The 144,179-nt window shown below is 42.6% G+C and overlaps 2 protein-coding genes across 8 annotated transcripts; one reads left to right on the top strand and one right to left on the bottom strand.

The window, feature by feature from the left end:
- Positions 1 to 1,274: 1,274 nt before the first annotated feature.
- SLC19A3 (solute carrier family 19 member 3) lies at positions 1,275 to 20,013 on the top strand. The gene is made up of 5 exons (XM_065411100.1): positions 1,275 to 1,424; positions 1,854 to 2,670; positions 12,706 to 12,898; positions 16,818 to 16,959; positions 19,858 to 20,013. Exons 1-5 carry the CDS (start codon positions 1,275 to 1,277, stop codon positions 20,011 to 20,013), a joined length of 1,458 nt encoding a protein of 485 aa, XP_065267172.1.
- Positions 20,014 to 38,251: 18,238 nt separating this feature from the next.
- AGFG1 (ArfGAP with FG repeats 1) lies at positions 38,252 to 114,053 on the bottom strand. 7 transcript variants are annotated; one of them, XM_065410276.1, is made up of 15 exons: positions 113,887 to 114,053; positions 93,639 to 93,732; positions 73,823 to 73,938; positions 70,601 to 70,763; positions 68,207 to 68,363; positions 58,081 to 58,200; positions 57,328 to 57,399; positions 55,986 to 56,195; positions 53,697 to 53,880; positions 52,810 to 52,889; positions 52,387 to 52,479; positions 49,955 to 50,002; positions 48,333 to 48,491; positions 41,968 to 42,059; positions 38,252 to 39,049 (listed from the first exon to the last, which is right to left on the bottom strand). In XM_065410276.1, the coding sequence occupies exons 1-15, from the start codon at positions 114,051 to 114,053 to the stop codon at positions 38,990 to 38,992; spliced, it is 1,815 nt and encodes a 604-aa protein (XP_065266348.1). In that variant the 3' UTR covers positions 38,252 to 38,989. The 7 variants fall into 7 exon arrangements, with proteins under 7 accessions (XP_065266348.1, XP_065266349.1, XP_065266350.1 ...); XM_065410277.1 differs by lacking the exon at positions 49,955 to 50,002 and having other exon boundaries at positions 41,968 to 42,053; XM_065410278.1 differs by lacking the exon at positions 57,328 to 57,399.
- Positions 114,054 to 144,179: the final 30,126 nt, after the last annotated feature.

The raw sequence follows: 144,179 nt of genomic DNA, 5'->3' as shown, positions 1-144,179 counted from the left end.
TTTAGTAGATGTAAATAGACTATTTAGAAAATATTACATCTGCACAGAAAAATGTAGATAAAGGGATTTTTTTTGTTGTGGAAATTTCAATGGAAAAATGTCTTTTCATCCCTAAATTGAAAATTTTGACTTTCAGGTTTTCCAGTGAAAAAAGCATATATTCCACACACAAATCTGCCTAGTTGAAAAAAATATATTTTCCATCAAAAACATTTATGGAAAATTTTCAATCAGCCGTAGGTATAAGTTATACATTGGCAAGAGGGTGAAAGTTGAAATAAATCTATGGGGATCTAAAATGGTGCGACATACGCACTGAGGTGACTGAAAAAGGTACCAGCTAGATTCCCAATAGATTTACCAGCTCAAATTCAGAGGTCATATTGAAGATTATGTAAGCTACAGTCAGACTTCCTAAAGGAATTTAAGTTAGGGAGTTTACTTCCATTGGCACATCGCCTCTAAATTTGGCTCACCCACACTCATTTAGACTTATGCCTGAGTTGGGGCCAATGGATTTAAACTGGGTGTTAATTTGTTCCATAAACCCCAATACATGAGAGTGCAAAAACATCTGTTTTTCAGTTTCAGTTTGCCCTATTTAGGGATAACTAATAAATAACAACAACTTTCACTTACATTTTAAATAATGGGACAGGATCCAAAGCTGACTTCTGTGGAACTCTGCCAATTTACACCCACAGAGAATCTGGTCCAGTGTCCTTTCCATAGGTTACTACTATGATCCTTCTCCCCTCCCTTCGTAGCCTGACCTCCCCTGCACTTTGGGAGATCTGCACATGAAAGCAGGAAGAGTTGGGAGGAGACCATTAATAAATAGACAAACTGTGTCCCATTTTGCTCTCAAGTAGGAAATGAAAGTTAAAAAATTCCTCAACCATCAACTGACTGAGAAAAATTTTCCATGGTCAACTTGGTTGTCATTCAATACTAAATGAAAGAATAATGCAACTGAATTCCATAGCTAAAACTCTGACAAGCAGTCCTTTGTAGTCCCTTAGAAAAATCCTGTAAAACAACCACAAATTGAATGGAATTTCTGTAAGTCTGTGCATTTCAACAAGAGTTGTTCACTTACACATTTTTAACAGAAGGAGGCACTCTGTTGTTTTCAGTGTTCACAAAAGTTTCTTTAGTGTCTGGACTTTTAAAAATAATTAATTGAATTTTAAAATAGCCTTCAGTTCCAGTGAAGAGGACCCGTCTTCTATTTAACACACCATTTTCTTCACCATATTTTAGTTGGCCAGGCCATGGCTTGCTGGAAGGAAATACGAAGCAGCAGCTGGATTTATCCTACCCTGGTCCTCTGCATTTATGGATTTTTCTCCATGATGAGGCCATCAGAACCTTTCCTCACCCCTTATCTAACAGGACCAGATAAAAACCTGACCATTGATGAGGTATGGCTATACACTGCTTTCCCATTATATGGAATAACAAAATACTGAGTGTACTTTATTCTTCAGAAAGAAACTATAAGAATCTCATTTACTCTCCGACATTTATTACAGAAAGATACATGCATGATATTTCCCCTGTGAAAGATTAGGAGCTCAATCCTCATTTCTGTCCTAAAGGGCCAACTGAGAATTCCCTGACAGAAGGTAATATTCAGGGGGCACATAGACAGCGTATGTTTAAAAATGTTAAGGCAATAGGGTTCATAAAATAAAGTTTTCCCTATTAAACAGTGAACAGTGCAGTATAAGATCTGTGCATCATGCATACTTATATTGCTATATTTTACGCATTGAATTAACAGCAATGAGCATGATCCTTTCTCCAAGTTCATTCACAAAAATCACAGAATTCCTTCCTTTCCCTTCCAGGTTACAAACCAGGTTTTCCCAGTTTGGACATACTCCTATCTGGTGTTACTGTTTCCTGTTTTCTTGATTACGGACTATGTGCGCTATAAACCCATCATTATTCTACAAGGCCTTAGCTTCATTATTACATGGCTGATGCTTTTATTTTTCCAAGGAGTGCTAGCCATGCAGTGGATGGAGTTTTTTTATGGGATGGTAACGGCCACTGAAGTTGCCTATTACGCCTACATTTACAGCGTTGTCAGTGCTGACCATTATCAGAAAGTGACTAGTTATTGCAGAAGCATCACACTTGTTGCAACCACAGTTGCAGCGGTGTTGGGGCAACTTTTAGTATCTTTGGCAGAGCTATCCTATTTTTATCTAAATGCCATTAGTTTGGCTTCTCTGTCCTTGGCCTTCCTAGCCTCATTTTTTCTACCAATGCCAAAAAAAAGTATGTTCTTTCACAAAAATCGTATCCCTGAAACTCCCCAAGGAACAATGAGGCAAGACACAATGTCAAATGCACCCAGCATTAATGAGCAGCCAAGTTGCCAAGAGGACAAAGATGCTGCAAAATCATCTGTCATTACCAGGACATTGCCTGAATGCCAGTCTGACAAGCACCAGTGTCACATGCTTGTGCAGTTATGCAAGGATTTAAAGGAATGCTATTGCACAAAGAAACTGCTTTACTGGTCCTTATGGTGGGCTTTAGCCACTGCAGGCTATAACCAGATTGTGAATTACATCCAGGTGTTATGGGACGACAGAGCACCCTCTCAGAATTATGACGTTTATAATGGGGCTGTTGAGGCAGCAGCAACATTTCTGAGTAAGTAAACAATACAGTATTAAAGTATTTCCTCTAGTAAATTCTAAAATACAAACTATACCAGATATATGTTTTAAATCATGTGTGCTCCTATCATGTGGTTTAAGTCCATTTCATGCCTATCAAGCATTCCACAGTAGGGGTAAGCAGGTTGTACATTCAAATTATAATAGTTCATGAGACGTACGAAAAGCCTCAAATTTAACACCAGGCCATGTATTTCTCTAGGGGGGTGACTCCCAAAGCATAGTCTTTAGATCACCAGAGTTTTGTGCAGTACTTGGTGGACTGTGGAGAGCACGCTGATCACATGGACCTTGTGTCCAGCTGCTAAATTCATTCAAAGAAGCTCAAAATGCATTGCTGCCCTGTTATTTTTCCACATGGGCCTTGCTATGTTTGCCACAGAAATGTTATCCATTCATGAATGGGAAGGGACGCTTCTGTGAGACACTCCCAAAGACATGGATCACACTATGAAAAGTTAGAGAAATCCTTCAATAGAGTATGGCACACATTTTGAACATACTGTTGTATACGTTACTTCTCTTAATGAGAACCCAGGCCGGTGTACTTATTAGAATTAGCTATCAAATGACAGGAAGATCAGTTTAATATCAAACTTAATTTTCAGATTGTTGCCGGCACAGGGTGCCCGAGGCAAAGCAACAGCGGGGTTCGTGGCCCGGTGTGCTTCGCGCCAATAAACACACCAGGTGGAGAAGCAAACAAAGTTTATTTGAGATCTCAAAGCTGTGCAAGGAGACTGGCACGTCTCAAATCAAGCACACTAACAGAAACAATTTTTTTTCCTTTATACCTTTTGCAGTCAAGCCTCACCCCCTCCTTCCCCCGCTACCCCTCCCTTCCTCCCCCTTTACCCCTTCCTTCCCTGGTAACAGTTACTAAGCAAATAGCAAGTACATTTAAGCAGTTAAGTCATTCTTGGCAGCTATAAGCCTAGCTTGTTAGTAACTTCTTTAAACCGTTATCTTGTCCTTTTTCCCTTCAGCCAGAAACATGCAGGCCTCATTATTACCGCTTGCTACCGGTAAGGGGGGTTACCACTGATAGCAGGCTGCTTACACATTCCACTTGCACCTAGCTTTTGAGGTTGATTAGAGTTTAAACATGGAAGGATAGAGTTTGGTTCACTTAGGCCTAGTGCAGGAAGGCTTCATTGACACTTAGTGGCCTTCCACCCTCCCAAGTTACCTAGGGTGATGCCTAGTGACGTCAACAACTCCCTCCTTTGAGAATACTCAACAAGCCTTTGGCTGAGTTGTCTCATATTCTGTGGACAAGATATGACTGAGTGCTATGAAGCTGGGGTTTTCAATGAGAGGGTATGCCGGGGTTTTTGGGGAACGGGGGGCACAGAGCTTACGGAGGAGCATCTTAAAACAAGCAATCAGGAGGAGGGTGACCAGGCACAGTACCACACCGGTGAGGGGGAGACGCACAAGGCCACCCCCCCAGTCCTCCTAGGTCGGGCAACCAACTCCAAAGGGAATCGAAAACCGTGGGTTCCCCTTCCTGGGCCTTCCACTGCTCGAAAGCCTGTTCGGCCGACAGGACGTGCTTGTTAATGTCCTGTGAGTTTTCTGGGACATAAGTACAACATTCACTTCCAGTAAGGGCACACACCCCGCCCTGGGAGGCTAAAACATAATCTAAGGCCTGTCTGTTTTGCAGGGACAGCAACCGGAGCTGGTATAGCTTTGAGTTAAGGCTCTTTTTTATGCCTAAGGTCTTATTGGCATACTTGGTGAGAAACACAGAGAGCCTACGATAAAATTGGGTTAGCCGTCCCACCCCATAGGATGGGAGGAGGATTATACCCAACCTGTCTTCTTTCTTAATGGGCTTTGAGGTGGCATACAAAGATTTACGCTGCCTGGGGCGGCCAGGGGTTGTCCCTTAATGCATACTGGGATTCAATGGTACAGTTTTGCGACAAGGAGGTACCCGAGGTATTTCTTCCCCTACTGAACCATCCCCAGCAGATATTTGACCAATTTTGGGGAACTACCCTCCAGGGTAACCCTACTGCGTGGTGCGGGATTTGGGAGCATACTCAGCAGTTAGAGAGGTTAAACTCTTGGGCAAAGCAAAATCTTCAGGGACTCATAGGTGTTTGTTTCCAAGTTAGTAGGGATTCCTTTCCATCCCACATGTGCCTGGGGGAAACGGGAGGTAACGAAAGGAGTGTCCCTATGGCAAAGAGTACCACTGTGGCAGACCCTGGACCTGAACTCATGCTGGGCAGGTGACCCTAAGGCCTAACAATTACAATTCCCCAAATACCCACAAAATAACAATTACCAATAGTAGGCAGATTAAAAGCAAAAGGGACCAGGCCACCAGGTTAGGCCGGCCCTGTGAGAGTAAACACAACCAACGCTTAGAGTTTTCGCAGGGAGTGCGCTGCGACTGTCCAAAGAGACCACAGGGCATTCCCAGCAGATCTTATTGTTTTTTTTGAAAACAGTTTAAGTCCCAGGTCGTCGCTGGTAGTCCTTTTCCGTAGGCTGGACGGTCCACCGTTCAGGAGCGGGCACTGCCTTCAGACGAGAGTGATGAATCCAGTTCTTGTGTCCCTCGACCTTTGCTGCTGTGTGGGAGACCAGCAGGACGGTGTGGGGTCCCTTTCACTTCTCTTGGAGAGGCTCGTCCTTCCAGGTCCGAACGAGTACGGAGTCACCTGGCTGCAAGGAGTGGATCGGGGCATCCAGCGGGAGAGGCTGCAAATCTCTGGTATACCTGTGGAGAGAACAGAGAACAGCAGACAGAGAGCACATATACTGAGATGAAAAAGCCACACCCCATTTCCCACTCCACTGCCAGAACCGGTGTACCGTTCATAGGCCATGCCCTTCCAAACATAATCTCGAAGGGACTGAGCCCTAACCTACCCTTTGGGAGAGCGCGAATGCGGAGCAAAACAAGGGGTAAGGCATCAGGCCACTTAAGGGAAGCCTCTTGGCAGACCTTTGAGAGGTGCCGCTTAAGTGTCTGATTTGTGCGTTCCACTACTCCACTGGCCTGTGGTCGCCATGGAGTGTGGAGCTTCCAGGGGATTTGCAGGGCATCCGATATCTTTTGAACGACTTGGGATGTGACGTGTGTTCCGTTGTCAGATTCCATCCACTGGGGGAGACCGAAGCGGGGAATGATCTCCTTGACAAATTTCAGAGCCACCGTTTTGGCAGTGTTGTTACGACATGGGAAGGCTTCAGGCCATCCGCTGAATTGATCCACCAAGACGAGAAGATATCTGAATCCTTGGGTCCGGGGGAACTCAGTAAAGTCTATTTGCCAAACCAGCCCCGGGCCTGGGGTAGGTTCCAGAGTGGCTGGTGGCACTGACACTCCTGGTCGAGGGTTGTTCTTTTGGCAGACTAGACATTCAGCCTGTACCTGGAAGGCCAGGGGTCTAAGTCCAGAGGTTAGAAAATATTTATTCATAAGCTGGGTAAGACCCTCCCTGACAGCATATAATTCTTTGTCTCTTCACCAGGGTCAGTTCTTAATGACTTTTGTAGTCAGGAATTCCTGGACTTTGTGGTTTCAATGAAGCAAATGTTTCTTCTTCTCTTTTCCTGAAACAGTGTGGTTTAGCATCATACAGGGGAGAGGTTACTAGCACATCACCCTGTAATAGTTTTGCTTCTTTTTAGAAAAATCCAAAGGCACAGTAGGTCTGTCAGTGGACAAGGGAGAGGTTACTAGCACTTCACCTTGTCTTTTTACAGTGAGAAGCATGGGTCCAAGTAGGCAGTCCTTGGCACTTCACAGCGGTGTTAGTGGTTAACAGGACTTGGAAAGGGCCTTTCCAGTGTGGAGGCAAAGCAGTTTTTCGTTGATGGACTTTACGTAGACTCAGTCTCCTTATTTCAATGAATGGCAGGGCTGCTAGGGTCTTTGGTTAGCACTTCTTTTATCTGTGAGAAAAGAAACCTTACACATTTCATTAATGCCTGGCAGTGTTTTGCAGATCTCATAGTTGCTTGGGCACATTCAGGCCCCCCTTTTCTTGGTTGTCAGCCAACTCTTAGCTGTGGACAATGTCCTTGGATGGTGCCAGCACCTTATCTTTGGACTGAGCTTGCTAGCTATATTTTTTCCTCAGTTAACTCGTTCTGTTCTTTTTCCTTCTCTCCTTCTTGGCTTCTTTTAACTTACAAAGGAAACTTCCACTCTTCACTTATACACCTTTTCCCAACAATGAACACATACACATTGCCATTATACACCCTTCCAGTAAAATAACTTCTATACAGAGCTTTGGAGCAACGAACCAGGACGAGCACACCCACTTTTGAAGAGTCCAACAAAGTTCAGGAGGCTCACAGTGGCTTTAAGGCAAGGGGTGAGACCCACAGCGGCAATTAACAAGTCATCCACATATTGCAGGAGGAGGACCCTGTCCTCATTGTCCCACTCCTCCAAGTCTCTGGCCAGGGCCTGGCCGAAAAGGGTGGGGGAATTTTTAAATCCCTGGGCCAACACTGTCCAGCAAAGCTGCTTTTTAACCCTCCTTTTGTCCTCCCACTGACTCCACTCTGGGGCTTGCAAGGCTGAGGGCTCAATTGCAAGGGTCATTATCCAGGCATTCTCTGGGGGTAAGGTGAGGGTTATTTCATCTTGGGTGAAATGCAGGGTGGCTCCTAAGCGACAAAGCAGGTCCCGTCCCAGTAGAAGTGTTGGACAATCGGGGAGGTAAACCAGTTTGTGAAATAGAGTTCTGTTTCCCAAAGCACATTCCGCTGGGGCATATACTGGGCACTTGGTTCCTTTCCCTGTGGCACCCACCACAGTGAGGGACTCTGACACAGGCAGCTGCAGGGGTTGGTTTACGGCAGTTTGTGCAGCTCCAGAGTCTATTAAAAAGTCTATGTCCGAATCTTCCACCCGCATTTTTACTCAGGGTTCCAGGGGCAGGATAGTCAGTCTTCCCTGACACCCCTATTCTTGATCCTCCGCTGCCATCATAGGGGTACCTTTCCTTTCGGGGCACTCATTTTTCCAGTGTCCCTCCTTTCGGCATCTGGCACACTGGTTGCGACCCAGACGCCTTTCCTGTAAGCCAGGGCACCCACGCCCACGGCCTTTCATTCCCCGGCCCCTTCCCTTTCCTGGAATTTTCCCCTGCCACCGGCCTGTACTGCTGCAACCATCATTTTCGCTTGCCTCTTTTCCTTTTCTTTAGACACAACCTGATTACGCTCCACCTCAGACAGCAGGGTCCGCATAAGGACATTACAATCATCACAGTCAGGCTTACAGCTAGCCAGGCACCCTTCAAAGACCGAGATAAACTTGCTTGGGTTTGTAGAGAATTCCCCTGCCTGTGCCTTAAAGGCTGCTAGGTCCACCGGGTTAAAAGGCACATGGGTGTAAACCTGCATAGTAGTGTCCTGATTCCTATCTGAGCCATGTCTGGACACCATGGTCTCAGTGATCAACGGATAAAATTCCACCGAGGGGGCAATCTCTGGGACCTGAGACACCTTGTCTTTATATGGTGGGGGTGTGATAGCCGAAGGGGACACCGGACCTGCCATTACAGCTGTGGGGGGGAGGGGTGTTTCTGGAGACTAACAGTAGCTACTACCGAACCTGTCCGAGTCAAATTACACTTTTGCAAAATATCTAACCTATCTCTTAGCAACATAAACCACTGTACATACATATGTTCATTCCATTTACCCGTTTGCTGACAAAACAGAAGTAACTGAAGGATCGTGTTATAATTAAGTGATCCCTCCGGTGGCCACCTTTCCTGGTCCTCTAGCTGATATTGAGGCCAGTCTACTGTACAGAATCTTTTTAGTTTACTTTTAATCAACGGATCCGATCCAAACACTTTCCAGTTCACCAGAATGCATTCCAAGGGTGTACACCTTGCCCTGCCTGCCGTACTCTGTCCCTGCCCCGTAGGGAGACACTGGGTGTCCCCAGGTCAAGACAGATAAAGTCCCCACTGGACTGTTCCTACCTTATCCAAGGGTCCGGTTCTGCACCGTCGCCTTATCCACGGGACCGGTTCCCCACCGTCGCCCGCAGCTGCTTCTCCACTACTCGAGCGCGTTGCACTGTTGTGCCCTCTCGGGTCGACCAAACCACGTCTCCGCCGAGGCCCCCGGTAAAGTTACCAGTGCGCGCTGGGCATCGGTCGTCGCCGCAATCTGTCGACCTCCGAGAGGGGTCCGGGCAAGGCTAAATTTCAGCCTCGAGCCCACCCAGGGACGCCAAGACTGTTGCTGGCACAGGGTGCCCGAGGCAAAGCAACAGCGGGGTTCGTGGCCCGGTGTGCTTCGCGCCAATAAACACACCAGGTGGAGAAGCAAACAAAGTTTATTTGAGATCTCAAAGCGGTGCAAGGAGATTGGCACGTCTCAAATCAAGCACACTAACAGAAACAATTTTTTTTCCTTTATACCTTTTGCAGTCAAGCCTCACCCCCCCTTCCCCCGCTACCCCTCTCTTCCTCCCCCTTTACCCCTCCCTTCCCTGGTAACAGTTACTAAGCAAATAGCAAGTACATTTAAGCAGTTAAGTCATTCTTGGCAGCTATAAGCCTAGCTTGTTAGTAACTTCTTTAAACCGTTATCTTGTCCTTTTTCCCTTCAGCCAGAAACATGCAGGCCTCATTATTACCGCTTGCTACCGGTAAGGGGGGTTACCACTGATAGGCTGCTTACACATTCCACTTGCACCTGGCTTTTGAGGTTGATTAGAGTTTAAACATGGAAGGATAGAGTTTGGTTCACTTAGGCCTAGTGCAGGAAGGCTTCATTGACACTTAGTGGCCTTCCACCCTCCCAAGTTACCTAGGGTGATGCCTAGTGACGTCAACAAGATGCTTAATGCATTCACAGTCAAATAAATTTCAGTCTGAAGCATGGGTTTTGGAAGTAATATATGGTGAGGTGGTAGCATCCCCAGGGTTAAAGTGCACATCTAGGGTTTCATTAGAGGCCCATCTCTAGTTGAGCCTTCTCACATATAACCCTGTTGCCTTGCTACTCATATGAATAAAGGCTGCAAGACAGAGCCAGTGGTCACCCTTCCTTTATAAACAGGAACTTTAAAAAAAACTAAGCCCCAATAAGAAATTTCTAAATCCTAATTGGCATGTGCAATGTGGGGCTATAGGAGAATTTTTTCACAAAAAATTTTAAGCGAACTGTTACACTCACTATCCTGATGAAGTGGGTTTAGCCCACGAAAGCTTATGCCCAAATAAATGTGTTAGTCTCTAAGGTGCCACAAGGACACCTTGTTGTTTTCACTATCCTAAGATACCAGAGTTTTAAAAAAGAAGAATTAGGGACCTGGTCCATTGCTACCCTGCAGCTGGAATAGTTATTTACCCCAGTGCAAAACAAATGCAGAATGCTACCATCCCGATCCAGCAGCGTTTTACACTCACTTTGCACTGGGGTAAATGGCTGCACAAGGTGCAAGGTAACAGTGAATCACTCCCAAGGTGTTTCCTCAGATAAATTCTCATAACCATTCTGTGTCACGTCGCATCTCAAAGAGCCCAGCAAGTTCACACATTAAGCACTAGGGTATGTAAGCGATTGTGATACTCTGCCTGATTAAGAATGAGAGAACACTGTTCTCTGTTGGCACACTATAGATTTTTCAAGATCAATAAAAGGTCTGGCTGGCCTAGCAAGTTTCACAAAAAGATCTGTGGACTTGGCAAATTCATCAGTCAAAGGATTTGCTTCAGGATTCTGGCTGAGCTTCTAAAGCCACAAAGGAGTTTGGCATATTTTAAAAGGACATGAACAAAGCTCAGTGGAATTACTAAGCTCTCCAGGGAACCCCAAGAGTCTTCTAAGCAGAACTGGGAAGGAGAAAGGACATTCACAGATCAACACGTGTACATTTCAAGAAATATCAGTACAGTTCTAACAAGCAGGGGACTGCAACATGCTAATTATAATACAGCTGTCTTCAGAATGCAAGGAGTTGCATATCTGCAGCCAAATAAGTACTTCCAGATCACATGGGCAAACACCAGTGTTTTTACAAAAATACTAGTTCAAAAACCAAGAAAGTTCCCAGATGAAAATGCAGCCAAGTTTGAGTGAAGGGTACTTACAACACTCACCATCCCAGAGCGTACCTGGCAGCAAAACCTGGCCTTGCAGTCTCTCTGCCTCACTCCCTTCCTCAGGGCTCCTGTAGTCATTTATGTTCTCATCCCTTCTGGGGTAACGAATCCCTGAGTCCAAGAACAAAACCAGCACCAAAACCAAAAAATCTTCAGCCCCACTGGGCTCAGCCTTCAGCCTCATCCACTGCAGGAAGACCCAGGCAACAATGGCCTGTCTTACTGCCTAACTACTGGCTACTGAGCTCCAAACCCAACAATCTGGACCAGGTTTACCCTCCCACCAAGGGTCTCTGGCTGGCCACTGCCATCAGACAGTTCCTAGCCTGAGTCAGGCTTCTTGCCCCACGTGGGAGTAGCCTGTCTGCTCTCCCTCCCCAGCCAACCCCCAACCACTGGGCTTTCTTCTGTTTAAGTCCAATAACCCATACAGGTTAATAGGGCAGGGCTAATTAAACAGGGCTGGCTGGCCCTAGGCCATCTGGCCCTTAAAGTGGCAGGACACCTTTTTATAGTTAGTATGTACAAAAAAAACCCCTCCTAAAATAATGGTGATGTGCCTAGACTGCGAACATCAGACAGACAGGAAATTTTAAGTTAAAGTTTGGGTTTTTTTGGGGGGAAGGGTGGTAACCAAATTGAAGGAATGTAAATGCAGTCTACACCACCTGAACAACCATAACTTGGCTTCCATAATGCTGCCAGCCTTGAATATCCTGTGTTGTTGTTAGTCATTTATACATCTCTAGGAGTGTTCGGGGAAGATGCACTTACTATGGGATCTAGTGCTCACTCCCAAGTATAGACCCATTGAAGTCATTTCATTAGTTGGGTATTTGAACAACTAACCCAAGTGGCTGAATTCTCAGAGACTGGCATTCGACTTTTATGCACACCTACCATTCAGCTCAGGATACCATCAACTTGAAGATTACATTTCTACCTGAAAAATTCATACCTATTACTGTAACAAGTAACACCTAAGAGGACTTAGACAAAGTAGTTAGCAGAACAATATATGTTCTATTTTTTCACGTTTGTTTACTTTACTCACTTGACAGCATTTTGTCTAGAGTCAGTTTCACTGTTTTTACTGGGCGGACAGTTAGCAAGAGAAAAAACAGACTAACTGAAAAAAATCTTCTCAATGTCAATAAGGGAGCAGAAAAGCCCTTATACATTTTTTAAATAATACATTTAAAAGGACATTTTGCAGGATGGTCTCAGATTTTTTTTTAAATTAATCAATTAGAAAAAAAATTAAGTCGAAAGTGTCCCTTAAGCAAGGCAAAAGCTCTTCCTTCCAGCATTCAAAAACGTTTACAACAAATGGATCTGTAACAACCTTTTCTATACATCAAATCTATACTTATCTGATATTTCAGAAAACATTCAGCAACTTCATTAAAGTGGCAAGATACCTTTCAGAATTGCATCGATATCAACCATTAGACTGGTAAATAAAAATGTCAGCTTGAGGTACTATGTCTATAACTGGAATAGCAGTTTCTCTTGATTCATTTATGGGAAGCATTGAACTATCTACTATGGCTTCTTTCGTCAATCAATTAGCCCAGATTCTCTCTCTAAAGTAGTCCAGCTCCGGTACATACTGTTGACATTCAGACTAAGAACATTTTCCGTTTGCACAACAGCTTGTCCAATACACCGAGTATAATCATGCCTATGATTTGTTTAATAAAAATGACAAGAATTGATGAATGCAGGTGTGTGTCTAAAAATGACTAATCTGTTGCATAAAATAAACATCTTACAACTGGAACTAGAACTGTTCTAGTCAAATATTTACCGTCGGTTTTAAAATCAAAATATAAGTATGTTACTATTTACTTGATAGCGTGGCAGGTATACAACGCAATATTCTTATATCATCTCTCTAGGTTCAGTAACCGCCATGGCAGTAGGATATGTGAAAATTAACTGGGATCTTTCAGGAGAGCTAGCACTGGGAATCTTCTCTGCACTGGATGCTGGTTCTCTATTTCTCATGCATTTTACTGCCAACATCTGGGCATGCTATGCTAGCTATCTAGTTTTCAAGTCATGTTATATGCTTCTCATAACAATAGCAACGTAAGTACAAACCATCATCATGCTGAATTGTTTATTCACAGACTTCTCAAACCAATAAAAAAAGTCACATTAGATAGTCCTTCAGTTTAAAAATAATGAAGTCTAGCATTAGATTGATTACAGCTCATTAGCACCTTGAATTAAATCAATATATTCCCCTATTTTCATTTCAAGGGGTTGTTAGAGTAGTATGGAGGACTAAGACAAGAAAACAAGGACCATAGCCAACCATTACAAGTGTATCCATCTTTCCTCCCACAATTACAAGTACAACACTGTCTTCAGCTGGGTGGAATGTGAAACGTATATGGTGTTTGAAAGATGTCACCCACAAGTGACCACTGAATGCAGAAAGAATAAGCCATAATGTTTCTGCATAACTGGGAATGTTTCAAGGAATTCAGCAACTAGTTATATTATGCCATCTCTATTTCAGCTGGTTAGGGATATCTGGTGGATATTTATTGCTGTAAGCTACATTTTAGATATGATATAGCTTTGTCACAGACGGGGTTAAGAGCTACTAAATTAACCTACAGCTATACCTAGGTATATTTACAGCTTGCTGTTAGGTTAATTAGTGCTTTTAAAAAGAACAGACTGATAACAATAAACCAGCAGTCGGCAGCCTTTCAGAAGTGGTGTGCCGAGTCTTCATTTATTCATTCTAATTTAAGGTTTCGCGTGAGAGTAATACATGTTAACGTTTTTAGAAGGTCTCTTTCTATATGTCTATAATATATAACTAAACTATTGTTGTATGTAAAGTAAATAAGGTTTTTAAAATGGTTAAGAAGCTTCATTTAAAATTAAATTAAAATGCAGAGCCCCCCAGACTGGTGGCCAGGACCCAGGCAGTGTGAGTGCCACTGAAAATCAGCTCGTATGCCACCTTTGGCACGCGTGCCATAGGTTGCCTACCCCTGCAATAAACCCTCAAACCTTTGTTTTTAAAGGAGAGAGAGAGAGTCATTGAATTCAAATGGATTTTGCTTATGTTACATAGCAGCAATATAGACAGAGGTGACCTCTTCCCAAGGCTTGGAAAACACCAGCTTCTTTAGTCCCCTGGTGCTTTTGGGGGTGGGGGGAGGGGGAGACAGAGACAGAGTCACACAGCAGCTGGTGTATTTTGGTGTAAGAAACTATAGGCTGGCTAGAAGGTTGTACATAGCTGTTTTCTGTAGTTGCGAGTGCAGTAAGCCTAGTTGCTGTGATTGCTATCAATCACCATCTCTGCTCAAAGCAGTTAGAAAAACTCTGAGCATATTATAAAGAAAAAGGGAGTTGGAAAGAGTAACCTGAATTGTGTCTTCATTTTTTTCCTGACTAGGAAAAGCCCATTCATGGATTTCAATCCTTTCCTGATTACTTGAAAGCCATTAGATGAGTTAAACCTAACATGTTTCCAAGAACCCTGGCACCCCATCTTTCTATAATCAAGAAAAATGAACAAAATGAACAGAATTAAATAAAGCATCAGGGGGAATTAAATAAAGAATGTGCGAAGAGCAGTATTCCTACATTCCCATATCGTAGATATGAAGCTTGCATCTGTCTACACAACACACACTAGCGCTAGTGGGGAACTTTCTAATTAAAGATTTTTCATCAGAAGATCCCAATTCATCAAAACTGAAACTGATTGAACCAGACCCTTTCCCATCAACAATCTCCCAACTAAAAGAAATGTTGAAAAAAGTTTCAAAGTTGTTGAAATGTTCATGTCAGCATTTTCAAAATGAAATGGTTCATTCTGTGGTTCAAAACTACTCTTATTTTGACATTTTAGTTAATTTATACTAAAAAACAAAATATTTAAACAATCAAATGAAACATTTCAAAATCATCAAAACAAAATGTATCAATTGACCCAATCTAAGGGGTTTTTTTCCCTTCCCCCCAGATTATCAATTTGTGAAATTTTTCAACATTAACTTTTCATCTCAATTTAGTACAGGAAATTTTTTCAAAATCTCTAAACTACTCACAGGATAGGAAAACCATTTCACACCTCTCTCTCTCTCTCTCTCTCTCTCTCTCACACACACACACACACACACGAAGAAGTATGACACATCTGACTCACTATTCAATCCAGCCTTCTGTTTATATTACTTTTTTGTGAATATGGCGCAATAGAATTTTGTTCATACAAATATTTGGGGAGGATTTTTTTCATGCAAATACAGCTGTTGAAACATGAATGGGTGCATCCATGTGCACACAAGTCAATTTGTACTGAAAGTGCTTTCTGAGCCACCTTTGATTATTAATCCAGCTAAATAGATTAGGTCAGGTCTTAAATTCACCCTGAGCTGTCTGGAGCAGAGCTCTGGTAAATATTTTCAACCCCCCTGGAGTTTTCATAGCATGTTGGGGGGTGGAGGGGAGGGTTGCATGGGGGGCACCAGGAAAGACTGAGAATTTAAGCCCTGGTTTAGGTAGGCTAGTGTGTGTATGTGACAGGAAAAAACTGAATGTAAAATCTGCTGAACAGCAAATAAATCCAGCCTATTTCTTTCTCTTCCTCAGTCAAGAAGGAATCCAGCTGTTTTTAAATCTGGAGTCTATGAATATGGCCAAACCTAATGCTCATTCTTTGCACAAAATAGACAGGAAACAGGTGTCCTAAGATTTCCTAGACCACACAATGCTCCCCTCAAAGAGAGATTCAACATCCCAATGATTTCTTCAGGCAATGCTCCTGTTTTTATAAATGTTAGCTCACCCATCGCATGACTTAACTGACCAATCTCACAGCCCACATCTCAGTGCTGCATATTGAGTACTCGCCATAAATGGTTTCCAAAACACCCGAGGGCCCAAATATTACTAAACACATTTACACTGAGGTAGTGCCAAAGCCTGCTCCCCAATTTGCTATATGCTGTACAGACTTACAGAAGGCAACAGTCTTAAATATTATATGTTCAGCAATAGTAAACAATGAACAAATTCTTCAACAGAAGTTGATCCAATAACAGACATGTCATGTACCTTGTGTCTCTCATATCTGGGACCAACATGGCTACAAACACTGCAAACAAAAAATATCCTGACTGGTACATGGACAGTTCACAAACAGGAAAATAGGCCAAATCTGACAGATGGTTTGCCATCAAGTTCAACCAGCTCTACCAAAAAATGGAAAACCACAAGAACTTCAGGAGCCTAATAAATATCCTATGTCCAATAAAAAAGAATCGACATACTGTACAATGTATTACAAGAATTACAAGCAAACTTTCTGAGTAGACGACCCAAAAGATACAATTTTACAAAGAAAGGTTTAAAATAAATGCCCCCCCCCCCCAAAAGAAAAAGTTGAAGGGAGAGAAAAACTTACATGAATTCAGCACAGATAAGAAGTAATCAATGTCACTCTCAAACCACAGACCTTACAAACCAACTGACAAGAGAAACTCTGTTCTTAAGAGGTTCTATTAGATCCCATAGGGCTCATCTGAACCAAGAATGGAAGAATAATCCAGAAGTTTGGTGCTAGCCTGGGACCTGGGAGACCCAGGTTTAATTCCCTGCTCACTCACAGCCGTCCTGTGTAACTCTGAACAAATCACTTATTTCCTCTGTGCCTCAGTTCTCCATCTACAAATGGGGATTATAGGCGATACCCTGATCCTAGAGGACAGAAGGTGAAACCTCTCCTCAGAGACTAGGGTAATATAGGGGGAAGGGGGCATGTAAGGACAGAGATAGATAGCTAACATGTTCAAATACACCTTGCCTTGTCTACACTAGGGTGTTAAAATATGTTAGTAACACATTGTAAAATGACACCTTTTATCCTAGCCTAGACATACCGTACTATATGTGAATCATCGCTCTTTTCCAAGGAAAAGGATAGGGAATACATTCATGTTCTCTGCAGTTTAACTAACCAACCATTTAATTTTAGGTTTCAGATCGCTGTCAATCTAAGCATGGAACGCTACGCTTTAATGTTTGGATTCAACAACTTTGTTGCACTGGTGATTCAGACTATTATAACTGTAGTCGTAGTTGATTCAAGAGGTCTGGGATTGAAGATAGTCACCCAGGTAAATAGTATTATTCACTTCACATTTACTGTTTGGCTAATTCAGTTAGTGTTGCATGCATCTTAAACCCGTCAAAGGAATCCTTACAATTTCCAGTTTAAGCAATCATAATCCACTCTTCTTTTGTCCTTTCCCTTGTGTAGACAGCACTGAAGATGTAACTTGGTCACCAGGTTTGAAAGTTTGCCACTGGGTTTTTACATAAAACTCATAGGTTAGTCATGGTCCCTTCCCCTCACCCTTAGTGGCCCAGATCCACACTAAAGGTCCCATTAAACTGATCCTTTGATTTTTGGCAGGGACCCCAGACCAATTCATGAATGGGCAGGTAATACTGTTGGGCTGCTGCCAACTTCCTCTCAGTGAATACAACTAAACTAGCCCCCACCCTGCTGAGAAATCTACATAATCTTTAGCCACAGGGTGTCATGGCAGTTCAACAGCATAAGAGGTAGCCTGGACCAAGCACAGAACTAAGCGCAAGAGGCTCCTGCATTCTAATTCCATCTCTGACACAGACCTGCTATATAACTTAAGTCAGATAATTCTACCTTCCTGCCTCGAGTTTCCACATTTGTAAACTCGAGTAGTAATACCTACTTATCACATAGGGGTGTTCACTGTGCTCATTAACCAGTCCTGCTTCTACTAATGTCAACTGAAATTTTGCCTTTGAGTTGAAGAGAAGCAGGATCTAGCCAAAACCTTGGTAAATTATTTTTACCTCTTTGAAATCACATGATACTTTCTAGTTACTGAAGAGAAGTGGAAAGGAGCCTTCGGTAACTTGGCAGGAGGAGGAGGTGGTGAGAAGAGGGACAGAATCATCAGGGTACCAAAGTAGGAAAGTAAAGAAAGGGTAGAACTGGCTAACATGCACATTTTGAGTGGCTGGCAAAGGGGGCAGGGCAAGACATGGAAAGGGGAGCCCCACTTTGAATCTCTGTTTGATGGAGGAACCTGTCTGATAATTGCTATACCCTTGCAGCTCACAGCCACACCACACAGAGTAGGAATACATCCAACAGCACAGAATACTTAGGTATGTAGAGTATAAAGCTATTTGAGTTGGTACCCAGGCTCTTACAAAGAGTGCCATGGATCTTAAATGACCACAAGTGACCAGAAACTTGGCTTTATATATCGTCAATAGACTTAATCCTCAGCTGATGTAAATTGTCAGCGCTCCACTGAAGTCAATGAAGCTCTGACAATTTATACCAATTGAGCATTTGACCCTAGAGGCAGCAGGTTTAACAAGGTAAGAAATGCTACTCTGGAACTTGCATGCCTGTTAGACTAATGCTTTCATGATGCCAACTGTAGCTATGATACGAATTGACAAACATAATGGAAAAGGCTTAAGCGAACAAGTGCTCCCCATATTGGTACCTAAAGTCATCAGATGCTTCAGTAACACAAGAAAGTCCATGGAGCGCTCGCTTTTGAATATGGAAAAGAAAACAAAAACATCTGCTCTGTTAGTTCCAATCTTTACCATGTTCCCAAGTGAATGCAGAGAGTTCCCTCAATGACATCTCAGACACAGCAATTCCACATCACTTTTGCTGGCCCTCTGGGCTCCAAGAATACCAAAAAGGTGTTCAGATACCATTCAGGAGGGGTGTGACTTCTGAGTTCAGACATGTTGTTATATGGCCTTGAGGTCTCTTGGTTGGTTAGCACAAGCAGGAAGAGTTCCTGGAAAGATGACAAGCACGCTGCTGATTCCCCCAACACCACCCCTTTTGCTTTCCCCCAGCATGGAGCACCCCTCTCCTGATCTTCCTCTCAGGGGTACTTCTGTACAGTAACTCGGTTATACTATTTACCTGCCAGGTGGTTTTAGCAGTGAAGCTACATTGATGCCTGACAAAACTGATAGAGGAAGGAATATAATAAACAGGTGGGGGACTCAAACAGGGCATTATGGAACAAAATATTGTCCAAAATGCTAAATACCCCTTGAGAGTTTCTTTTCACAGCCATTGAATGAAAAACTCTACAATATAGAGGCATAAGAGCAGGCTTATGATGTATTACTTTAGAGCTTTTAATAAGTTCTCAGAGCTTTACATTTTTCATAGTATTAAAAGCACTCCTCCCTCTCCATTCACTGTGAAAGGCAAAAATAAATTGCTTCCTGATGTGTTAAATTTTGACCTACACTATGATCAAGGTAATAAGTGCTATAAGACTCCGTACAACTTGAGATCCTGAAATGAAGATACATCTACAATACATATTTGATTGTCTGGATATCATGGAGGAATGAGGAAGCAATCACTTTTGGATAATCACAGTTATAGTGTAATTTATAAATGTTTAATGTGTATGATATTTGTTTCAATTAACAGTTTCAGCAACTGAGGTTTGTATGAACAAGGTAGAACTGTATCATTTCCAAGATACCATATACAACAATCCTTATACTATAATAGGATAGAATATCATTGATATCATGCAAACAAACAGATCTTGTTTTCTCCCAATCCTGGACCATATTGATACTAGTCGAGTCTCCAGCATAAACTAGTGGCTCTCTGAAGGCTGCTTTCCCTTGGCTGCCTATACCCCCAAGGAGCCATTCCAGTAGCTGGGCATTGCCAGAGCCTAAGGAAATATTTGGCATGCCTCTTTCCCTGACCACACTCTTATGATACTGGCCAGGAGGAGCAGGGGTTTGGTGTAGGAGCCAGTATGACACCTCTGCATCACCCAAGGATCCTCTGGTATCTAGCAAGCCATCCAAATGAAGTTTGTGCTTGCAGAAATTTAGCTATGACATGGATGAATGAATTGGTAGAATCTATATACTTAATAGTTCAGAAAGAGGTGGGTATTTCTCCAATACAGTATGTGTGTTTCACCAATTCTTCTGCATTCATTTTTTTTCAGTTCCTAATTTATGGCAGTTACTTTGCAGTCATAGCTGGGATTTTCTTGATCAGAAGCATTTACACAATTGTCTCAATCCAATGCAAAAAGGAAACACAGAACTTCTCCAACGGATCTCAGAACATTAAGGAACAAGAATCAGAAACCAGATTATAACCAGCTATGCAAACATCTGTAACTTTAATGACTTATCAAAAATGCCCCTGCTTGCAAAACTCTCACTGAAGTCAATGAGAGATTGCAGTAAGGGGAGCAGCACTTAGTCCTTCATGTACGTCCCTGCTAAATCACAACAAACTTACTCCAACCGAAAGAATTGCCTGATATGATTGAACACCAGCTCTTCAGCTGGTGTAAATCAATATTGTGCCGCTGATCTGAACTGATCTAAACTAACTTATACCCTTCTGAGGAACTGGCCCATCATACTGACATTTTGCCAAAAAAGGAAAGAATCTGGTTTGATTGGATTCTGATTTATTTACACAACAGCATAACAATCTCAATCTATTGTTATGCCAAAAATACCACTGTTCTTTTCCCCTCTCTCACTCAGGCTTTTGAAAAAGTTGTAAATGGGCTGCTTTCCATTCGGCAATTCAGCTTTGCTACTCCAAATGGGATGAGGGTTTTGCTCATACCTCCATTCAGGGTAGATACCTGCAGCCTCCTACCTATGTATACCCCATCCTATGCCTGTAGAAGAATTACTGACTCTACACCCCTATAACATTCCTTCTTAGTTTTGTATCTGTAATGCTGTTTCCTCCCCTCCACCTTTAAGATCTCTCTTGAAAACTGGGCCTTTCACTCATGATGGTTGGAGAAGCCAGGTTCCCCAGAACAACTGTGGTGGTTAATTGTAAAAACAGTCAAGTCATCATTACTTGCATTTGAAAGATGTTGCTTGAACTTCATGGGGAATCCATGGCAAATTTGGGCTGGAAGAAGAGGAAGAGAATTTAAGAATCAAGGCAAAAGATAAACAGAGAACCCCACTCATTTGCTTGTGCCTAGATACAGAGTTAATTTAAATTAAGGGTGTGTGTTTCACCATATCTCTAAATTCAAGGAGATTGTCCAGTATGCAGTACGACCAGGATAGGTGAAGTGTGGGGAAATTTGGTTTGGTGCAATACAGGAAAATTCCAAACTAAATGGGTGAGGCAGGAAGATGCATCAAATAAAAATAAACAACACTGCAGGTATATTCTTTAAGTGCCAAATCACGAGGTCCACTGATCTCAGATGCGGATTTTCCTGAGTAAGGCCCTCAGAATTTATAAAAGGCTTGAAGCCCTACAATTCAGCTGAGCAGTGAGAGAAAGTCACATCCTGAATGACAGAAGAGAGATTCAGAAAGCACAGATCCACCTTGTGGATGGCCAGCCTCACGTAAGTTATATCAATTTTTTTTCCCTGTAATAAAGTTTTGTTGCAGTTTCTAACTTCTCAAAGCCAGACTGTAATAATAAAAGAAAATTATCAATACCTTGAATTCACAGAATAGTGAATCACTCAAAGCAACTGTACAGATATTACTTACCTATTTCTCCCAATGGCCACGTGAAGCACATGGTTAAGTATCCTCTCTCTCCCCAAATGTTGGAATAGACAAAGATGAAGGTAAAAAGGTGGACAAATTGCAAAAGGTCCAGAGGAGAGCAACAAAAATAAGTAATGGTCTAGAAAACATGACCTGAAAGGAAAGATTGAAAATATTGGGTTTGTTTAGACTGGAGAAGAGAAGACTGAGGTGGGACATAATAAAGAGTTTTCAAGTATGTAAAAGGTTGTTACAAAGAGAAGGGTGAAAAATTGTTCTTGTTAATCTCTGAGGATAGGATAAGAAGCAATGGGCTTAAAATTGTAGCAAGAGAGATTTACGTTGGACATTAGGAAAAACTTCCTGTCAGGGTGGTTAAACACGGGAACAAATTGCCTAGGGAGGCTGTGGAATCTCTGTCATTGGAGGTTGTTAAGAACTGGTTAGACAAACACCTGTCAGGGATGGTCTAGTCATTACAGAGTCCTGCCTTGGGTGCAGGGGACTGGACTAGATGACTTATTGCGGTCACTTCCAGTCGTACACTTCCATGATTCTATAAAGCCATTTGTTCAAGGCCCAGGGAGAGTCAAGATTAAACACAACCTCCTGACTCCCAATTATGCACCCATTTCCCTAGGCTACATGGTTTACTATTTAATGTCTTTTATTGTCTGTATGTTTCTCTGCTGTAAATTCTCTGTTAATAAACATGTCTTTATAAGAATAATGAATGTGACTGCTGCATTGGGTTATTTTGGAGTAGTGATCCATAATCATGCCTCATTATTAAGAAATGTAAAGTGCTCAGTGCATGGGACTCTCCCTTACTCCTATCCTAAGAAACTGGAACTGAACGACCAATTTCAGACCACAAATTGCCAACTCATGATTTTTTCCAGAGCCAGGGGATTTCAGATGGGACTGGAGCACATTTCACAACAACACAGCTCCAGTCCCTGCACAAAGTTCATATATTCTCAGGCCAGAAGGGACTACTGTGATCATTTGTTCTGACCTCCTGTGTAACAAGCCATAGAACTGAAGGGGAGACTGATGACATTTACCCCAAACCACCCGCGACAATGTTTTTCCCCTATCAGGCAATGGGCAGCGGAGACTGCAAGAACTGTGGGATAGCTACCCACAGTGCACCGCTCCATGAGTCTATGCTAGCCACGGTATTGAGGATGCACTCCGCCGACTTAATGCGCTTAGTGGGGACGTACACAATCGACTGTATAAAATCAATTTCTAAAGATCGACTTCTATAAAAATCAACCTAATTTCATAGTGTAGACATACCCAATGGTACATACACAAGAAACTTATTTACAGCTAAAATATAGGTAGCCACAACTGTAGTTTAAATTCATGCAAGACAAAGCATAGGAAAAGTGAGGATTTGAAACACTTAACAGTTCCTTTCAAGCTGTTGTCCTGGCTATCACACAAACTTAACTACTAAGAGAAGATATAGTACTTAGACTATTAAATCTACAGAAATCTTGCCTGAGATTAGAAGCAACTCTCCCCTCTCATCCCACAGTTCATGAATTCAGTGTGTGGTGCTAGTGACCTATGCCCAATAGATTTCAAGGCAGAACACAGAAGACAGTGATACTTGAGGGTAGAGTAGTGATTAATTAGCCCTAACCTGGAAAAGCTCCATTACAGCCCATCTTCATGTAACCTTGGGGATAGGTCCATAAGCCTGTTTTCAATTGGTTCTTAGCCCATCTAACTTGGGGTTTTAGACTGCCACTCACCATCACGCGCTCTGTATGCTTTTCACATAAAATTAAGAGAGAAAACAAAGTCCCTCGCAGACCTCTCATGGAATGTCTGCCTTCAATGTTTTTCAATCTACCCCCAACACAAGTATTTTCTGCAAACTGCTAACATATTTAATCAGTGACTTCCATAGAATCATAGAACTGGAAGGGACCTTGAGAGGTCATCTAGTCCAGTCCCCTGCACTCAAAGCAGGACTAAGTATTATCTAGACCATCCCTGACAGGTGTTTGTCCAACCTGCTCTTAAAAATCCCCAATGATGGAGATTCCACAACCTCCCTAGACAATTTATTCCAGTGCTTAACCACTCGGACAGTTGGGAAGTTTTTCCTAACGTCCAACCTAAACCGCCCTTACTGCAATTTAAGCCAATTGCTTCTAGCCTCAGAGGTTAAGAACAACAATTTTTCCTCTCTTCCTTGTAACAACCTTTTATGTACTTGAAAACTGTTATGTGAAAGTCTACAAAGCAGAGTCTCAATTGCAAATGTTTAGTAAGAGGGTCGTATCTAATTTCACCTGAAACACTGTATTTCACACCTTGGAATAAGGAAAGAGGGAAACAAAACAGGAAGAGAGAGAATAGACTTTTTTCTTCCAGAGTTTAATCCCAGTAGCTTCTCTTGGACATTTCAAAGCTTGGCTGTGGAGACTGAGTTCTCACAAGTAGGATTATCTTTCCTCCCAGTTGGCCTGCACTAGTTCTCTGTGGTAGTTCAGATGGAGTTGACTAAGGAGATTATAGTTTGCAGTTGTGTTGGCCCCAGGATGTTAGAGAGACAAGGCAGGTGAGGGAATATCTTTTATTGGACCAACTTCTGTTGGTGGGAGAGACAAGCTTTTGAGCGATACAGGGCTCTTCTCCGGGTCTGGGAAAGGTGCTCAGACTGTCTCATAAATCCAGTTAGTGGGTTACAGATTGTTGTGATAATTCATAAATAAAATGTTTCTTATGACTGTTGGTGGGGACATGATAGGTGTGGGTGGTGGTTACTGTTGTGAAAGAATTCTTTGAGGCAGTGTCAGAGAAAGAATTCTTCTAGTTCACCACACGTTAGTATGGTATCAGATTCTGTGGTGGGGCAGAAATTCAGTTCCTTAGAGACTACAACTCTGGTTATGGGTAGTCTTGATAAATAAATGATGTTGGGGTATGTGCCTTATAGTGTGTCCAATAGTTGTTGGGGCACTTTATGCAGTGCACTATGTGGGTGAAACCAGAAAAAATCATTACTCTCAAATGAACTCACACAGAAAAGGGATAAAAGACAAAAAAAACACTCTTGCCTGTGGGTGCCCACTTTTCACAAAATGATCCTTCCATAACTGATCTCTGTCTTCATCCTCAAAGAGAACCTGCACAACATCTTCAAGAGACAATCTTGAAGCCTGGGAAGCTTACATTTATACCTTCCTTCACTAGACACTAAAAGTTATGGTCTTAATAAAGACACTGGACTGATGGCTTATTACAACAATCTATAACCCATTTAACCCCCCACCCCACCCCTTTTTTTGTCCTATAACTGCAGAGGTGTTAACGGCCCACTTCACCTTCAATGGTCTCTTAGAATGCATGTTAACTACTTATGCTAAACTATCTGTTCCACCTTGTATTTGGCTGTGACAGTATGAGTACCTTTCCCAGACCTGAAGAGCAACTCTGTATAGCTCAGTGGTTCCCAAACTGGGGTTCGCGAACTCCTGGAGTTCACAGAACGTTACAGGGGGTTCGCAAGAAAAATTTCACTAATGGCGGCCAGAGGACCCCAGCATTGGAGGCAGCAGGTGGGACCCGGTTGCAGGGCAGACAACCTGAGCTCCAGGGAGAGCGGGCAGCCTGAGCCCTGCCCCCATCAGCGGGGGAGCCGACAACCCGAACCCCAGTGCTCCACGCGAGGCTGGCAGCCTGAGCCCCAGGTAGAGCGGGGCTGGGCAGTTGGGGCTGGCAGCCCGAGCCCTGCCCCCCAACAGCGGGGGAGCCAACAGCCCGGGCCCTACCCCCGCCCCCCATCAGCAGGCCGAACCCCAGCGCTCTGCATGGGGCTGGCAGCCTGAGCCCCAGGGAGAGCGGGGCCGGGCAGTTGGGGCAGGCAGCCCGAGCCCCGGCGGTCAGCGGGACCTACAGCACAAGCTCAGTGGAGCTCAGTTGACCGGGGCAATCAATGGGGTCCAGCAGCAGGAGCCCCATGGAGTGCGGATCCGGCAGCCCAGACCCTGGTGCAGGGCCAGTAGCCTGAGGGCATACGTGGGGGGTGGGGTCCAAGCTAATTCGTCCCTCGCAGGACACGCTCCTAGGGAGAGACCTCATGGCGGAAGAAAAGCTGTTTGCGAGCCAAACTAGCCGGAAGCACGTTGTAGCCAGTGTAGCAGTGTTAAGGTGCCTCAGTAATTGTCACTCTCTCTGGAGTGCTGTTTTACTTCAGTCAGACTTGAGTGAATCTTCTCATTTTCTAGTTTGTTGGTTGTTAGTCTCTCTGTGTTGTTTTTATTAGAACTTTTTTACACAAGTTCAATGGATAAGTGGCTGAAAAAGGAAAGTGTAAAGATGCAAGAATCAGCTAGTGTTTCTTCATGTCCACACTGTGGAAAATCTAAGTCTAATGGAAAGTCACTTACAAAGAAAAGAAAATATGACGATTATATAAAATATGGCTTTACATGCATTGGTGATCAAGAATGTCCAAAACCACTGTGTGTGATTTGTGGTGATGTTCTAGCAAACAGCAGCCTCAAACCTTCTCTACTTCGGCGCCATTTAGAAACTAGGCATCCTGCACAACTCGACAAGCCTGTTGATTTTTTCAAGCGAAAATTAGCTGAGAGGAAAAGTGACATTATCACTTTGGATATAAAACTGGTAATGAAAATGCACTTGAAGCATCATACCGCGTGAGCTACCGAGTAGCAAAAGCATCAGAAGCCCATACCATAGCAGAGAGCTTGATTGGTCCATGTATAAAAGACATAGTTCATTGCATGCTCAGAGAAAAGGCTGTAAAAAAGATTGACATGGTACCTTTGTCCAATAATGAGTTGTCACGAAGAATTAATGACATGTCAAATAATGCAGAGACCACAATTGTACAGAGTGAAAAAAAGTCCATATTGTGCTATACAGTTGGATGAATCAACTGATGTAGCTAATCTAGCTATTTTGCTACTGTTTGTACGTTATGTGAATGAAGGTCTGGTTGAAGAAAACTTGTTGTTTTGCCGACCATTGGAAGAATGTACAACTGGAGAAGATACCTTCAATCTGACTAATGCATATTTTCAAGAAAAGGAAATAGATTGGTCTCGTTGCCTAGACATTTGCACTGATGGGGCCATATCAATGACAGGGAAGTATACTGGCTCGAACAAAAAAGGTTGCATCAAAAGTCTCTTGGACTCATTGCAGCATCCATAGACAAGCCCTCGCAACAAAATGCATGCCTGAGGGACTGAAGGAAGTGCTGGACAATGCAGTGAAAATGGTGAATTTCATAAAATCACGGCCAACAAATTCCAGAATATTTCACGTACTTTGTGAAGAAATGGGTAGCATACACAATTGTCTGTTGATCCATACTGAAGTTAGATGGCTCTCACAGGGCAAAATCCTTGTGCGCTTGTTTGAGCTTAGAATGGAAATCCTAGGTTTTTTTCAACAGCCACCCTTTCCACCTTGCTAGCTGTATGGAAAATAATGTCTGGCTCCAGAGCCTAGCTTATTTAGCAGATATTTTCTCAAGAATTAATTACCTAAATTTCTCTCTTCAACGTCTCAATACAATAGTTTTCAATGTGCAAGAGCGAGTTGAATCCATGATAAAGAAGTTGCAGTTCTGGGAAAGTTGTTTGGAAAACAATCAAACGGAGTGTTTCAGTAATCTTCATGACTTCCTGGCAGAACAAAAACTTCAGTTGGATCAGTGCACTAAAACCAATGTAATTGCACACCTAAAAGGACTTTGCACAACTTTCAGGGATTACTGTCCAGCTAGGTCAGGCGACGACTGGATTTGCAACCCTTTTGATGATACCACTTTCTCAACACAGATATTGAACACTGAGGAAAAAGAGAAATCGATTGAGATCTCCTGTGATTACGAACTGAAAAGGAGTTTCAGAAATCTGTCATTGATCAACTTTTGGCTGAGTTTAAGAAACGAGTACCCCCTTGTGGCAGAAAAAGCTGCTGCAGTTGTTACCATTTTCAACAACATACTTATGCGAGAAAGCATTTTCCTTGTATGCACATCTGAAAATGAAATACAGAAACAGACTTGATGCCGAACCAGACCTGAGATTTTAACTTTCTCCAGTGGTTCCAGACTTCCAAGAGCTATGCAGAGCAAAGCAAGTGCATCCATCACACTGAGGAAATTTAAACTTAAAACCCTGGAAATATTCATTTTTAGGAGGGGTTTCACGAGATTTCACAATTTAGAGAAGGGGTTTGCGGGCTGTTAAAGTTTGGGAACCACTGGTATAGCTCAAAAGCGTGTCTCTTTCACCAACAGCAGTTGGTCCAATCAAAAAGATATTACCTCACCCACCTTGTCTCTTTAGGTAGATTATAGACTATAGATCCCTTGGATTCAGTAGGACATTATGGCTAAACTCAGCTTAGGTGTCAAGAATAGAAAGCAAAGATAAGACCGTACATGCTAAATGGGGGGAAATGTCCCCAATGCCTTCCAGGTGTTTCTTGATTACAGTTCCAGATAGGTTTTAATATCTGAAGGTAAATCAAGGTAAGCACCACCCTGGTACATCTCCATTTCTTACACTATAGTAAAAATAATAAGTGATTAAAAAATAATAAAGAGGAGTGTCTGCAGCCCATGCTTACTAGCAAGATATCAGGGAAGCCCCTTTGATGTCAAGCTCTAATCCCGTTCATGTCATTTTCCATTTATACTACAAAAATGATAGCTAATAAACCAGTTTGGGTTGACTTAAGGTAGAAGAAAATGTAAACATTGATGATCATTGTCCATTATCTTTGAAAACTCACGGTGATCGGGGGGAGGTCCCGGATAACTGGAAAAAGGCTAATGTAGTGCCCATCTTTTAAAAAAAAAAGGGAAGGAGGATCATCCAGGGAACTACAGGACAGTCAGCCTCACCTCAGTCCCTTGAAAAATCATGGAGCAGGTCCTCAAGGAATCAATTTTGAAGCACTTAGAGAAGAGGAAAGTGATCAGGAACAGTCATGGATTCACCAAGGGCAAGTCATCCCTGACTAACCTAATTGCGTTCTATGATGAGATAACTGGCTCTGTGGTTGAGGGGAAAGCAGTGGACGTGTTATTCCTTGACTTTAGCAATGCTTTTGATATGGTCTCCCACAGTATTCTTGCCAGCAAGTTAAAGAAGTATGGGATGGATGAATGGACTATAAGGTGGATAGAAAGCTGGTTAGATCATCGGGTAGTGATCAATGGCTCCATGTCTAGTTAGCAGCTGGTATCAAGCGGACTGCCCCAAGGGTCGGTCCTGGGGCCGGTTTTGTTCAATATCTTCATTAATGATCTGGAGGATGGCATGGATTGCACCCTCAGCAAGTTTGCAGATGACACTAAACTGGGAGGAGTGGTAGATACACTGGAGGGTAGGGATAGGATACAGAGGGACCTAGACAAATTAGAGGATTGGGCCAAAAGAAATCTGATGAGGTTTGTAGCAGGGTGGACACCTGCTCCAGCCTGGAAGGGCCTGAGATAGCCCAGGGAGTAGGCAGTGTGAAGGCTCAGCTGATTGGGGGAAGTGGCTGCAGCTGGGGCCATGCCCCAAACAGTCTCAGCAGGCCTATATAAGAGGCTAGGAGCCAGGAGTTCAAGAGTCTCTCTGCCTTCAGAGAGAGAAGGGCCTGGCTGCAGGGAGCTAGACAGGGTACCTGTAGTGGAGCAGGGCTGGGGAAAGGCTGAGGAGCTGGGGAGCTCCAGCCTGGATAGCCCCAGGCTGCGGCCTGGTAATAGGCCAAGGGGTACTGGGGGTTGCAGAGGGCAGCCCAGGGCTAGGCGGAGGCAGCAGGTCCAAACCCAACCTTGCCAGTGATGAGTGGCCTATACTGCAGTCTGCCCCAGAGAGTGGGGGCTAGTTGGTGACTGGCAGTGGCCTTATCCTGAGGCGAGGTGGGGTAGTGGGTGGGGGTTCCCCTGGGAGGGGAGACCTAGCGTGTGTGGGTACTGCCAGGGGGCAGCACCCAGAGCAAAGGGGCACCGGGGTCCTGGGAGGGACACTGGGGCCAGTGCAGAGGACAAGGCGGATCACCGGCCTGCAGAGGGCGCTCCAGAGGCTGGTGAGCTAATTCCCTGGACGACCAGCAGGAGGCGCCGCAGGGGTGAGTCCGGACCTCCTACAGGGTTCAACAAGGACAAGTGCAGAGTCCTGCACTTAGGACGGAAGAATCCCATGCACTGCTACAGATTAGGGACCGAGTGGCTAGGTAGCAGTTCTGCAGAAAAGGACCTAGGGGTTACAGTGGATGAGAAGCTGGATAGGAGTCAACAGCGTGCCCTTGTTGCCAAGAAGGCTAATGGCATTTTGGGCTGTATAAGTAGGAGCATTGCCAGCAGATCAAGGGACATGATCATTCCTCTCTATTTGGCATTGGTGAGGCCTCATCTGGAGTACTGTGCCAGTTTTGGGCCCCACACTACAAGGATGTGGAAAAATTGGAAAGAGTCCAGCAGAGGGCAACAAAAATGATTAGAGGGCTGGAGCACATGACTTCTTAGGAGAGGCTGAAGAAACTGGGATTGTTTAGTCTGCAGAAGAGAAGAATGAGGGGGATATGATAGCTGCTTTCAACTACCTGAAAGGGGGTTCCAAAGAGGATGTATCTAGACTGTTCTAGGTGGTAGCAGATGACAGAACAAGGAGGAATGGTCTCAAGTTGCAGTGGGGGAAGTTTAGGTTGGATATTAGGAAAAGCTTTTTCACTAGGAGGGTGGTGAAGCACTGGAATGGGTTACCTAGGGAGGTGGTGGAATCTCCTTCCTTAGAGATTTTTAAGGTAGGCTTGACAAAGCCCTGGTTGGGATGATTTAGCTGGGGATTGGTCCTGCTTTGAGCAGGGGGTTGGACTAGATGACCTCCTGAGGTCCCTTCCAACCTTGATATTCTATGATCACAAAGTTTTATTTCTGAAGAAATGGATGTTTGTATCAACTTAAAATTGCTATTTATACAATCGTTCAGAACTGTTGTAAATTAGTATTTTAAAACTTTTAAAAATTGGTATTGTATTAAAATATAAAAATATTCTTACGGCAGCTCGGACCGCCGCCACCCGAACTGCCAAAGCGCAAAAAAAAAAAAAATACCCCACACCCTGCTTCAACTCTGCTGCCCCAAGAATGGATGGAATACCACCCCACGCACATGCTTGCCCGGAGCTGGTCCTGTATACGAGTATTCTTCCGCTGCACTGATACTGCTGTTTTCTTGTGCTTTGCAATTTATTTATTTATTTATTTAAACATTTTGCCCCAAAATGAGTGGTTCAAATAGAAGACAATGTACATATTATTTCAACACAGAGTGGGAAGAATCCTATTATTTTATTGAAAATAAAGGGAAATAGGTTTGCTTATTGTGGGGTGGTACTGTTGCAGTGCCGAAAAAACACAATATCGAACGCCATTTCCAAACTAATCACGGCTCTTTTGACATTTAAGTGGATGGCTAATCTGAGTTGAGAAAGAAGAAAATTAATCAACTCAAATCAAACCTCTGCCCAGCAATCTGTTTTCACTAGACGAGTGAAAGTCTAAAAGTGCTACTATTGCTTCCTTTAAAATTGCTCAGCTGCTCGCAAAGAGGAAAACACCCTTTCAAGATGGTGAATTGTTGAAGGAAGCATTTTTGACTGGTGCTGATTGCCTGTTTCAAGGATTTCCTAACAAGCGTGAGATTTTGTCGGCAATACAAGACTTGCAGTTATCAGACAACACAGTTACGAGGAGGTTACATGCAATTTCAAGGGACATGCAAACTCAGCTAAAGGAGGACTTGGAAATGTGTGACTGGTTTTCACTGCAGTTCGATGAGTCGACAGATATATCTGATACAGCGCAGTTAGCAGTTATGGTAAGAATGCTATTTAATGACTTCACCATAAAAGAAGAGTTACTAAAAGTATTGCCAATGCAAGGGCGAACAAAGGGTGATGACATCTATAATTTATTCAAATCATACGCAACATCAATTAGTATGCCACTACACAAGCTGTGTGCGATCACCCCTGATGGGGTACCAGCAATGATGGGCAGCGCCAATGGATTCATTGCACTCTGCAAGAAGAATGAATCCTTTCCGAACTTTATGTCTTATCATTGCATTATCCACCAAGAAGCTTTGTGGATCAAAGTTATTTCTTTTCAACATGTCACAAATGTCATTATTAAAAATAATTAACTCTATTCGAGCAAAACCTTTGCAACACCGACTTAAGGCCGTTGGAAGATGTTGATGATAAACAATCTGATCTTATCTTGCACACAGAAGTATGATGGCTGAGCAAAGGTAAAGTTCTTGCACGTTTTTTAAGCCTAATTGAAGAGATCAAAGAATTTCTGAAGTCCACAAATCAGAACTTTGAGCAACTAGAAGACTCCAGCTGGTTAATGGACTTGGCTTTTCTTGCCAACATCACTGACAAATTGAACATTTTAAATCTTGAGCTCCAGGGAAAAGAAACATGTGCCTCAAATGGTTCTGTAAAATCATTCAAAGCAAAACTGATCTTGTGGATGTCGCATATGAAGATGAAGAGTCTCGTACAATTCCCAAGTATGAAGAAAATGGTATGTGACAGTGATTTTAACCCATCACCATTTGTTATCCACATTCAAACACTTCTGGAACAATTTGAAAGAGATTTCAACAGTTCACCATCATTGAGCCTGTAGTTGCCTCTCTTATGAATCCTTTTACTTGCCAAATAGAGGTAACAGAAATGGCTACGTCAATTGCAAGTCTCATTCAAGTAAGAACAGAAGACATGGAACTGGAGATTTTGGACCTTCAAAATGATAGTTCTAAAATCCTGTGCAACAGTTGAAAATTTTTGGAATCTGGTTGACTGAAAAAAGTTCCCTGCCTTAAAAAATGTAGCATACAAAATAAAATTTTATTTTGGTTCCACTTATCTATGCGAAGTTCTGTTTTCAACAACGAACATCACAAAATCAAAATACAGATCTCTGCTTACAGATGCCCATCTTGACGATTGCTTACCAACGGGAATATCATCCTATTCTCCCAACTACGAAAAATTGGCAGTGCCAAAAGAAGAAATGCAGTGCCAAAAATCACACTGACTTTATTAGAAAAACCACATGAATTAATGATACCTATTTTCCACTAAGGGCTGATGAGCGCATGATTAACTTGTGTTTAACTTTTTTCATATTTGTTTATTGAAATCCAGATACAAGTAACAATACAAAGAATATTTAATTAACCATAACTGGCTATGTTAAAGTAAGAATAATAAATATATTTGGACCAGCAGTTCAATGATGTTTTATATATAGGACTGAAATATTACTAGCCTCACTTGCTGCTACAGCTAGTCTAAATTTTCCCAAAAAAACCTGTCCAATCAAAAAATAATTTTACTTTTTTAAAATAAATGAGATGAAAACTGTTTATGATATTTATCTTGTAAAAACTCCTTAATTTTTCTTACAGGTAGGTAAAAGAGCAAATTCACATGGTAAGGTGAAAGTAATTGCCAAATAATTTAATACCTTTTACATGTAAAATTACCTTTATCTTATGGATTCATATATTATGTAATATTAAATATGATGTTTGTCATACTATTTAATGTACAATACAAAATAAGCCTTGAAAAACTGTTGGTGCCCGCCATACTCTTCTGAAAACATGAATGTGCTATTGGCCACAAAAAGGTTGGGGACCACTGGTCTGGAGGGTATGCCACACATGTTCTTATATCTCCTCTCTAGGTTCAGTAACAACCAGGGCAGTGGGATATATGAAAAAGGACTGGGATCTTTCAGGAGGGTTAGCTCTGGAAATAGTCTCTGGAGTGGGTGCTCATTCTCTATTTCTCATGTATTTTGCTGCCAACATCTGGACATGCTATGCTAGCTAACTAGTTTTCAAGTCATGTTACATGCTTTTCATAGCAATAGCAACCTAAGTATAAACCACCACAGTGCTGATTCATTAACTGAGATTTCAAATCAGTAATTGTTATTTTATACATTTTTTAAAGAGTAATACATTAGAAACAGTTTAGAGTTCTACTTAATATTTCTTTTGAATGAAACAAATATTGCTCTATTTTTACTTGAACGGGTTGTGACGTAGCATGAAACTTCGTTGATTAGACTAGATGACCAAGATGATAACCAGTGCAACTTCATTGTTTTTGAAAACTGGTAGCTTCCTTACCTTGCATTCCTCAGTTATGTATTTGCTCTCCCACAATCTCTATGTGCATGTCTGCTTCATACTGAATGAGTGAACATATTTAAGCCTGTGTGACCATCCCTGAAAGTTTCAGAAATTACCATTGAAAGTTAATGTCATGCCATTTTGCCAAAGGTGTGAGATTGGATAGTGTCATTCAGGTAAGTTTATTATGTGCATTGCACCCAATTCTGTTAGTAATGCAAGCATGCTCTTCCTTCTCAAAGAGAAATCCTCTGAAAACAGTTTTGTTTTAAATTTAGCTTTTAGGAAGACTCTAAATTAGTAGGCTAGCTGAAATGGATAATGTTAACTTGAAAACAGGCTCATTTCAGATAAGGCTACATGCCCTCTGTTGTCCCCGGACCAGTTTGTGTGTATTCACTCTTTTCTTTCTCTCTTTTTTTTGGGGGGGGGAGGGGAGGAGTAAAATAAAAGTCTCTCTCTCCTATTGCCGTGTAAAAGACACCACCCCTCTTCCTCCTTGCCTCCCAAAAAGGAAACAAACTATTAACTGGCCAACGTTAAAATGGACTATCCACGGAGTGCTACCAAATGCATAAAATAAACAAAGGCATGAAGCAAGGTATAAAGAGAACTGAGATTTATCAGTAGCATTAGAAGATAAATCCTGAGTGCTTCATAAGAGAAAAATATTTTTCAAAAATTCAGCATAACGTGATCTCACATTTGTGAAACAGTTTTTATCCCAAAGTGGTTTACAAACAAACCAATTGAGATGAGGCAGAATAGCAATGCTTCATCCTTTCAGCAAAATGAAGCAACTATGCAACAAGGTAGAGCAAGTAGTACAGAAACCTTCAGCAACCTTAACAAGCGGTCAGCTTAGTTTTAGGTTTCATCAACAAGATAATCTTTACAAAAGAACTACAGTTGTTTGTATTTTATTAAGGAGGTTCACGAAGGCAAAAAATGGCACCTCTTGAACCTACATACCTGGTTAGACTAATGTTTTCAAGATGCCAGGAACAGATCTCACACTGACAAATAATGGAAAAGATTTAAACAAACAAGAGCTCTCCATATGAGTGCCTACATTCATGAGATGTTTCTATAACAGAGGACTCTCCACAGAGAATTTTCTTAATATAGAGTAAAAAACATCTTGTCTCTCATTTTCAACCTTTACAATGTTTGCAGAATATCAAGGGTACTCTCAATTACATCTCAGAGTAATTCACAAAGCCACCCTGAAAGGGGGAAAGAAAAACAAACAAACAAAAACAACCCTCACTTTTGCTGGCCAAGTGCGCTCTAAGAATCTCAGTCCTGACAAGACGATAAAGACAGTCACTTATTTTAACATTTACTTTTGCGGGCTTGGTCCAGAATTTTTGAATGTGCGCACAGGAGATGCTCACAATTTGAGAAGCTGAAAAGCAAAAGTTATTTTGGATTCCTCTGGCTACACAAAAGTATCTTTTCATTAGGGGCTAGACCAAAGAGCTGTGTGCCCAGGGAATGTGGGCCTGCTGACCAAAGGGGTGAGGATGAGGTAGGGCAAGAAAGGCCCTATTTACCCAGGCGATGGCTCCTGGATGAAGGGATTCTGTTGTGGTGAAGGATCTGGAAAGACTCGGTATTTACCTACCTCCCATGTTGTCTTGTGAGACATCAGGCCAAGCCCTGCTCCCTTTGAGAGTCTTTTTTTGGGAGTTTAAGAGAGGACTTGTGAACTACCATGCTGGTCCCAGAGATACTGAAAGGGCGGCTGAAGGTTGTCGGGTTCAAAGCCACTTCCACCCCTGTTCAAACCTGGCTATGGTAGTTCCATCATGCAAGGCCACATACTATGCATGCATTGGGTGGGGGAGGGGAGTAGCCTTGATGCAATTTTCCAGCCCTGCCTGGGAAAACCCTCACTGATGGGAAAGCTTTCCCATCTTCTGTGGAAGTGCAGACAAGCAGGGCTACTTCAGGAGGCAGGCAAAGATCTCCGTTCCCCACCCCTCGGGAGCACAGAGATGTTTGATAGGAGACCAGGGGGCTGCAGTCGACACCATTCTCACAGAAAGCGGGGGGGGGGGGAGGGAAAGAGAACACAGAAGCTCTGATGCCTCCTCCTGTTGTGAAAAATGGAGGAGTCTGCTCTTTGCTCCTCCCCAGGGAGAGAAGAATCCCTGGAACTCCATGCACTCCCTCCCCTTACTCCCCAAAGGCCTAGGAGAAAGGGGTGTACAGTTTTACTACTTTTTTCCAGTTTACAGCAGCTATTTTGCATTCATAGTTGGTATTTTCCTGACAAATATTTATATGATTATCTCCACCAAATGCAGAAAGGAAAGCCGGAGCCTCCCAAAGTGCTCCTGAGCATTAAGGAACAAGGATCACAAGAACAAACAGGTTACAACCAGCAATGCAACATTCCTGTAGCTTAAATACCTTGATACTGCTTTTTAGACACACTTCACTGAATTAGGTCAATACTGCAATGTGTGACTAGTTATTCATGCTCTGGGGTTTTAATGTGAGATTTTCCTAATGCACACAGATATAAGCCTAATTTTCAAATAGGTCTAACCCCTCACTCACCCTCTTCAATTGCAGCTCTGAGAAACAAACATGCAAGGGCATAATCCTGCCCCCAATACTTATCTTAGTTCTCACTGGAGTTCTACATACAGCCCAGCAGAGGACTTAAAATTCAGCACAGTCTAAGCATGTGTTTTAGTCCCACTGCAGTCAACAGGACTCTATTCAGAATTTTATACTGCCATCACTTGAGTGCTTCCAGAAGTCCAGTAAGCAACACAACTAGCATTTGTCCTGTGTGATTCTCCCCTCTTTTCCTCCCAGGGAAAGGGAGGGGGTATGGGCTTAAAAAGCATGTGTACTTGTGTCTTGCCAAATTGGGGCCAATAGGAGAACAGCAGAACCTTAGTTACGAACACCTCAGGAATGGAGGTTGTTTGTAACACTGAAATGTTTGTAACACTGAACAAAACGTTATGGTTTTTCTTTCAAAAGGTTATAAGTGAACAGTTACTTAGTAACGATTCAAAGCTGTATTACGCAGAAGAAAAATGCTGCTTTTAACTATTTTAATTTAAATGAAACAAGCACAGAAACAGTTTCCTTACCTTGTCTCAAATCTTTTTTCTAAAAAATGTTCCCTTTATTTTTTTAAACAGTTTAACACAGTGCTATACTTGCACGGGGGGGGGGGGGGGGGGTCTTTGCTGCTGCCTGATTGCATACCTCTGGTTCCAAATAAGGTGTGTGGTTGACCAGTCAGTTTGTAACTCACTTGGGATGCGGAAGACCTGTTTTCAAATCTCTCCTCTACCTGATTTGGTAGGCCTATCTCCAGAAGAGGGTCAGGGCTGAGAATCCCAAGTGGAGACAGGCACCTAAGATGCAGATCAATGTGAGTTAGCCACTTAAGTCCCTTTGTGGATCTGGACCCGAAGCCCTGCCTCTTTCCTCTGCATTTAACGTAGGCAGCTCCCCACTCAGCTTGTGGGCTTCTGAGAATCCCTTTCTTATGTGCCTGACTCTCCCCATGCATTGTATAGGGAGCTGGGTACCTAACCCAGGGCTGCCTAGGAGTTCCTACATCCTCGTTGTGAATCTATCCCTACGTGCCAAAATAATGGTTCTAAACATTTATTTTTAAAAAAATGTTACTCCGTGTTCCCACTATCCACCTTCACAATTAAAGTACTATGGAGCCTTCCACATTTGAAGAAATTTTAGTATTTGTTAGTGATGCATAATTAGAAATACAAAGAGTGCAGCAGTCTAACACCTAGTGAACACCTGTACAGAACGGCTTTACATAAGTTTGATCTGAATGGTATTGTAAGGAGATAAATCAGGGATGGGCAAACTTTTTGGCCTCAGAGCCACATCTGGGTGGGGAAATTGTATGCAGGGCCATGAATGTAGGGCTGGGGCAGAGGGGTTGGGGTGCAGGAAGGGGCTCAGGACAAGGGGGTGGGGTGCAGGAGGGGGTGCAGGGTGCAGGAGGGGGCTCAGGGCAGGGGGTTGGAGGGCAGGGTGCAGGAGGGGTTGAGGGTGCAGGCTCCAGCCTGTCACTGCTTACCTCAAGCAGCTCCAGGGTGGCAGTGGCGCGCAGCAGGGCTAAGGCAAGCTCCCTGCCTGCCCTGGCTGGAAGTGGCCAGCACGTCCAGCAGTGGCTCCTGGGGGTGGGGTGGGGCAGGCGGCTCCGCCACACGCTGCCCACGCCTGCGGGTACCACATCCGAAACTCCCATTGGCTGCAGTTCCCCGCCAATGGGAGCTGCGGGTGGGGGGCAGTAGCTGCAGGCAAGGGCAGCGCATGGAGTCCTCTGCCCTCCCTCCCCCTGGGGCTGCGGTGCCGGCTGCTTCCAGGAGTGGTGCGGGCCAGTGCAGGCAGGGAGCCTGCCTTAGCCCTGCTGCGCCACAGGGTTGGCAATCCCGCAGGCCAGATTGAAAACCCTGACGGCCCGGATCTGGCCTGCAGGCCATAGTTTGCCCTCCCCTGAGATAAATGAACTGACAATTCTGACCTGTGACATTAATAAGTTGACTTGATGAATCGTGTGAAAGTTGTGTCCTCAAATGTACCTGCAAAACCTGCAGACTCACTTTGTTTACCTTGCTTTATTTAAGTGTTCATGAATAGACCAATATACAAGTACATACACTGCTTACATTTCAACCCATTATTTGTTACTGCACAGCAGCAAGAATACACGTAGTCTTTTTTTTTCCCTAATATTTATTTTTTTTTCACCTGCAAACTGTAGCAAAACATGATCAGCTTTATTAGGCAGACAGGTATCCCTCTACATTATAGAGAATGTAGGCATGTATAAATAGAAGAGCTCTTTCGGAATGGAAAACATTTTGGAGAATGAACAAAACCTCCAATTTGACTTCATGACTTCCAATAGCAATGGTTAAAATGATGTAGGTAATTCATTCCAAGAGATACAACAGCACCTCAAAGTGGCTGATCTATTTCCCCAGTAACATTTTTCACATAACAATGTGTTAAAGTTACAAATACTGATATGCACAAATAGCTATTTTCTAAGAAAAAAATATGTACAGTACTGCAGCATAATGAATGTGGTATCTGCAATTACTTATTAGCCAATTTTAATATACATGATACCGCTACTTTTCTCCTGCCAATTCACAGGTTAAGGATGTTACCACAGCCCTCCGTTTTGCACATATTATCTGGTGGTTTTAATACACAATGCAGGTTTGTTTGTTTTTTTTATTAAAGACTTCTCCTGTGTTTAAAGCTAAGATCAGTGAAACAAGACAACAGTGCAAGAGGCGCAGAGATATTATGTGACCAAATAAGAGTTCTTTTGGGTAAAGTGTCTATAAGGCTATAAGAAAGGATTGGTTGATGAGTTTCCTGTGGGAAACTGTCCTGTTGGTGCTCCAGCCTGAAAAACAGAGAGAGGCAAAAAAACCCAAATCAAATGTACGAACTGTTTTTGCACATGACAAACCCTAAACAAGTACTGTGTCCGGATGGGATAAAAAACAAACAAAAGCCTGTTACTACCTTGGTAAGAAAGATTTCCTTTTTATGTTATAGCTTAATACTAGGGCTGTCACGCGATTAAAAAAATTTATCGTGATTAATCGCACTGTTAAACAATAATAGAATACCATTATTTAAATATTTTTGGATGTTCTCTACATTTTCAAATATATTGATTTCAATTACAACACAGAATACAAACTGTACAGTGCTCACTTTATTTTTTATTATAAATATTTGCAATGTAAAAAAATAGTATTTTTCAATTCACCTAATACAAGTACTGTAGTGCAATCTCTTTATAATGAAAGTTGAACTTACAAATGTAGAATTACGTACAAAAAATAACGGCACTCAAAAACAAAACAATATAAAATTTTAGAACCTACAAGTCCCCTCAGTCCTACTTCAGCCAATCGCTCAGACAAAGAAGTTTGGTTACAATTTGCAGGTGGTAATGCTGCCCACGTCTTGTTTACAATGTCACCTGAAAATGAGAACAGGCATTCGCATGGCACTGTTGTAGCTGGCATCGCAAGATATTCACGTGCCAGATGCGCTAAAGATTCATATGTCCCTTCCTGCTTCAGCCACCATTCCAGAATACATGCCTCCATGCTGATGATGGGTTCTGCTCGTTAACGATCCAAAGCAGAGCGGACCAACGCATGTTCATTTTCATCATCTGAGTCAGATGCCACCAGCAAAAGGTTGATTTTCTTCTTTGGTGGATCGGGTTCTGTAGTTTCCGCATCGGAGTGTTGCTCTTTTAAGACATCTGAAAACATTCTCCCAAAATCTGAGAGTGACAAGGTGTGAAGGGACTTCAGATTCTTAAACTTTGGGTCGAGTGCTGTAGCTATTTTTAGATCTCACAATGGTTTCTTCTTTGCGTTTTGTCAAATCTGCTGTGAAAACGTTCTTAAAACGAACATGTGCTGGGTCATCATCTGAGACAGCTATAACATGAAATATATGGCAAAATGTGGGTAAAACAGAACAGGAGACATACAATTCTCCCCCAAAGAGTTCAGTCACAAATTTAATTAACGCATTTTTTTTTTTAACAAGCTTCAGCAGCATGTCCTCTGGAATGGTGGCCAAAGCATGAAGGGGCATATGAATGTTTAGCATATCTGGTACATAAATACCTTGCAATGCCGGCTAAAAAAGTGCCATGCGAACGGCTGTTCTCACTTACTGCTGACTGCTTCTTATTTACAATGTCACCTGAATCTCCTGTAAATGTCAACACACTTGTTTGTCTTAGCAATTGGCTGAACAAGAAGTAGGACTGAGTAGACTTGTAGGCTCTAAAGTTTTACATTGTTTTGTTTTTGAGTAGGCTGCAGTTATGTAACAAACAAACAAAAATCTACATTTGTAAGTTACACTTTCATGATAAGGAGATGAGGTGAATTGAAAAATACTATTTCTTTTATCATTTTTATATTGCAAATATTTGTAATAAAAAATAATAATATAAAGTGAGCACTGTACACTTAGTATCCTGTGTTGTAATAGAAATAAATATATTTGAAAATGTAGAAACACATCCAAAAATATTTAATACATTTCAATTGGTATTCTATTGTTTAACAGTGCAATTCATCGCAATTAATTTTTTTAATCGTAGTTAATTTTTTGAGTTAATCACGTGAGTTAACTGCGATTAATCGACAGCCCTACTTAATACTTTATACACTGTTGTGCTTTTTAGTGGTTTATTCTAAAATACAGTAACTCCTCACTTAATGTCCTCCCGGTTAACGTTGTTTCATTGTTACGTTGCTGATCAATTAGGGAACATGCTCATTTAAATTTGTGCAATGCTCCCTTATAACGTTGTTTGGCAGCCACCTGCTTTGTCCACTGCTTGCAGAAAGAGCAGCTGGTTGGAGCTACCTGGTGGGGGCTTGGAACCAGGGTGGACTGGCAGCGCCCCCCCATCAGCTCCCTGCTCCCTTAAGTTCCCTGTGCGGCAACCGCACAGCAAGCTATCAATTGACGGGCAGTTCAGCTGTCCCTCCCCCCACTGCCATGTGCTGCTCCTGCCCTCTGCCTTGGAGCTGCTCCCAGGAGCCTCCTGCTTGCTTTGCGCGGGGTGGGAAGGGAAACAGTGGTGCTAATGTCAGGGTGTCCCCCTCCTACCGTTCCCTGTACCCCATCTCCATAGAGCAGGGGGGAACAACAGGGCTCAGGACAGAGGGAGCTTGCTGGCAGCAGCAGCTGCTGTTTCTACTTGATGATCTACTTAAAAAGGCAATGTACTTAGAGTGAGGTCAGCGTACTTAAAGGGGCAATGCACATCTCTCTCACACACAGGGTCTCTCTCTTTGCCATGCTGTGACTCCTCCCTCCATTCCTGCTGCCTTGCAGAGTATGAGGCTATATTAACAACATGTTAACCCTTGAGGGCTCAGCTGAGTGCTAGTTCATCATTTAGCAGTAAGGCATTCCCTGAGAAATAGCCCACCCTCTTCCACCCTCTGACTCCACCAACTCAACCAAGCTTCACAAGCATCATTGCCGTTTCGCTTAAAGTAGCATTTTTCAGGAATATAACTACAACATTAAGCGAGGTGTTACTGTACACCCCAATAAGATCATTGTACATAAATACCTCGGTCTGATTTTGAACAGCCTTATCAATGTCATGTCATCTGAATACTGAATTGCATCTAGGAGATCACATGCTGCCTTCCCTAAGTTAAAACAAAATCAAGCTGCATGCGTATCTAAATTAAATGTATTGTAGATTACATCTCTTTTTGGACCTGTAAGATTTACTATTACTGTGTAATAATTCTCACTTACCATAAAAGGATTACTAGATACTCCAACAGCAGCAACTTGTCCAAAGGGGGTTACTACAGGCTTTGCCTGTCCAAATGCAGCAAAACCTGCACCTTGTCAAGATAAAAGATGTTAGAAGTAGCTTCATACTGGTGGCCAAGCCTTTAAAGGCAGAAGACTATTCCCTATAAGCCCACTCCCACCACAGTGACGCAAGTTAAACCTTTTAGTGCATTGGTAATTTGTCCATCAAGGCAACAGGACTGGGTCAAATCTGGTCCATAATTTAGCCTCTCTAAATATACATTTATGCAAAACTTCAAAACAAATTTTAAAAATCGATGAATTTTCTTTCAGTTCCTATGGAAACATGTTTTTAGAAGAATTCCCATGACTGTTTCTAAGCCAAAACGCTCCGATGTTGTTCTACTACATGACACTCTAGTAAGTTTCTAATCAATTTAACGTAATCAGAGTGAACATGGAAGTGAAAATTTATTATCCTCCTCATCGGTAAGTAAAACGCCAAACACTAACAATACAAGTTCAAATTAAATTTTTCAGCTGTAAAAATTACTTAGAACTATTGAGATTCAAAAAATTAAAGCTTTGTAAACCCTTAAAACACTTGTCAACACAACAAAAATATACAAATGAAATATGCTTAAAACAAATAACTTTTCACGATTCATGTTAGTCCACTTGTAACAAACCTAATTCAAAAGTCTTAAATCACTGGATTTTAACTCAAATAAGTTCTCAAGCAGCAATTTTCTTATTTTGCCTATCTGTAAATTTCTATCGTTGATTGAAAACTCTGTTCGGTTTGTGTAAATTGTGTTATTTCTAAAGGTTCCAAAGTCATTCCTTTCTGATTATATTCCAGTGCCCCGTTTTGTTTTTGGACCTTTTCCTGCATGTAAAAATTCATAAAAAAATAATTTAGGCTATTTTCTTTGATTCTCTCTAGCCCTCTCCCCTTTTTAAGGTTTGAGGAAAATATGTTATAATGGGTTCCAGACACATACAGGAGTGAAAAACAGTCTTCTTCCCTGCACAAAAGTTTCAGTAAAAAATCCAACTAAAAAGTCTCACTGTCATGTTGTTTCAGAGATAGTGATCATAGTTATAGCAATAAAACTGGACACATTTGACAAAGATTATACCATGCTATAAAAGACAATGCAGAAACCAAGTTCTTTAGTCATGCAATTATATACTGTTGCAAGATCATCCCAAAAGATCCAAGATAAGGAAAATGTACATTAGAAGTTAAGTATCAACTTGGATTGCTAAAAGGTAGTTAGAGTATTTCATAGGCCTGGTCTACACTACGAGTTTAGGTCGAATTTAGCAGCGTTAAATCGAATTAAGCCTGGACACGTCCACACGACGAAGCCCTTTTTTTCGACTTAAAGGGCCCTTTAAACTGGTTTCTTTACTCCACCTCCGACGAGGGGATTAGCGCTGAAATCGGCCTTTGCGGGTCGGATTTGGGGTAGTGTGGACGGAATTCGACGTTATTGGCCTCCGGGAGCTATCCCACAGTGCTTCATTGTGACCGCTCTGGACAGCACTCTCAACTCAGATGCACTGACCAGGTAGACAGGAAAAGCCCCGCGAACTTTTGAATTTCCATTTCCTGTTTGCCCAGCGTGGAGAGCACAGGTGACCACGCAGAGCTCATCAGCACAGGTAACCATGATGGAGTCCCAGGATCGCAAAAGAGCTCCAGCATGGACCGAACGGGAAGTATGGGATCTGCTCGCCATATGGGGAGATGAATCAGTGCTAGCTAAACTCCGTAGCAGTAAACGAAATGGCAAAATATTAGAAAAAGTCTCAAAGGCCATGAAGGACAGAGGCCATAACAGGGACGCACAGCAGTGCCGCATGAAAATTAAGGAGCTAAGGCAAGCCTACCACAAAGCCAGAGAGGCAAACGGAAGGTCCGGTGCAGAGCCGCAAACATGCCGCTTCTACGCGGAGCTGCATGCCATGCTAGGGGGTGCAGCCACCACTACCCCAACCGTGTGCTTCGACTCCAATCAATGGAGAATCACGCAACAGGGAAGCGGGTTCGGGGTACGAGGAAAATGATGATGAAGACAATGAAGATAGCTCACAGCAAGGAAGCGGAGAAACCGGTTTACCCCACAGCCAGGATATGTTTATCACCCTGGACCTGGAACCAGTAACCCCCGAACTCACCCAAGGCATGCTCCCAGACCCTGAGGGCACACAAGGGACCTCTGGTGAGTGTACCTTTGTAAATATTACACATGGTTTAAAAGCAAGCGTGTTTAATCATTAATTTGCCCTGGCAATCGCAGCCAGTACAGCTACTGGAAAAGCCTATTAACGTGTATGGGGATGGAGCGGAAATCCTCCAGGGACATCTCCAGAAAGCTCTCCTTCATGTACTCCCAAAGCCTTTGCAAAAGGTTTCTGGGGAGGGCTGCCTTATCCCGTCCGCCATGGTAGGACACTTTACCACGCCAGGCCAGTAGCACGTAGTCTGGAATCATTGCATAACAAAGCATGGCAGCGTATGGTCCCGGTGTTTGCTGGCATGCAGACAACATCCATTCCTTATCTCTCTCTGTTATCCTCAGGAGAGTGATATCATTCACGGTCACCTGGTTGAAATGGGGTGATTTTATTAAGGGGACATTCAGAAGTGCCCGTTCCTGCTCGGCTGAACAGAAATGTTCCCCGCTGTTAGCCACGCGGTGGGGGGGAGGGGTGAAGTGATCATCCCAGAGAATTGTGTGTGTGTGGGGGGGGGGTGGGTAGTTGGGTTTGTGCTGCATGTTAACCCGGAAACCGCAGCCCCTCCTTTTACATTGCAAACCCATTTTAAATGGCCAACCCAACGGGTGCTTGGTATGGGAAATGAGGGTGCTGCTGTTTGAAACCATTCCCACATGTTATGAAGATTTAAAAAAGCCAAAAGACTGTGGCTTACCATGGCTGCCTGCAAGCCGAATTCTGTTGCCTGGCATTGCGTGATTGATCTCTCACACCAAACCGGCAGGCCCTCAATATAAGGGGAAAAATGCGACCTTGTAACGAAAGCACATGTGCTGTGTAATGTGAAAAGCAAAATTTAACGTGAAAGAGTGTACCCATTGTTCTCTAAAATGTGTCTTTTTTAACCACCTCTCCCTTCTCCTCCACCAGCTGCAAATGTTTCTCCTTCACAGAGGCTAGTGAAGATTAGAAGGAGAAAACGGCGGACTCGGGATGATACGTTCTCGGAGCTCCAGATGTCCTCCCACGCTGACAGAGCACAGCAGAATGCGTGGAGGCAGTCAATGTCAGAGTGCAAAAAAGCACAATATGAACGAGAGGAGAGGTGGCGGGCTGAATCGCGGGCTGAAGAGAGCAAGTTGCGGGCTGAAGAGGATAGGTGGCGTCAGCTTGCTGACAGAAGGCAAGAGTCGATGCTCCGGCTGCTGGAGCATCAAACTGAAATGCTCCAGTGTATGGTTGAGCTGCAGGAAAGGCAGCAGGAGTAGAGACCGCCGCTACAGCCCCTGTGTAACCAACAGCCCTCCTGCCCAAGTTACATTGCCTCCTCACCCAGACGCCCAAGAACGCGGTGGGGGGTCTCCGGCCACCCAGCCACTCCACCCCAGATGATTGCCCAAGAATCAGAAGGCTGGCCTTCAATAAGTGTTAAAGTTTTAAACTGCAGTGTGTCCTTTTCCTTCCCTCCTCCCCCATCCCTCCCAGGCTACCTTGGCAGTTATCCCCCTAGTTGTGTGATGAATTAATAAAGAATGCATGAATGTGAAGTAACAATGGACTTTATTGCCTCTGCAAGCGGTGCTCGAAGGGGGGAGGGGAGGGTGGTTAGTTTACAGGGAATTAGAGTGAACCGGGGGGGGGGGGGGGAGGAGGAGAAGGGTTCATCAAGGAGAAACAAACAGAAGTTTCATACCATAGCCTGGCCAGTCACAAAACTGGTTTTCAAAGCTTCTCTGATGCGCACCGCGCCCTGCTGTACTCTAACTGCCCTGGTGTCTGGCTGCGCGTAATCAGCGGCCAGGCGATTTGCCTCAACCTCCCACCCCGCCATAAACGTCTCCCCCTTACTCACAGATATTGTGGAGCGCACAGCAAGCAGCAATAACAATGGGAATATTGGCTTCGCTGAGGTCTATCCGAGTCAGTAAACTGTGCCAGCGCGCTTTTAAACGTCCAAATGCACATTCTACCACCATTCGGCACTTGCTCAGCCTATAGTTGAACAGGTCCTGACTACTGTCCAGGCTGCCTGTGTACGGCTTCATGAGTCATGGCATTAAGGGGTAGGCTGGGTCCCCAAGGATAACGATAGGCATTTCAATATCCCCAACGGTTATTTTCTGGTCCGGGAAGAAAGTCCCTTCCTCCAGCTTTTGAAACAGACCAGAGTTCCTGAAGACGCGAGCGTCATGTACCTTTCCCGGCCATCCCACGTTGATGTTAGTGAAACGTCCCTTGTGATCCACCAGGGCTTGCAGCAGCATTGAAAAGTACCCCTTGCAGTTTATGTACTCGGTGGCTTGGTGCTCCGGTGACAAGATAGGGATATGGGTTCCGTGTATCGCCCCACCACAGTTTGGGAATCCCATTGCAGCAAAGCCATCCACTATGACCTGCACGTTTCCCAGAGTCACTACCCTTGATATCAGCAGGTCTTTGATTGCGTTGGCTACTTGGATCACAGCAGCCCCCACAGTAGATTTGCCCATTCCAAATTGATTCCCGATTGACCGGTAGCTGTCTGGCGTTGCAAGCTTCCACAGGGCTATCGCCACTCACTTCTCAGCTGTGAGGGCTGCTCTCATCCTGGTATTTTGGCGCTTCAGGGCAGGGGAAAGCAAGTCACAAAGTTCCATGAAAGTGCCCTTACGCATGCGAAACTTTCGCAGCCACTGGGAATTGTCCCACACCTGCAACACGATGCGGTCCCACCAGTCTGTGCTTGTTTCCCGGGCCCAGAATCGGCGTTCCACGGCATGAACCTGCCCCAGTAACACCATGATTTGCACATTGCTGGGGCCCGTACTTTGTGAGAGGTCAATGTCCATGTCAATGTCAATTTCCTCATCACTCTTGTCGCCGCGCTGCAATCACTGCAATCGCCTCCTCGCCTGGTTTTGCTTTGGCATGTTCTGGCTCTGCATATACTCCAGGACAATGCGCATGGTGTTCATAGTGCTCATAACTGCCGCGGTGATCTGAGCGGGCTCCATGATCCCAGTGCTATGGCGTCTGGGCTGAAAAAAGGCACGAAACTATTGTCTGACGGAGGGAGGGAGGGGCGAGTGAAGACATGGCTTACAGGTACAGGGAATTAAAATCAACAAAGGTGGCTGTGCATCAGGGAGGAACACAAACAACTGTCACACAGAATGGCCCCCCCAAAGATTGAACTCAAAACCCTGGCTTTAGCAGGCCGTTGATTTCACGGAGGGAGGGGGAAGCAAATGAATACAGAACAAATCTGGTCCATCTATTTTTTAGATCTTAGGCTGGCAGCAGACGGTGCAGCATGACTGATAGCCATCGGCATCTTCTGGGTGCTTGGCAGAAGATGCTGTTTTACGACTGCTAGCCATCACCGTCAAGACGGTTCAATAGGACTGCCGGCAGGACTGAGTCTCCAGGAGACAAAACATGTCTGCCCAGGTGCCTCTGACCGAACTCACTGAGGAGTACGACGACGACGACTGATACCAGTCGTAATACACCATCCACTGTCAAAAGGCAAGGAGCTGCTGCTGTGTAGCAATGCAGTACCATGTCTGCCAGCACCCAGATGACATATGGTGACAGTGAGCTGAGCTGAGCGGGCTCCATGCTTGCCGTGGTATGTTGTCTGCACAGGTAACCCAGGTAAAAAGGCACAAATCGATTGTCTGCCATTGCTCTGACAGAGGGGGAGGGGCCTGACGACATGTACCCAGAACCCCCCGCGACACTGTTTTCGCATCATCAGCCATTGGGATCTCAACCCAGAATTCCAATGGGCGGCGGAGACTGCGGGAACTGTGGGATAGCTACCCACAGTGCAACGCTCCAGAAGTCGACGCTAGCCTCGGTACTGTGGATGCGGTCCGTCGACTTAATGCACTTAGAGCATTTTATGTGGGGACACACACACACACACACACACACACACACACAATCGACTGTATAAAACCGGCTTCTATAAATTCGACCTAATTTCGTAGTGTAGACATACCCATAGTCAGTTTTTTGCTAGTAGCAACGTACCACAACTGACAGAAAAATTAAGATCTACTCCTGTCACGCCTGCCCCTTACATGCAAGAAATTTCCTTTACATAGTCCCACTTGCTTAACCAAGATTTCAGGTATGTATGGACTTACCATTTGGTTGCTGAGCAAAAACAGTCTGTTGTGGGAAAGCTCCCTGGGTTGGGAAGGCAGGCTGCTGGAAATTGCCACTGAAGCTAGTAGGAAGACTGTAGGATGCAGGAGTTCCAAATCCTGCAGGCATGCTCATGGATGCTGTGCCAAATGTTGCCGCTGGCAAGGGAAATAGCATTCAATTTACAAGTAATTTCTTATACAAAATTTACTACAATGCCACTCTAAGAAGAATCTCACTAGCTTCGTAATACACACCCAACTGCCAGTGGATGGGTTAATCTCAGCTTCCAGTAACACTAAATTAATTTGCTCACTAGAAATTAAATAAAATACATGCAAGATAAAAATTTTAAGCTAAATTGCAAGAAGAACACTGTCAAGTTGGCTAGGTCCAACTTTTCTGATTACATTAGTATCTGTAAAGTCCATGGAATTCTTTTCCATGTTTTACTTCTACTCAAGTGCTTCCAAAAGTTATTTCTGGTAAAGAGTTCATGTGGAGGCCAGTACTTACAGGCAACACCAAAAAAACAGCATGTATGTTCAATGGAAAAAAATGTTAGGTCTGAAAAAATTTCAGTTTATAATTTCCAAGGTGAAATTATAAACAATGAAAAAGTTGTAAAATCAATCTTCAGTGTTCTTTTAAAATAACTTCCTACCATGCACAGACTTGTATACAAAATTCCTAGCACAGAATTCCTTAGTTTAAGATTGAGATAGTGCTTTAAAAAAAATCTCATCTGCCTCACTGTTACTGAACATTCCAGGTAGAACAAACCTACAGTATTTATGCACCCCAGGCATGTCTTCAGAGAAATGTTGATTAAGAGCAGCACAGTATGACTAGCAACAAAACCATTATTAAATCCTTCGGGGTTTACTGTGATTAATATTAAACAGCACACAAAGCTTTTTGGTATAAACATAAATGTTAGGCATTTCTGCAGCATTTTTGCTCTAATTCAGCATTAAGTGTAACCATTCTTTTAATGTGTTACAAATTTTAATTTGACTTTCTTTGGTATAAAATTTGCACAAATTGAATTCCAAATCAACATATTTGATTAACTGAAAGGTAAACTATTGTCAGGAAAGGAATGGTGAGAGAGTGTATATATTTAAGTAACCATTAAAAGCGGAATAAGACAAGTATGGGATATAAAGTAAACAGATAATTGATACAGTACATACAAAGAATGCATTGACATTACTTTCACAAATTACCATCAACAGAAGAGGCTATTTAATAATGAACAGCTTGACAAAACAGCAAACCCAAACACACTGACAAATTGTGCAACGGTTTGGGATATCCAAAAGGTATCAAACTTACTATAAGCAAGCGTCAAAGAATTTACTCAAATAAGTTGTAAGCGTCTACTAACGTGACCATGGAGGTAAGCAATAATTACTTAATTGCTTGATGCAAATAAAAAATTATACTAAGACAAAGAATTTTTTCCAAGTGCCACACATCCATGCTCACTCCATTTTAAAATATGGAAAATAGCCTACTCAAAATTTACATGCAGAGAACCAGGAAGCTGGCAATAAGCTTTCACAAGCAAGTAAACAATTAGCCACACGAAACTCAGATATCAAATGTGGCCACCTACCAAAATGAGCCTGAGGAAATATGTGAGAGTGCATTGCTCCCGAGAGGCCTTATGGAAAGCCACAAAAAGACCAATGTCAAATGATTTATAGATTTCTGAACAGTCATTTTTATACAACTATTTTACATGACAAAAAGTCCAGTGATTAAAAGAGCTTTTTTAAAACCTGTACAAATTTTCTAACAACTAAACTTTGGATTTATCAAGTGTACTGCAGACCAATTGGTAAATTATAGGTGTTACCTGAAATAATTATGCTAAAGTCAAAGGCTTTTTTCTAAAATACACTATAAAGTTTATACCAAACCCATTTACACTGCACGCAAGATGCAAATATAGCATAAAGCTAAATTATAAGCAATCTTATTACACTTATCAAGTTTGCAGAAAGGAACTTGAGACAGGAAATATTAATTACAATATCCTATCAGATACTTAACTGAAGTACAGTAAAACTTGTTGATGCCCAAACACTTTTTCAAAGGACAGCATGTTTTCGGAAGTAAGGGAACTCGGAAGTGGTTGAATAGAATTTGTTTTAAAGGGATAATCTAAAAAAACCACCTTCACACTTGGGGCCTGTCTACACAGCCCTGCAGTTCAGCCTAAGGGGAGAGTGAATAGCAGTGCACACCAAAGCGCTGAACTGTAACTCAGTGTGTGGATGTGAACTAAAAAGTTACTACTTCACATAACATAATCCTCTTCAAACAGGGTTATTATATTAAATGTAAACTAGGAGCCTTCTAGTTCACATCTGCAGCATCCATACAGGGGAGTTACAGCGCAACTCACATCCGCACAGTTCAAACTGCAGGCAGTGTAGGCATATCCTAGGTCACTCTCTGGCAGAGACCTTCTGAAGGTAATTCCAACAGCCTCTTTAAAAGCTATAATTTTTTAAGGATACAAAAGAATGACATGAATTTTTAAAGATAGTCCAAAGTGGTACAGATCGTAATACTGGGATGGCATTAAATAAAGGAGAGAATTTTGGTTGCATACCGAAGGTTTTAATCAAACAGTAGAGTCTATTAAATGGCAGAATAGCCACAGTTGCCACATGGGGCTAATCCTAAAATTCAGCGTTGCAGATAAAGAATTAAGCATAGAATAAAATATTATACTAGTAGTAGAGTCTAAACCAGGAGCATTGTATTGTAAGAAGGAACATTAAGCTGATTTTTCAATTTATAAATTAAACTATTTTACATATGGAGTCATGGCCCCATGGATTCTGCAGAATTTACTTCCTGTTTCAGAATTGTGCTCCATTAATTCAAGCTATCATTTAAAAGGATTTCTCACCCTAATGGTAGGGAAGGAAAAACCTGAAAACGTGAATGGATGTGGGGTTTGTCTTTGAGGGTGCAAAGAATGATAAAAGCTAGAATTGCTCCATTTATTTAAATGGGCTATAAATTCTGACAGCGACAGTGCAAATGTCACAGTAAACTGTTTCAAATACTTAAATATCCAACTAGTGTTCATATCTCAATCATAGGGCCTACTGTACTGCTTGCATTATTAATTTTTTATATTTTTATTCTAAATGAAACTGCTGCAGAATTTCCAAAGTGCAACAGAATTTATATTCTGCAGCTAGCTGGAGCTAAGAGGCCCTACAGATACTGCCTTTCATTACTGAGTACCCCAAAGTGCTTTTCAAACTCTATAAATAAATTGTTACAGCCAACACTAACACAATCACACCTAGCATGTAACAGCAACAAGTAGTACACAGCAGGTTTAAAACAATACAGCAGGTCAATGCTGTAGCCAATTAAAACTGGAGGGGGAATTTAGAGACAGAATAATTACTAGAGCTGGTTGGAAAAATTTCGAACGGAACATTCGTACACCAGAAAATGGCAAATCACTGAAACTGAAATGTTCCATGAGACCATGGCAATAGAGATGGAAGCCAGGCATTTTTTAAAAAAAAAAACCTACCTAGCCTGATTTCCTGCCAGTCACCTACCAGCCTCCTTTGCAGTCCTGGTTCCTGGCTCCTTAGTACCCTGTCTGATGGGGAGCCAGAAGCCAAGTTCACAGCTCTTGGAAGCTCTGGTTTCAATGGCTTCCAGGTAGCCCTCCAGGTATCTGCCCCACAGTTGAGACTCCCAGAACTTCCAGGTGCCTCACTATGCAGGTTGCCTGGAAGCTTGGGGAATGTTTTGAAAAGGTCAAAATGAAATGTCATCCTCCACTTAAACAACAGTTTGACAATTTGGCTATATGTCTTATTTAAATATTGTGCTCTTTTACTTAAAAACAGAGTGCAGAATTTTACATTGACTTGTGCATGACCTATTTTCAGTCACTTGCTAAAAAATAAAGTTATGAAACTACAAATATAATGAAGTTCTGAAATTAAGTGTATGCTCTTGCACAGCATATAAAACTGTACAGTGCAATTTTATTTTTCTAACCTGTTGCTCCTCGGCTATTGGTCTGGAACGGGTTTGTTGAAGGTGCCACTGGAGCGACAGGGGCAGCTACAAATGGATTTGTGGAAGGTGCTGCTGAAAGATTAACAATTAAAAAAAAAATTTATACAGTGCTGTGTTGATTTACGTTTGTTCTACACATCCTTCACAAAGTCAAAGACAGTCAGAAATAACTTTACATAAGAGGTTTTTCCATACCTTTTCTGTGTTGGGTACTACATGAGATTTTTTTTATATATATATTTTAGACTACTTACATCATATTGCCTGCACTGGCAACAGTGTAGGTCATCATTTCTAATGACAGTGAAGTCATTAGTACTACTATACAATGGGACACTGAACTAAAATTTAGTAATATGTTTGCTTACAGTCTGCATAAACATTAGTCATATTTTAATATACCTCCAAATGAAGCAGGCACACTTGAAGATACAGGCTGTGTCTGTGCAGTAGCAGCCACTGGTACTGTTCCAAAAGCATTGCTGTAAATAATTCACATTCAGTGAAGTCAGTGTTGCTCCTTTAACAATTAACATCTACGATTAATTTTGGCAGATAAAAGCAAAGTAGAAAAGGGATATTTAGGCACAGATCTGAAAATGCTATATAATCCATTAGTGCCAGGAGTTGAATTCTTGATGCCAAGGTCAAAGGCTAAATACATTAGCGCTGAGCAATGGCAAATCCTGTCCACCAATGGACAAGTGTAAAAGTATGGACAATGAGGAGAAAACAAAGAAATAGGCATAGGCTGCCAAGCAAAAGCTTTAGGGAAATTTGCATTTCCAAGCAAAAAGTTACTACAGGTGCTTGCTTTTAATTACTTTAAAAAAAATAAAAAAAAAAGACATGTACATTGCAAATGTCTCACTTTTCAAAACCAATCTCTTACCAATTATGAGGCTATACGCTTAAATATGCATGTAATCCATATGGAGGATTGTTATCCTCCAACAGAATTTAGTGTGTGTTGTCTAGGAAGGTGTAAAAGTGTTTCACTGATAAACACTTGCTTCAGTTTCATTTTACAACCTCTAGCGGGCAGTACAACCACAACTACCGTTAAGAAATGATGCAGTTTTAGTAAGGACAGTGAAGTCAACACCCAACTAACTCCTCTCCAGAATTATTTCCCTACAATTTTTAAATCGTGACCTAAACAAAGAAGAACAGTTGAATACAAGCAGGTTTTTTTAAAACTTTATCAACACTACCATAGGGCAATTTTTCTGCCTATAAATACAGTTGGTTTAGGGCTAATTACTTTAACTTCTAACAAGAAAAAGTACCTGCTAACATTACTGGTGGAAGTATATGCATTACTAGAGGTTGCTGTGGAGCTGAACACACTGTCTAATTCTGCTAGAGCTGCATACTTGTCTGAAGATGCACTTGGCTGACTTGGGGCTGACACAGCAGGACCTGACGGTGCTGTAACTACAGTGCCGAAGCCACTTCCTTGCTCACTACCACCTAGAAAAGAAGATACCATATTGAAATTTTAAATGACACTTCTAAAACCATGTTTTCCCTATAATCTTCTCCATACTAACAGAAAATGTTAATTAACTGTTCTCCCATCATTTAAGACTAAAATTAAACAATAAGACTTAATGCTACCCTAATACAGGGCTAATAAACTATGGCTCCCAATCTCTATCTTTATAAGCACACGGTACCATGCTTCAATGAGTCTATAGTTCCAAAAGCAGCTTCCTAGTTTCCACAGATCGCATTATTAAGTGAAGTACACTGCTCTCTCTTGCTCCAGTTAGAAAGATGGATTTGTTTTAAACCTTGTTGTGCGTGACTCATCTTTAGAATACAGCTTTGAAATTTAGATGGAGACTGAAATTTTTGTACATTTAGAAAGCAACAAGGCATAAGAAATCTAACAATTAAGTTACAGAATGATAAACTCTTAACTATTACCTCAAAGTATAATCCTGCAGAAACTCACACTTCCAGGTTCTTGTGACTCCTAACCATATGCTGGGGAGTATTCCCAAACCTCATGTTCGGTACCTCCCACTAAAGACTGAATTCATGAGCCATGCAGTATGTGTCACAAAAGCCATGTCATATCTTCCAAATGGTGGCTAATTTTCATTTATGCCCTAAGAGGGTAACTACACTCCAAATCCTGAAAAGATGCTAAATAAATAATACTGATCCAGTGTATCAAATTCAGGAGAACAAAACGATAGGTAACAGTATAGAATTGTCTTGTTTCCAAGGATATCTGTTCTCAGCAGATTTCCACTGAGAGGAAAACTCCAGAGATTTTACAAGCACCAGTGTATGGCATTTTGTAACCAAGAAGTCTAAACAGTCAACAAAAACTGGAAGTGTGCAACAGTGTAGAGGTGCACTGAGTAATAACACCTACTTTTTGGAATATGGAAGAATATGAACAAAAAAATTGACAAAGGAGAGTAATTTAAGGATTTTTTGTAGGTAAAAATGTAAGAAGAAGAGTAGTAGGTCACCTCATGATACCCTTAAGTAAGTTTCACTGAGCTAACGTAGTCTGTCCAGCAAATATGCACCAAAGCACGCAGGAGCAATAAAAAAAAATTGGACAATTTGTGATTAAAAGTACAGTATTTTTGAATATCTGGGTATCTTATCCCTCCATAAACATTGCCAGGTTAATGGAGATACAAACAACACTGACCACTCTTGATTGTGCACCTCATAGTCCTGTTGTATATTTGTGTTGAACACACATATAACAGCAATGTTTGTTAGAATGGGTGCAAGCTTCAGCTTTAAACAAAACTTCGCTGCAGACTTAGTTATGGAGTAGCCAGTGTCTACTCCACAATTAGAATAATGGCTCATCCTAAGAGTCAGTCACCCACTGCCCTCCTCAAGACCACACAACTTTAAGGGAAAGAATATTAACAAAGCCATATACTGTATCAGTTTTGCTTAGGAGCGGATATACATGACTTATTTACCATTGTAGTATACTGGACTGAATCCAACTTAAACTCCAATGAAATTCATGTTACCATCCTTGTTCAATATATGGTTAACTTACTGTGCATACAAAACCAACCCGTTAAACACTAGCAGTTTTAATCTCCTTTAACAGAGAAAGGCTAACCAAGCTTTACGTTAGATGAACATCTAAAAAAAGCTATCATGGTGGCTTTTAATTGTAAAGATAAAAATTATCTTAAACCGCAACTGGTGTGATTGAATGAATAAAGTCGCCCACTCCAGCAATATACAGAAACCTGAATAATGTACTACTAGAATACTCATCACTAACAAACCATTTTGTGGCCAAAATGAAAAAACTTTTGAGTGATTGGCTCATAAAAAAAGCATGATCTTTTTGATAAGTGCTATTTTGCAAATGACTGCATAGATTAAAGCATTTGCTTTGTTACAAGAAGCAGCACAGCAATGTAGGAGTTTAAAATGTGCAGGTGTGAAGTTAATTAGAATTTTTCGAAGAGACAATTTAAAGCATGCTTAACATGGTTGGTTACCATTTTGACAGGCACAGCCATCCTCACAAGGAATAAAAATGAAGGATAACAGGTCAAAGAAAAAAAACTTAATACCTTGCCCTGTGCTGAAGATATTATCTAAATTAGCAAGAGCTGCATATTTGTCTGCTGACTGGAGATTCGGTTTATTCACTGCAACTTTACTGGCAGCAGTTGCCGTTGTGTTGCTCTGAGAAGCATTGAAGGCTCCAAAATCAGCACTGGAGGATTTGGGGAAGTTATCAAAGTGAGCAAACTTAGCATTCATTGATCCAGCACTTCCACCTGTAACAAAATAAGTTAAACATGGATACTTTAAAGGTATAGGAAAGTCTCTCCAAATGCTCTTGGTGGCAATATCATCCCACCTCTTGGTGGTTACACCAGGCAGTAACATCACTTTTGTTTTTTATCCCACAGGCTAACTAAAACCCCTCTAACACACTTAAAATTAATCTTGAATCATCAGAATGAGCACATTTATATCTGTAAATTTCTAAATCTGAAGAAAACTCTGAAAGTTCAATAGCTTGCACACACCGTAATTAGCTCTCGCAAAACTATGTTTCAGTGCAACATCATTAAGTCAACTCAAACACCACATATTTAGCTAGAAAAAATTTGAGTTAAATTAGCTTTAATTTTATAAATCCAAAATACAGCTTTTCCTGCAAGAATTCAGCGACGTAAGTAGGAGTTGTTTTATTTTCCTCAATGGTACAATATGTTTGACCATTTCAGACATCAGTAACCAGTGCAGGCAAAAAAGGTTAGCCTGAAAGTCCAGAGGTAGCACAATGGGATACCAGGCCAAGATTCAGAGCGACTAACTCAGTCCTTTACTCCCAGATGTCATGGCTGCACCTAGACAGACAGACAACACAGCCTTTGGGAGGGGAGATAAACAGAAGGGATTTGAGAGCCCTCCTTTCAAGGGGAAAAAAAAAAATTCTTCCTAGGATACACATTATGTATACTAAAGTAAATGAATCAATCTATTAGGATTTATATAAACACTCTGCTGATCCCAAATCTAGGAATCAGTTTGAAAGCTCCAGCTTTTTAATGTGTGCAACAAATTTTATGTTTAAATCTCTAAAAAGGTATTAATTTATGAGTTTCCAGATCTTCATTGTAGACAGAGGATTCTGTTAATATGTGCAAGTCAGATTTACATTTTAGTTGAATAGAAAAAGGGGTGTGTGCGTGTGCATGCACACATGTGTACACGCACGAACACTTGGTTGAGGGCGCAGCCCATATTAACTATTAATAAACCATTAGCAATTTGATAATTTTAAACGCAAGCACAGACATAAGCAAAGACTGGTGAAAATATATGTAAGGGTGGAACTAAAACAAAACACAATGGCATATAAAACAAAATAAACTAAGTTTCCTACTCAATGAAACTTACTGTGTACAGCCTGGAGAGGGAAAGCTGAAGTAAATTCACCAAAACTGCAGCTAGATGAAAGCGTTCTGAACGCTGGATAGCCAGAAATTGTGTGAGGGGGATTAAAGTTAACAAAAGAAGGGAGGGGAAAAAAATTTAAAAAAAGTTTTAAATGACACCACATTCAAAAGGAAAAAAGGAAAAGAAGTCAGCCAAAGATTAGACAAACAGCAACTGTCAGCCCAAGCAAAAGTTTTAAAGTATGATCAAATTAACAAGAAAAGCAAAATAAGAATTTAGCAATAGACCTTACACATGAAATCTTCTGATAACTGAGTGCCTAACATGCATCTGTGTGGTAAATACATTCAATAATTGTACTACTCTTGTCTGCATTTATCCATCTTTACTGAAATCTTCTCTTGGAAGATTGAAATCACAGATGTAATCTCCTTTAGATAAATGTGGTCTGATATTTAGAAGTACCAATATAGTTACATTCAGTAAGCTTACAAATTTCATGTGTAGGGCTAATTATAAGCCACAATGTCAAAATTAGGAGGCTTCCCAAAAGTGCCAGAAAACAGTAAAACAAAACAAAAAACCCATACCAAACAACCAAACAGAAAAAGGCATTCATTTCAGGTTTCCCCAGAGCTTCAGATTATGATTATGTTAAAGCAGGCAGATGCAGGAAGTAAACTGAAGTACTTTCTCACTTGTATGTCTGGACTATGTTGTATTAAAAATTAATCAGAAATGCTAGTAGTCTACCTGTATTTTGGGGCTGAAAAGGAGACTGACTTGCTGTGGGGAAACCTCCAAAATTACTCGAACCACTAGACTGTCCAAATGCATCAAAGTTTGCAAAACCTGCATTTGCAGAGTTCTGTGCTGTAAATTGTAAAGGAACAAAACATGTTAATGGACATGAAAAACAAAAACACATATGTATTAACTGAAGTAAGTTATGGTTATGTTGGTCTGAGTGTGATGTCCTACCTCAAGCACAATTTTTCTCTTTTTTTATAAATGAAGCATCACATTCTTATCTAAAGTATAATACATGTCCTACGGATTAAATTAATCTTCAAAATTTATTTTAAGCCTTTCATATTTGCCTTCATAGGTCTGTATCAATACATTCCCCGCTCGTTTTACCATAGTTCATTTCTGTTAAAGCATGAGTGATATGCCATTACCCACAGTAACTGCAAGACCTCAATAAAAGGTAAATCAGCACTGTAATCGAAAGTGTAATTGCAGCCAACGGTGACAAAGCCAGGGTAGCTTTAATCTAACTAGCATGGCTAGCAATGAAGCTTCAGCATGGGCTAGGAATACTTGTAAGGTTTGAGATGAAGCCAATACTATGCTGCTTCACTGCTATTTTTAAATACGCTAGAAAAGCTAGATTACAGCTAGCACGGGCATGCCAACTCAAACCGCAATCACGCTTTTGATTGCAGTGTAGACATACACAGTGTGAGATTCATTTTAAACCTACAGTACAAGCACAGAAAGCTCTGAAGACAGAACACCAAATTTGTAATTGATAAAAGAGTAAAACAAGATTTTATCTTTCCAAACACTGTTTTCCAGTGAAATGCCAATCTGTCTGGTAGGCTATTCGACTCCTACAAGTCTGGTTTGGAAATGTGAAATATGTTCTACTTCTAGTATGTATTTTTACAGCATTTCAAAATGTCAAGCATTTATATATGAAGTACAACATTGTTAGAGGGAATTTAATTTGTCACTACTTAGTTTGTTTTGGATACATGCTATTTAGAAGCAGCAAAGAGTCCTGTGGCACCTTACAGACTAACAGAATACATACTATTTAGAAGTCATTCAACCTGTCAAAGCATTCAAAGCACTATGTAATTAAAATGCAATTAAAAAAAAAATCACATAACAGAACACGAAGCCAAACCAAGCAGTGAAATACTGAAGATGCCTTCTTTTGCAGAACAGCATTTATATTGATTTGACCTTTTTAGGTTTTTTTTTTTTTTTTTTGCCCCTAGATCCAGATATTGAGAATACTGGACCATTAACAAAAATCGCACACCCAATCAACATTAGGAGTGAAAAGAGAACCTGCAAAGGAAGGAAATTTAGAATCAACACCCACTCTGCCCTCAACCCTTCCCTTTGTGTCATGACATTGCAGGTAACTGAGATAAGATAGTGGCTGAGGGAGTCTGGCTCAATTACCAATGAAAGTCAATATAAATTGAGTGTCCAACTCATTGGCCCCTTTGAAAATTCTAGCCACCATTTACATGCTACACTATGCAAGCAATACTGAATAGAGGGGAATCCCTACACATGAATCTCTCTATTTTAAAATGACTTACCTTTTTATTTATTTATTTGTTTTAAGTTGATCTAAAACCCCTCAATAGAATGTGATTTTCCATTGGCATAATAGAATTGGGAATGGATTCTTTGGAGGTACAGTAGTATTATCGGGTCAGTGCTTTCAATGTGCCTGGAGCAAGTTTTTACAACGAAGTTATAAACCCCAGGAAACAATAAGCTATAATAGAAATGCTGATGCCTAAAGTACAGTTGTTGTGACAATTCTGGCTATGAAAATAAAGAGTTATCTTACAAAGTATAAGAATTATATAACAAACATCTACAGTGCATATTTAAAAACTGAAGAGAAGTTGTATGTAAATAGAAAACTGCAGTTACTGAACACTCGTGACACTTTTTGTAGCATGGACTTCTTCTGAAGAGGATGTCTGTCACCCCTCCTGACAAGAATCTTGTGACGCATTGCCACATCTTCCTTGAAACAAAAATACTGTTACTAAACTTGTGCTCTAATAAATTTGTTAGTCTCTAAGGTGCCACAAGTACTCCTGTTCTTTTTGCGGATACAGACTAACACGGCTGCTACTCTTAAACTTGTTTAGTAACAGTTTTGCTTTGAAATGCGTTGTTCATGTCCATTCCACTCTTGGTGCCCGTGCACGGCCGTTGGAGACTTTTTCCCTCAGCAGTATCCGTTGAGTGGCTTGAGCACCCGTTGCTGCCACACACCACTGCATGCAGGTATAAAAGGGAAGAACCACTGCTAGCTCCACTCAGTTCTTTCTGGCTGGAACTCCAATGTAGTGGGGCAGAAGGGCGGATCATGGAATGGACATGTGCAATGTATCTCTAAGAACAAGGTTAGCAACAGTTTTTTCTTCTTTGAATGGTTGCACATGTGCATTCCACTCGTTTTTGTGGCTTGAGAGTCACCAAGAGGTGGAATCGGAATCTATTTAAAAAAAGACTGGAGAATTCCTTATCCAACTTTAGCCTTGTCTCTGGAATTTTGAGCAACAGCATAAATGGGAGGCAAATGTGTGGACTGAGGAGGAAGTTGCCACTCCTCAAACATCTACAACCAGAAACTGTGGCAGAAACACCATTGAAACACACTGATCTTGTCAAATGAGCTGTGACTGATCAGTGGGGTGACATTAGCTGGGTCATAGCACATGCGTATACAAGAGTCAATCCAAGAAAAGATTCTTTGAACAGAGACGGATTGTCCTTTTATTCTGTCTGACACCACTACAAATAGTTGGTAGGATTTATGGAAACGCCTGGTCCTATGCAAATAGAATACCAGAGCTCTTCTGATGTCCAAGGTATGTAAACGCTCCTCCTTCCCTGTTTGAATGTGGCTTCTGGAAGAATGCAGGCAAACAAATGGACTGATATGGAAAAACACACCACTTTTGGAATGAACCTGGGGTGAGAATGCAAATAAACCATATCCTTAAAGAATATTATATAGGGAAGCCCAGACATTAAGGCACATAGTTCTCCTACCCTTTTGGCCAAAGTGATGGCCACTGAATAGATCATCTTCACTGGCAGAGGCAGCAGAGAGAAAGTAGCGAAAGGTTCAAATGCCAGACCCATAAGACTGGACAAACACCAAGTTTAGGTCCATGGGGAAATACCATCTTGTACCTGAGGACACAACTTGTTAGGCCCTTCAAAAAAACCTTGTAGACAGGTCATTAGCGAAAATAGTGATTATCTTCTTTAGGGTGGAATGCTGAAATAGTTCAATCAGACTACATCTGGCAGCTAACAGCCAAACCTTGGTGTTTCCGAGGCAATAATTAGTCCAGAATACATTGAACCAAAAGAACAGGACAGCGATACCCCACACTGGCAAGAACAAATGGAAAAATGCCTCCATTTAAGAGGTAAGTAGCTCTTGTAGAAAACTTTCTATTTAGAACAGGGGTTCTCAGACTTTTGTATTGTGACCCCTTTCACACAGCAAGCCTCCGATTGGAACCCCCCCTTATGCATTAAAAACACTTTTATATCTATTTAACACCATTATAAATGCTGGAGGCAAAGTAGGGTTTGGGGTGGAAGGTGACAGCTCACGACCCCCCCATGTAATAACCTCCCGACCCCCAGTTTGAGAACCCCTGATTTAGAAGGACCTCCTGAACCTCTTTCAAGCAAGATCACTCTCTAATATCTAGCACCTTAGAATCCATGCAGTTGGAGTAGGCGCTCATGACCTTGAGAGATTAGGTCTCAGTTTAGTGGAAGTGAGATTGGAGGTTTCACTGACACCGCCAAGAGAGTGGAGAACCAGTGTTCATGGGCTCAAGCTGGAGCCATGAGTATGACTCTGGCTTGGTCACATCTTATCTTTAGTAATACCCTGTGAATGAGTGGGATTGGGGGAAAAGTGTAAAGGGGCCTGCCTGACCACGGCAGCAAAAACGGTGTCTGTCAGGGAACTTGGGCTGCAATCTAGTAGCTGACAATTTGTTGATCCTTGTCACAAATACGTCTACTTGGGGAAACCCCACCAATGGAAGATTTATCTGGACGAAGAGACCACTCAGTCTCATAAGCAAACTGATCAGGTGGTCTGCTAGATCATTTTGGACCCTCCAAAATAAGAAGCTTTAGATCTATCAAGCTAATAATGCAGAGCTCCCAGAGCAGAGCTGCCTCTTGATGGAGTGGAAAACAGTTGGCTCCTCCCTGCTTGAGACAGAACATTACCGCTGTGTTGTCTGTAAGGACTAACAGACTTTTTCCCTTGATGTGTGAGAAACATCTGGCACTACAGTCCGATAGTTTTACACATCAATGGCAGAGCTGAAAGCTAAGTCTTTTGAGGACCAGAAACCCTGAGTTTGCAGAGAACCCAGATGGATTCCCCATCCCAGGCAGACGCATCCATCACTAGCATAAGCATCAGCTGAAGGCAGGCAAATGGAACACCTACACATACATTGGCTGAACCAGTCCACCAATCGAGGGAGGCAAGAACATAAGACATTCTCATCACCAAGTCTAGCTGATGGAGGCTCAGTGAGTAGATGGATGCCAACCTACTCTGAGGAATTCTGGAGTGCAGTCTGGCATATTGAACTACATACAGGCAGGAGGCCATATGCCCCAGGAGCCTCAAACAGTTTTGTGCTGTTGTGACTGGGTGATGTTTCCTACCTATAATAATTGATTGAATTGTCTGAAACAAAGTCCAGCATGACTCCTATAAACTCTATCCTCTGGACCAGGGAGAGGAGAGACTTCTCTGCATTGACTAGCAGTCTCTCAGCATTGAACATTGACTGGATCAGGCACACACTGCGCTGTACCTGCAGTTGAGATAAGCCTGTCATCCAGATTTACCCCTACTTTCAACTCCCGATGTTCTAATGAATGCAGCTACTACGGACATAACTTTTGTAAAGATCCTGAGAGCTGCTAATAGGCCAAATGGTAGTACAGTGAACCGATAATTGTGACACTGGTAAATGAGGTGCTAGCTCTTACCAAATCTGCTCAGCTGACTCCTACATTGAAAAATTCATAGCTGGAAAACAGACCAGCTCACGTGTGTTTGTATTGCTCAAGATAGGTGCTAGACTTGTAGACTGTTTAGACTCTATAAAATGCTGGTAAGTTGCTGCACACATTCTTACTTGTAATGTCTGTATCCCATGCTATCAGGTAATATGAAAGTTTTGCTTTATAATTGTAAAAATGCCTGCTCTGAACTTGTGAACCTAGGCAGGAAAAGGACTATCAAGTCTAACTGGGCCACTGTAGGACAAAAACTTAGTTGATTTTTTCATGGGTGGAAGTTTACTATAGGATTGGCTACCAGCATGCTCTTTGTTGAGATCTCTGGTACAAAGTGATCTGGGGTAAATGACTGGTCTCTTGGGACTGGTAGCAACCTGAGTATTTTGTGATTTTTGGCGTAAGTGATCATTTATCACTAAGTGCAGCTTGCCTGGGTGGCAAGATAGACTGGAATGCCCAAGGGGACAGTCTGCGACTCCATGGTAAGATTAGTACAGTGATGCAGGAGTCCACATTTGTTACTGGGTCACTGAAATCTAATTATAGAACCACCCGTTTGGGGCATCTGCCCTGCTTTTTGACAGTTTGACCTGAGGCTAGCACTCATGGACGTGAACCAGTCCAGACAGCATGACAATAATAATTTTTACCAGAAGTCAGACATACTTCCTGTGAGCTTGATTGATTGCTTCATGGAAGTAGGCATCTTGTAAGTCGAGGGCAGCATACCAATCCCTAGGATCCAGGGAAGGGAAAACAGAAGCCATCTTTTTAAAGAATTTATTGAGTTGATGCAGGTCTACAATTGGCCTTAAACCTGCCCTCTTCACCTTTGGGATTGAAAAACCGTGGAATTAAAACCCCTTCCCTTTGAGAGGGTGTGGAATCTCTTATATTGCCCCCAACCAAAAGAGAGATTGTATCCTCCTGGAGTGGGAGCTCCTCTTGAGAGTGGTCTCTGAAGAGGCATGAGAAGGGTGGGATAGAAACAAACCGTTGAGTATATCCCACCTCCACAGTGCTCAAGACACACTGGTCCAAAGCAATTCAGGACCAAGCACTGAGGAAGAGGGACAGATGATTTACAAAGGGGCAAAGGGGGTGGAATTTGGGTCTGGAGAGATGGAGAAATGACTTGCACTTACAACACCCTTCGAGATACCTGGAACTGGAGCCAAAGCAGCAGGAGGAGGAAGCCTGTACCTATAATCCCATGACTTTTTTTTGACAGATACTATCAAAGAGCTGGAACAGAAAAATGGTGCATCTGCTGAGGTTGACCGTTCTTTCTGACTGGGGCAGATGAATACAAATCTTAGGAGCTTAAGGTGGCTTGAGTACTTAAGTCCATGAAGCTTGCTAACTGTCTTGTCTGAGAACAGAGAAGGACCCTCAACTGGCAAGTCCTGAATAGTATTCACAGAAATACTTCTTTCTTGTCAGGGGTGAGGGAAATCGGTGCTGGAACTTCGATAATACAGGAGGCGCGCTTCTCACTGAAGCTGCAGCATTCAGCACAGTCAGACCAGGATGGCTCCAATAGTGGCCTGAGTGCCGCCTCCCTCAGCAGGAATTTCAGCCTAGCCTCTTTATCCTTCTTGAATTCCAGGCAAGTCTGACACAGGTCTTTAATGTAAGCTTTTCCCCGGGCACTTCAGACAACTATTGTGCGGGTCGCTCACTGGCAGGACCTGAGCAAGAAGTACACGGCTTGAAGCCTGGAGACCAGAGCATGCCTCAGTGGCAACATCAGAACCCCGAAACAGGGAAAAAACAACCATAATAAAAAAATATATAAATTTTTAACACCATTAAAAGACATGCCAATCAGCATGTAAATTTTCAGATTAAAAAAAAAAAATTACTAACTATAGTAACTACACTAACTACTAAACTAAGCTCAGGGGGAAAAGTTTCCAAATGCCAGGCCCGGGTGCACAGACACCAGGAGTGGAATGGATAAGTGCAATCACTTGAAGAAAAAACTGTAGTACTTTGAACTTTCACATTTTCAGTTAAATCTGTACTCAAATTGTTTTCCTTCCCCAATTCACATCTCCAATATGTTGAACTAGTTTCCTTTTCCCCACTCTTCTCTGTAATCCCCCTGCCCAAGTTCCCATGTACTACTTGGCACATTAGGAACGCCACAAGATGGAGCATATCAGAAGCTGCATTCTTGTGCAGTTACCAGGCATTACAACAGTACAGCAACAGGCACTCAACCCTCCCACAGAGTGCTCTCACTGTCTCCACATTCTACCCAACCAACGCAGAAGTACCTTATTACAACAGTTTTTTCCTGCTGGCTAATAAATTCACCCATTCCCTTGTGGCTAGAACAGTTTATAACAGAGGCTGTTAATCTTGCTGCCCCTCAGCAGTAGTTTCTATAGGGGACCAGACTATACATTCCAAAGAAAAAAAATATTCAGTCTCCTGTAGGAGAAGCTGTAAAGGAGGCAGAACCACTACCACATCACCAAAATAGGCATCATGGACCAGCAACAGTACACAGCCAAAGCAAGAACTATTGAACCATATACATCAAAGCCTCTATCTTTTACTGCAACAATCTTTGTAGCCAATCACCTGCCCATGTACCTTTTACTATAAGATGTTCATGTCCATCTTAAATTTTGTGTGCAATGATTCCCAATTATATTTTATAAACCTTTTAAGAGTTTGCTATTGTATGCGTACGTGAGTTCAACAACTCCTTCCTCTGGACCACAAAGACGAATCTGTAACTTCAGAACCAGCTTCACAGCGTGTTACTGCAGCCAAAGTGTAGAACCCTGGTCTATCAGAACACAAGTTCGTGAGGGGGAAAAAAGGCACTAGAACGTTGATAGGAATAGAACAGAAGGGCTTCAGCCATGTGACTTATGAGCTGGATCACTGAAAAACAGTTTACTGCATATGAAATGTCCTTATTAATGTATGGTGCTTGCAAGCCTGGTGAGCAGGCACTTCCCATTGTACAGAAACTGGCTTAGTGATCTAAAATTTGCCACCAGATGTTCACAATTTAATGTGTTTCAAAGAGGTAAAAAGTATCAGCCCTGATAAAGTCCGAAGTTCTACATTCTGTGGGGTTGTTTTCCTCAATTCACTATCTCAGGGGAGTGAGAGCACCTTACTGCAGAAAAGGACACCAGTGATATGTATTCAGGTATTCATCCCATTCACAACTTAAAGCAATCATTTCAATCTAAATATAGCTGGCTTCATGAACAATTTTAGTCTTTCCTCTTGAAAGATATATATTCCTTTGTACCTGTTCAATCTATATAAAGTAGTAAGATAGTCCTGATCAGAGATAAATCTAATATAGCATAAACCATGGTCTGTTATCAAACATACAAGGAAAAAGCAAACAGTTTGCCTAAAGAGGGGCTTACAGTTCTTGAGGTCCATTTAAACACAAAAAAAAACACAAAAACAAAAATTCAGGTACACAGTAATCTGATACAAATGTGGTTTGATTAGGCTGGATCTTTATATGAAAGACTTCTTAAGTATCCAGACGCCTTTGGAGTGAAACTTTGTTTTATGTAATTCTGGCCAATAAGCATGTAAATTTTCGGATTAAAATCTGCAATTGGTCAATCAACATCATTCCAATTTAAATACGTTCCAAGAAACTGATTTACACGAAAGCCTGTGTTTTATGCATACTTTATAAAAATGCTAGAACTATTCATGTTTAATTCTACTGAATTCAATTGGTCACTCACATTATCTTTAAAATATAATGCCTGAAAAAAGTTAAACACATTTATAAATATTTTTTAATTTAAACTGGTGATGAATACCTTCAACTCACCAGAACTGTGCACCCATGATTTTTCAACTTTGTAATTTAATGCCAACTATGATGACAACACTCCAGATGAACACAGATTTTTCATGAGCAGCATTTCTCCTCAGTATTAGCAATATTATAGTAGAACCCAGAGACAGCAACAAAGATAGGGGCTCCATTGCCTTAGGTACTAAACATTTTAGTAAACATTACCTAGTCTGAAGAGTCCATAATCTAAAGTAGACAAGGTCAAAGGGTAGGTACTTGCTCACGGTCACACAGAAGGTTAGTGGAAACACACTACTCAATATCTATAAGCTGCTGACTTATAACTATTGGTGATCTTCAGAATCAACTTAGTGGCCATTATTCTTTAGGATAAAGTTATATGGATTGAGGTGTTTTTTTCCCCCCCTCTGTAATATTCAGGCATGTTTACTGACAGCCATTCTAAATATTTAGAAGTCTGTCCTACCACACCTAGCCCTGATTTTTGCTCAAAAACGGTTTCCTTTTGCTCCTGCTCCCACACTACTCCCAGCCACATGGACTTCCTTCACTACAAGTTTGTTCTCTCTTCCTTCAGTTCTGTCATACTCAGTGAGGCAGCATTGCTTCTTCCCCCTCACTGACGCCCACACCTGTTGTCTGTTCACTATTTTTCCACTCCCTCTCCATAAAGTATCTTGCCAACTTTTTCAGAGGGAATAAATGACATCATCTTGCATAACTTCTGCCCATCCCCACTACTTTACTCACCTTCTCCTCTCTTGCCACCAACACTGATGCTTCCTGCCTTCTAGCCAAATATTTGCTTTACTTTATAAACAAGTAACTCAAGGAAAACATAATTAAAGCAGAGTGACAAAAAGTGACCAAACATAATTTGTGTCAGGTTCAGATCAATATTTGTTAGTTATCTATGTCAAATAGTACTACTACACTATATTTTATAGCTATTCTCTTCTGTTCCCCATACTGTTTTTGCAAAGGAAATGCACAGTGTAAGTTTTAAAACTTTAGAATAATACTTGCTTTATTAAACTTGATTTCCAACTTGCCATAAGCTAAATCTTAACAACTGATATAACAATGTTCAAGGCCAGAAATATTAATTTTCCTTTTATTAATTCAGAAGATAATCCATATTTATAAGCCATAAAGAATGAAAACTCCTCAGGTTTCTATACATTTAATTAGGAGGGAGTGTCTACATAGAACTCTTACCTGTATGACTGTTAAAATGTGCAAAGTTAGCAAAATTTGCTGTAGCAGTTGACTGAGGAGCAGGAGCAGCAAAGATATCTGAGCCAAGGTCACTGAGGAGGTCAAATTGTTTCTTTTCCTGCTGCTGTTGTCCTTGACACCTAACGATAACAGGGGACTACAAACAACATTTTAATTAGCTAAACAAACAGGAAAGCCAATATTTAACCAAGCTTTACAAAAAGCTAAAGGACAGACTGAAAAAACTACTTCTGGTACTAATTTTGAACTTTTTTTTTGCCATGGAGCATTGTTAGCAAGCCATATCAAGTTTCATAACTTTAGAATTCAGACCACAATTATGTAAAACAAGCAATGAACTCTTTAAAATTTGATAATTTACTCTAGAGCTTCTAGTTTAAGTTGTTGTACAAAGGAGAATCTTTCCTCAACCTCCTCCTCCTACCTTCCCTAAGGTGTGCAAGATCATATTCCCCCCCAGGCCCCATGGGCTTAGTGAGAGTCTTCAGGTAGCCCCGCTTAAGTGCACCTTAGAAATTAAACAGCAGACTTGCAGAGACTAAGATGCATGTAAAACAGGAAAATCAGAGGTATCTAAACCAATGGCTCCAGATTATGGAACCTGTATATAGTATTTGCAATTATTTTTGAAGCCCAGCAGAGCCATGTAGACTGAAGCTCCTTCTTCTCACTGAATCCCCATTCTTTTTCTTCCAGAAAAAGAAAAAGAAAAAAGTTAAGTTTCTTGCAGAATTCCTCAACAGAACATTAAGGCTGCATGATTAAAAACTCAAGAGTCAGGAAATTCTAAACAAAACATTTAACCTTAGCTTTACCCTCTTGTGAGTTTGCATTATACAGACTAATTACATCATATATTTGAAAAATAATATATATTTTTTCCCTCCAGCCTATCATGTACCATTATGGATGAGCTAGACAGAGAGCCAAAAGTCATTTGACAAGAATGCAACAAAACACACTTGTGTAACATACAGCACAGTATTCATGACTATATATAGAGAGAAACATATATGTTAAGGTAGCTTCACTGTCCCCTGAACTGCTTCTAAGGAAGGGACGTTGAAGTTATAGTACACTGGACTGACCAAAATACTTCCTCCTACAACAGGGAAGACGATTTATGTAAAATCTAGTTTATAGTTAACTTAATTTTGTCACAATGGCCCAAATTTGGGCGTGGAGTGAAGAGATGCAGCAAATCTCAAGTTGTTGAAAAACCATGGTTTTACTTCTAAAAGCAGTAACACTGACTGACTAAGAAAGAAGTCCTGTCCATGCCTCCCTTTAATAAAAAGATGGCAGTTGTAACAGAGGGCTTCAAAGGAGGCAGTGGTGTGTTTTTTTAAATTCCAACAAGGATGCAAGGGAGGAGGATGACCCGACCCAACTATAGTAAAAGCTGTTTTATCCAGTGTGTTGGGGGAATGGGGGGGTGCCAGTAAGTAAAAAAATGCCTGTTAATGACAGGAGGGAGTTTGGGGTGCAGGAGGAGGTGCAGGGCACAGGCTCTGGGAGGAAGTTTGGGTGTGGAAGGGGGCTCGGGGCAGCAGGTTGGGGAGCAGGTGCGAGTGACGGATCTGTGGACCGCTCCCCTCAGGCAGCTCCCCGCAAGCGAGGATGTGTCCTGGCTGTTCCTAGGCAGAGGTGCAGCAGGCAGCTCTGCGCGCTGCCCCTGCCCTGCCCCGAGCGCTGGCTCCGCAGCTTCCATTGGCTGGGAACCGTGGCCAACGGGAGCTGCGGGGGCAACACCTGTGGGCGGAGGCAGTGCACCGAGCTGCCTGCCGCATCTCTGCCTAGGAGCAGCCGGGACAGGTCACCATTTGCAGGGAGCCACCCGAGGTAAGCGGTCTACGATCAAGCCCTCTCCCACGCCCCAACCCCTTGCCGGTCCTGCGTCAACCGGACTATAAACCAGAATTTCAATGAAGATCAGAAATGCTGTTTATAGAGCTTTCTGGTTGGGTCCGGATAAAACAGCTTTTACTGTATGTTGCGGGTACACAAGATGTTTAGCCAAAAGCCTGTTACAAAACAAAAACATCTTCGTTTTATTAAATAGCACCGAAAATACCGGTCTATTAATCATTATTACACAGGGCAGAGGCTAGCATTTTTAGTCTGAAGCATTCAAAGTCAAGCCACCACAGAACTCAGTTTCTAGATTTTACTGTCAGTCCCCTATTCGCATTCCATAAAAGCAACAGAGCATGAAAGCTATTAAGGACAGTTTTATTGTAATAGCAGTAACCCACTAATGCCACAGTTTTCAGTATTTTGTAAAATCTTGTTCAATTCACAAAATGCCCATTCTCCTTTTAAATACTGTAACATAATCTCATACCACTGAACTCTTAGCCATTACTCACTCACTTGACTAGGTGTGCCTTTATTTAAGTGCAGTGCTGGTGCAGATTCTCCCAAAAGAGATTTAAGCGGTTTCACCTCAGGTGTGCTGCTTGTACTACTAGCAGAGGACCCTGATATAGATGCATGGACTGATGCCACAACCTTAGCTTGTTCTGGAGGAACATACCTAAGTTGAATAAGAGTAAAATTATTTAATATTTAACATCAGTTTTGTTCCAACATCCATTATAATGGTAGCACAGGGATCAAAAGTTATTGCTCTGAGGTCTGAGATCTGCTATTTTAAGCTCTGGACCTATGTCAAACAGTACTACTGGTCTGATGGTCCAGTCACAATTTTAGTGTCCCATATCTCAAAAGCTTGAGACTCCAGTTTTCCAATGTTTTATAGCAGTCGTTTTCAACCTGTGGTCTGCACAGACTGTCTAAGGGGTCCGCAAAAGGTGACTATAAAAATAAAGTTTCAGATCCCAGAAAAGGCATTCCTTTGATCAATCAAAAGTAGGTGAACGCCCCCGACCTACAGGTCAAAACCCAGAAGTGTTGTTACCACAGAAGCCCACAGTTTAGCACCCTCTCTCACGCTTTGTTAAATGCTGTGCCGAGCACATGCAACATTTATAGCTGAGTTCTGTTCAGTCAGTTTTCAGTCTAAGACATCTATGGTAGGGGCCCGAGGACCACAGGTTGAATTTCCAAATGGTCTGCACCTCCATTTGAAATTTTTTAGGGGTCCGCAAATTAAAAAAAAAGTTTGAAAAAAAAAAAATTAGGGCATGTTTAGCATATTAAAAATCACATCTATTTCAACTCAAAAGTGATGTTAACAGTCCCTAATCTCAACCAATTGCCAGGGTTTGAACCATTGTTGTACACTCTATTAAAGTCTGACATCCCAGCTTTTAAGTAATGTGAGCTGGAATGGAAGGAGGTGAAGCAAGATGTTGACAACATTTCTTTAAAACTCAGATTGAGTTACCAATAGTTATTAAATATTCACTTTACAGAGCATCAATATTTTTACAAAACCCAAGTAAATATTTCTACCGTCACTGTAGTTCCATCCCAGTAAGGGACTGTTTAAGTCCTATACTGCTACTGATGTCACCATAAGCAGTTACAGTTTCCTTGTTCGAGATGAATTATGATTGCCCCGTTAAGCGGAACATACAGAACTTTTAAAGAAAATAGTCTGATAACTTCTCCACTTAAATGAGCTGTAATAGCTCTTACACCCTATTCAGTAAACAACCGTTTATGTAATAAGTCCAATATTTTCTGACAAGGTCTGCCACATATACAAGAGGAAAAAGAAAAACAGCCCGCCCTCCAGACAAGCAAACATAGTAGAGCTGTTAGCGTAAGAGCAGAACACAAAAGCTTCTATTCTGCCCTATCTAAAAGCCACTCTGAGGGAAACAGCAGAAGCTGCCCTTGTGAACAGAAAACAACTTCAAGAAAACACTTGCAGAGTGTTGTGGAGCCTCAGCAGCTGCTAAGGCAGTTTGGATCCAAGTGCAGACCTTTAGGAAGGCGGCCACGGAAAAATAACTGACACCCTGTATCCCATGTTCACCACTTTTATATGATTATATATTTTGTACAAAGTATGCTTTGTGAGGTATCATTTGTAAACTCAATCTGCTGATTATTATTATCCTGTTGAAATGTGTGTTTCTCATAATTTCACATGCAGTGTTTTTGCTGTATGATTGTTACTGGAATGTGTCGCAATTCTGGATAACACCCATAAGCCAATTCCTCAGACAGACACACTAGCATGCCAGAAAAGTGCTAAAGAGCCATTACCTGCTGGGGGGTTGTAAACAGGAAATTTACAACTTATCTGAAAAGACAGTTTGAAGCTCATGTACATCATGGAACTGCCTGCCCACATGACCCAGCAAGGATTTTTCCAGCACACAAGGGTTGGGGTATAAGAACGGGCGGGGGCGGTGGGGGGGGGGGGGGAGGGAAGGAAGGGAGCGGGGTGCAAAATGGCTCTAGCCACCTCCCTGCTCATAACATCAATGAATACCTAAAGAACACTGAACTAATGAGAGTGGTCCCAGGCTGAAAGGAAACCTAGCCTATGAACTAATGATTGCCTGCAGCATCTGGTGTGGTAAGAACGATGTTTGCTTCAAATTTTATTTAGCTTGGTAAAATTTAGGCATTACCTTGCAATTTTATCTTTTTATTTCTTTTGTAATCAAGTCTAACGTCTATGCCATACTAATTATAAAAACTTAAAATCTACCTTTCTGCAGTTAATAAAACCTTCTTTTATTATTTTATCTAAGCCAGTGTGTTTGATTGAAGTATTTGGGGAATCTCTACTCAGGTCAACAGGACTGGTGCATATTTATTACCCACAGTTGGAATGACAGATTAATTATGAGCTTGTACTGTCCAGTGGGGCTACTGAACAGTACAAGAAAAGGCTGGGCCTGAGGGATATGTGGGTGTTGCCTTATATGTGCTTCGTGGATGGCTGGGCATAGATTCATGTACTCAGCTGGGAGTGATTTTGCATGCTGGTGGTGTGAGTGAGCAGACCCTGGGAGGGTTTGCTGTTCACTAGCAAAGTAGTGTAAAAGGCATCCTAGGCTGGAGAGCTAAGGGGACACAGCAGTCCCTGGGGAATGTCACACTAACATATGTGGTGCATCTACTAACAAATGTCCAGGTCTTCTTCATAACATTTTAAATGAATATCTAGGTTTGGCAATGTTCAGACTATGCAGATGTAATGTTTAGTGCTTTACAATGCCCAGGTCTACACTACAGACCTATATCAGTACAACTCTGTTGCTGGGCAAAGTAGGTACGCCAACCTCACCGCCGGCGTAGACAGTACTATGTCATCGGGAGAGCTTCTCCCATTGACATAGCTCCCGCCTCTTGCGAAGGTGGATTAACTACGCCAACAGGAGAAGCTCTCCTGTCGGCATAGTAGCATCATCACTAAAGTGCGGCAGCTGTGCCGCAACAGTGCTGTACATGAAGACAAGCCCAAAGTCTTCCATAAGGTATAGTGCCTTCTTTAAAAATTGAGAAGTCATCAATTTCTCTTTTCAGCCACAAAGTAACACTCATTTTTAATCACAATGAAAGACTGACTTTAGTCAGCAATTTACAGTAAACCCCAAAGGGATTTCTGGTTACAGAAAAAACACAACAAAATTAGTTTTCTATCAAAACTAACTGAAAGTGTTAGCTTACCATCTTTTCTTTTCATATTTTTCCTGTAGAAACTCCTTTACTTTCTGTGGATCCCTGAAGTCTGGAATTGCTGATGATCGATCATCAAATAATCCTAGCCAAATCTGTTTACACACCTTATTTTGAGGTAATAACGGGGGAGGAGAGGGAAAAGAGAGAAATCAGTTTTAAATAACTTTCAAGTTCAAATTTATATTTTCACTCTAAATTTACAACCATAGATAGAATGCATAAATTTTTGAATATCCATTCTTACTATATTTATTTGCAAAGGACTTGTCTTACACTAATTGATATTTCAGCCAAGTGTGAGTGTACCGTGCACTATTTAGATGTTGCAAGGCCATCGATCTCAGCAAGGCAAACAGAAATCCTCGTCTCTTATTTAACAGGCACATACAGGAAGTACATGATTTTGAAAGTACTCCCAATGGTGCAACACACCTAACTGCCATTTTTGTCTTTAGAAATACTCCTCCCCGGAGTCTACACATTCAAACCACAGACAAGATTCAGTCCTGCTTCTCTGTTCAGCTTACAGTGACCAGTACAGTTTGGAAGATCCCCAACTTATTAATTATATTTGTATGTATTAGTTTTTAAGAGTCCTTCTGAGCTTTTAAAATTTACCAATATACAGTGCTTTGTTCTTGGCTGAACAAAACAAATTCCTGTCTAATATATGAGGAGCTTATAGAACAGTAAGGTTTCCTAGAAAATTAACATATAGTGTTTAAAAACACCAAGGATTTCACATGTAAACAGAAGTGTCTCAAACTGGTCCTGTCCCTTCAATGGTACAAATAAATAAAGTCAAGGAGAGAATGAAGACTCCCTCAGCCTTTGTTGCAAGTAGTTTTTATAACTCAGCAAAAAACAAAATTATCTGCTGAATACTTAGCATTAATTACTTAGTACTCAGCAAAAGAGGAACTAATAGAAAAGTAACCCAGCAAGGATGAGGGCAGAGATGCAAGTTATCTTGCTTGATTAAAGTTTTTTTTGTTTGTTTGTTTGGTTTTTTTTAAAACCACACACAGTTCCTCAAACAGGGTTAGAGCATATCCTTCTGCCAACAATTTAAGATTCCCCCAGTGACAAAGAGCAAGTTCATTCCCCATCTCAGAGTTTCTAAAGTATATTTAAAAAGTCAAATCTTTAAAAAATATACACAAATAAGTTAGTGAGAATATGTATTTCTACTGCCACGTATTACATATTTTCAACAAAATCTCACATTATCAGATAAACTCTGAGTACAATGATGCAATGACAGATTATTCCTGGGACCACATTCTATTTTAAACACAAGGTTAAAAAAGGATTGTCAAACTTAGTGCTTTACCTCTAAGCACTCATTCTCAACTACACGAACACACATACATATATAGTAATTTGCACTCCAAAAAAACTCAAAGGTCTTTACAAATTTGAGAGTTATAGAACCTAAAAAAGTACATAAAGGTCACTTCATCCATTACTGAAGTAAAGCCAATGAAGTGGAAAGGTGGCAACTCTTTGATAATGGTACAAGAAATGGATAACTTATTTAATTAAAACTGCCCAGGAAGTACAGGTGAGAAGAAAGTGATTACTAAAGCTGGAATTCAGCTAAGACAAAGGAGTAAATATTCTTACAAAACGTGTGACTGGAATCTTTAATGGCCACAAATCTCTTCTGGAACACACTATCTGACAGCACAGTGCACTGGCTTAATAGATTCAGAGGGACGTGTTCCACTTTCTGAATCATAAGCACTGCTTCCTGTATCATAGCTGAGTGCCAGTTTGAAAGTCTGACGGAACGTATTAATTTGGCTTTAAGTATGTTCATCCGTGGTAGAAGGACTGATTCAGCTCAGTGGCGTCCAACCTTTTCAGTCTGAGTTTGGAAGATATTTCAGGAAGGTCAAGGGGGCACCATAAGTACTTAGGGGGAGATTCTCTGCTCTGTGTGTCACTCAGGTGGTTTAAAGAAAACAGAAACCATCCCAGAAATCCCTTGCTAGGGATTCCCTTCATGTGGAGTTCCCAGAAGGCAGAGCAAGCACATGCCAGGTCTACACTAGCATTACAAATTTGTCGCTATAGCTATGCCAGTATACCCTACCAGCAAAGTACTCCTCGTGTGAACTGAGCTTGCATCAGCAAAACTATTATTTTGCCAGTATAACTTATTCCATTCATTAAACTACATAAATACATGTTGTCTTTAAATGCAAAACATGTTTTGCTAAATTTTCTTATGCATTCAGCACATTTTATGGCAGTTTTATTGAGCTAACAAACAATTTTAAAATGCTGTTTGTGTATTAATTGAATTCCAATTTTTATTCAAATGCGGCTTGAGACAATCGTCAGTTGGTATATCTAACTACAATCTTAAATAAATCTATATTATGTCAACTTACAGCCTCTGCAGTAATTACTGCTGATGTCCACACAACCCTCCTTCTGTCAGTAGTGCGTGTCCTCACCAGGAACGCTTCCACCAACTGAAGGGGGCAGCATAGGGGCTGGGAGCCAGGGCTCTCAGCTTTACACAGCTCCCCGCTGGGAGCGGGGGTGGAGGGGAAGCTGCCTGGTGCTTCTCAACTCCCCGCTGCCAGCCACCCAGGGCTTCTCGCCTCCAGCAGGAAGATCCACGCCTGGAGTCCAGTCAGCTGCTGTGCTCCCCAGCAGGGAGCTGAGGGGGCAGCAGGATGCCCAGCTGGGAGCCTGGGGAGCAGCCCGGCTTGGAGCAGGGAGCCTGGGGGGCAGCCCAAGCTGGGCTTTCTTGTCAATTTCACGGCTCCTGGAGCTGTGAAATTGACAAGACAGCCAACAGAGGATATAAGTAAGGCAGTGTCTACACAGACACCACATCACCCTACCTACACCAAAAATAACTCCACCTCCGTGAGTGATGTAGGGCTTATTATGTCAGTGTAGTAGGGCACTTACATCAGCAGGAGCAAGGCTGTACACTGACAAAGTTAGGTCAACATAAGCTGCCTTATGTTGACCTGTGTAGTGTAGACCAGGGCAGAGTTTCACGAGTATTTTTTAACCTTCAAGAATTAAACTTGCAATAGATTTCTTGGAAGTAGACTAATTTATTTTTATTTTTCAAATACACCTAAACACAAAAGCAGTAACTTGACTAAAGTTTCCTTGATTTACTCTTTCCCTTTTTAAATTAAATGCATGTTACAAGGGCTAGCTTTGACAGAATCCCTACCTCACTTCCAGGCATCACTCAGGTTTTACCTCTCCACTGCTTCCAGCAACAAACAAAACGTGAGTATTAAGCACAATTTGGAGGGGTGGGGGGGTGGAAAACAGCTCCGCTGTTATGCACATAATCAATTTGTTTCCCTTTTGTTAGACAAATACGGGTATTGTTTGGGTTAAGCATTGCAGCTTTATTTCACTATTCCCAAACTTCAGGGATGCAAATTAAGTTAATGATGATAAAGGTTACATTAACAAAAAGAAAAAACAGCAGAGATGGCACTCACATAATGACATTTGTATCACCTATTAATGAAAGTATTACTTATTACAGCTAAAAGTCAAACTATAACAAAAGCCCTTTGAAGAGTTGTGTTAAAGCTTACGCAAGGCAAACCTTAAAGGGCATAGACTATGTCTGCATTAAGTATCATCTTATGGTCTCAGATGTTTCTTATTCTAAAGTTATGCATGTGTCAAATTTAACTGAATTACATGGCAACATGCAATTTGAGTGCATCGGATATGCTTAGAGTGGTGGGTGATCATTTAGTATTTGTATCATGATAGCACCCAGATGCTCCATTGAAGAACATGCTGTTAGGGGTGTTCACTGATATGGACCCAGTCCTGAGAATTTCAGAATCTAAAAAAAGTTTGCTTCAAACCTTCGATTGCAATCTACAGTACAATCATGAAATTTTTCCTGTAGTCTTTTTAGAATAGCAATGATATACACACATCTGGGGTGCATTTTTAAAAACTGAAAAGTTATGTAATGTAAGAGCAGGCAAAGCACATAAGGGATTACACAGAGAAAAAACAGTGCCACAATGAAAATAGAAAAAGTTTTTAAATGGCAGAGACTAGGAAATGCTGGTAAATCAGAAATCACAAAAACATTTAAAAACAGATAGATATAGTACTTGTTTTTAGTGTTCTAGTTTAAGAGCCAAAATATCCAAATAATAAAGACACTGATTTGAAATTTTAACATACAATCTACTCAAACTGCAGCCTACCTGGAACGTATACATTTTAGAATTGCTAAACATTTTGGTGACTAAACCTTTTATCTGCTGCCTCTCTAGTAAGTGGGCCATGAGATAATGTACCCAAAAAGATACTTAGAGTATCTGAAAGCTATTAGGAAAAATTCTTAACTTAAGTGAACAATCAGATACAATAGTGTATGCCGGGGGTTCTCAAACCTCCTTTGCTAAGACCTTCTTTGAAAGTATTTAGGGCTGTGATGTCCCCACATCGCCCTCACCCCCTTCCAACCACCCATACTATGCCACCCTTACTTCTGTGCTGCTTCTGCTGGCAGCGCAGCCTTCAGAGCCGGGCACGCAGGCTGCAGCCACCACTCTCTGACCACCCTGCTTTGGTGGCAGCACAGAAATAAGCGTGGCAATACTGTGACCTCCCTACAATAGGCGTGCAACCCCCTTTTGGGTCAAGACCCCCAGTTTGACAAATGCTGGTGTATGCTATTAAAGGGAACATGGTCAGCAGAGATCACTTGCGTTGGGAATCAACCACACAAATTCCAGGCCTAAAATGGTACTTAAGTCTCATCAGGACCAGCCTTAACTGACTTGCAAACATGAAAGACTACACTGTAGTTCAAACTTTGACCTCACTGATAATGCCCAATAATTCACCAGGATAAATGAAAAAGTTTCCTTTAATTAGCCATTGTCCCTTCGGCTGGGATATTAAGTATACCAAAAGATAGAAAAATGCTAGAGATTCTATTTTGAATATTAGGTCTGGTCCATAGTTGTGTTGTTATATGATCGTTCCCTACTGCACATATACCAATTCTTTGAGCTGGATTTAGCATCCCATTATGGAGATTATTCCACAATTTAAATAGAATTGGTAGGCTGACTCAATTAAAGCTCATGATTCTAATTTCATCCTATTTTTCAAACTCCCATGGAAGAGACAATTCTTCATTCCTTGACTTTTATATCCTTCTAACACACAGAAATAACCCAGCTCATCATTTAGTCAAATTACACAAATGTATCTTTTAATCTACCCTCATAAAACCTATCCAACTCCCTAATTATTGCTGTAGCTCTCTGGAATCATTCTAGTTTATCACTATCTTCTTGACCACAAGAGAAAAAAATAAAATAAAGGGAGAGAGAGAAATGAAGCTTCCTTCTGAATGCATGGATGGTACAAAAATTTAAGTTTGATTTTATTTCATTTATTTTAAAATTTAATTTAGTTAAATTAACAGTAGTTTAAGTGGCCAAAGAAAAAGTGCCAGTCATCTTATCAAAAAGTTCAGAAACATACAAGCAAAATTAACTTGCATAAACTTTCTAATTAACCAAAGCCAGTACAATTTAAGACAATCCACAGATGTTACACCCTTGTAAGGAAGCATTAAGTTGCAAAAAAAATGAGATGGAGAGAAAAATCTTTGACTTCACTTAGAAGCAACACTAAAGAGGCCTGTCCTCTAGTTAAGTCAATGGAATGGAGTTTAGGACATCTGGTTTCAATTCTTGCTCTGCCAGAGTTCCTACCAGACCTTTATCTGTTCCTCAGTTGCCAATCTGTAAAAGGGAGATACTACTACTTCCTCTCTCTCACTCCATCTTGTTTATTTAGGGCTGGTCCACACTGGGGAGGGGGATCGATCTAGGAAACGCAACTTCAGCTACGAGAATAGCGTAGCTGAAGTCGACGTTTCCTAGATCGAACTAAGTTTACTTACTGTGGGTCCATGCGGCGCAGGCAAGCTCCCCCGTCGACAGCGCTTCCTTCTGTCGGCGAGCAGGAGTTCCGCAGTCGATGGGGGAGTGCTTCTGGGATCGATTTATCGCATCCAGATGAGACGCGATAAATCGATCCCAGAAGATCGATCTCTACCCGCCGAATCGGGCTGGTAGTGTGGACCTACCCTTAGATTGCAAGTTCTTCAGGGCAGAGACTATCCCATAGTTCGGGAACCACTCCTGCAGTAGGGCACAGCAGACAAATGGACTTAACTACTCTCTGTAGTTTCATCTTTTGTTTTGAAAGGAGTTTGTCTCCCACTGTTTTGGCTTTGGAGAAAGCCTTGAAAATGCTACCAGAGTGGATCTGATGCAGTAGCATCTGCCCAATTTCGGAGAGCCCAAAAGGATAGTTTTTAGGTGTCAAGTGACTCATTAGTTTCATCTGAATTAGGCAGCACAGACACCAAGGATGGTACTTTAAATGCAAATGCTTAACTTTTTCACTCCTCAAAGCATGCACAAAAGGAGGGCACGTACATTATAAACATCTATTCCAGCATTTTCCAAAATGGGGGGCACAAAGCAGTTGGGGAAATATATAAAGTAAGGCTAGGCCTACACACAAACTTTCACAATTATGTCCGCCAGGAGCATGTAGTGGTGTGATCCCAACATAGCTGTGCTGGGCAAGAGACCCTGTAGGAGATGCCGTTATTTTGCTTATGTAAACAATTTGCAAAGCAAAAACTAGAGAATACAACACAACAAAACTAGGTTTCAAAACGGAATACTCACAGCAAGAAAGATTTGGAAATAGTTTCCTTGCATAAACAGTTATAACTGTTTAATAACTAATATTGACATCAGAAGTGCTGAATTACTAATCTCGGTAGAGTAAAAAGAATTGTATGCTTCCAGTAATAACAACATTTGAAAGTACACTTGTATAAAGTCAGGTTGAGTCAATAATTAAACCTGTAACTTGCTTTCTATTGTACACAGTGTTATGAACACTTGATCCCTCAAAATCCTTTCCACCTGAAGTATAGTTTCCTCAAACATGGAGGAGGGGGGGGGGGGAAGGGAGGTGAGAAGACCTTTGTAGACCATCTTTAAATTGCAAATCTCAAGTCACTTGTCCAATTAAACACTCAGTTTTTTTCCAACAATTTAAAATCAGAAGAATAAACTAAACTGTCTAATCAAGGCAAACCCTTAGTGTGGACAGTTATACTGGCATCGGAGTATTTAATCAGCATAACTTGTTTGACTGTTAGTTAAACCAATGCAAAAAACAAAAGCTACCCCCACTCATTTTTTGCACCGATGTAAGCATATTGGTTTAAAACTAGTAATTATTGGTCCCAAAAAACTGTGCAGACAAATTCTGAATGTAGACCAGTCCCTGGAGCAGAGGGGGTTTGATTATTTAAAGATTTGACTTATAAAATATCAAAGATAGCTCAGTGTAGCAGTCCAGGTTTTATTCATCAGTCCTGGACAAATGCTCTTCCAGGGTTCCAGTATTTAGAATCTTCAGGGAAGGTTGAAGGGTTGTGGTGAAGAGACTTAAACTATCATTTAATACATACATACATACATACCCCTTCTCTTTATGAAAGGTTTTCAAAATGCAAACCAATGCGGAGGGTTTACGTCATGGAAATTTCTTTAAACAAAGAACAAAAACAAAAGAAGAGTCCCTCAACCAGACACAGTTACACTCTTGCCTGTCAAACCTCTCGCATCCTCAGTTGTTAGCCATACATATTAGGACAGGGGTTCTCAAACTGGGGGCCACGAGGTTATGATGTGGGGGTTGCGAGTACAAACACGAAACAGAGCAACTGCTATCAAACATTTAAATCTAGCGTTTTAGAAAATTACTCGCTTTTCCGTCGCAATGTAGTGTATTTACTTCAAAAAGTATTGTAAACATAAATGCAGCGATCGTTGTTCCTAAACATAATATTTGTATTATCACCAGTTTAAGGAAATTGGACTCTGGGGATTATAGTCATGTGTCATCTTGAGACTAAAAAGATAGGATTTAGACAACATCAGAGGGCTTAATTGGTCAGCAGCTGAAGAGTTGCATTAAACTGCAGACCAATCAGAACACTGAGATCGGCAAAAAGGGACTTATAATTTAACAGACACACAGCAGGGACAAACTGAGGAGGGGCTTGTGGGTGCTATAACCACCCTAAAATTTACCTTAGGTCCTCCCACTCCATAGCCACCCCTGCAAAGTTCAAATGTTACGCAGAATAAGGATGGCATGGTATGGCACTGCCATCCTTACTTATGCAGTTTGGAGTGCTGCTGGCAGTGGCATTGTCTTCAGAGCTGGGCGCCAAGCTAGCAGCCAACGCTCTCCAGCCGCCCAGCTCTAAAGGCAGCACCACTACCGGCAGCAGCGCAGAAGAGTGGCAATGGGGCACAAAGTCTGCTGTGAAAAAAAAAAAAAAGTGATATTAACCAATTTTATTCAGCCGGCCCCCCCAGTATTAAACAGTAATTATTTTTAAAAAATAAAAAACTTTTCTGCTTATAACTATTTGATAAAAATGTGTTTTAGTCTTAATTTAAAAGCAGTGAGAAAAAGGTAAATTCATTTTCAACAACAGAGTTATAAATGCAGCATTTAAAATAATGTTCAATATAAAACATGGTTTTAATTTATAAGGGGGGGAGAAAAATCACACTCAGAAGCTTGCTGTCTGAAAGGGAACATCAATACAAAAAGTTTGAGAGCCACTATACTAGGGGAAGGTGGCAATATGCTCTTTGAAAGGGAGGTGGCAAAGAGACATCAGCAGAAACCACCAACATACATTAGATGGTTAATAAGTAATTGATATTGGTATTTTCCAGATAAACTTTTTGCGGGGGAGGGGGAAGAGAGGAAGAAAAATTGAAGTACCAAAATAGTTCAACTGGACAAAAGAAAGTTTGATTTGGAAATGCTGCCACAGTGCCTCATGGGAGTTGTAGTTAGGATGCCTTATATGCCCCATTCTCTTCTACAGGCAGGGCCCTGGTCAGACTACATTGCCTAAGGTGCGCCAAGGGCCTCCTCTGTTGGTGATAGGAAACAGTACATCATGGTAGATTTAATTCAGCTAGGGAAACTGACCTATAAAGAATGAGGCACTGTGGCAGCATAAACCTCCAAGGTTCCCCCCCCCCCCGAAAGCAGACACTTTCCACAAAAAACCACAACTAATTTAGTCAAGAACCCAGTTTTCCATCAAAAGTAATTTCAACATAAAAATTTTGAGCTGCCCCAATAACTATATTATCCCAATGATTTGAATTAATAGCTACTTATTTACAACCAAAACCCACAAAAGTTTTATTTATGACTGTTTTAATTTTAGTTAAATGTGGAAGTTGCAAGCTCTTCCACCTATACCAGGTATACCTATACCTTTTATCCTCAGCAATTGCAAAAGAATAGAATGACATCCAAGGTAATTCAGAGGCTACCTTCACAGAAGGCATAACTTCTACCACTTATGCCAGTGACTAAGTGACTCATGACTTTCATAAGGCCTCTAGCAAAACTGGCAGAGATTCCAACTTAATAATGGCGGTTTCAAACATTGTAGTCAACTCTTGAAAAAGCAGTCTTCATATGTTTCACAGAGACCCTTAAAACCAGATAAAGCTTGAAATTAGTGCTACAGACCCAGAACATGCTATAGTAACACAGAGGTCAAATTCATAATATAAGAACAAAAGGCATCCAATGAATTAGAGAAAAAGCATTTTCCCCCACAACATGTGCAAAACTTATGGATTGTATGGTAAAGAGTAAGAAGTGAAAAATATTAGTTCATGTGGAATGTGACTAACGCATGACACGCTCCCCAAATTTAGTTGAACCTTTGTAACTTCGGCCCAAACCAGTGATCCACCTAGTCCAGTATTCTGTTCTACAGTAGCTAGTGATGAGAACTTTCAGAGGAAGATGCAGATCCCTTTCCCTCTCCATAGGCTAGATTATTGTACAACAAAAAGTCAACTGGGAAATATTCTTCCAAAAACTGTAAGGTACGGGATGCCCAATTCCTTTCTGACACCATGAAGCACCTGTGCTTGCTGCTGTAATTATGAAAAGTCAGGAGTCAAATAGAATGACCTTTGAGCTGTAGAAGAATTTCTGTAGTCCTAGTCATTTGATAAAGTTTGAACATCGGAGGACGTCTATTCTAGTAATTTATAAACTACATGGAAGAATGCTGGATAGGTCTCTCAATAGCACGCTGTAGGAATTTTTTTTTTTTTTTTTTTAGTATGAAATGGAGAAAAGCAAGTGTGTACTTTGATAGTCTTTGGACTTCCTGCATGATGCCACCAAATGTGGGATTAAAGTATTATTAACAAATTTAATATGTAAACATGGAGAACGAAAGCCACTAGAAACATAAATGGAGGATGTTACATACAAATTTCTTTATGTGGATGGTTACATGCTTGTTGCATGCACCCCAGAGATCCTCTAGTTCACCAATAAATTGAGTGGTTTTTGGAGGGGCGGGGGGGGACAACAAAACAAAACAAAAATCACCACACTCCAAGGTGGCACTAGAGAGCACACACTAGACAAAGTGATCTTAACACTTAGGGACTAAAAAGTATGAGCACACTGACACCGATTCCTTTCATGCCATACTTTCCAGCAATTAACAGAACAGAAGAGGGGGCTTGGAATGAGTGAAGAAAAGGTGGTATATAAAAAGAGGTCTTATAAAAATTCAAATACATTGTGCTTCTTAACGTATTTGTCGCAATCAGTGATAGCGAATCTGGGTTATGCAGCAACAAGTAGACTACTCAATGTAATGCCCTAGGAAAGCTGAAAGTTTAAATTGTAATATATTCAGTTCTCCCATTGGGTACTTAATCTAGTCCTTTATGGTGCATAAATAATTATTTCTTAGGCTGTCTCTACACTGGCAGAGCATTTTTGCCCAGAGTTTGGTTGCTGATAAAAAAGCATTTAAAGAAAATTGCTGGTGTGTGTTCACATTGTCTTCCAATGGCGGCACAGTACGTTCACACCTGCGGCACTTGCATCAGCAATGAGAGCAATCCCACAGTGCAGCTCTCCCCCTTCTGCCGCTAGGTCTTCTGGGAAGGTGGAGGGGGATCGCAGGGCATCATGGGTCTGGGCTCACTGCGCCATGATGCACTGCTCAGGGACGCCCAGAGGATTCAGGGGGCCTGGGGTCTTTGGCGGCGGGGGTCCTTCTGCTCCGGGTCTTCGGGGCACTTCGGCAGCTGGTCCCGGAGCTGGGGAACCCCTCGCAGCCGAAGACCTGGAGCGGTGTTCGGCAGCACTGAAGGACCTGCCACCGAAGACCCACCGAAAATTCTCGTGGGGGCCCCTGAAAACTCTTGTGGCGGCCCCTGCGGGGCCTGGGGCAAATTGCCCCACTTGCCCCCCCCCCCCGGGCGGCCCTGGCACTGCTTTCTGTCCCAGCATTCCACATGCTTCCATATTCAGTTCATGGCATTTTTCAACATCCCTTGTTTTCTGCTTGCCCCACCACAGGAATGGATCCCACACTGATTTCCACTAGCACATCACGAATAGCAGTGGAGTTAATCTTGATGTTACAAAGGCAATGGCAGTCACAGTTGCTGGACACTGTGTCCGACATGGAAAGTAGCAACATTAGATTGCTTTTGGCATTCATGGAGGAGCTGAACACAGTGGAATGTTGCTTTTGGGCTCGGGAAACTAGCACAGAGTGGTTGGATTGTATCGTTATGCAGGTCTGGGATGACGAGCAGCAGCTGCAGAACTTTCAGATGTGGAACTTTCCTGGAACTGCGTGCTGAGCTTGCCCCAGCCCTGCGGTGCGAGGACACCCAAATGAGAGCTGCCCTCTTGGTGAAGAAGCGTGTGGAAATCGCAGTGTGGAAGCTGCCGACTGCAGACTGCTACCAGTCAGTCGCAAACCAGTTTGGAGTAGGAAAGTCAACTGTTGGGGCTGTGTTAACGCAAGTGTGCAAGGCCATTAAATCGTATCCTACAGCGAAAGACCACGACTCTTGGCAACATGCGTGAAATTGTGGATGGCTTTGCAGCAATGGGATTCCCTAACTGTGGAGGGGCGATGGTCTATGCCTGCCATCTAATTCTGGCACCAGACCACCTTGCAATGGAGTACATCAATCGGAAGGAGTACTTCTCCGTGTTTCTGCAGGTGCTTGTGGATCACTCTGGGCGTTTCACTGACATCAATGCAGTGTGGTCCGGAAAGGTGCCTGTAGTTTTAGGAACATTGGCCTGTACAGAAAGCTGCAAGCAGGGACTCTCTTTTCAGACCAGAAGATCACTATAGGAGAAGTCGAAATGCCCATAGTGATGCTGGGAGACCCTGCATACCTCTTAATGCCATGGCTCATGAAGCCGTACACGGGAAACCTAGATAGTAGTAAGGATTAGTTCAACAGGCTGATTAGGTGCAGAATGACCACTGAACATGTGCGTGGCCGATTAAAGGTGCGCTGGCGATGCTTACGTGGCAGGTTAGACCTTAATGAGAAAAATACTCCCACGGTTATAGCTGCATGTTGCACACTGCATAATATTTGTGAAAGGAAGGGCAAAAAAATTTACACAGGGGTGGACTGCCGAGGCAGAACGCCTGGCTGTTGATTTTGAGCAGCCAGCTACCAGGGCGATTAGAGGGGTGCAACGTGTGGCAATAAGAATCAGATGCCTTGAGGCAACACTTCGAAGATGAAAACCAGTAATGTTTGTTGCTATGCTTGGAACTGTAATGGTTAATTAAATTTGGTATGCCAGGAAGCAGTTGTGATTGAATCCTAGGCCTTAACAATGTAAGGAATTGATAAAAGTGCCTGTTGATTTGCAGGTGTCATCTGCTATTATAACTTGCATGGAAAAAATAAAAAGTGCTTAAAATTCAAAGAACTTTGCTTTTATTGCCAAATAAGCCACAACACACCACCACACGCGCACACAGATTTTTGGTGGGGGAGAAGATACCGGGGGGGACTGACTTTCAGAGCCGAGCATAAGTCCAGCTTTCATTTGAAAAGCTGTGTGCGGGAGTGTAGTGTAGAGGAAAGCGCGAAATGCCAGAAAGCGGAAAGGAATGCGCAGGGGGAGTTTGTGGAGCACATGAGAAAGAGTTCTGAATGTGCTGAAGGGGAGGGCGTGCACACATCTGCTCAGTCTGGACCGTTACAAGAGACTGGAGCATGTCAGTTTGATGCTCCAAAATTTATATCAGCCTCTCCGTGGCATCCCTATTGTATGCATCATTTTATTTTCTTTCCTGCGTGTTGCTTTCCCTCCATTTCTTGTATTCAGTCTTTTCTGCCTCTGACTGCAGCAGCACCTCCCAGAACGTATCTTCCTTGCTTCGTCTTGGGTGTTTTCTTATCTGGCACAGATGCTCTGCTGCTGTTGGGGGGGCGGGGGGGGTGGACTTCTCAAGGTCATGTCTGGAGAGGCATAATTAACAACAAACGGAAGCACTATTGTCAACGACACACAGAGCATTGAAACACTACATTAAAATACACAGCTGGTAACATACTTATCACTTTCTCTGTGACCCTAGGCAAGCACCCATGCGGGAGAACACCCCAAGCATGGTGAGTGAACCCAAGGGCAGGGGCATTGTTCATTGTAGAAAAGCAATGTGAAAGGGTCGTGGGGCACTTATGGGGGGGCAACACTTTAAATTTTCCCATCATTTTCCACAGGTGGGGTCACTATGGAAGATCTCTCACTCCTGAGGGTAAGCAAGGAAGCAAGGGTGCATCTGCTACACGCTTGTGGCTTCCGCCCCAATCGCTATGCTGCTTACCTGTGTGCAGCTTTGGGCCCTGCCCAAGTGTCTCTCAATAGGGGAAGGAACAAAGCAATTCTGCCAAGTGCATCAACTCCCTGTTTCGCTGTACTGCCTAGCTGCATGGGGAAGTGCCCAGCACACAGAAACACAGCCAGCCTTGTATATTTCTCTGCCCTCTCCTCTCCTTGTTCTGCCTCTCCAGAGAGCAACTGCAGAGACTGGCTAGACACCTCTAGAGTAGGGAGCAGCTCCTGACTGGACGCACCACTGGGCAACCCCATCGTGGGCTTCACAGCTTCTCCAGCCTCCACCTCTTCATTAATGACTTCCTCCTCTGGGTTAGGTACACTTTCCACTGGCTTCAGACCTGCCGAAGTATCCACAGTTCTTTTGGCGGTGGAAGTGGGGTCTCCATCGAGGATAGCGTCCAATTCTTTATAAAAATGGCAAGTCTGGGGCGCAGCACCGGAGCGACAGTTTGCCTCCCTCGTCTTGTGGCACACGTTCCTCAGCTTCTTCACCTTTGCTCTGCACAACAACATGTCCCACTCAGATCCCTTTTCGCACAAGCTGCACACAAGCTGGCTGTAGGTACTGAAATTCCTATGGCTAGAGTGCAGCTGGGACTGTACAGCCACCTCTCCCCAAACACTCAGATCCAGTAGCTCCACAGTGGTCCAAGTGGGAGATAGTTTGCTGCATGGAGCCGCCATGGTCACCTGGGAGGGTGCGATGTGAGCCCTCTACATCGAGCAAAACAGGAAGGGGAATTTTGAAATTCCCAAAGCTTTAAAGGGGGAGTGGTGGAAGGTTGTTTAACTGGGGGCAGAGTTGAAACTGCTAACCAAAGTGGTCAGGATGGGCATTCTGGGACACCTTCCGGAGGCTAACAACAGCGCTAAAATTAAGCACGGTGTCTACAATGACACTACAGCGATAAAACCTTGGTGCAAAAAGCCTTGACTCTCATCGAGGTGGGTTTTTTTGTTTTGTTTTTTTTAAAACAGCGCTGCAACTGAGGAGTGTCGTCGCAAAAAATGGCTTTGCAGTGTGTACGCCTCTCCTATTTCATTGCCAAAAGCTGCCTTTTGGCAAAAAAGCTTGGCAATGTAGACCAGCCCTTAGAATTAGGGGCTCATATACATTAATTACCACATAATAAAGTGAACTAGTCTAAAATGAAGATTAAGGAGCCAATCATGTTAAATATGGCTTTATATTTCTTGCCAGATACAAGTGGGTGAGAGAAGAACAAAAAAAAAACAAAAAAACTAATCATTGCAGCTGTTATTGGTGTGTGCTGTATGCAGTCCAATTACAATTGGAATGACAAACTTACTTAGCAACAATCCACATTAAATTTCCAATGAACTTTGCGTACATTCAACAGCATTCATGCTTGCTTTATTAGCTTTTAAACAATTCAATACTTGTTAGTCTTTGCTTTTTTGTCTCAATGTGCATTATATTATTTTCTGTCCAACAATACCTTTCCAACCCACATACAAGCAAAGCCAACAACTACCAGGCACAACTTGAGTGACTTAAATTTTTATAACATGCCCGTGAAAATGCACCCAACCGTTTCACATCTAAGTCACAAGTTAAGATGGATTACTCATGGATTTGGCCTTTTCAAAGAGCTGGACAAGGCTATCATAAATCACTAGACATCGTTACAGGTCAGGCATTTCCTTTAAAAAACAATATATTTTTGATTGACAAATTGAAAAGAATCATTGTTCAGCCACAAAGGACAATAAGAGAAAGTGCCAAAAGACAGATTTAAACATTTACTTGCCCTGATTTCCAGTAAACAGGTAGAACTGGCAAAGTTTTTTGGAATGGAGTGTTTAAAATTAGATGTCTAAAATCTTTGACATCCAACTTCTAATCAATTTTGTTAAAGAGCCCTGTATAGCAACAGCATTGACACAAGAAACTGTTCAACGATTTTTCCTACACCATGAAATTATTTCTTCTTATTTCTGCTTTCAAGATGTACATAACCTGTGCTACTTTGTGCAGCAAATTAGGCCAATAAGTAAGCTTTTCAATGGGGCACTCCAATTTGCTCCAGAAATCAGACAGATTCTGGACTACTTTATATCTCAAGTGGACAACAGAAAACAAAATGCTTATTTAACAAATTAAGTATATTTTAAATTGTACTATTATTTTTTTTTGTTTTTTATAAAACATTAAAGCACTATCCGAGAGATGCTCTGTAATCAACATTTATACTTCAGCTAAGTTTACTTAACTTTGACTAAAAGACATCTACTCTTCTTGATACTTCACTGCTAAGGACAAGCTACTGTGTCTCTAAGGCAACCTGAAACTAATTTACCCAGTGAGGCCTTCTGGTTTCTGGAGCAGCTTTAAGTCAAAGAAGCATTTTGAACAGGGAACAATACAATCAGTACAGTGATCACTGTGTTATTTGTTTTGATATTAAATTCAAACTGCTTATGTTGTCCCATTCAATTTTCAACTTACTGAAGATTTTTGTATTGATAACAATACAAATGCAATATAGAAGCAATTAAATCAGGTAGTGGGGTTTGATGGTTTTGGCACCTTAAAAGGGAGTTTAGTATTATGGGAGAAACATATTAGCTGTATATTTCTGGTATAGTTATCTTTATGTAGTAAAAGAGCAGCTATTTGCACCTCTTAGCCACTGTTGCAAACTTTGGAAAACACTGCAAGTGTGAACAGAATATAGACCAATGAAAAGTTTTCTTGGCAATCTTAGTAATTTAAATGAAACTCAGATTCTAGAACATAATGCTATGAACAAGAGGGTGGTATCTGTAGCAAATTCCATGATCACGGTTTTACACTAATCAGAACATTCAGGGCCCCAGCTACACCCTCTGCACCAACACAAACCTACAATATTTTATAACTTATTCAAGCCCTGACCTGAAGATTTGTGAAACTGTAACACTATTCTGATTTAAATATTTGATTTTAAGCAGTTAAGAGCCAAACAATTTCATAATTAGACTAATAACTTCAGATTTTGTTCAAGTCTGTCTAGAAATGATTGCTAGTCAAACTCTTCAGCAAGTGCTATGTATCACTACAAAAAAAAAAAAAAAGCAGCTTTTTAAAAGCTTTTCCTATTTTCATTCTTAAAGCTGAACCGGATTGTCATTAAAGAACAACTTATTTCATGCTTATGTTTTGTTATAAAGGATGACCATTTTTAGGGCTGTCAATTAATCAGTTAACTCATGTGATTAACTCAAAAAATTAATCATGATTAATCACAGGTTTAATTGCACTGTTAAACAATAATAGAATACCAACTGAAATTTTTTATAAATATGTTTGAATGTTTTTCTACATTATCAAATATATTGATTTCAATTACAACTCAGAATATGAAGCGTATAGTGCTCACTTTATATTATTTATTACAAATATTTGCACTGTAAAAGTGAAACGGAATAGTATTTTTCAGTTCACCTCATACCGTAGTGCAATCTATCGTGAAAGTGCAACTTACAAATGTAATTATTTTAAAACCTAACTGCACTCAAAACAAGGTAAAACTTTAGATCCTACAAGCTTCATGCTTCCGTACATGCTTCCATGCTGATGACTTGTTAAAAAAAAAAAAAGTGTTAATTAAATTTGTGACTGAACTCCTTGGGGGAGAATTGTATGTCCCCTGCTCTGTTTTACCTGCATTCTGCCATATATGTCATATTACAGCAGTCACGGATGATGACCCAGCACATGTTCTTCATTTTAAGGACACTTTCCCTGCAGATTTAACAAAACGCAAGGGAAATACCAATGTGAGATTTCTAAAGATAGCTACAGCACATCCCAAGGTTTAAGAATCTGAAGTATCTTCCAAAATCTGAGAGGGATAAGAGGTGGAACATGCTGTCAGAAGTCTTAAAAGAGAAACATTACAGTGCAGAAACTATAGAACCTGAACCACCAAAAAAGAAAATCAACCTTCTGCTGGTGGCATCTGACTCATGATGATGAAAATGAACATGTGTCAGTCCGCACTGCTTTGGATCATTATCAAGCAGAACCAGTCATCAGCATGGAAGCATGTCTTCTGGAATGGTGGCCAAAGCATAAAGGGGCACACGAATGTTTAGCATATCTGGCACATAAGTACCTTGCAACACCGGCTACAAAAGTGCCAGGTGACATTGTAAATAAGAAGCAGACAGCATTATCTCCTGTAAATATAAACAAACTTGTTTGTTTTGTTTTTGAGTGCAGTTATGTAACAAAAAAACCCTACATTTGTAAACTGCACTTTCACATTAAAGAGATTACAGTACTTGTATGAGGTGAACTGAAAAATACTGTTTATCCTTTTTACAGTGCAAATGTTTGTAATAAATATAAAGTGAGCACTGTACACTTTGCATTCTGTGCTGTAATTGAAATCAATATATTTGAAAATGCAGAAAAAACATCCAAAAATATAATAAACAATAGAATAGACTAACAGTGAGATTAATCACAATTAGTTTTTTTAATCTTGTGTTTAATCAATTAATTTTGTTTGACAGCCCTAATCATTTTAAGTGACTTGCCTTGTCAACATTCTCTTGAAGCATAAGTAAGTAGCCTCTAATCCAGTGGTCTCCAACCTTTTTACGCACAAGATCGCTTTTTGAATTTAAGTGCAACACAAGATCTACCCTGCCCCTTCCCCGAGGGCTGGGGGTGTGGCAGGGGGTTGGGGTTCGGGAGGGGATGCGGGTTCTGGACTTGGGCCGAGGGGTTCAGAGTGCGGAAGGGGGCTGGCTCTGGACTGAGCCTGGGGCAGGAGAGTGGGGTGCAGAAGGGGGCTCCAGGCTGAGCTTGAGGCAGGGGGATGGGGGTACTGGCTCTGGGAGGAAGGGGTCACGACTGGGGCAAGGGGTTCAGGGTGCAGGAGGGGGTATGGGGTGCTGGCTCTGGGGAGGGGCTCAGGGTGCGGGCTTTTGCCGGGTGGCTCCCAGTTGGCGGCGCAGCAAGGCTAAGGCAGGCTCCCTGCCTGCCCCTGCCCCACGCCGCTCCTGGAAGGAGCCAATGCACCCCTGTGCCCCCCCCCGGGGGGGGGGTGGCTCCACGTGCTGCCCCTCTGCAGGCACCACCCCCGGAGTTCCCATTGGCCACAGTTCGCCGTTCCTGGTCAATAGGAGCTGCAGGGGCAGTGCCTGCAGGAAGGAGCAGCATGCGGCGACCCCTGCCCCTCCCCCGGGGCCACAGGCTGCTTCCAGGAGCGGCAGGGAGCCTGCCTTTGTGGCAGTCCCACTGCACCACCAGCTGGAGACTGCGATCAACTAGGAGAGTCTTCAGGATCGACCAGACGATTGCGTTTGACCAGTTGGTGACCACCGCTCTAATCCATAACGCTGTAATACTTCCACTGTGGGCTCCAATAAGTTCTCTGCCCCCTTTCTTTCTGCTACCCTTCCTCCCCTCAAGGGCTTCAGGAACTAATTTTACCGACCTGTTTTTACTGACTTTTTGTAATGTGAACTATAGATATAAGAGCATGCAACAGATTTATTCTGTTTAAGATTCTTTGTCTTCAGACACTGGTGATGTCTTCAGTCTCCATGGATGGAATTTACTGGGCATGAAAATAAGGGTGCGTACTGCATCTCTCAGGAACACACAGCAGAAGGTAATAGAAGTTGCAGCATAACAGACTGACATACTTCAAGCACCTGACTAGACTTTCTCCAAGCCAAGGGAGGGGAAATGGACACCTAAAAAGAAGGGTAAAGGTGCTAGCTGTATGAACCCAGGTCTCTCCTGGTTAGTGAATAGTGCATTAATTGATCAAAATCACAATGTTTTCCCATGGTAACTGAAAGAAGTTCTCTTTTTAAAAATGTCCATTTAGAAGATTGAATTCTTCAGTCTGCTTTTGGGCTGCAGCACTCATATGTTCTCTAGAGAAATTCTTAAAAATCAAATATTGGAACAAATTAAGTCATTCACCAAACATTAGGTATTCTACAATAAATAAGCACTTACTTCATTTCCATGTTTCTGCAGAAATTCTATTTCCTGTTGCGTGAATGTGGTCATGGAGATAGATTTAACCCTGTGGGGTGGATTTAAACCTCGCCTAAAGAAGTAAAACAAATGTTTGTCAGTATTCTGAAAAATCAAAATGTAATACCTCTTCTGTATTTCCAATAAGCTACAACAATTTAAATTAAAATATGGTTTCAAGAGCTGGCCTTGGGAAGATATGCAGTGAAATTACAACCAATCAATCTAGTGAACCCTGAATGGTACTGTATATTAAATATACTACACACAAACTACATTAAAGGAATGTTAAGCCTGCAAAGTTAATCCCCAAAAGTTTGCTTGTACAACCTTAATTTTGCCTCTTTGTTAATTACGATAGGTTTTTGTTACATAACTTTTTTCCTACAGTCCAAGTCTCCCTCCCTCAGCGCTTCATCCAATCTCAGTGAATTGCCCCCATCCTCTTTCCCCTCCATCCCGGCTTCTTCTCCCAGTCCTTGCCCAGCCAGTCCCAGTTCTCCCCCCTCCTTGACAGATCTTGCTCTTTTGTCAGATCTTTGACCTCTCCCCAACCCTACCACTAGTCCTCAGTCCCAGTCATTTTGCCTATATAATTTCAGTTTCTATCCCCATCTGCCAGTCTCCCTGCCCACCCTGCCTTTGCTCCGATTTAGTCCACCCTCCATCCCTATGACTGGCCTTATCCCCTTTGCATTCAAATCCAGGCAGCTTCTTCCTTCACACTGCCTGTGCACCAGTGGGGGAAATATGAGATCACAAGAGAGGCACCCTACTTTCAATTCCGGTGCCCAGACCAAGATCCAGCACAGCTACAATGGAAAGTCTCATTGAGCCCCAAACTAGAACATGCTCAGTGCCAACAGAATCTGAGAATTTAGCTGCTAGAATTAATCTATACTGAGCATGTGTAAGTCACAATTTTTCAAAGGCTTATAATTTGGCCAAATTTGAGCAGATTTTCATTAAAACAGCGAATGGCACATTCCTGACAAAGGCTACACCCCCGTCCCACCAATTTTCAAGTCCTTGCACCAAAGCATGGGTGCACTAGAGCTGCTGAAAGATACCATCACCAGAAATTTTTAACATAAAATTACACTTTTCCCCTAACTTTGTTCTCCAAAATGGCTGAAATTTCAGAAAGATCAGCCTTAGACAGTCACCTGATATGGAAAATTCCAGCCCAAACAGTTAAACGCTGCCATAGTTACAAAAAATTGAAAACAGGATCTTATAATGGGGAGCATCAGGTAACATTAGTAACAGAAAAAAGAACAGGAGTACTTGTGGCACCTTAGAGACTAACATTTATTTCAGCATAATTTGTTAGTCTCTAAGGTGCCACAAGTACTCCTGTTCTTTTTGCGGATACAGACTAACACGGCTGCTACTTTGAAATTAATAACAGACGTGCTACAAACCCTACCAGTAATATTATAGAAATCAGGTTTAAAAACAGTTATGGTTTTGCAAATAGGGAACAATCATTTAAACTAGAGCAGTGGTTCCCAAAGTGGGGTTCGCAGAACGTTTCAGGGGGTTCGAAAGAAAAATTTCATTAATGGCGGCCAGAGGACTCTGCTGGGACCCAGTTGCAGGGCAGACAGCCCGAGCCCCAGGGAGAGCGGGGCCGGGTAGTTTGAGCCGGCAGCCCGAGCCCGAACCCTTCCCTGTCAGGGGGGGAGCCGGCAGCCCGAGCCCTCTCCTGTCAGCCAAGGAGCCGGCAGCCCAAGCCTCGTGGAGAGCGGGCAGTTTGAGCCGGCAGCCCGAGCCCCTCCCCTGTCAGCGGGGGGGCCGGCAGCCCAACCCTTGGGGAGAGCAGGCAGTTTGAGTCAGCAGCCCCAGCCCTCCCCTGTCAGCGGGGAAGCCGGCAGCCCGAGCCCCAGGGAGAGCGGGGCCGGGCAGTTTGATCCAGCAGCCCGAGCCCTCCCCTGTCAGCCAGGGAGCCAGCAGCCTGAGCCTTGGGGAGAGCGGGCAGTTTGAGTCGGCAGCCCCAGCCCTCCCCTGTCAGCGGGGGAGCCGGCAGCCCCAGCCCCAGGGAGAGCGGGGCCGGGCAGTTAGCCCGAGTCCCGGTGGTCAGTGGGGGAGCCGGCAGCCCGAACCACAGCGCTCCGCGCAGGGCTGGCAGCCTGAGCCCCAAGGAGAGCGGGGCCGGGCAATTGGGGCCAGCAGCCCGAGCCCCGCACCCGTCAGCGGGGGAGCCGGCAGCCCGAACCCCAGCCCGAGCTCCAGGAATTTGCCAAATCTCATCTAAAGCCAGAACCACAGCCCTCCTTGTTACCACCAGCCACAACCTCACCCTAAACTAGAGGTGGGGGAAAAATACCAAGCATTTTTCACAGACAGTTTTGAATTTTTTTCACATTTTTCATAATTCCCCAAGAAAAATTTACAAAAAACTGAAACGGAAAAATGGTCCATTTTCAAAAACTGTTTTCATGAAACATTTTCTGATTTTTGAAAACCAAAAATGAATTTATTTTTATTCGAAACCTTTTTTTTTTTTTTTTAAACAAAAGCCAAAAAAACATTTTACGAAACATTTTTGGTTTCTGCTTTTTCTATGTTCGTTAAAAAAAGTTTCAATTAAAAATATTTTTCAGAGGTTCATAGATTCCGGGCCCGGCAGTTGGGGCATCCATCACACTGAGAAAATTTAAACTTAAATCCCTGAAAATATACATTTTTAGGAGGGGGTTCATGAGATTTCACAATTTAGTGAAAGGGGTTCGCGGGCTGTTAAAGTTTGGGAACCACTGAACTAGAGCCTTCTAATGTAATGTATGCACTGGATATGCAAGTGTTAAAATGCCTTTTGCTTTAGCTACACTGCACTCTTGCATCCTATGCAATAATTTACACTAATACAGAGACTGATCTAAAAATGATGTTGCACAACAATAGTTCAGAGTGAAGCTCTGAATGAGGTTTTGGTTTGTAGGGTAGCTGATCACCTGAAACAAGGTTTTGTTAACATTAGTTTAGTGTTTTTGCTGTTGGAGTTCCAGCTGCAAAAGGACACCAGCCCCATTGAGGAAGTGATTCAGAGGTAAGGAGCATAATACAAACTTCTAAGTACTCCTTGAGTGGCTACTCCTAGAGGCTTCTGGCCCCTTTTGTTCAACTTTATTAACTATGCAACAGTCTTGAAGGACCTGACCCAAGTTATGTAGGGTTACCATACTCAAAAAATAAAAAAAGAGGACACTCCACGGGGCCCTGGCCCAACCCCTTTCCCACCCCTGGCCCCGCCCCAACTCCACCCCTTCCCCGCCCAACTCCGCCCCTTCCCCAAAGTCCCCGCCCTAACTCCCCCTCCTCCCTCCCAGACACGCGAAAAGGGCTGCCCGAGCGCTACCGGCTTCACGGTTTGCCGGGCAGCCCCCAGACCTTGCGCCCCGGCCAGCGCTTCCCCAGCGCAGCTGGAGCCCGGGAGGGGAAGCGCCCAGCCGGGGGCGCAGGGTCTGGAGGCTGCCCGGCAAACCGTGAAGCCGGTAGCGCTCGGGCTTCGGGCAGCCCCCATGCCTCCGGACCCTGCGCCCCCGGCTGGGCACTTCCCCTCTCGGGCTCCGGCTGCTGTGCTCCTCCACTGACTCTTCGGCTCTGTTTAAGAGCCGAGCTGCCCGAGCGCTACCGGCTTCAGGCAGCCCCCATGCCTCCGGACCCTGCGCCGCCGGAGCAGAGCAGCTGAAGCCCGGGAGGGGAAGTGCCCGGCGGGCGGCTGGGGTCTGGAGGCAAGGGGGCTGCCCGAAGCCGGTAGCGCTCGGGCAGCTCGGCTCTTAAACAGAGCCGAAGAGTCAGGGGAGGAGCAGAGCAGCCGCGGGAGGGGAAGTGCCCGGCCGGTATTCTCCCGGACATGTTCGGCTTTTTGGTAATTCCCCCCGGACGGGGGTTTGATTACCAAAAAGCCGGACATGTCCGGGAAAAACCGGACGTATGGTAACCCTAAGTTATGAGATGTCAATCCAGCTTGAGGGATAAGTTCTGTTTTGCCTAAAGGAGTCATTAGATGGGGGGAGGGGGCAGGCAGAGAGGTTTTGGGTGGAATGGAAGTTACTCAGGGTTTGGGGGTTTTATATTATATATTTGTGCTTGTAGTCGCTCCCATTTTGGGGATAGATGGAAAAAATAAATAGAACATTTAAAACATTAGCCAAGATGTAGATATGTCAGTATTATTAGTTTGGTATAAAAAGGGAGATGCCTGCAAAAAATCCTAAGAATTTACCAATGTGGGGCAATTTCTACTAATAAAGGTTAGCTAATAGAGTTTATTATTCATTTTTGATATTTAAAACTGGTGTTCACAAAACCTGGCACAGGCTCCTTTTAAACATTTTTTTTTTTTAAATCAAGTAACCCCAGTTAAGTATTAGACTGTAAACTCAATAATAGTTCCCCTTATAAAGAAAAATCTTATTTCCTTTGACCACACTGGAAAAGATGATTGATAAAAAGCACACACACACACACAAAAAATCAGACGTTCCAAAGAATTTTTTTTCCTGTTAGACCTCTCTCCTGTAAGGATGAGATTTCACTTACTTTAGCAATTTGGGGTTGAGATGCCTAATTTATTAAGGAGCTTAACTACGGATTTGGGAGGCATCCACATTTCAAAACGCCTGCTGGTTTTATTTTGCTGCAAAACATCAATGTGAGTCTTACCAAGAGAATAAACAATTTACAGTTTAATTCCATACCCAATTACATTGAACTCAAAATACATCTACAGTGTTAAGGGAGTTTCTCCACTCTGAGAACTAATCCTAATTGTGTTGAAGTAAAATATTCACAGCTCCCCGGAATGATCATTGTATCCCACATTTTGGCTGCAGAGGCCCCAAATTAAGTTCAGATGATATTAGGGATTAGAAGATCAATTTCCAACTAGCAATTTAAATATGTGTTGCCATAAAGTGAATAGCTTCCCCAATATACTAAACCAGCGGGTTCTCAAACTGTGGGTTGTGGCTCAGGTTACAGACCCCCTGTGTGGGGCTGAAGCCCTTGGGCTTTGGTTTTGAGCCCCATATACACACCCTGGGGCAGTGGGGCTTGGGCGGGCTCAGGCTTGGGTCCCTCCTCCTGGGGTTGTGTAGTAATTTTTTTGTCAGAAGGGGTCACGGTGCAATGAAGTTTGAGAACCCCTGTACTAAACCATTCTCATGTGCTTCATCAAGTTTCAGAAGTATGATATACTCAGTTGTTTCAAGAAAGTGATCTGGCAGTCTTTACAAAACAGTTGAAGTTATCAGAAAACATGTTAAGCTTTAAAAAAAAAAAAAAAAAGAAGAGGTGAAGGTTGGGGATGCAGGACATTTTATACCCTACAATAGCCCCCAGTTACAGATCTCTAGTTTCACAAAACACACCCACCCACCCACCCACACACACCCCACTCACTTTACTTCCTAGTTGGAAATAATTCAAGTTGGTATCTGGGAAAAAAGAGGGGATAAATATTGCTCTCTCTTTTTACACTATTTGCTGAGACGACCAATCTGAGGGAATGCAATTGTACACTCAAGCCATTCCAAATGTTTGAGGTCCAGCTGACATGGGCAAGAACGAATCTTGGGCTTGCATGGCTGGGCACACATTACAACAGGAAAAAGTGGGAAATGTGTTCAAGTGTACACATTTAGCTGTAGACCTGCAGAGAGCTTGAGTCACTTCAGCTCTATTCATGTCCAAATACCATATTAACACAGCAAACTCATCTACTTCTGTGATTACACTAGCATTTCTGCCCTTCATTTTGGTTACCATTGCTACAAGAATCTCCTGCAGTCCATGAAAAAAACCAAGACTAGTCCAAAGATATTTGGACTAATTATTGACCAGTTATCGTCAAAAACGGACAAATATTTTAAGCACAAATTAGAACAGTAACAAAAAAAACGTTAGAGTTGGTGGCCTCCAATAGGCCTAGCCTTAGATACTTTTGCTTAATTACAAAAACAAAATTACTGAACTGCATTATTTTAACTAGAACAATGAAAAACAATGAAATGAAGTTTAGAAAATAAAGAATAATTATTTTTACAGGTTAGCATTTAAATGTAATGGACTTCAAGACTGAAAAGTTACAAAAGAAAAATTAAACTAAACACACAGCAACTATGCAAGAAAAACAATCATTTTGAAATGCACTTATGCAAGGTAGGAGGCCAATTCTACAAGCATCTTGCTTTTTGCTATTTTTCTTTACCAACTTCAATTGCTTCATCTACATCTTTGTCATCAAATTCGTCAGCATCCCCCTCTTCCTCTGGTGATTACTGAGTCATCTTTTCAGATGCCATTTTTTCCTGTAATCTTAAATTGTGATTCAGTCACCAGCTTCCCAACAGTAAAGGTCTTCAGTCTATTTCTGGTTTTTGAATGGACAATTCCCCAAACTGACCAATTTCATTCTACACATGCAGCAGTACACAGGCGTGTTAAAAAATTTCTGAAACCGTAGCCAGAGTGCAAGGAGGACACCCCTTTCCATCACAATGAAGGAGCAAGGTGTTTTGATTTAACTGCTGGGACTGCACTCCACATTGCTTTGCAACTGAACAGGCCACTTCTTGCTTTATAAATTTGCTACCTCCATCAGAACTGTTTGTTCGTTCATTTGGAAATTCTTTAAACATTTCAAACAGCTATTAAGAGGTCACAAGCTGAATTACATTAATCTTCAGAAAGGGCTTGCCCTAGAAGCATGGATCAAGAGGGTAGGCAGCATTATGTGCAGGAATGATCACTTGATTTTTTAATGATATTTTGTCTATAATCTTTTTCTCTTAGATTTGTGTAGTGGTCTGTGAAAAGAACAGTCCATTTACAAAATCTGTTTCTTAATATTCAGGAACCTGTTCTTGGCTTCAGACAATGTAGAACTATCATTTTCCATATTCTGAATGGACTGAGCTACAGTTCAAGCAATAAGACAAGGGGGATATGACCCCACCACTTCAACAGAGGGCTGACTGAAGAGTCTTCTTGCATATCTGAAGTTCTTTGAGACATTTAACAGAAGATAACCTTGTTGTGCTCGATGGGTTACTCAAGATGGGTAAAACTGAATGCTTTACTAAAATTAAACAAGTACCATTTTTCAGTGTGTTTCTGAAAAATTTCACAATGCTTTTCACTTTTGTCGTGTCAGAGAGCTTTCATATCTTCAACATCACCAATGAAAAGCCACATTGTAAGGACAGAACATCCGTCATACGGGTTTGGATACTCATTTATCAACGAAGCCCAAGCAGCTTTCATATTAGCCACATTGTCAGTCAACTGAAATAACCTTCTGGGAACCAATTCATTGATTATATTTTTCAACTGGTCACCAATTCATTGGGCTATGTGCTAATCCTCAGTTGTGCATCAGAATAACTCCACAACTAGTGTTTTATTTATCATGAAGTTGATGGTACCCTCATTGTGAATACTGCTACATCCATCAGACACCAGAGACAGCTTGTGCAATATGAACATCAATCCTCTCTTTCACATAATCTGCTTTGGCATTCGGAAGAGTTCCTTTAAGCCATTTCCTACTGGGTACTTCATAAGTTGGATGCAATTTACAAAAATTTCTAGCTTAGAAGATTTTCAACTATAAGAAATGGTGTATTGCTGGCATAAATACCTCCGGCAAATATATGATCAAGTTGGTTCTTCTGGTCAAAGGATAGTCTCTCTGAAAAAACGTGTTAATTCCAACTTGATGAAGATCAGAAGACTTCCCAGGAGGAAGAGTTTTCAATGCTGAAACTTATTAGAAGAATTTAAATGCACTTATGCTAGGTAGGAGGCCAACTCTACATATGTAGTGTAGACGTAGTCCAAGATAGTTTTTGGAAACTACTGATAGGATATGACTGTTAAATATACACCCAGAGATTCCACACCAGTGTATAAAACTTAGTTTGGAAAAGACTGATCGATATCTCATATAAAAAGTGCTAAATAAAAGCACATTCTATATTAAACATGGAATTATAAAAATGTGTTAAATGGATGATTTAAACAAATATAAAACAAGTTTTGAACTGAGAATGCATCTTAGAATTAAAGTTAATAAAAAAGCATGTTAAATACAAAGCAGCATTAAAACACTCAGTACTTGCATTACCCTCATTTATAAATGCATCCAGTTACCAGGAGATTTCAATGCTGTATCCACCTGATCATAATATTTTTGCGTATCTTTAGGACCTCTCTCCTCCACCTGAGCTAGTGATTTTTAAAGGAGCACACCCAATCACAGCACAGTTGAAAGGAAATTTTACACACAGAACTGCAACTAAACAAAACTGGTGCAAATGCTGACAGTAGTCCATAATTTACTCCCGAGGGAATTCTGTGCCAAAAAAATAAGAATTCTGCACACAATATATTAAAATTCTGCAAATTTTATTTATCAATAAATAAATGTGTAGGTTCCAGTGTGGCAGTGGGGAGCACAGGCCACTGGCTACATGGAGGTGGGAGATCACCCTGCAGCACCCTGCCCCCCGGGACAGGGACTTGGCAGTGAGGCTGCACCCAATCCTGACACAGCACAAGGGCCGGTCCTGCCCCTCGATTCCAGGTGCACTAGGTGTGAGCAGGCAGGCTCAACCCAGGAGAATCCAAGTGTGGAGGGGCTTAGTGGGGGGGAGGGGGGGAGAAATCCAGGTGTGGGGTAAGAGGGTTCTGTGTGTGGCTCAGTGGGGGTGGGGGGATGTGGATACATAGGGTCTCACTGGGGGGTTCTGGGTGCAGGAGCAATGGGACTCTGCAGGGGGGTCCAGGTGAAGGCGGTTGGGTCTCATTGGAAGGGGAGGGGAGAAAGATCCCAGGTGCAGCTGGCTGGGATTCAGTGGGGTGGGGGTTTGGATACAGGGGCCTCATCAGGGTGGGGGGGGGGGGGGGTTGAGTGGGCCTGCTTACCGGGGGAGCCCCAGCTGCAGCAGAGGGGAATGCCACATGCAGGCTTCCACTCCCCTCCACCCAGATTTCCTTGTCCCCTTCTCTTCTGCATCCCCTCCCCCTTTCTCTCTCAATTGTTCCCTACCCCATCCCCCTCCCCTCACTCCGACATCCCTCCTCCTTCCTTCTTCAAATGCCTCTTCCCCTCCCCACCACGGTCACTCACTGTTGTACATAGAGAGGTAACCCAACTGGCACTAGGACCCAGGAAGCAGCATCCTGATGCACAGCCCAGTGGCAAGCTTCAACAGCTGGACAACTCTGTGCTCTCAGGAATGGGGGGGCCTCAGTGGCATGTGACCCTGTGTGCCCCCCCATCTCTCCTCTGTTTTGGGGCACTGCCCCCCCCCCTACACTCTGGGTGTCCCCAACTTCCCCCTCCTCTCCTCCTACCCTGCACGCAGCTTCCCTTTGCTTCCATGTCACTTTCTGCAGGAAGCAAAGAAATCTGCGGGGGGTTGGGGAAACGTTTTCTTTGTACACGCAGAATTCCCCCAGGAGTAATAATTATTAGAAACCCTTACCACAAGATAAATAGGTTATAACATTTAATGTTGTATAATAATGTTTGTACTTTAAAAAAATTTTTAAAAGGTCATCTTACATTTCTCTAGTCAGCTCCTATTATTCGGAACATGTATTTCAGAAAACATGTGTTTAACATGCTTGCAAGAGAGACAGAACGGAGGAATAAATTTTCACTGTTCACATCCAATGTAGACCCACAGGATGGCATATGTTTGTGTTTTAAATATATCTGTTCTTTGAGATTCTGTAGTGCAATCACCACTCCTTGTTTTTACCTCTACCAAGCAGGGATGGAAGTGACTAGCTAGAACAGCATATTTTAAACTATATGAATAATCTGACCCCAGCATCTCCTGTGTGCAATCTGTATTCTCACATTCGCAGCAGATATTTTCCAGATCCCCATAAGCCATGGCCTGCCATTAATTAATTGTCATTTAAAAGCTATTTTATTCCATGCTGCTTTCAACAAGGAATCACTCATGTCTTACATGAAGCAACTCTACATGCATTGCAGACATGATTATTTTTGGCTTATTGCAATGATTGTAGTGTAGATTGTAGATCCTTTCATACCAAGGAAACGATCATTCGTGTTTTTCTTCTAGTGGGAAGTCACTTTCATGAATGCAGCAAGTGGCGTAATTTGACAAAATGCTATACCACCGTTTCCCAAATGGTGGGTTCCAATCCACCAGTGGGACACAGGTAGGGTCTAAGTGGGTCACGCATGCCTCAGAAGTACTCCTCCCCCCATGCTCTCACTTCCCCAGGACAGCAAGGAATGGCATGTGGAGCAGGATCTGGGCAGCAGTGTGAAGGAAGCACCTCTAGGGTACAAGCAAGATGGAGCAGGCTGCTGACTGTCCACTCACTGGCTCCAGACGCGTACTCCACACTGCTGCTGCCACCCCAGATCCCACTCTCATTTTACCAGCAGCCTGGTAGCGATCACGACCACCTAGGGCTGCAGAAACGGATGATCACGGCCACCTAGAGCTGCAGGACAGGGTAGGGCTGAGAAGAGTCAAGCAGGAGGCCTGGGCTGAGAAGGGGAGGGCAAGGGTAATGGTGGGTCCCCAAAGACAAAATGGTGGTTGATGGGTAGCCTTAGTAAAAACTTTTGAGAACCACTATACTATAGCCTTAAATTAAATGTAAGGGCACTGAACAGACATACATTACCCAAATGATGAAAACCTCATACTATAATTTATAGTCCTGATATAACTAGCATATTATTGAAGTTCTTTACAGCAGTTACAGTAAGAAATTCAGTTAGGTTGTCATTAGAGATTAAATATTGAAAATACAGATCTCTAGAGCCAGCTTTTGTGCATCTTTTTGTAGTTGCCCTTGCAAACGCATTTTGTTCCAAGATCAGAATACTCAACCTAAAGAGCCCAGTAGCCCAAGCTCAAAGAAAACTGTGTTTTCCTCCTTAGCAAATAGCACATCTGATGTGGCATAAGGGGAATAGGCCCATATCCTTAAACCCAGTGAAGCAAAACAGTCAGACATCCTGCCTGAGCGCCATATACCCATCCATAAAGGGAAGGTCACCACATAGCTTCAGGAACCCTCTTGCACTACCAAAGGCTAAGTACACTATCTCAGCAACCCTCCCAGCACCTGCTCCCCTGAAAGACAAGGAAATTTTGACCACAACCTCTCTAATCCCCAGCATGACACAGCATTATGTCACCACAAGCAGGATGCTCTATATTGCATCACAGTTACTATTAATAGCATTTTTTAAGTCTCATTCTTATGAATATGGATATAAGACATTTGGTTGTCAAACTTAATGTTATTAGTCTAACAGCCTTATTAGTTGGGGATATTTGTTGTAGTAGTTTGATATTTTTAAAAGGGGTTGCTTGGTAAAGGTGCTGATGGAAAATAGGCATCCCTAGGAGATGGATTTAAGGATGTGGTAAAGTGATGGTGGTCTGTGCCTGCAAGTGGAGAAGTAGAAGGAAATGTACCATTAGGAGACCACTTTATTTTGTGGTTGTAAGTCAAAAATGTTTTGAGCTTAACGACCCTAATGCAAAACATGGCTGTGAAAAAAAAAATTCTAAGGTGTTTGTTTAGTATTTATGCATTGATGTCACACCCACATACAGATTCATAGAATCCTCCTCTCTCCCAGATTCTACCAAGAATTTAAAAATATAATAGTAAGAAAGTGATTGGCAGAGACAAATTTTAGCTAGAAATCAATCTCAGACCCTTCCTATTAAAAATGCCTGAAGAGAAGAAAAAACTACAAAGGAAATTCAAAGGGCATAAAAGCTATTATGTGAACAGACTAACACGGCTGCTACTCTGAAATATGTGAACATTGCCACTGAAAGGCCACTTATGGGAGAGCAAAATAAGAATATTTACCCCATTCTGAGCCCACTTCAGACAACTATGGACTTTGAAATTAAAGGCGCCACAACACAGTGTGCCAAGACAATCTAAAGCATGTGTGCAAGCATCCTCACATAGCTCTACCAATATACCCAGATTTTATAGCTATGCCAATACTACACTTTAAGCAGCTCAAAACGGTTAAATATGCTAATTTTGTCTTTTAAGAAGGCCAACACAAAGGAGGACAGAATTACTACTGATTTAACTGATCAAATCATGTTAAAATCGTTCATATCTTTGGTAATCTGTATTTGTCATTTCTTGCACCGTACAGTAACAGCTAAAGTAGATTGTCCAGTGGTTAGGGCACTAGCCTAGGATGTGGATTTGAGTCCCTGATCTGCCAGTCTTCCTGTGTGATCTTGGACAAGTCACTTAGGGTACGTCTTCACTACCCGCTGGATCGGTGAGCAGCAACTGATCCAGCGAGGATCGATTTATCGTGTCTAGTCTAGACGCGATAAATCAACCCCCGAGCGCTCTCCCATCGACTCCAGTACTTTAGCTCGGTGAGAGGCGCAGGCAGAGTCAACGGGGGAGCGGCAGCAGTCGACTCATGGTAAGTCGATCTAAGTACATCGACTTCAGCTATGTTATTCACGTAGCTGAAGTTGTGTAACTTAGATAGCCTCCCTATGTCTCAGTTCCCTAAGGCCTGGTCCTTGGGGGGGGGGGGGGGGGGAAGGGAGGAGAGAGGAGAGAAGAGGGGAATCTATCTGTAAAAATGGGGATAATGGTACTTCCCTGCCTCTCAGGTGAGGTAGCCGAGTCATTCAGGTACTATGGTAAAGGGGGCCATACAGATACCTACGGTAGATAGAGACAGATGCTACCCTGAGCAATGGTGTAATTTTTCCAACTGTAACAAGATAGAATATTTAAATCAAAAGTACAATAAAAGCTTTTTTAACTGACATGTTGGGAAAACGGGGGTGCCAGTAAATTAAAAGTGCCGGTTAACTCAGAGGTAGGGGTTTGGAGTGTGGCAGGGGGACGGGGGGGAGGTTGTGGGGCACACTCTGGGAGGGGGCTTGGGTGCTGGATGCGGGGTCCCACCCACCTCCGGCATCTCCCCGCAAGCAGCTCCCCGTCCCTGCTGCTCCTAGCGGAGGCACGGCCAGGTGGCTCGGCTCTGCAAGCAGGCACACTGCCTCCATCTGCAGGTACCGCCCCCCACAGCTCCCATTGGCTGCGGATCCCAAGGGCAGCATTCCTGCAGAACCGCCTGGCCACACTTCTGCCAGCAACAGCAGGGACGGGGAGCTGCTTGTGGGGCGCTGCCGGAGGTGAGCACCCCCACCCACATCTGGCACCCCAAGTCCCTCTGACACTCCAACCACCTGCCCCAAGCTTCTTCCCAGAGCATGCCCCGCAGCCCCTCCCACATCTCAGCCCCCTGCAAGCCCCACACCAACTGCCCTATAAACCGGACTTTCAGTGCAGATCAGAAATCCCGCTTTATAGAGCTTGATGGTTGGTGAAGTGCCAGATAAAAGAGCTTTTACTGTAAGATACTACAAAAGACCAGTGAGAAAGCCAGTGAGTAGAAAGGGTTTATTCATGTGTCACTGTCATCCAGAAGTGACACAAGTGAGCCAGTTCAGATGTAACGTATTGCAGTTCCATTGCTGTACGTTTCCAACAATGAGAGGGCCAAAAGCAGAGCTAGAGCTAACTGTACTATTTGAAATTCTACTAGCCTATGGAATCCACCAGTTTCCACATATTAACACAAACTTAAATCTAACAAGTGTTTAAGTTTAGGAGGAGTCTATTACAGACCACCAAATCAAACTACAGAACCACACAACTGTTATATCTATAATATAAAGAAAGTAAAGTCTTATATTGTCAATACTAAAACATCCTTCTGAGTTTCTGAAAATTATAGACAATTTTGTAATACAAGTAGTATACCTGAGTTAGGATAATTCTATTTAGATCTCATTTGAGAGAGAAATTCATCTTATAAATGAATGAAAGACTAGGGGTTTCTTTGGTTCAATTGAGCATGAATCCCAATTAGAATTTTAAAAATGTAGGACTAGAAGAGAAATCAATAAGTCATTAGCACTGAGGCTAGTCTAGGTAACATTTAAACACTGGTCAGCGAAGGACTGTCTAACATGTCTAAACCTGCAATAATGGAGATTTCATAATCATAATCAGTGGTTCTCAAACTTTTTTCCCCTCCACGGACCACTTGAAAATTGCTGAGGGTCTCAGCGGACCACTTAAAGATCTTTCCAAATGTTGTTTGTACCGTTAGCTAGCTATTGTAAAGCGCTTTGCATAAAAGCGCTATATAAAAAAAAACCTTAATAAACTTTTTTTGTTCTACAAAAAAAGCACACAACTCATATTTTAATATCAGTAGTCTTACCCTCTCTCCCCCGCCGCGGCAGCCCCCGAGCTGAGGCTGGGAAGGAGGGCTGTCTCTCCCCGGCAGCCGCAGCCCTGGAGGTGGGGAAAGTCGCCTCTTTCTCTGGCCGCCAAAGCCCTGCGCATCCCAAATTCCTCCCACCCCCCTCCTCTCACCCAACTGCCCCCTCCCACCTACCTCCTATTTCCCCCCCTCCCCCCCAGGCCACCACCTCACCTTACATGTGCATCTTCTCCAGAGTTCAGGCACCTAATTAGTGGACCCATCCTTGCGCAGCTCCACTAATTAGGTGGGTGGCCCTTCCTTCTCTTGTGTGCGGTCGCCCAGGCGCACATCTTAGAGGGAACTATCTGCGGACCACAGTCTGAGAACCTCTGGATTAGGCATTAGGGGAAAACTGTAAGGGTATTTAAACACTGAAACAAATTATCTAGGGCACTGGTTCTCAAACTGTGGTCCACAGACCACCAGTGGTCCACGAGCTCCATTCAGGTGGTCTGCGGATAGTTCCTTCTAAGGTGTACGCAGGCGTGGCTCCACTAAAGATGACTTTCCCCAGCTCCAGGGCTGCAGCTCCCGGGGAGATACCCTCACTCCTTCCCAGCCCCAACTCGGGGGCTGCCGCGTCGGGGGAGAGAAGGCACATCCATCGCATTAGAAAGGTAAGATTACTGATATTAAAATATGAGTTGTTGCTTTTATTTGTACAACAAAAAACGTTAATTATTAAGTTTTTTTTTTTTTTTTTTTTAAATATAGCGCTTTTATCCAAAGCGCTTTACAATAGTTAGCTAACGGTACAAACAACATTTGGAAGGATCATTAAGTGGTCAACTGAGATCCTCAGCAATTTTCAAGTAGTCCGCGGAACAACAACAACAACAAAAATTAAGAATCACTGCCCTATACCATTCATACATAGTTTTAATTCCTAATTTTCACAACAAAAGCATACTTGTTTCTTCACCATGGACACATCTTCTGTGACACTGAGCAAGCTAATAAGACTATTCTGGAAAGAGTTGGAAGTGGACAGCAATAAAGATCACCTATTTGGATTAAACCTAGTTTGCACTTCAAGTTTATTTTCTCCCACACCTTAATTACCAAAGCTGACAGAGGCTGTTAGAGAGGAGCTGTGCTGTATATTTATCAGTCTTAGTCAAAATAAAATATGATCTATACAGTTACACTTCATCAGACATCTTCTGGATAATCTTCTGAAGGTAACTGAATATCAGCTTTAAAAGTTTAATGCTGACCATAATAGCTGAAACAACCTTAAGTATATATTTTCCCACCATTTACATAATTTCCCTCTTCCAAAGTAATACCTGAATCAAAATTAATGGCCACTTTAATCTGTAGAATAAGAACCTGATGTTCTATCATTGCACACTGCATTTTAGATTTGAAATAACTGTCTCACTATACTACAAAGGAAGTACCCTTTGAAGCAGTAGTAAAAAACAAAAATTAAAATTGGAACATAGGAAGAACTGTATCTGTTCCTGTAGAGTATGAAATAGATTATGTGAAAAATTGCATGAATAAAGCTCTACAGTAAATAATTCCAAACCACAACTACTGCAGTAGGTGTCAAAACTATATGAACTCCAGTAATTTTAGGGTAATTTTGAATGAGGTCATATGCAGAAGCTAACACAGAGGTGGGCAAACTCCTGGCCCGGGAGGCTAGCTCCAGCCCCTCCCCTGCAGCCTCAATGCGCTCACTCCGCTGCCAGCGCCGGGCAGCAGGCTGTGAGCTCCTGGGGCAGTGCAGCTGCAGAGCCCGGCCTGACCCGGTCGGTCTCTGTGCTGCGTGGTGGCGGTGGCAGCATGGCACAGCTCCAACTGGGTGGCGCGGCTGTAGCGCCCCCAGCCACCAGTGCTCCAGGCAGCACGGTAAGGGGGCAGGGGGAATTGGATAGAGGGCAGGGGAGTTCAGGGTGGTGGTCAGGAGGGAGTCAGGGGGCAGGGGTGTGGATGGGGTCAGGGGGGAACAGGGGGCAGTCAGGGGCAGGGGTTCCAGGGGCGGACAGGGAGAAGGGGTGGTTGGATGGGGCAGGAGTCCAGGGGGCCCCATCAGGAATGAGAGGAGGGGTTGGATGGGACGGCGGGGGTCCGGGGACAGTGAGAGGACAGGGAGCGGGGGGATGTGGATGGGGCAGGAGTCCCAGGGGGGCTGTCAGGGAACAGGGGGGGTTGGATGGGGCAGGAGTCCGGGGGGGCAGATAGGAGGTGGGGGCTGGGCCACGACCCCCTCCCCTAACCGGCCCTGCATACAATTTACAAAACCCGATGAGGCCCTCAGGCCAAAACGTTTGCCCACCCGAGCTAACAGCAGTAATAGAGCAAGATTTTAAACTAAGTTCTCTCTCATCACTGTCAAATTCCATATTAAAAATTATGTTTGTAGTAAGAAACACGTCAGTTTGAATTATAGGTCTATTTTGACATGAATACTTAGCGAAACTTCTGAAAGACAATGAGACAGCAAGACTAAGGGCTTGTCTACACTGGCACTTTACAGCGCTGTAACTTTCTCACTCAGGGGGGTGAAAAAACACCCCTCTGAGTGCTGCAAGTTTCACCAGCACTGGTAGCTATGCCCCTCGGGGAGGTGGGTTTTTTAGAGCGCTGTTGCCTGTGAAAACGCACCCTTAGAGGAGGGGTGGGCAAACTTTTTGGGCCGAGGGCCACATCTGGGTGGGGAAATTGCATGCAGGGCCGGGGCAGGGGGTTGGGGTGCAGGAGGGAGAGCGGGGTGTGGGAGGAGGTGCAGTGTGCAGGAAGGGGCTCAGGGCAAGGGATTGGGACAGAGGAGGGATACAGGGTGTACAAGGGGGCTCAGGGAAGGGAGTTGGGATGCAGGAGGGGTGTGAGGTGCAGACAGAGGGCTTAGGGCAGGGGGTTGGGGGGCAGGGTGCAGGAGAGGTTCAGGCTCCGGGGTGGCAGCGGTGCACGCCAGAGCCAGGGCAGGCTCCCTGCACGTCTGCCCTGGCCCCAGCCCTGCGCCGCTCCGGGAAGCGCTGCGGCCCCTGGGGGGGGGGGGGGGGGGGGAGGGGGCACGCGGAGGGCTCTACATGCACTGGCCTTGCCGCGCCTCCAGGTACCTCTCCCAAAGCTCCCATTGGCCGCAGTTCCCTATTCCTGGCCAATGGGTGCTGCGGAGGGGGTGGGGGGGGGCTGTGCCTGGAGGCAAGGGCAACACACATGGAGCCCTTTGCCCCCCGCCCGAGGGCCATTTCTGAGAGCGGCACAGGGCCCGCGGCACCACGGGGGGGCAATCCCGCAGGCTAGAGCCAAAGCCCTGAGGGGCCGGATCCGGCCCGCAGGCCGTAGTTTGCCCACCCACCCCTGCCTTAGAGAAACACCAGCAACAGTCCTAGCTATTAGACAAGTGTTACTTGTATCAGCATTAAGTATATTAACTCACTCTGCAAAGAAAGCATAATTGTATATGGATAGGTTCTTGCATGATAACTATTATGGCTTTTTCTTGATCCAGAATATATGAAGAAATTATAAGCCAAAATGAAATAGTTTGAGGCTAAGTTTGTTTCAAACGAAACATTACAATTTTTAAAGTATTTTTTAATTGCTATTTACTCTATTTGTAAAAATAGTAGCCACTTCCTCAGGATTTTAAACACACATTGCATATTTAGAAACACTGGGCAATGACTTAATTTTTACTTTATTAGAAGATTAACAAATATATCAAAAGTCTAAGAAGCTCTCCTTCAGAGGATCTCTCTCTCTCTTCAGGTATTTGTATGTATGTCTAGTGTCTACCAGTGGTGGCTAGACAATTAGCAGCCCCACATCCTGCAGTTTGACTTGGTGTGGGTGAATCCTTCATCTTATTGTGGACTGGCCTATAGAATTCAGTGGTCCATAAATAGTAGCTCTAGCTGGTGAGCTAGAAGGGATCCAAGTCACTTGGATCCCAACTGAAGTCATTTTTTACATATCACATGTGCTCATGTTTATTTAAAATAGCCAGCCTGCCAATTAAAAGCAGTATTGTTATGAGTAATTTAAGTGTGCTGTCAGTGTAAGCAGAAGGAACGTATGCAGTCATTAAGCTTATGTACAGTATCTTAAAATAGTTTTGAATATAAGCACAGATAATTTATTACTTTGAGTTGGCTGCTTTAGGGACCAAGTATATATCCAACTCTAAAGCCTGTTCACAGTTCCACAATCTGAGCTCACTTTTCAATTTTGAATGGCCTTCACACAAGTATACACATGTGAAGAGACATCAGTGCAAAACACAATGAAAAGAAAAGGAAAAGCAAGATTAATTAGGAATCTAGTGGTATAAAAGGCAGCTTATTCAAAGGAAATGCAATATGGAACTGACTTGTTCGCTTTGTTTAAAGAAAGCAAAGCTACCAAGACACTTAGCTATTGCAAACTCTCTCTCCACCCCCACCCCCGTTTCTTCATTCCTATTAAATATAAAGGGCTAGACATTGGTTATTTGGATTTCTGAATTCAATATATAAACCCAAGTCATCAAATGAAATAATATTTACTGCCTAAACATTGTCAAACTGCTTCATTCCTTTTAGGCTCAAACCTCTAAACATCAGCACATGCAAAGCTTTATCTGGGCAGTCTCACTGAAGCCAATATGACTAAAGTTACACAGATGAGTTTACAAGATACCCTTTAAAACTGACTGCTCTTCAATGCTTCTGATTTCATGCACATGTCTTTCTGGTGGGGGATGGGAGTGAGGCAAAGGAAGATATAGAAGGCTGTTGGGTCCATTACTTGTACAACACACATGTAAGCACAGCAATTCATAAAGAATTAATTCTATATTTTGTTACAGCAACTGGAAGACATTCTTGAAATTTCAACAGAGATTTCAATTGCCAGTAACTTTGGACAGCTTAAATATAAAGTTACCATCATCACATGAAAATTCTACCAAACTATCTCCTGTACTTTCTACAGTTTAAACTTTAATCCAGGAGAAGAAAACCAACTCATTTAAATAAGCAAAGTGTTTGACAGCCTGGCATTCTGCAAATTCTGTCCTACCTCATCATGACCCTTCATGCATCACAATTTTATGAACTAAAATATGTATTAAATCAAAAACAATTTACTTTACTATTAACAGGTACTTTGCCAATATTTATTCTAGAGTTAATCCTTCTATTATTTTGAGAAAAATAGCCATGAAAATAAGTAAAGTTTGCTTCCCTCCCTCCCAAACAGCCACCTAATGTTGCTTAAAAACACAATGATTTCTATATTTTTAGTTTTAAAAATTTAAGTGATTTAGGACTCAATCTTGCAAGAGCTTTCACTAGTTCGGGTCATAAAGCTATTCATAGGAATACATGCTGGCAAGATCAGGACCTAACTCCAGTAATCCACATTATTAGTCTTGTATAATCATATTCCAAGTGCTAAAATAATGAACCACCAAGCGTGTTACACTACAGCATTAAGCAAAATCCAAAGACTAGTTAAAGGAGTTGGGGGTTATACCCAAAAAGGGAATTTAATGAACATATTAACGCGGAAAGCTAACGGATTTCTCACGTCCTTTGTGGTTAACAGTTGCAATGCCACTAAAATATTTGGAAGGGGGGAGGGATGAGCAGGGTAGTAAAACCCAGCCCAGAGAAGTGAAACCAGGCCGTTCTCCGGTTTAATCCTCCACGGCAAACTAAGCACCGTTGCTGGACACGTTCAAACAGCCTTGCGAGATCACCAACGGTTACCGGCCTTCGCACAACAGCCCACCTCCCGACAACGGCGGAGGAGGAAGGGAAATGGCACTCGCAAGAGAATCACCCACCCGAGGCAAACACCCCACGCGAGAGCCAGCCGGGATCCTCCTGCCTCCCGGCCGCTCTGCCCAGCCCCCCTCTCCCGGCCCGCACTCACAGGATGCCGGAGCAGGAGGTGCACACGAAGCTGCCCACCGTCATGTCGGTGTAGGTGGGGCCGCGCTGGTCGCAGTCGAAGCACTTGCGGTTGGGCGGGAGGCTGCTCATCTCCCGCAGCAGCTTCAGGTGCTTCTCCTCCTGCTTCCGCTTGGCGCTCGCGGCCATGGCCCCGCCGGGGACGGGAGAAGCCGGCGGCAGCCGGGCCCCGCACACACCGGGCGGCGGCGGCGGCACGCAGGGGCCCGGGCTGGGGGAAGGCGGCGGCGGGGGGCCCCGCTCGGCCTGGAGGGGCAGGGGCGGCGGCGCGGGGAGGGGTCGGGGCCAGGCCCGCGCGCACCGGGGGAGCGGCGCTGAGGAGGCCGGTGGCGGAACGGGGCCTGGGGCGGTTGAATAACGAGTTTAGGCAGAACCTGCGCGACACCTTTGCGTTGTGGGAACGGACAAGGAGAGCGGGGCCGAGGCGGGGGCCTGGGGCGGCTGCTCCGAGTGCGCTGGCTGCCTGCAGCGCCCCCTGCCGCCAGGGGGGACTCGCAGCTCCCCGATCTCAACCCGACAAAGGCTTGGCCCCTGGGGCTCTTACCTGGAGTGGCCGAGGGGGAGAGGAAAGGCCAGGGAGGGGAGAGGGCGAAAAGGAGTGATTCACATGGGTGTCTTAGAGGGAGCGTGTCGCCCACCTGCTCGCTGGCCCAAAAGGAGGTGGGGTTTCCTCCTGTGGACACTGTTGACAAAAATTAAATCTTTTACATTTCCAAACACCTTTTTCAGACTGTTGGCTTGTTGGCAAAGCATCAACAATCAAAACATTTTGGCAAACACCCCCGCACACACACATAATTTCCACCCATTTGGCATTTTGATTAAATACCAACGTTTTCTGCAGAAATCAGATACTTTTCCCAAACGTATCATTTAGCTGAAACTCCAGTTTTCCATCAAAAAACAGTTTTGAAGGAAAATTTTCTACCAGTCAGTAATCCCCTGAATGCAGCCAGCCCTTGCTGACATACAATAGAGATAGGACTCACTGGAAGTTTTTCAGGAATGTGAATGTCATTGTCATGTTTGCAGTGTTGTTGCTCTCAAATGAACTCCCACAGAAAAATGATAAAAGACAAAAGCACCATGTCGCTTGTAGGCAAACACTTTTCATAAAACGATCACTCCATATCTGAATCACAGTCCTCAAGAGAAACCTACATAACATGGTTAAAAGGTGAGCCTGGGAGCTTACATTCATAACATTGCTAGACACTAACAATCACAGTTGTAATAAAAACACTGGATTTATGGTGTATTAAAACAATTTGTAACCCGCTAACCCCCCTTTTTTGTTAGACTGCAGAGGTGTTATCAGGTCACTTCACTTGCAACAGTCTCTTAGGGCTTGGCTACACTTGCAAGTTAGAGCGCATTAAAGCAGCCCCGGGCACCCTAACTCCCGATGTGTCCACGCTGGCAAAGCACGTAGAGCGCCTGGCCTCTGCAACTGGAGCGATCCTGGTAATCCACCTCCACAAGAAGCATAAAGCTTGCTACGCCCCAGCTGAAACGCCCAGGCATCAGTGTGGACAAGGTGTTGCATTACTGCGCTGTGATTGGCCTCTGGAAACGTCCCATAATCCCCTGAAGTCAAGTGGCCACTCTTCTCATTGTTTTGAAATCGGCTGCAGGCATGCGGATATCCCCTTTCAAAGCTCCATTTCTGAGAGCCGGAATGCTTATCTGCTCCAGGACAAAGCAAACCATTAGTGTGGAATGCTGCTGTTGTGAGTGTGTGTGGCAGGGGGAGGCAAGGTCTGCTGCTGTCTGAACTTACAAGACAGCATGCTGACACACACTCAGCCCCCCAAAACACACTGTCTCTCCCCCCACATACACACAACACACTCCCTGTCACACTCCATCCCCCTCCCCCATTTGAAAAGCACGTTGCAGCCACTTGCACACTGGGATAGCTATCACAATGCACTGCTTTGTGGCATTGCAAGAGCTGCTAATGTGGCCACGCCAGTGCGCTTGCAGCTGACAGTGTAAACACATGACAGCATTTTCCCTGCTGCGGTCTCTGAAGGCTGGTTTAACGCTCAGCGCTCTACATCTGCAAGTATAGCCATGCCCTTAGAATATGTGCTAAATACTGATGCCAAAAAATCCATTCCATGGCCACCTTGTATTTAGCTGTGACACTCTGACTACCTTTCCCAGACCTGAAGAAGAACTCTGTGTATCTCAAAAGCTTTGTCTCTCTCACCAACAGAAGTTGGTCCAATAAACAATACTATCGCACCCACCTTGTCACTCTCATGACATTTTCAGTCATTCAAAGGATTATAAAATGTTTGCCTTATTCAAATCTTATGTCTAAGCTTAATGCCGAAGTTTGTTCATCCTTCTCATATAAAGAAATAAGGGATACCAAAATGTGGGACTAGTAGAGTGGCACAAAATGAAAAACATATTTTGTTATGTACTAGAGATGCCTGTTTTTCAACCAGCTCTACTTTGTACAACTTACGTATGTAAAGATTTTCAAATGTGTAGTTTGAATTCATGTTAGAGCTTTCCAGAGCAAGAGCAAATAATTTGGGTCTTTCAAAGTAAGTCAGATTTTTCACGCAGAAACTGAAGGAGAGAGCACACCTCCAGTGAGGAAGCTCTTTATAAGATATCTAGTTCATAACTCATATCAGCTGTAACTATTTAAGGTTTATAATCTAAACAAATTTATGCCACCATTTAAACACTTTAGCCTATCACACTGTCTGGAGTGGTTCACGACAGTGAGTGCCAACCTCAGGGCAGACTGCCAAAAAAGCAGGGCAGAGACTCAAACTGGTTGTGTGGTCTACAATTAGATTTCACCAGCCCAGTAACAAATGTGAACTCCTAAAGCACCATAACAATATTACCAAGGAGTTACAAACAGTGCCCTTGGGCATTCCAGTCTATTTTGCCATTCAGGCAAGCTGGACTTAAAGTGCTAGTGGATTGCTATATACCAAAGATCACAAAAGATTCAGGTATCTCCCATTCCCAAGAGACCAGTCATTTACCCCAGGTCATTTTGTACCTTAGATCTCTCACACCAAAGCCAACTCTTGTAGCCAATCCTGTAATAAACTAACTAAAGATTTATTAACTAGGAAAAAGAAATGAGAGTTATTACAGGGTTAAAGCAGGCAAACATATATACACAAATGAGTTGTAGTCTATGGTTTCCAAAAAGTGACAGTTGTAGTAATCTGTCAGCTCTGAATGTCTTTTAGGGCTAACCCAGGTTGCCCCTGGGAATTGCTGTTGCTGTTTCTGTTTCAGCTCCGGCCCAGTGAGAGTCCAAACAGCAAAGAGATGAAAATTTTTCCTGTCAGCTATTTTTATTTCTTTCTTCCACAGTTCAAAGCTGATGGGAGGAGCCCTTTTGCACTTTGCCTCTTCAGGTGTGTTAAGGGACAATTAACAAAGTCTTTGTATTGTGATGTCCCACAACACCCATTTATTTTTTATAGACTTCTTGATGACAAGGAGATGATCCCTCCTAACAGGTTCACAGTTTCAGAGCAAACATTTTTTACAGTTACACAGCAAAAACTTTAATATTATATTATAGCATGGGATAAAGATATTGTGTAAGATTAATGCATGCAGCAACTTACAATCATTTCATAAAGTCTAAACATTAAACACTTTGTTATAGGATCAATATCCATCTTAGCCATACTAACACACAGGTGAAACAGACTGGTTTCCAGCAATGAATATGTCAGTGCTTAGTTGAGGCCTAAAGCCTTGGCAAGAGCTGGCACCTGGTTTGCCGGTATTACATAGCCCTTTAAATTTTCCTTTCTTCCCCAAAGTATGACCATTCATGATTTCTTTTTTACAGGCAGAGACCAAGTTGAACTTTTCTATACTAACAGAATGAATTCAATAAAAACTTTGCCACTTTCAATCATCCCTTGTACTTTTATAACATTTCCTGATACTAGCTTTCCAAGATGATCCCTACTTGATCTTCTGGAATTGCTTCAAGGAAATTATTCATTGACTATTTCAGAAAAGCTTAGTGAGCATTTTCAAAATGATTTTTAGAAGAGAATTGTGTTTGTGAGAATATCATCATCATAGATCTTTGTCTTTTTTGTTAAGTTCAGACATACACATTCTTCCCTTGCTAAATCTGGCTGCCCTTGATAATCCAAACACTTTTTTGATCAAAAGAAAAAAAAATAGAACTGTTCCATAGAATGCTGGAGGAGCTCTTGGTACTGTTCTGAATTAAATCTAGCCATATTGTACTGAAAGTGTATTTGGGCTTTGTAAATCTTCTTAAGGAATGTATTTCAAGTGAGTACAGTATATTTTAAAGAAAGCAATTAGTGAATACATATTGCTGTACTGTTATTTAATTTACAAAATTGCTTAGTTGCTGTATCTCCATTTAATGAATATGAACATAACTTCATTCTTTTTGGAGGGTGGTGTGATGCTGTATGATTGAAGATGTAAATTTGTCATCGTTGCAACCACTGTTGTACAATTGCACTAAATCTGAATCAAAGTATGTCACGTAAGGTATCAATGGAACAGTTTTAATCTGCTAAGTATGATAATCTTGTTTATATGCATGTATCATCTTTGTATCTGAAGTTATGAATATTTGCTATGTATTTGTATCTCAAACGTGTTTTGTTCTTGGATGACACCTACAAGGTAGTTTTATATCTGGTCTAGTCAGCCCAGTGTTGATGAACCTTGAACCATACAATTGTTGAGGGACCATTCAAGTGGTGATAGATGATTAAGGGAAATCAGCTCTTCAGTGAATCTTCCTGCAGATGCCTTAGATAGAATGGATCCAATGGCTTCTTCTCTGATTCAGCAAGCATATAAGGATATGTGATGAGGACATTTGATCTAAAACTCCATATTTTACCAGTAACTTTCCATACTCATGTGACCCTGGACTTCATATTGGCCAGTAACTTTCCATGGATATGGGCTGAGCTATAAATTGCAAGTGAAGACAGCACTGCTTTGTCTTCATTCTCTGGACTGTAACTTTCTATGGAAGCTTTGAACAAAAGCTTGAATGACCCACAAGCTTTTGGGTGTGATCCAGAGAGAGACTTTTGCGTGCCTGCAGAATTACCATGTCTGATATGATCCTGACCTGCAAACTATAAAAATCAATTGTAATGTGTATGATTCCTTAACCATTTTATAACTCTCTTATTTTCATATCAGTAAACCTTCTGTCTTAGTTACTAAAGGATTGGCTACAAGTGTGATTTTTGGGTAAGATCTGAGTTATATATTGACCTAGGAAACTGACTGATCCTTTGGGATTGGAAGAACTTTACATATGCTGAATCTGGTTTTCTGTAACCTCTCATCAGAAAGACCAGGTGTCTGGGTGGTGAGAAGGGCTGAATTGCCTAGACTGTGTTTAGCTTCTTGTTAACCAGTGTGATGATACAGAAGCTTATTTTGTTACCAGTTTGGTGAATCTAATGTTAGAATAACCACCAGTTTGGGGGTATTTCTGCCTTTTCTTTATCAGTATGTCCTGAGTTTGGCATTTGCAGCTCTACCCAACAACAGCTGCAGTCATGGGTTAAGATCCAGCTATATTATGCATTTACTGCCTAATTCCTCACCTCTGAAGCCAAGAATAATTTTACCAGTGGAAGCAGGATCTGGGCCTTAATATTTACCCCCATGGTTTTGCTGAAGTAAGCAATCATGGCCAAGATCCTCACTTGATGTTATTTAGCATAGCTCTATTGACTTCAGTGGAGATTTTACAATGGATTTCAAGGAATTGCACTAATTTACATCAGTTGAGCACCTGGCCCCAAGTCTTAAATATTAACCAAATATTGCACTGTTCTCCAATTTCTCTGCCTCTTATAATGAAAGCTTCTGATTTGTATTGAAAAAATAATTAAAATAATCATTAACTACTATAATCTTATATATCTGCCTATGCATTTCTAAAACACACATCTCTGTAATGCCTAGGCATGATTAATATCTATCTATCTATCTATCTATCTATCACACAATTAAGAGTACCGTTGTTCCGACCTTAAAAGAACCAAATGTTCTGCTCCTTTCCATATTCATTTTTCACCTCTCTCTGAAGGGTTATTATTTAACAAATATGCACAAAACTTCTGCAGCTAACAGCAGCTTTTAACTTTTGCTTTCTATAAACTATTAATTCAGGAGGTTTTCAGGCTGCAGATGAACTTGCTTTTAATAAAAAATAAAAGTTAAAAGCCAGCTGGACCATTGGCAAATGCTTTGGAAAGCAATGGTGAGCAGACAATTAATTTCTAAAATCCTTTCTTTTTGCAATACAGGTATTATGCATAACAAATTAGATGTTACTCCCATTATAGTCAAAGACAGTTTTGTCATTGACTTTGATGGGATTGGTCCCAACTTTACTTTGTATGTTATGAGTATATTTGCATGAATATCACATTAGAATGTTACACTTTCTTTAAGAGAAAATACAATTTTTATTAAAACTCCCACTGACTTCACTGTGGTCAGGATTTCACCCCAGTCTGTCCATTTAATCATGGTTAATAGGTGCCAGAAGCTGGGAATGGGCGACAGGATGGATCACTTGATGACTACCTGTTCTGTTCATTCCCTCTGGAGCACCTGGTATTGGCCACTGTCGGAAGACAGGACACTGGGCTAGATGGACCTTTGGTCCAACCCAGTATGGCCGTTCTTATGTTCTTATGTGGAGGTCTGGTCTACTCTAGAGACCTATATCAGTATAACTACATTGCTCAGAGGTGTGAAAAATCCATACCTTGGGTGGTCAATGCATTGAAAAATCAAGCCACTTATATTGATTTAGGTACCTAACATTAGGCATTCAAGTTTTAAAATTATGACCCTGACAGACCCTGTCACACACTGTGTACACAATTGTAATGTTTGTACAAGTATGCCTGTAAAATATCATTTAAAATATAATAGTTTCCTGATCAATATATCACAGCAAAATTCACGTAGCAGCATTACATGTTAAATTATAAACATAAGCCGAGATCATGACTAAAATTATGTTTTCCAGAGAAGTCTGGGGAGTGGCCAAACCAGTTCCTCAGAGACAAAGGGCAAGCTGACACCTCAGCCGGGTATAAACCACCTCAGCCAGGTGTAAACCAGATGGACCATTAACTGCTAAGTGGACATTCTTTGGCAGGAAAGGGGGCAGAGGCAAAAATCTATTTCTTAGCAAAGAATCAGCATGGAGTTTCCTTGCACACACACACTGCTTGTTGCCTTGTTCCCAGCTGGAAATGCTTCTCAAAGGGGAGACAGAACTATAAAAACAAGGGGAAGATACCCCTTTCCCTCTCTCCCTGCCCACTGCATTCACTACATCTGAAAAAACAAAGGAAGCAGCCATTAGGCTCTGGAGGACGGGTCCTGACCTAAAGAGTTTGGCAGTAAGACTGCTAAAAGTATGTGGTGAGAGAACTCTGCTTTTAATCTAATATAGTTTTTTTAAAGTTAGGCACCAGTAATTGATTTATCTTTATTTTTTCTTGTAACCATTTCTGACTTTTTATGCCTCATTAGTTGTACTCAAAATCTATCTCATTTTAGTTAATAAACTTGTTTTATCTAATCCAGTGTGTTCAAGTTGAAGTGTCTGGGTAACTTCATTTTGGGTAACAAATTGTGTGCATATTATCCCCTTAAAGAAATAACAGGCTTAGTATACGTGTACTGGCCAAGACAGGGGTGGGCAGTACAGGACACATGTTTCTAGTAGGGCTGTCAATTAATCGCAGTTAACTCACACGATTGACTCAAAAAAATTAATTGCGATTAAAAAAATGAATCGCGATTAATCGCAATTTTAATCGCACTGATAAACAATAGAATACCAATTGAAATTTATTAAATATTTTTAATGTTTTTCTACATTTTCACATATATTGTATTCTGTGTTGTAACTGAAATTAAATTGTATATTATTTATTACAAATATTTGCACTGTAAAAATGATCAACAAAAGAAATAGTATTTTTCAATTCACCTCATACAAGTACTATAGTGCAATCTCTTTGTTGCGAAAGTGCAATTTACAAATGTAGATTTTTTGTTACATAACTGCACTCAAAAACAGAACAATGTAAAACTTCAGAGCCTACAAGTCCACTCAGTCCTACTTCTTGTTCAGCCAACCGCTAAGACAAACAAGTTTGTTTGCATTTACAGGAGACAATGCTGCCCTTTTATTATTTACAATGTCACCAGAAACTGAGAACAGGCATTTGCATGGCACTTTTGTAGCCGGCATTGCAAGATATTTACATGCCAGATATGCTAAACATTTATATGCCTCTTCATACTTCGGCCACCATTCCAGAGGACATGCTTCCATGCTGATGATTCTCATTAAAAAAATAATGTGTTTATTAAATTTGTGACTGAACTCCTTGCGGGAGAATTGTATGTCCCCTGCTCTGTTTTACCCTCATTCTGCCATATATTTCATGTTATAGCAGTCTTGGATGATGACCCAGCACCTGCCAACCTTAAGCATATTCTCACCAGCAACCACGCACCGCACCATAACAACTCTAACTCAGGAACCAACCCATGCAACAAACCTCGATGCCAACTCTGCCCACATATCTACACCAGCAGCACTATCACAGGACCTAACCAGATCAGCTACAACATCACCGGCTCATTCACCTGCACGTCCACCAATGTTATATATGCCATCATGTGCCAGCAATGCCCCTCTGCTATGTACATTGGCCAAACTGGACAGTCACTACGCAAGAGGATAAATGGACACAAGTCAGATATCAGGAATGGCAATATACAAAAACCTGTAGGAGAACACTTTAACCTCCCTGGCCACACAATAGCAGATGTTAAGGTAGCCATCTTACAGCAAAAAAACTTCAGGACCAGACTCCAAAGAGAAACTGCTGAGCTCCAGTTCATTTGCAAATTTGACACCATCAGATCAGGATTAAACAAAGACTGTGAATGGCTATCCAACTACAGAAGCAGTTTCTCCTCCCTTGGTGTTCACACCTCTACTGCTAGCAGAGCACCTCACCCTCCCTGATTGAACTAACCTCGTTATCTCCACACTGATTTATACCTGCCTCTGGAGATTTCCATTACTTGCATCTGAAGAAGTGAGGTTCTTACCCACGAAAGCTTATGCTCCCAATACTTCTGTTAGTCTTAAAGGTGCCACAGGACCCTCTGTTGCTTTCTGCCAGCACATGTTGTTCATTTTAAGAATACTTTCACTGCAGATTTAACAAAATGCAAAGAAGGTACCAATGCGAGATTTCTAAAGATAGCTACAGCACTCATTCCAAGGTTTAAGAATCTGAAATACCTTCCAAAATCTGAAAGGGATGAGGTGTGGAGCATGCTTTCAGACGTCTTAAAAGAGCAACACTCCAATGCGGAAACTACAGAACCTGAACCACCAAAAAAAGAAAATCAACCTTCTGCTGGTGGCATCTGACTCAGATAATGAAAATGAGCATGCGTTGGTCCACACTGCTTTGGATGGTCATCAAGCAGAACCCGTCATCAGCATGGACGCATGTCCACTGGAATGGTGGTTGAAGCATGAAGGGACATGTGAATCTTTAGCGCATCTGGCATGGAAATATCTTGCGACGCCGGCTACAACAGTGCCATCAGAACACCTGTTCTCACTTTCAGGTAACATTGTAAACAAGAGGCGGGCAGCATTATCTTCGGCAAATGTAAACAGACCAGTTTGTCTGAGCGATTGGCTGAACAAGAAGTAGGACTGAGTGGATTTGTAGACTCTAAAATTTTACATTGTTTTATTTTTGGATTCAGGTTTTTTTGTACATAATTCTACATTTATAAGTTAAACTTTCATGATAAAGAGATTGCATTACAGTATTTGTATTCGGTGAAGTGAAAAATACTATTTCTTTTGTTTTTTTACAGTGCAAATGTTTGTAATAAAAAAATGTAAAGTGAGCAATGTACACTTTGTATTCTGTGTTGTAATTTAAATCAATATACTTGAAAATGTAGAAAACATCCAAAAATATTTAAATAAACGGTATTCTGTTATTATTTAATTGTGCGAGTAATTGCACGATTAATCACGATTAATTTTTTTAATCGCTTGACAGCCCTAGTTTTTAGGAGAAAATCTGGGATTGGAAGTGTGTTGGTGGGTCATCCTCTGGTAGTCTTTAAGGCTAGTAAGAGCCAAGGTGTGCCTGACTGGCTACAGCACACAGATATAGTTGGTAGTGACTTACATGCTGGAGGCTGTTTATGAGCAGTTCAGGTGAGCGGCTACAGCAGCAAGGCATTGAAGAGTACCCCAGGTTACATGGCAGGGGTGACATAGCTACTCATTCGTCTGGATTGTATCCTGCTATGTCATACCATTTTATGGGCAGCGTATATATTACTTAATTCCAAGTTAATTCAAACCCGATCTCGTCTCCCAACAATGGTGTGGAGATATATTATGGTGCCTTTAAACTGTATACTTGACAGAACTGAGCAATCAAATGAATTTATTGCTGTAACTCTTGCCCTTCCTCCCGCTTCTATTGTTCGTTTTGCTCACATCTAACATCAGATTGCAAAGTCTTCAGAGCCGAGATCTTGCCTTTTTATTTTGTCCTCTCAAGTGCCAAGCGCTATGTAAATAATAAGAATAATCCCTAGCTTTCCCTGGCTCTACTTGTCTCCTGTACTTTCGCTTTATCAAATACTTTTCTGTTCTCTTATCCTCAAATCCAAATGTCCCCTTCCTACAGCCTCTTTGTCCCCATTTCTTCTACAGTTTTCCCTCTTCAGGGTAAGCTTTAGGCTCCTGCAATTGGGAACATGCGGTCAGCTGTTCATTTTAAAAGTACTTAATCCTAGCTGCACCTGCTATGGCTTTTAAAATTATTCTTAATAGCAATAGGTAAATTAGCGATTTCTTATGCCTGTGTTTGCTTTTTTAAACGAAAAGCAAAATTTAAAAGCTAGTGCAGCCATAGGTCATCATTTCTGAAAGCCACATCTTTCATAATGCATAATATCAGTACATACTACAATTTACATTCTAAAGGAATACTTATCAAGAACAAAAGAAACAAAGATTCAAGAATGCACAGAGGCAATTGTGAGATGAAGCAAATTCCCTGTGCTTGTCACAAGAATTGAGGTCAATAATATCCATTTTAAAGCAATTAACCCAGCAGGCTAAGTGACAAGGAAAACAATCATGCTGGAAGACTAATGGGCTATTAAAACCATCCTGTCTCACTACTGATGGGCCTACAAAATTAAGCTTGGGATTAGGTATATAGGATCAGGGGCCAACTGCTAGTGCCATATTTGCATGTGAAGGATTCTTTCAAAACGTTAGCAAAAATTACAGCAAGTCTCTCTGATAGGAAAGGTTGCTATTACACTCCATGACAAATTCAAACAAATAAACATAATATGCTAATTGGTCATGTCTGGTTCCATTTAAACAGATGTGTTTACTTTTTTAAATTAATGTAAATATTTCAATGAATTATTAAATGCAGGGAAGTCATGGTAACATTTCTATAAATCATTATCAGAGTTGACCCTTATTTCAATCAAGAAAATGTAGCTATGGGAAACAATCAAATAAAAATGATTGAATTACAATATTTGTACTTATAAGAATTTTCTTTTGATGTTTCCCATGCACTGCCATGACATTAACCTAATGAAAAGGGTAAATTATTTATAGCCCTGCTTTTCCCTATAACAGCTGCTTGTAGGAAGCAGACTGCATTGTAGAGAGGAAGGGAGTAATCACAGCAGTTTGGTTTTCATTAATCCATAAGCCAAACTTTAGCTAACTTTTTTAAAGCAAATTTTGAATGCCTGTGCTAGGTGCTAGACTGACATCTCAGAAGACTGAAGAGCCCTGATTATCCACAGACAAAGTGTAGCACAGACATCAGAATACTAGGGTTCCCAAATTTGCCCTACTAAAATATTTAAAAACCCATTCCTATAGAAATCACTTCCACTGATTGACAGGGTAATTCATTTTCCATTTCTTTTTGATCCTTGGCAGAAATAAGAGTGCTAATTGTGATGGTGGTTACCACTCCATAGTGAATTGTTCTGAAACCTCCAATTTATTTCACATAGGCCACTTAAAAGCTATCATGATTAAAAACTTCCAACCTGAGCTGGATTTGAACTGTGAACTTTGGTCTTTCATTATTCTGAATCATTTCGATGCAAAGGAGCAAGAAGCGAAAGATGTATCAGGAAAAGCAATTAACAGGAAGATACAAGATGTGTTAGTTAATATAGGCCATCAGCTACTCCTAACATAGGTCAGTCCCTCTTTCAGCTCCTGGGTGTATAAGTTAGACTCACATAGATTTCCTTACCAATATGTAATGTATGGCCATTATTTTGAATCTTGCCCTAAGCCAAGAGAAAATATTACTTGACAGGATAAATGAATGAGCAAAAGAAAACTACCAAGAAACCACTACCGTGAACATGTACAAGGCCAAACGTATCACTTGAGCTCATGGATGTAGTCACAGGCTGAGGCATTCAGAGCAGGAAGAGTTTTTCTGTTACACTACATGGGCTGCTTATTGTGAATATGTGAGTTTGTAAAAACACTTAAAGAAAAGGGCTAGGGAAAAGAGGGGACAAGGATTAAAAGACACATAAGTAACAAATCAGATCTTATTTCCAGATGATCTTACAAGGACTCATTTTGGATAGAGAAGCTTACAGATGTCCTCTGTCCAGCCATGAAGAAATGAGCATGGTACTTCTCTCCCTTTTAAACAGCTGCTCTTGGGTGGTTCACACCAGCAGGAATGTGTGGTCTGCCCTTTTGTGTGTGGAGCATGCCAATGACCCCTGTGACGTTGCACCCCATAATGCTTTATATAAATATGCTTATAAGTAAATATGACATAACTGGAATATGTTTTTTGCTACATACGCCATGTAACATATCTCTGCAAAGGTTATGATCTACTAGATATATTCATCCTATTTACATGCATGTATCATTTTTGTATTTGAAGTTATGAATATTGGCTATGTACTTGTTTGATTTTAAGTAGCCTCAGTGAAGCAGTTGGTCAGCTTCCTGAGAAAAGACTATTCTCAGTAAGTGCCCAATCAAGAAACACTTATGCCAGGGGTCACAACCTTTGGCACGCGGCTCACTGGGGTAAGCACCCTGGCGGGCCGGGCCGGTTTGTTTACCTGCCGCGTCCACAGGTTCGGCCGATCGCGGCTCCCACTGGCCGCGGTTTGCCATCCCAGGCCAATGGGGGTGGCGGGAAGCAGCGCGGGCCGAGAGATGTGCTGGCCACCTCTTCCCGCCGCCCCCATTGGCCTGGGATGGGGAACCGCGGCCAGTGGGAGCCGCGATCGGCCGAACTTGCAGACTTGGCAGGTAAACAAACCGGCCCAGCCCGCCAGGGTGTTTACCTTGGCAAGCCGTGTACCAAAGGTTGCCGACTCCTGACTTAAGCTAACAATGAACTTTGAGATGCCAATCCACATCTGAGCTTTCCTGGGAATGTGGCCTGGCTTATAAGGAACTGAGTCATGCATAGACATGTGACTTGCCCATGTGTGACTCCAAAACTCCATCTTGGAGCTGGATTCTGCATAGAAGAGGAGAAGGGGTTTCCACCCACAAGAGGAAGACTACTTAAGCTCCTAGAAACCCCTCCATTTTGTCTTCAGCTGGCTCAAGAGATAGCCTCTCCACCGCCAAAGGATACCTGAAAGAAATTGGAACAAAGGACAGTAACCACAGGGATGTTAGAGTAATTGCTGGACCCAAGCTAGGAGGAGGCTAGTCTGTAAAAGAAGCTTACTGGAACATCTCTGAGGGTGAGATTTCATCTGTAATCACTTTCTTACTGTATTAGGCTTAGACTTGTGTGTTTTATTTTATTTTGCTTGGTAATTCACTTTGTTCTGTCTGTTATTACTTGGAACCACTTAAAACCTACTTTTTGTATTTAATAAAATCAATGTTTACTTTTTAATTAACCCAGAGTATGTATTAATACCTGGGGGGGAGGGGAACAACTGTGCATATCTTTCTATCAGTGTTATAGAGGGCGAACAATTTATGAGTTTATCCTGTATAAGCTTTATACAAGGTAAAACTGATTTATTTAAGGTTTGAACTCCATTGGGAGTTGGGCATCTGAGTGCTGGAGACAGGAGCACTTCTTAAGCTGTTTTCAGTTAAGCCTGCAGCTTTTAGGGGACGTGGTTCAGACCTGGGTCTGTGTTTGTAGCAGGCTAGCGTGTCTGGCTCAACAAGGCAGGGCACTGAAGTCTCAAGCTGGCAGGGAAAACAGGCTTAGAGGTAGTCTCGGCACATCAGGTGGCAGTCCCAAAGGTGGTTTCTGTGATCCAACCCATCACAACCCCAACCTCTTGTTCCACACTGGTCCATGGAGTGATACAGCTGGCATCAAATGCCCCTCTCTGTGCACATGGAATAGTACCAGGGAGCCAGTCTACCAAAAACAATCTCTCCAGTGCTCATTCTGGGACAGAGTGGTCCCACCCACTCCCTGCTCAGCGTTCGTGGCCACCATCTCACTCAGAGTAAAGAAGGACAGGAGAAGATCGCTAGAGACCAGGCAATCATCAGGTGCTGTGTTCTGTTCATTCCCTCTGGGGCACCTGGAATTGGCTGCTGTCGGAAGACAGGATACTGGGCTAGATGGATCTTTGGTCTGACCCAGTACGACCATTCTTATGTTCAGCATAAGTCACTGGTGAAAAGCAAAGCAAAGAAAGTGGGGTTTGAGACGATTTGAAGGACAGTTATGGTGCCTTGTGCAGAGGGAGAGGGAACAGCACAAAAAAGGCAGAAAAGCAAGAATGGGAGGAGAAGATTAAGACATCAACAGGCTGTAAAGAACAGAGAGTCCAGCGGGTGACACGAGGGGTGACAGAAGACAAGATGCAGGTAGGGGAAGAACTATTCATAACCTTAAATGAGGACAAGGCATTTGAATTTTATGCACAAGGTAACAAGGAACTACTGAAAGGATGTGAGGAGGGGTGACATTGCCAGAGGCAAGAGAGGAGATTATTTGGAGCTGCAAGCTGCGTGGAAACTTTTTAAAGACACCATAATAGAGGCTCAACTTAAATGTATACCCCAAATTAAAAAACATGGTAAGCAGGGCCGGCTCCAGGCACCAGCCCAGCAAGCAGGTGCTTGGGCCGGCCAACGGAGAGGGTCGGCACGTCCGGCTCTTCAGCGGCAAGTCCTCACTCCCTCTCGGAGCGAAGGACCAGCCGCCAAATTGCCGCCGAAGACTGAAGCGGTGGCAGTAGAGGTGCCGCAGATCACAATCGCGGCTTTTTTTTTTTTTTGCTGCTTGGGGCGGCAAAAACCCTGGAGCCGGCCCTGATGGTAAGAGAACCAAAAAAGAGCCGCTGTGGCTAAACAACAAAGTAAAAGAAACAGTGAGAGGCAAAAAGGCATTCTTTAAAAAGTGGAGGTTAAATCCTAGTGAGGAAAATAGAAAGACGCATAAACAGTGGCAAATGAAGTGTAAAAATACAATTAGGAAGGCCAAAAAAGAATGTGAGGAACAGTTAGCCAAAGACTCAAAAATTAATAGCAATTTTTTTTAATTTTTTTTTTTAAATGCATGAGAAGCAGGAAGCCTGCTAAACAACCAGTAGGGCCACTGGACGATCAAGGTGCTAAAGGAGCACTCAAGAACGATAAGGCCATTGCGGAGAAACTAAATGAATTATTTGCATCGGTCTTCAGGGCTGAGGATGTGAGGGAGATTCCCAAACCTGAGCCATTTTTTTTAGGTGACAGATCTGAGGAACTATCCCAGATTGAGGTATCATTAGAGGAGGTTTTGGAACAAACTGATAGATTAAACAGCAATAAGTCACCAGGACCAGATGGTATTCACCCAAGAGTTCTGAAGGAACTCAAATGTGAAATTGCAGAACTACTAACTGCAGTCTGTAACCTATCATTTAAATCAGCTTCTGTACCAGATGATGGGAGGATAGGCAATGCAAGGCCAATTTTTAAAAATGGCTCCAGAGGTGATCCCAGCAATTACAGGCCGGTAAGCCTGATTTCAGTACTGGGCAAACTGGTTGAAACTATAATAAAGAACAATATTGTCAGACATATAGATTAACATAATTTGTGGAGGAAGAGTCAACATGGTTTTAGTAAAGGGAAATCATGCTTCACCAATCTACTAGAATTCTTTGAGGGGGTCAACAAGCACGTGGACCAAGGGGATCCAGTGGATATAGCATACTTAGATTTTCAGAAAGCCTTTGACAAGGTCCATCTCCAGAGGCTCTTATGCAAAGTAAGCTGTCTCGAGATAAGAAGAAAGGTGCTCTCATGGACTGGTAATTGATTAAAAGATAGGAAACAAAGGGTAGGTATAAATGGTCAGTTTTCAGAATGGAGAGAGGTAAATAGTGGTGTCCCCAGGGCCAGCTCCAGGGTTTTGGCCGCCCGAAGCAGCCAAAACAAAAAAAACAAAAAAAAAAGCCGCGATCGCGTTCTGCGGCGGCAATTCGGTGGGAGGTCCTTTGCTCCCAGCGGGAGTGAGGGACCGTCCGCCGAATTGCCGCCGAATACCTGGACGTGCCGCCCCTCTCCGGAGCGGCCGCCCCAAGCACCTGCTTGCCAGGCTGGTGCCTGGAGCCGGCCCTGGGTGTCCCCCAGGGGTCTGTTCTGGGACCAGTCCTATTCAACATATTCATAAATTATCTGGAAAAGGGGGTAAACAGTGAGGTGGCAAAATTTGCAGATGATACACAATTACTAAAGATAGTTAAGATCCAGGCAGACTGCAAAGAGCTACAAAAGGATCTCTCAAAACTGAGTGACTGGGCAACAAAATGGCAGATTAAATTTAATGTTGATAAATGCAAAGTAATGCACATTGGAAAGCATAATCCCAACTATACATATAAAATGATGGAGGTATAATTTAGCTGTTACCACTCAAGAAAGAGATCTTGGAGTCATTGTGGATAGAAAACATCCACTCAATGTGGAGTGGCAGTCAAAAAAGCGAACAGAATGCTGGGAATAATTAAGAAAGGGATAGATAATAGGACAAAAAATATCATGTTGCCTCTATATAAATCTATGGTATGCCCACATCTTGAATACTGCGTGCAGATGTGGTCGCCCCATTTCAAAAAAGATATATTGGAATTGGAAAAGGTTCAGAAAAGGACAACAAAAATTATTAGGGGCTTCCGTATGAGGAGAGATTAATGAGACTGGGACTTTTCAGCTTTGAAAAGAGACGGCTAAGTAGAGATATGATTGAGGTCTATAAAGTCATGACCGGTGTAGAGAAAGTAGATAAGGAAGTGTTGTTTACTACTTCTCATAACACAAGAACTAGGGGTCACAAAATGAAATTAATAGGCAACAGGTTTAAAACAAATATAAGGAATTATTTCTTCTCATAATGCACAGTTAACCTGTGGAACTCCTTGCCAGAGGATGTTGTGAAGGCCAAGACCACAACAGGGTTCAAAAAAGAACTAGATAAATTCACGGAGCATAGGTCCATCGATGGCTATTAGCCAGGATGGGCAGGAATGGTGTCCCTAGCCTCCGTTTGCCAGAAGCTGGGAATGAGCGACAGGGAATGTATCACTTGATGATTACCTGCTCTGTTCATTCCCTCTGGGGCACCTGGCATTGGCCACTGTCAGAAGACAGGATACTGGGCTAGATGGACCAGTAGGTTCATTCTTATGGGTACAGAATACTGGATTAGATTGGAGAGGGGAGACTCAGTGGTTGGAGAGCTGAAGCAGGGTTTTGATGATGGGGAAGAAGTGACTGGATTGATTCAGTGAGTCCCTATGAGGAGTGAACGAGGAGGAGGAGTGAAAGATAACCCCAAGTTCAGGCTTGCTAAAACCAGGGGGCTTCCTTTGGACAGGGTCTGGGTTTTTGTTTTTAAATTTAATAGCTAGAAACTAAGAAAATGCAAATGGCTGCTTGTTCTAGCACCTACAAAAGTCTTTCACAGCCCTCAGCAGGGGTCCAGTATTCCTTCTGGCCACCAGAGGTTAATGTGGTCTAGCACTAAGAGCAGGAGGACTGTCTGTTTTTCTCCACTCCCAATGCTCCCTCTGGAGTGACAGGGGAAAGTAGCAGGAAGGTAGAGGTGCCAGCAGGCAGACCCAGGGTCTTGCCAGCAAGGAGTGAAAGTGAACAGAATGGGGAAGAGGCTAGGGGATTATGGACTGTAGGCCTGATCTTCCATTTTTTCCCAAGTGTTCAGTACTGTTATTAGTAAGAATGTGATCTTCAAAAAGCAAGTCAGACGTAGAGCCTGGCTTCCCCGGTGATTGGCTCAAGAATCTTAACCTTAAGATGTGCCTCTAGTAGGTCATTTACACCCTATGCCTTAGGACCTGCTACTATTTACAACCTATGCCTAGAGACCCCATAGGCAGCTTAGAGGGCATGCACATCTTTATCTGTAGGGATCCCAACTTATCCCAAAGAAACTGTATATGAAGCTAAAGCAACTGGATAACTACCGGTAGTTACTCTCACACTCAGGTATATGATTTGGTAACTTAGCCAAGCCTCTCTGACTAAATGGAACAATTTGGACAGTTTGGGCCATTGCTAGAGGACAATTATGTTGTCTTTTGGGTACCCAACTTTGTAGTATTTGGAGTTTAGGCCCCCCCTTTATGAAAGGTTTCTTTTCACAAAGGAAACATTTACAGCAACTGCAAAATGAGGGTCCAGGCTTATTTTGTACATTGTGCCCAACTTACATGCACGCTAGCAGGTTTTAGAACAACCTGCATTCAGCATCATCTGCTTGCAAAGGGAACTGAAAGTTAAGGGGAAATTTCAACCCTTATGCTGCCGGATATACTGGAAATAGATATTTGACTTCTCGCTGGCTGAGACATGTTAAATCATCTTCACATCAGCCATTTCATGCTGAGAACTGCTTCTACACTGGCAGCAGACAGGCTCCCAGCTACTCCTGGGTGTGGCAGAATTACTTAGGTAGAAGGGGTTTATTAAAAAAAAAAAAAAAAACACACCACACACACCACCACAATTAAAAGTGTAGTATTGCAAAGGTAAAACAAATGTAAATGGGTGACCCTCATGAGTATTGCACATGGGAAGCAATGGCTGCCAAAATCATACAACATTGCTTGTACCAACTCTTCAGTAGAGCCACCATAATGCATCTAACTGTACAATACAATTCTGTAGGGAATGGGGGAGGAGGGTATTTCTTTCCTAAATCCCTCTGCTGAGCAGTTTATGGCCAAAAGCTTTATTATTCAGTAGCACCTAGAGTTTTCAAGTGAGATGGAGAGGGGCCCTTAATGCCAGGCCCCCCACATGAATTGCAAGCTACATACCCTACCCATCACATACTAAAATGAGAGCTTGTCAAAATAATCAAGACAAACAAGTGAGAGAAAGGAAAGAGACTCAATTTAACTCTGTTCTAGACAAGACCATGGAGATGTAAAGTAACTTGCCCAAAGTTGCACAAGTTTGTGCCAGTGTTGGCAAGAGTAGACATGCCTCCTGACTCCCAGCTCAGTGCTCTATCCACTAGTTCATATGTCTCTCTGGGTGGAAGCCCTTGTAAATGTTACCTTAGCTGGGCAATCTGCTAAATAGATGCTCTTAAAAGACACTTAAACTCTTTGCTTTAATATCCCACAGCAGTGACTTCCACAAGTCAATGTATGTTCTGTTAAAATTACAGATTTAACCCAGATAAAAAGAAACACTTATGTCCTTTTGTACGTTAATTACTGGAATGGCTAAGTGGGATTTCCCAACTGGCCTTCTGTATAACATTAATTATGTGATATACCTCTATCACATCTCCTGTCTTCTCTTTTCCAAATTAATTAAGTCTACCCATTAAAATCTCCCTCATAGAAGCACCTTCTCTCTCCCCATCCCACCCACATTCCTCTATCATTTTGATAGTCTTTTCCTGACCAGTCTTCTTTTGCCTTGTCTTTCCTTTAAAAGACAGATTAAGGAGGAAAACACAAATCAGAGCAAGGAATAGAGGAGATTGTTATTGAACTTTGAATAAATATTTTAAAAACAGTCCCGTGACATACCAGGGTGCAATCCAGAGCAATAGGGGCTTTAGCACCCCTGCCATGCAACAATATACAGCAGCTTACCACCTTAAATAGAGTTACCCAGCCACTTCAATTTAAACACTGGATTAAATAAAACAAGTTTATTAACAACAAAAACAGATATCAAGTAATGAAAAGCAATGAGACATAAGAGTCAGAAATGATACAAGAAAAATAAAGATAAAAATGCTTTCTACCACCTAGTTTACCATACTAGGCAAGTTTTTCACCACATGTTTCCAATAGCCTTACTGACCAAACTCTTCAGATTCAGTGACTGCTTCTTTTGTCTTCTCAGGTGCAAGAAGTGAGATGGATAGGGAGATAAAGGAGGGGTGACAGCTGAGAAGCAAGAGACAGGTGATCTGGTGGAGGAGGGATGGCAGATGATAGGTGATGGCCCATCAGCTTTGTTGACACCTAGAGGGGGCATCAGTTTGCCCTTTGTCTTTGAGAAATGGCTTTAATCACTCCCCAGACTTATCTAGAAACACTTCAGACATGATTTCAGCTTATGTTCACAATGATGTTGCTACATGCATTTTACCATGATATTACTGATGAAGTTCTCTTCCCCCCTCTTCCCCCCCAGTGCAGGGCTGCCCAGAGGATTCAGGGAGCCTGGGGCAAAGCAATTTTGGGGGCCGCTTCCATACAAAAAAGTTGCAATACTATAGAATACTATATTCTAGTGGGGGCCCCTGTGGGGCCTGGGGCAAATTGCCCCACTTGCCTCTCCTCCCCCCCACGTGCCCCTGCCCAAATGATACCTCACACCTTGCTCATAAGACATTCCTTGTACAAACATTACTAAAATAGTATTTAGGATGTAATTACAGGGGTGAATTCCATCACAGGTCCACAAAAGTAACCATATAATCCTTTCCATCTTCAGAGTGTTTATAGACATTAACTAAATAATGTCATCTTCTGATGGCACTGGGATGAAGGGGCAAAAGCTTTTCAGGAGGCCCTGCCTACAATTTAAGTTTTATTGGCATAAAGCATACAAGTGGTGCCAACCAGTGTCTTAATGAAGGAACAGGTGCCATGATTTCCATGGGAAGTTCCTGAGTGTGTATCTTATAGTATTAGCCATTTCTGGTTCAGCCGAAGGCAGTCACATATTGGGAGGGCAGCTCCGAAGTCTCTCTTCACTCCCAAAGCTAGCGTTTTTCTTCTTGACTTTTTAGTGAGAAATCTGTTCGTATTTGTGATTGCTCAGGAGGCACTTCTCATCTGCCCCCTGCCCCTTTTGTGGTTTAGCCACTGAAGAGGAAAAGGGATCACGATTTCAGGATCTTCTCTCATGTTACAGTGTCCTTGGATTTCTACTATGCCTCATGGCTCCCAGATTCTATTTACAGTCTGTAATTAGAGACTGTCTGTATTTTGTTGCAGTAAGTTTGTCTGCAAAGGTGGAGCTTCTGTGCTGGGAACTGTACCACTAGAGACTGTCGTGTGGGGTTTATTCCCCCCGTCCTTGTAGCATCTTTTCATTTTGGTATGTGACCAAACCGGTTCAGAAAGCTATCATGGAAATGGTAGTTTTGTTATGGCTCTGGATGTTCACATGGTTAAGTGTCTGGAGCAATATGATGCAGAGTGCTGCCTGTTCTCCTGACCTTTCACAAGAAGGCTGTTACAGGCTGCCTTTTAGAAGATCCTTGTGGAGACTTTTTTGGATGTGGTGCCTGGAATCCTCTCCATCTGAAACAGAAGGAGTAATTCACATTTGTTATCTTAGGCAGCAATACTAGAATAATGGGGAGCCATTAGAGGATCATTGTGCCCTTGGTGGATCTGCCATATTGGAATGTTAAGATGCAAACCAGTCTAGAGTTTTGGGGAAAGAGACAGGTATTAATGGAATTATTAGGAAATGATATGGACTAGTAATGCCCCTGATGGGAGGAAAGAGTGCCTTCTTAGGATCCCAAGATCTGAATCATGGATTTTAGAGATGGAAAAACATTTTAAGTCATCTAGTCCATCTTGCTGCTAGCCCTGAATTAAAGGGGGGAGGAGGAAGAATTGATGTTACAACCGATAAAGATATAAAAATCAAAATCCATTTTGGGCAGTTTGTCTAAGTTAAAGCTATGAATACCAAAGTGACAGAAACTCATCCTGTTTCTCTGGACAGGAACCACTTAATTTCCAGTACTAATATTTCTCTAAACTAATCTATTCTATGAATTTAGGATGGGAAATTTTCTATGTAAAGCATTTCCAAGTCTATTGCCTGGGCCCCTGGATCTTTTCCATTTGTTGATGGGCATTAACTCCATGCCATGTCAGGGGTGAGTTAAATAATGAACACTGAGTGAAGTCTGATTCTTTCTGTTGTTGCAAAAATACTAACTGGAAAAGCAAAAACAATGAGAATAAAGAGAGACCTTTGTTTCCGTGTGTTAATGAATCTGTCTTGTTGCCTCAGCAGCCTGATTTATGGAAACCACCAGTACCAGCTACTGTTGGGTTGCAATAGGACCAGATTTGGTGAAAAGAATTATAGATAGATAACCTCACATACATTTTGACTGAGGGACATGTTATGTCAGACTGGACAATGGAATGAGTTTTGGGTTTTTTTTGTTTGTTTGTTTGTTTGTTTTAAACAAGACTCCTTATATTTATCCACATCTTACAAAAATGCATGGATCCTGTCCAAAGCCCCCCGGTTACAGGGTAGCTGGGCCACTTAAATGAAACTGAGCTCAGCACTCCTGTTCCAGTCCAGATGCTCCCCGTTGGGCCAGGCCTTCTTAACTGGCAACACCTAGGGAGCTATAGGAGGCCTGGTGAGATCCAATGAGAGAACAGAGCAGACTGAGTCAATCAGGAGTGAGACAGGAGAAGGGCAGGAGAGACGAGCTGCCATAGAGAGAAAGTGGTTCCTGGGAGAAGACTAAAGGTAGGAGAGAAGCAGCCTGCTGACTAAGCTATAGAGCCAAAGGCCAGAGAGCGTTGAAGGAAGGGGGAGCAGCAGAGCAGCTTATCTGATGACATCTCCTTGCTGGAGAGCTGGAGCCAAAGGAACAGCAAAAGGTGTATACTCCCAGCAAAGAGGTTGTGAGAGCTCTGGGTGAGAAGAGCTGAATGGTTGAGGAAGAAGTTTGTGATAGAACTGTAAGAGGAAGGATTAATGAGACACGATGTCCCAATAATCATTTGGAAGCACAGGAAACATGATGGAATTGTTGAGAGCAGATATGACTAGTACCTGGTAACCGTGGCTATCCAGTTGGAAGAGGGGACAGTGAGGAGTGGCAATGAAGTCTCAGACTCTAGTGAAGAAAAACAATGTTGGTGTCAACTAGAAGTTCCTATAACTTTCCATTACCATGCCTATTTCTAAAAGTTTAGAATACCAAGAAAAGACTATGCTCTCTGTATACCATATAACATTCTCCTCAACAATGAATAGCTGAATTTCAGTGGAGTTAATAGGATTTTCGGAGAGGGCTGAGGGTGTGCTTCCCAGGATAACGAAGGGGTGGGAATGTGTTTTTTTTGTAGGCATTGAGTTCCTGTTTGAAATTATTATGTTAATGCTTCGGGGATGGTCTTACTAATTGTGTTAAGGTCCCTTGAGCCTGACATTCACAGTATTATTTCCCAACCCCTCCCCCCCAGTTTCCTATTCTTCATTCATTTCATTTGTTTTTGTATCTCAAAGGCAGTGAGTCCAAGCCAGACCATCAGGAGAGGAGCCTTAGACACTCCTACACTATTGGGACAGTGAGGAGAAAAGGCTTCTCCAGAAAAGCTAGGTGACAGGCAGCTAAAGGTTCACCCCCACCCTCTTTTTGGCCAAGAAAGATTTCATTCTGATTAGCCAGGCAATGAGATTTACATGAAGATCTGCTTTTCCATTAAAAATACGTATGTGGGCTTCAAAGAGGCGGATCCACCCACCATTTCACTTTACCAGAGAGGAGACTGTTAAAAGGAAGAAAGGTCCTTTTCCAAGAATGTGTCTGGAGTAATGACTAGTAAATACTGTAACACTGAGTACAGGAAGGGAAATCAGAGGGCACCATTGTTGTATTTCAGTCTGTATCAGAGGCCTAAATACTACTTACCAGTCACTTCTATGGAGAAGCTGTGAACCAGACCACAACCAAACAGCCCCGGAAAAGGGGGAGATCATAAAGTTAGTCTGACAAAAATTTCTGTTGTGGGCGCTAGACATGCGTTCCCACACCATATGACCATACTGCACCTTTGATTGATGGTGATCTCTTAACAATAAAGCCTGCCTCTCGCCTTACTGAAGCCTGGACAGAATGGCCCTTCTGAATTATAGTCACCATCTACAGGGAGAGATCTGGATGCAGTAAAAGGCTAATCTTGGCTTGCAAAAGAATGCACTTACTCAGGGCCGGCTCCAGGGTTTTGGCCGCCCCAAGCAGCCAAAACAAAACAAACAAACAAAAAGCCGCGATCGCGATCGTGATCTGCAGCGGCAATTCGGCGGGAGGTCCTTTGCTCCCAGCGGGAGTGAGGGACCGTCCGCCGAATTGCCGCCGAATACCTGGACGTGCCGCCCCTCTCCGGAGCGGCCGACCCAAGCACCTGCTTGCCAGGCTGGTGCCTGGAGCTGGCCCTGCACTTACTAGCTGTGCTGCTCTGTGGAGCCCCACTCACTGTGGTTGGTTACTAGGGAGGAAAATAAAACTCTCATAATACTAAGGTGGGGAGAATAAACCTACGGTCACTTTTCAGTGAGTTGCCTTAACCAAAGCCTACATCACCAGTCTGCAAGTACATCTTTCTTGTGCATGCCACAGGTGGATTCCACACCTGGTCATGCGAGAACTAAATATTTGCTACCTGTTGGTAATGAGGTGTTTCCCATGGCTCTGTCTTCCAACTGAAAAGGGCCCCGAACATGCAGTGTTTTTTTACTCTGCCAGGGAAACATTGCTTAATCCGGGGAAACAAATGAAATGCCGGAGACCAAAGTGCTACAGTAAACTAAACATAACAGGGCAAATCCCAAAGGCCTCCTTGGTTTGAGTCAGTCCTTGTTCGGGCAGGGCCAAGTCCTGAAGATGCTGAGCACCTGGAGCTCATTTATTTCAGCACACTACGGCCACAGCCCTCTCAGCTGCTAACCCCACTCTTCTCCACCTCCTACTACAACCACATCCCATCATACGATGTACAGAGCTTTGGCCCTATGGAGAAGGGTGGTTGGGGCAGCTTTGTACATTTCAGAAGGGGTACAGACTTATCACTGGACTACATAGGGCCTGCTTTTTATTTTTTGAAAATTATAAAAGTCAAAAGAATTGCACTCACTGGAATCACTATCTTCTCCCCTTTCTCCTCCTCCAGTTGTGCTCTCTGACTCCCTAGGAAGGGCAAATAAAGCATTTTTGATTATTATTCCAGTTTTTAATTTGAAGAGCAAAATGTAAACCAAATGTGGTCCTGGGGAGAGACCAAAGTCCTCCCTCTAACCAAGGAACAAGCACAGCAGGGACAGCAGCAGCTCTGTAAATTACTCCACCAGTTTAGAGGGACCTCATCTGGGGATGGTTCACACTCTGAGCCCACTTAAAACCTTGGCCTTTTTACTGAGCCAGCCAAGAAGAGGGGCCAGCATTCATAAGGGCACCTGCACACTTAGAAACTGTCTTTTATCAAAGACCACTGAAGATGACTGTTTTAGTCATTAGCCAGCCCTGGCTGGATTCCAGCCAGTCACCACTTAAAGGTGAAAGGGTTGGGAGCATGGATTATCTTTTCATTCTCTTTTAGAGAGAAGGAATACTCCAATCCATGTCAGTTCCTTAAGATGTTTAGCTTTTTTAATGAGATTGTATTACAAGTTGCATGCTGTTCTTTAGCTTCTGATATGATGCATTACTGGCCAGTCTCCTGTCACCAATTCTGCCAATGCAGGAGGCAGTAGTCTGCCTGAAGTCATCCTGGTGGCAGCTATTTTCCACCTCAAGATGGAAGGAGTTTGCCTTCAGTGCCCAGAGGGACCAGCAGTTGGGCAATATGGTAGAGTCTCCAAAAACTTGAAACACTGGCTAGAGGGACTGCTAGTCGCCTACTCCACACCTCAGGAGCCATGAGGGATGCTGTGGGCAACATTGGTCCTTGGCATTAGCAAGCAACAGGAGCCCTTCTTGAGTACAGAGTTACAAAAGGTTTAGTTACCTCAGTAGATAGGAGCAGATGGGCAGAGTCTAACCCCTACCAGCTAGCATCCCCAGACTCCCACAACAGCCAGACCTCCAAGGCCCAGCTTGAGAAGGGAATTTCATCCAAGCCACAGCCACTCTTGTCGCTTCTGCAGCAGGATGTTGAAAATCAGTAACCCTGACCCCAGCCAGTCCTTGACCTCTGGCCACTGAAAGTATCCTCCCATCCCAAAACTCAATTGTGGCTTATCTTTGATGCTGTTTCCCTGGGCCTCTTCCTACCCTGCCATCTGAGGACTTCTTTCCTCACAACTCTTCTAAGTTTGCCCCTGGTTCCAGGGTTAGGATCCTAGAGCCTATTTCCATCCCTAGTTTTCTGCTCCTGAAAAGCAATTACTGTACAGATGGCCTCCCTAAGACTCTCACTGCTACTAACATCTTCTATTTATAACCCTTCTCCTGTTTCTCCCCCATCTGCAATTAGTGTTTATAATTCTCTGGGCCTCCCCTCAGGTGCAACTGTGAAGGTTAATTGGCCCCTCCTGGGCCATCTTAACCCTTTCACAGCTGGTGTAAGGTGAACACCCCATCACAGTGTAAAATATTATGATGTTCTGATGAGTCAGTTTCCCAGATGACAAGAGCCTCAGAGAGACACATGTTTTATAAAATGGTCTGGAGGAAGTGCATGGACAGTTCTAACAGCAAGGAGGGCATTTTAAAGAGGACCCTGAAGGGGATGGGGTGCCAGTAGTTGTGCTTTTTTATATATGTGTAAACCAGGAGTTTCCTACAAAAACTTTAGCCCCTCGAGTTAGTGTTTGTAAAACATTTTGTACATGAACAGAGCACCAGAAGTGTTTAGTATGATGATGATTAGTTGAGTTTCTTTCCTGGAAGTGGGAGCTGTCAATTTTCAGAATCTCAGAAAATTAGGCCACTTATTTAGGTGCTGACTTTGGGCATTTTTTGCTTCAGTGGTGCTATGCCGGTTTATATCAGATGAGATATTTCCCCCTCTCCCTCTTTGCAGGAACTGCTAAGGGTGCAGGATACATCCTATATCAGAGATATGAAAGTGATATTATGCTTGATCTTAGCTAAAAGACCAAGAAGATACTTGGGCCTTTTCTGGAAAGCACCATGTAATTTCTCTTCTATAAGAAAACCAGTTATTCTAGTTGGAGACCCAGTAACAATGGTGTGCATTGGACTCTTTCAATACCTTTTGGGCATTAACTGCTGCAGCCAAACCATGACAAGTTTCGTTGTGATAACTGACTGGATTCCTGGCAGTAGCCATTGTGCAGAGGTGAGGCAAGCCACTGAGTCAGGATGGAAGTAAGGGTTTTTAGTTTGTTTGTGTCTCTTTTTTTTAAAATAACAAATGACAAAGGGACAAAGTTAAGCTGTCAAACACTGGCCATTAACAAGAGTGGTGCCATGGCAGTGGCTGTGGTCCACAGTGTCTAGACCAATTAGTAGAAAATGACATGTACATAATGAGCTACGAGAGCTGAATAGTCTTGTTCATTCAGTCAAGTCTATAACCGTGTCAATTGCAATATTAAAAATCATATCATCACAACCAAAGTGTACAAGCTGGAGAACATTTTTAAGGAAGTCGTCATATTTAATCCAGCACCATAGTAAAAGATGAACTACAGATTCCAGGATGAAACGTTCTGGCGCTCAGGAAAGACAGTTTTCAGTAAAAGCCTCCCCATCTGTAGAACTCTGATGCTACGGAGTGGAATGGACTCATAACTCACTTGGTATTATTAATTATACTTTGTACTATAGTAGTGCCTTGAGGCCCCAACCCTGTTGTGCTAGGCAGTGTGCAAAAGTATAACAGACACAGTCCCTGCCCTGAAGAGTTTACAGTCTAAGGACAAGGTGAGAGAAAACAGGTGAATGTAGACTCAGGGAACACAAGGTAACAATGAGAGATATTGATCCACATGATAGAATGTGGTCACAGTACACCAGCTGCCTAACCACTGTTGATTTTTTTTGTTTTGTTTTGTTTTTTGTAGGCCCCATAGTAAAGGAAATTTTTAAGGAAGGATTTAATGGAGGACAATGTAGTGGTTCTGCAGATTTTTATGAAGAGCAATTCCCATGCATAAGGGGCAGTGTGGGAGAAAATGCAAATGTGCTCGTTAGAAAATGGTACAAATGGGTAATCATAAAATGAGGAGAAAATAGTCTGCAAGTAGACATCAGGTTATTCTTTTAATCTCTTTCATGCATTAGAATAGACGTAGGGTAAATAAACACACTCAGGGTATGTCTACACTACGGGATTACTCCGAATTTACAGAATTCGATTTTTGGCAACAGATTGTATAAAGTCGAGTGTATGCAGCCACACTAAGCACATTAATTCAGTGGTGTGCGTCCATGCACGGAGGCTAGCGTCGACTTCCGGAGCGTTGCACTGTGGGTAGCTATCCCATAGCTATCCCATAGTTCCCACAGTCTCCCCCACCCATTGGAATTCTGGGTTGAGATCCCAATGCCTGATGGGGCCAAAAACATTGTCGCGGGTGGTTCTGGGTACATCCTCTCCCTCCCTCCGGGAAAGCAACGGCAGACAACCTTTTCGCACCTTTTTTCCTGGGTGAACTGTGCAGATGCCATATCACGGCAAGCATGGAGCCCGCTCAGCTCAAGACAGCAGTTATGAACATTGTAAACACCTCGCGCATTATCATGCAGTTTATGCTGAACCAGAACCTGCAAAACCAGGCGAGGAGGAGGCGGCGACTGCAGCGTGGCGACGAGCGTGATGAGGACATGAACACAGAATTCTCTCAAACCGCGGCCCCCGGCGCTTTGGAGATCATGGTGTTAATGGGGCAGGTTCTAGCCGTGGAACGCTGATTCTGGGCCCGGAAAACAAAGCACAGACTGGTGGGACCGCATAGTGTTGCAGGTGTGGGACGATTCCCAGTGGCTGCGAAACTTTCGCATGCGTAAGGGCACTTTCTTGGAACTTTGTGACTTGCTTTCCCCTGCCCTGAAGCGCCAGAATACCAAGATGAGAGCAGCCCTCACAGTTGAGAAGCGAGTGGCGATAGCCCTGTGGAAGCTTGCAACGCCAGACAGCTACCGGTCAGTCGGTAATCAATTTGGAGTGGCCAAATCTACTGTGGGGGCTGCTGTGATGCAAGTAGCCAAAGCAATCGCTGAGCTGCTGCTATCAAAGGTAGTGACTCTGGGAAATGTGCAGGTCATAATGGATGGCTTTGCTGCAATGGGATTCCCTAACTGTGGTGGGGCGATAGATGGAACCCATATCCCTATCTTGGCACTGGACCACCAGGGCAGCCAGTACATAAACCACAAGGGGTACTTTTCAATGGTGCTGCAAGCACTGGTGGATCACAAAGGACGTTTCACCAACATCAACGTGGGATGGCCGGGAAGGGTTCATGATGCTTGCGTCTTCAGGAACACTAATCTGTTTAAACGGCTGCAGCAAGGGATTTACTTCCCAGACCAGAAAATAACAGTTGGGGATGTTGAGATGCCTATAGTTATCCTTGGGAGCCCAGCCTACCCCTTAATACCATGGCTCATGAAGCCATACACAGGCAGCCTGGACAGTAGTCAGGAGCTGTTCAACTACAGGCTGAGCAAGTGCAGAATGGTGGTAGAATGTGCCTTTGAACATTTAAAGGGTTGCTGGCGCACGTTACTGACTTGCTCAGACCTCAGCCAAACCAATATTCCCATTGTTATTGCTGCTTGCTGTGTGCTCCACAATCTCTGTGAGAGTAAGGGGGAGACGTTTATGGCGGGGTGGGAGATTGAGGCAAATCGCCTGGCCGCTGATTACGCGCAGCTAGACACCAAGGCGATTAGACGAGCACACCAGGAA

The sequence above is a fragment of the Emys orbicularis genome, chromosome 9, assembly GCF_028017835.1.
Source record: "Emys orbicularis isolate rEmyOrb1 chromosome 9, rEmyOrb1.hap1, whole genome shotgun sequence".
Classification (NCBI taxonomy): domain Eukaryota; kingdom Metazoa; phylum Chordata; order Testudines; family Emydidae; genus Emys; species Emys orbicularis.
Note: the sequence above shows the minus strand (reverse complement) of the source record. Positions and strands in the feature narration are given on the sequence as shown.

Coding starts and splice junctions, on each gene's coding strand:
- AGFG1 (XM_065410276.1), bottom strand. CDS start 114,053: ATGGCCGCGAGCGCCAAGCGGAAGCAGGAGGAGAAGCACCTGAAGCTG. Junction 58,201..68,206: donor ACATTTTAACAGTCATACAG/GTAAGAGTTCTA, acceptor TACAATTTACAG/CACAGAACTCTGCAAATGCA. Junction 50,003..52,386: donor CAATAGCCGAGGAGCAACAG/GTTAGAAAAATA, acceptor GCTTTCCATAAG/GCCTCTCGGGAGCAATGCAC.
- SLC19A3 (XM_065411100.1), top strand. CDS start 1,275: ATGGCTTGCTGGAAGGAAATACGAAGCAGCAGCTGGATTTATCCTACC. Junction 1,425..1,853: donor AAAACCTGACCATTGATGAG/GTATGGCTATAC, acceptor TTTCCCTTCCAG/GTTACAAACCAGGTTTTCCC. Junction 2,671..12,705: donor GGCAGCAGCAACATTTCTGA/GTAAGTAAACAA, acceptor TCATCTCTCTAG/GTTCAGTAACCGCCATGGCA.